At 42.4% G+C, this 130,615-nt stretch overlaps 1 protein-coding gene across 5 annotated transcripts; it reads right to left on the bottom strand.

The window, feature by feature from the left end:
• Window positions 1-61,147: 61,147 nt before the first annotated feature.
• On the bottom strand, window positions 61,148-101,963 carry LOC147445951 (metal transporter Nramp1-like). 5 transcript variants are annotated; one of them, XM_086525277.1, is made up of 13 exons: window positions 101,608-101,963; window positions 101,079-101,175; window positions 100,930-100,970; window positions 93,182-93,260; window positions 88,978-89,082; window positions 63,981-64,090; window positions 63,710-63,891; window positions 63,572-63,641; window positions 63,263-63,436; window positions 62,553-62,657; window positions 62,179-62,310; window positions 61,984-62,079; window positions 61,148-61,606 (listed from the first exon to the last, which is right to left on the bottom strand). In XM_086525277.1, exons 1-13 carry the CDS (start codon window positions 101,683-101,685, stop codon window positions 61,334-61,336), a joined length of 1,542 nt encoding a protein of 513 aa, XP_086381403.1. In that variant the 5' UTR covers window positions 101,686-101,963; the 3' UTR covers window positions 61,148-61,333. The 5 variants fall into 5 exon arrangements, with proteins under 5 accessions (XP_086381403.1, XP_086381404.1, XP_086381406.1 ...); XM_086525278.1 differs by lacking the exon at window positions 88,978-89,082; XM_086525280.1 differs by lacking the exons at window positions 93,182-93,260; window positions 101,608-101,963 and adding an exon at window positions 101,493-101,514.
• Between the last annotated feature and the right edge of the window lie 28,652 nt (window positions 101,964-130,615).

The following is a 130,615-nucleotide window of genomic DNA, read 5'->3' as shown; positions in this document are numbered from 1 at the left end:
AACCCGATTACAATGTAATGGGTCCTATTTATATGCCTTGGGAATTACTGTGGTAACTGCCATAGTAATTACTGACTGATCTACTGTTCGTCTCACAGGAGTCGGTTCCCACCCAGTGAGACTGTCTTAGCCATCTACATCCTTCCCTCCTTTCTTGAATATTGGCAAGATTCCAAAATTATCTGAGAAAAAATCCACCATTTGATTCTTTTGGAATGTTGCTCGTCGAGTGCTTGACACCCCTATAGTTGTAATTCCATGGGCATCAAGCCAAGTTGTACTGAAAAATCCACCGTCTTATTCGTCTGGAATTTTGATCATTGAGTGTTGAACACCCTTATAATTGTAATTCCAAGGGCCATCAGCCAAATGACACCAACCCCTCAGTGGAAAAATCCATTGTCTGCTGTAAAAACTGGTGGAAAAATCCACCGTCTGATTCGAGGACTCAAAGTCTGTGCCAGCTGAGAAGAAGGAAAAATCCTTGACCGAATTCTGAGATGGAACTACCCAGTATCCTACCACTGAACCTGCTTCCGCTTACCCTTTGGTCTGAATGGCGCCTGAGAAGTCCCAGTGCCAGCATTCTCTTTCTGAATGAGTCTGTAATTGGCCTCCTGCTCAAGCTGATCCCGCCTTTCTGTGGTCATCTCCATTTCATAAGGCGTGAGAGGATGATAGGTTTTGGTGTCGGGATCATAGAGCGTGCATCTGCCTTTGGTGATCCAAGTTCTGGCCAATTTGTGACAATGCGAGGCTGTATGGATCCATCCTTCTGGGAAAAGGCTGATTGGTTTTGATCCGAGCTTCAAAATGAATCTCAGCCATCTCTCTGTACTGTGGTCCTAGGCTTGGTTTAGCCATGATATTCTTTTCAGGCAATTTAGAGGACTCAACAGTGAGTTGTAGCAGTTGGTTGGTGATCTTAGTGAGGCCTCTGATCTGAATTTTCCATTGGCCCATACACAGTTTCATCCTCTTGGAGATCATTTAGTTGGAGAGCGTCATTGAATAGCATTTGCCAAGTTTTCCATTCCACAGTCGATTGCTCATACCAATCCTGAAGATCATCAGTAATCTTGAAATATGTGAGTCAATCAACTGGTTCTAAATGTTGAGGGTAAAGTGCTGGAAAAAATCTTGGCAACTCTGCCTCTCTTGATGGTAAAGCATACAAGAGAAGTGGGGAATCAGGCACAAATTCCAAGAAGTTAAGGACAGCCTGGTTCTCTTGCTGCATCATTTTTCTGGTTACTCGAACCAGCTGAAACAGTCGTCGGAGAGCAGTTACATGTTCTCCCACTGACATTCGAGTTTGAGGTCCCTTGCTCGTGGCAGTCTGGTCTTCAACAATGGTCCGCACCCTTTGATCCAGAACTCCCCTAGCAATCTGCATTTGCACTAAGACCTCTTTCAATTGATTCCTGACATCCTTCATGCATTTATATGTTGGCTTGTTTCCTAGCAGAAGCTCTAATTCCATAGCCAAAGAGCGACAATCTGCAGTAGACTGCCGTTGCCAATGTGGATTGGTTACTCTCTTTTCAGCAGTTAGTATCCATTCAGGCACCCTTTCTAACAACTATATTGTACTGGGATGCGCAGGTAATTGGCAGGCCTCTTGATCATGGAAAGCATCTGATTTCCAATGCTCAACCATTTCCCTGGCTCCGACATGGTGTCGTTGAAAGAGCTCTGGATCAGAGATAAGATCATCATCCTCCAGATACTGTCTGGTTCTAGGAGCCTGCTGATGTCTCAATCCCTTATTTAACGTGATGAGCTGTAATGAATGTTGTTGATTACTTGCTGGTTCCTCAGTCTCACAGCTTTGCTTTTCCCTTTAGCATCCCCGCTGTATTGTGACTGGTGGCCCGGTGGATTCCCAATGTTGCTGGGTTGTTGCTCTCTTAGTTGCTGATTGCTCTACCGCTGCTCTTCATGCTGGTCTGGCTGGTTTGCCTGTGGCCCTGTACCACCAGTACGAGGTCCTGGAGGTGGAGATGGAGGAGAGGCATCATCATCATCATCATTATGTCCTTCGTTTGGTTCATCCTCCTCCTTCTCTGCTTCTTCTTCCTCCTTATCCTCATCTTCTTCAATGGTAGTCTGTTGTTCAATGTAATCAAGGATAGCTTGATTTGTCAGAGCACTGTTATATTCAGTAACTTTATCCTATAAATCACTCTGCATTGTCTCTCTGCATTGTCTCCATAAGAGACTTCAAGTTATCCATGTCGAAAACAACATTGCCTGCTGGATTCAAAATCTCGGCCAGATTATTATAGATATATCTTTCTGTTAATGTGGTCTTTAGAGTATTGTGGCGGATCAATAAAGAGTTGAACTCAACTTGCTTCATTCTCAGCATGGTTTCGAACCTATCAGCAACTAGTTGTGCTTTAGCCTTTTCTTCCCGCATGGTTTGCATCTCAGACTCTACCTTGGCTAGCTTACTTTGTAATTGTTGAATGGTCCTATCTGAGTGAGCCTCAAGGAGAGTGTAGCGCAGGTTCTGGGCTGCTCTCCCTTGTTCCAACTTTTTAATCGGCTCCTCAGCCTCCCTTAATTCATTTTTTACCTTGATTAGTTCATCTTCTGACCCTACAGCATCCAACATTTGTCCCATACAATTGACAATAGTATTCCATGATGACTGAATGAGTAATGAACAGCCATCATGGGTCAGAATCAGTTGGCTCATAGACTGTGTGACAGGAGCCATATAAGGTAATGCAGCATAATCAGATTTCTACAATAGGAGACGTCCCTTGAGCGGATGAGTCTGTAGCTGTTGTAACCTGTCTTTCTTGGTCAAGTGCAGGGCTTCTTCACTATATGGGATGGAGACTCGGCCAAGTGGATTTGGAGAAGTCCGGCCTTTGCCCTTATCAATCTGGTCTGCTGACTACTCAGGATTGGCCCTTTTTTACTGATCCTGTCCAGTACTGGTGGTTACTGAAATTTGACCTACTGACTGGTTGATTCCACCAGTGGTCTGGTCAGTTTATTGTTTAGTCTGGCTAACTGGAGTCCTTTCAGAAGACACTGTTTTGACTTGACTTTCCAGATGCTTCAGGAGAGCACTGCTCTTAGTCAGTGTCATCCTTGGCTTCTTTGAACTGCCAGCTTCATCTTGTTTAGCCTTCCTTTTCAGTTCAGTGGAAGTTGACAGACTTTCTGGCTCTTCTTCATTAGATGACAAGTCTATATTTTTGGATAGTGGAAATGGCTTCTGGCTCCAAGTCATTCTCACCTGATCATGGGTGTCTAGAGCAGTTGCCCAGTACAAAAATTGCCAAACATACCAAGCCTTGAATACACTTTGAGATTTCAACTTGGCAGTTTGCTGAAGCACATTGTGTGACAATATTGCAGAGGTTGATAGAGACTTTGAAATCCAGTCTTTTTGCTAAAAGCATGGCAAAAAGTTTCTCTGACACATATGTTGGGTTATTCTTCAGACTCACAGCTTCAGCCACAAATCAATAGGCAGCGGGAGATTCCAGTCCTGCGACGACTGGAATCCCTTGCGCACTGGCTTTCCTTTTCCTCTTAGCAGCATCATCCTCCTTCAGAGATGCACTGATCTGCTTTGCAGTTGCCACAGATGGCTTGGGCCCGTTTGGCATACGGAATGCAAAATCAATGCTTCCTGGTGTGACAGACACCTTCTGGCCATAAATCACAGCACTGTCATCTTCAGCATTGAAAGAGTCCAAGACTTGCCTTATGATGGCTGTGTCAAAACTCAATCCTCGTGGCTTGCAAAACCACACGCAAGTCCCACAGTTGGAGTAGAGCCTTAGCTTGCTCAGTAAACACATAGCACTGAATTTTGATGTGCGGAATGAGTGGAAGAGTTGCCTTTGTAGCAGTAATAAGAGCTTGGGTTTCGTCGATAGTGTCTTGCATCTTTTCTGACAGTTTCCTCCTACCCATGCACCATGAAGATGATGAAGCAGGTGAAGAAGAAGATGACTTACTTGATTCTTCGAAACCGTATCCAGGTGTGGCTGGCAAAGTCAGTCGACAATCCACGGTCCCCTTAGAGGATGAGGTTTGCGGCTGCAGTGAAGATACTTCAGAGCTCGGCGATGGTGAGTGGACAACAGGAGGTAATCGTCGCGCAGGGGATTTGCGAGAAAAAATGCCTACTCGCCTTATTGTTATATGCGTTCGCGCCATAAAAGCTCCACCACTTACCGTTCTTAGACTTCTGTGCACCGCAACTGATGTGGCAAACATGCATTGGTGTGCGCGTATGTCGAACGTGTCAATGCAAGGAACTTGCCGATACACCGTGTGCGAGCCACAAATGGCTCCAAGCACACAACAAGCCTAAACTAGTAAGCTCAAACATGGCGTTGGTGTGTCACTCACCGCTCTACTCTTGCTTCGTGGAGGATTCCTCGTCGTGAAGAAGAGGGAGACGCCGCTACGCCGCGCTCAACCGCCTCGCCACCGTCGTGCCATCGCAATGCTCGATCGCACACACTCTCTCACTCTCTCTCTCTCTCTCTCTCTCTCTCTCTCTCTCTCTCACGCATACACACACACACACAAGGAGATGAAGAAGAAGGAGATGGAGATGGAGCAAGAGCACTCTTCAATTGCACAAATGAGAGAATGAGTGAATTTTAGGTTTAGTTGACTTTTATATGAGATGGCCCCATTCACACTTGGGCACCCATGCTTAGCCAACTAATCCCTTGAATGTTCCAGTTAGAGTGCGCCTCTCATCGGTGATCACTCTTACCCTTTTCCTATGGGACCGACAAGCCCGGTACCTACCTGACTCTACCAAATAAATAATACAATGTCCGTCGTAGGTTACAACGTCCGTCGTAGGTGATAGGGTGTCCGTGAGCAGTGAGGGTTAACATGCCCCCCTTCCTAATGTAGATTCGTCCTCGGAAGCTATTGAGTCGAAGCTCGTTCGTCGAGGTGGAAGAGCATTTGAGATGAATGTCCTTAGCCTTCTTCAGTCACTGCAAAATCCAACAACATTGGCACAGTAATTGCATTCTCATAAGCGATTAAAAAGCATATGCAGTTTTAGGCAGACAAATTGATTGGCAACAGAATTTTAAACAATTTGTCAGCAATAAACATTAAATTGCAATATAATCAAATGCATAAACATATGTAAAGGTAAAAAATTAAACAAGTCTGGGGTCGCTAATTTAACGGTCAAAAGGCACTAGAGATCGACTATTAATACCATGGGTAAGCTTCTTAATTTTCTCTGGTCAATTAAGTTGTTTAATCGCGAGAGCCAAGTATTTCATGTTCGAGGGCTGACTAGAGGCTATACCTAGAAGACCTTGTAGTTAAGCTACGATAAAAGGAATTTCTCATGAAATCATCGCCTGACTGATTACCTTTTCTTTGACCCCCGAAAGTCTTTTCACAGTGATTCAATTTTGATGTGTGTGCTTATTTTGTATGCCTTGGGTTTTTTGCTTTTCAAGGAAAAGCGCCCACACTGGGAACCTCTAGGGCTCTAGTACCATAGGCGATACATGTGAGTGAAGTACCCAATCAAGCTGAGATTTCTCTTCCAGCTTAAGATTTTACATTATGGCACTTTGATTTTTTGTTTGTTCATTTTCAGCATTTTAATTTTGTAACTTTGGGGGGTCATATAACATTGTTACACCTCCCAAGGCTCATCACACTAGTAAACTCCCTTTATAATACTTAAGCTAAAGGTCAATAGGGACGAAGCCCACTAGAAAGCCTAGTACATTTCACACAATGCTGCCTAAATCGGATTAAGAACCTAAGTAACCATTGATTATTAGGAAGGCATTCCCCATGGTATTAAGAGAAGATCTATAACACCTAACTTGGTCAAACTAGCTTAGTCGGACTGCTTGATTTTTAAATCTAGACAAGTGATTATGACAAAAAATTACATTGAATTTAATGTTTGGTACTAAGCAAATGCGTTGAATATTATGCTACCAATCACAATCAAAGCAGACAAACATGGATGCAAAAAAAAGGGGGCAATGCTAATGGACAAGAAACACTTGGTTGTGTTGATGATCGCGCTTGATTTGAAGTGTGAACGAGAGAAAGATCCCATGAAGGTCCAAATCCTAACCACAGCAACACGTTCCTATACACACTAGGAAACACAAAGAATACCTCTAGGAGGCACATCAGTGGGAAAAAAGAACTTTGCTAATCACTCAACTCTAAAACAAAAACACTCCTATTGTAATAATCCTACCTACCCTCCATCACTCGAGTGATGAGGATCAATGGTGTCCTATGACATAGGTTTCTGTTTCAGTGTACCGGATGTGAATGTGTAGGTCTGGTCAATGTTTTGACTTTTATTGTGCATGCTTGTTTGCTAATTGCTCTTGCTCTTTATTATTTTTATTTTTTCTGAGTATAAGGCTATATATATACATTCCCTAAGATTGGGAGATTAAGAGATCAGGGAGGAAGGTTGAGAGGGGAATGAGTGAATGATGACTGTCAGCAAACACTCCCCCCTTCCTTGGGTAGATCATACCATTTGAAATGATGTCGTCACCCTTTGAAACCAGTTGTTCCAAGTTGTTATAGGTGAGGATTTCTGCCAGTAGTTTTCTATTACCTTAGGTACCTCATCGAGTTGCAAGGGTGGTAAGGTACTCTCCCAGGATCGAACTTGAAGTGGTTCATCAGGTGATTCTTGGACACTAGGAGGTGTGGATTCCTTTGTAGCTTTATGGAGGTCCACTATTGTAGTTCGAGGATGTGGAGAAGCTTTTACCTCTATGGATGCATTACATGAGGAGCTAGAAGCTTCATGGGACTCCCCCCTTCCTGAGCTAGGTGGAACAAATCGTTCTTTCTTTGGTACCCAAACTAGCTCTGGAGCGGGTGTGTAGCATTCAATGATTTTTTTCTTTCCGCGATTATCGATTTGTTTTGGAGCTACGGGATTGAGTTCACATGGGTCAGGTGATAGGTAAGAACACAATCTACATTTTGGCACCCAGATTTGATCATTTCCTTGATAGTAGCCTTGGGCTTCCAATAGTCGTTTAGGAATCCAGCGCCACGTTTTCTTACATTTCTTGGAGCGGGTGGGATGTTTCTTACAAGGCTTCTGTTTTTTAGCACTAGCTATGGTCGCTAAAGAAGCTTCAGGGACCCACTTGTATGTTTTCTTCGTTATATTAGGACGAGTCTTGTCAGAATCTATATGCATTGCTTGTGGGTACGGGCATTTCATCCCCCTCAGGTGTTACCCAGGTCGTCCCCCTGTTTCCCCAAGTGTCTATGGTTGCTGCTAGGTGGACCCAATCCACATTGTCCGACTCTATCATCCCAGGTAGTACAACCATATAAGGAGAATCTTCCCCAACATCAGTGTCCGCTTTACACGTGTAACAATACTACAATGGGGCCGAGTGAACTGTGGTGTTAGATCTATGATCAATTATAAACCTATTTCCTAGAGGATGTGCTCGACCCGTCACAAGATCCACTCAAATGACAGAATCTTGGAACTGCAAGTAGACATGGTTCTTAGACCAGTCATGCACCATTTTTGCTTCCCTCATGAAAGGACGTCCTAAGATCATCTCCGATGCCATAGTGTGTTTGGAGAAATCCATAACAATGAAGGTAATCCTTATTTTATGTCCAAAGACCTTGATCTTGAGATCTTCTAGCATCCCAATAGGTTTAACAATAGACCCATTGGCCATCTTCACTACTATGGTTGTGGTCGCAAGGTGAGGTCTTCCCATAGTTTCCCAGGAATTTTTAGTCACAATGCTAACCCCAGCGCCACCATCAAGGATTCCCTTCACAGTTAATCCCTTGGTAGTGATTGGTATGGTCGCATTGGATTCATCACCCTCAAAGTATTGTCCCAACTTGTTAACAAGTATTTCTATAACAAGGTTCTCATCTAGGTTGGGTTGTGGATCTAAGTGTTCCTCCTCTATTGGCATCTCCCCAACTCCATCCATCTGGGAAAATTGTGGTAGCCCAAACTTTAGTTCTCCATTGAGGAAGGCTCGAAGAGCTGAGACTAGCTCAGGGTCTTTATATAGTTTGGACATGATGGTGGTTCTAACTTCTGAAGACATGAAATCCATCAATATGGCAATGTTTAACGGCATCTTTTGGCCTTGAGTCCCTTGAAGTGGGGAAGATGGGATCTCCATTTCTTCGATAGGATCAGGTAGTCCCTCTGTAAACATTCTTTCCATCAAGAAGTGAGTACGCCCACTTTCCCATGACTTTAAGTCACTTTCTTCTTGGATGACACTAGGTATTTCTAAGGGTCTATGGACTTGGTGAGGTTGTTGTTGCGTAGGGAACATGGTGTCTCTAATCTGGATCTTCCTAGATGTTGGTTCTAGATCCCTTTGGGTATCTTCTACCAAAATCCTTAATTGCTTGACTCACTCAATCTCCTCTGTAGGGTTTGGGTAAGTTCCTATCTTCTTTTTGGATCCTGGCCATTGTGGCTCATGAAGATCTTCCTTGTTGGTTTCTATCTTAGTGGTCATTTTGGTCTCCATGGTTTCTCCTGAATCAGAATCCTCTTCAGTGTCGTTCATATATACGGGGTCGTCACCAGTCCCTATGTTGGTCTTTGAACTGGGGTCCAACTTCGCTGCTTTTTGCGATCTCTTCCTTCGTGTTTTCTTCTTTTTTCTGAGATTGGGCAATTGATGCCGTGTCTTTTTCCTCAAGGATATAGTTTTGTTTTTGGAGCATCGATCGTGTGAGTACGTTTACTGGTACCACATGTGTACTTTGTGATGGCTCCTCGGTAACTTCAATCAAGTTTAATGGCGCGATCTTCGGTGCATTTGGATTATTTGGACATTGGGCAATCAAATGATCTATGCCACATCGATTACACATGAGTATCGGCATTGTAGACATATTGGTTTGCATTAGTGTGGCGTTCTTTTGTAGCCTAATAGGACACTCGGCTACACGATGTGGACCTCCACACTCATAGCATTGAAGAGGTGGTCTCTTAGCAGTGTAATTGATATTTTGGCCTCTTGCCGCAAGAGCAGCTACTTGATATACAGGTTTGACTTGTCCCCAATAGTCCTCCATGTAGTATTGTGGACTTTCTTCAAGCACATCCATCCCATAGGCAATATTAGGATCTATATCTTTCTCACAGCCTTCCAAACAAGCAATAGATGACTCACAACCCACTTGATTCACAGAAGTGATTCTCGGATGTGGTGGTTGCGGTCCTAGCACTGGAGGCGGTAAGGGTGTTGTTTGAACAACATTTTGGGCCCTAGGGACCATGTATTGTGCTGTTTGTTCAAGAGGTGGGGCCGACATCAATGCAGGCACTCGAGGTGTGTCTGTCCATGCTAAGGTTGGTCTATTGGCCATCGTGCGCTTAAATACTATGCAATCCTTAGCTTGATGACCATACCTCCCACAGGCATTGCGGTTCCCATTGAATTTTACTCTAAAAGTAGGGCATTCACTGATACTATGCGGTCCATAGCATACTGAGCACCATTGTTGCTCCCTTCTTGGATACATATGATTGTTTTGCGGAGCACGATTGTCTCTAAGACTCTCTTGAATAGCCTTGGTGAGATCTGCTAAAGTCATCTCAGATATCTTTGGCTCCTTAGCAATAGGCTTTAGGGTCATTGGCTGATGCCATGATGCTTGGGAGCTAATAGATTTAGGCTCAACAGACACTCTTTCTCCTTGAATCATTAAATTATCCTCCAATTTGATCGCATTGGTGGTGACTGCTTCCCAAGTGGTGATACCTCTAATGACTAGGCCATTGTAGATATCCTCATGTCGTAATCCCCTAATGAATCTATCGAGAAATTGGTTATTGTTAAAGCGCTCATTTGGATTACAACGAGAATTCAAATGCTCCAGTCGACTAATAAAGTCTCTCACCGACTCTCCTTCCTCTCGTTGGGCTTTCTGGAGTTGAGAGGCTACACCCCAAAGTACTCCCTCTCGTATGTATTCTTTTAAGAACAGTCTCCTAAGAGTAGGGTAAATCGTTTTTTCTTCCACCCTTAGGGTTCTATACCAATCCCCAGCCTTTCCACTTAAGGTTAGGCTTAAAGCATTGCTCTTATGTAGGTCATTGTGTTCTCCTAGAGAATCGCATATTTGTTCAAACACTTCGATATGCTTTCTCACATCCCCGTCTCCACTAAATTTTTGTGTGAGCTTGGCTATTTGTACTGCCTTACTTCTAGGCTCTCTATCAGGCGCGTTATGCATATTCTCAGCAATAGATCGACCAATAGCTTGAGCAAATGTTGCCAAGTCACCTAAATGAGCAGGCACCATGGGTGAAGGCGCTCCAGAGACTACATGTGGAGTAGGTATTGGCATTGGGCTTGGCGCATAGGAAGCCCTTGGGTTCCACGTTGGGTACGATGTTGTGCCATGTGGTGGTCTGTAACATTTATTGGCCTAATAACTTATGTGTAGCGGAAATTAGCATGAACATAGTGGGCATTTCATTAGAATAGATTCCTAATGAGAATTACAAGAGTGCTTGGGTGGAGAGAGCAACAAAAAGCATAACACCTTGTTAGATAGCATCAACAATACTTTCAAAAGAGAGAGAAATTAAGCTATTGACAACAGTTGAGGACTGGATTTGCATGGAGCCGGTCCCCCCTCCAAAAGGCTTTGTATTATGGTTTCTCCCATCAAGAGAGACATTGTACAATACAATTCTTTGTATTCCTTCAAGACTAGCTAGTGCAATGAAGATGGAAGCTTCATGCACTAAGCAAAACACTTAATCAAACACAACTTGAATTATCCCCGTTCTCAGACCCAAGACCTCACACACCTTCGAAGATGGTGAGAGCTAGCAGGGTATGAGAGTAGATTGAGAGGAAGAAGGAGTATCTTACGAGAAAGATGTACATCTCCTCACATAATCACTCATATTAGCATAGCTTAGCTTAGTAATTAGCTTGGTAGAGAAGATGAGCATGCATTGTAGCTTGGCTCTTGGTTGGATTTGCATCCACATGCCAAGAGAGTGTTGATGTAGGCTTCTATCTCACAAGCTTGGAGTAGGTGATGAGCTCTCCATTAAAGCTTGGGAGGAGATAGAGTATTCTTTCTTCACACATGAGCTTGTGTGTGTGTGTGTGTGTGTGTGTGTGTGTGTTAATGCCTTGCAAAAATCAGCCCCCTCTCTCTCTTGGGAGAGCCCTCTTGCTAATTGCTCTTGCTGAAGCCTCATTGGCCCTCCCCAAGTCAAGCCAATTACAATTAAACAGCATAAGTGATAGCCTTCTGACATGTGTCCCCCTTTCCCCTTTTGTGAGAGCTTTAGGTAATTAAATAATTAAACTAAACTCTCATTGGACCCCTTTGCCTCCTGGCCAATAGGAATCAGGCAAGCCATGGGGCTCCTGAATGCTCATTGGACCCCTTGGGAGACTGCCCAATAGTCTTCTAGGAGACTTAATTCTCATTGGTTTCTTTTATTAAATGTTTTTAAATTAATTAAACTAGATTTACTCTAGCTTAATTCTCATTGGTCCACTTCAAGGGCCATCCAATAGAAATTGGGCACACCTTGTGGGCATCTGGCCTAGGGAGCTGACATGTGTCCCTCATTCCCTTTGTGTAAAGGGAGCATGTGTGTGTGTGTGTGTGGCTTTCTCTCTCATCCCCTACCTTTAGGGCTCGCCCCCTCCCATGTAGGGATGTGCAAAGACTTTTAGGGCACACACAAAGCATCCAATTTTCCCTAGGGTTGACCTTTGGACACAACCTTTGAATTTTGGAACCTTACCATTTTGGAAGTCTTAATGGGCTGAACCTTAGGGTCTTTTTAGCCCATTGTTGCACATGGCTCTTTTGCAAATGGACCCCCCTTTGGATCCCTATTTTCCCTCCTTTGGATCCCTAATGTGGCCGGTCTGCTAGCTTAACCAATATTCTAGCTTTTTCTCCCCTGGCCTTCCCCACATTAAATGATCAGTTTAATATGAGAAAATCATTTAGGAGAATTAGATATTGATTATTATGACATGGTCCATAGTTCATATGGGTGGCCCTAGGCATAGCAGACGTCGGATGTGACATGCTAATGCTAGTCGGTATAGTCCCATGGAAATAAGAACTTGTGTATTGTGGTTGTGGAGCATAGGTAGTTGAAACAATGGGAGGGGTAGGGACTACATGAGTGTGATGATCCATAGGTGCATATGATTGGTACACACTTGTAGGTACTGTTGCAGGCATTGAGCTACCATGTAGCGGTGCTTTACTAACAAATGAGGTCCATGGCGTGTTTCTTGGCATGCCCATCATTGGGGTAGGCATGGTAGCCATGGTGTCATCAAGGGAAAGATGAGCTAGAGTTGGAAAGGTGAAGCTATCACTTGTGGGCTCATATTGCACTGAGACCCCTGGCGAAACAACATATGGGGGATCCATCGGACTTACCGAGGGACTCTCCATTTGCGATAAGGTCGGTTGTTTAGCCTTTCCTGTATCCAAGAATCTCATGAGACCCGTTGAAGGCATGTTAATCGCATTGTTCTGTCTCTCTAACTCAATGACCATATGGATGACCTCACAAACTCTTTGTTGTTGATCCTCCACACTAGTAGCACCCATTGTGGATTGTAGGACATCTAACCAACCCACGTGATAGGTGTGACCTGTGTATAGGTCAATCAGAGTTTTTGTTTTTAGTTCGTACTCCCAGTTCTCATTTAAGAACACTCCATCTAAGATTGAGGTGCTAGGGGTGTTCTTTGAGCTAGATGCAATGTTGCTTTCTAGGGGTTGGCCCTTAGCGATTGCTAAGTCAGGAGCACTTGATTGCTCTCTTAGCAAAGATATTGACATAGACCCTTTCGATTTTAACTCTCTTCGTTGCTCTGCCTTGCGTAAGCTCTCAATTTCCTTTTCCCTCGCTGCAAGGATATATCGTTGAACCTCTTGCACTTCGGCAAGGCTTCTACCATCAGGTAATATGACCTCGGAGGGAAATAACTCTGAAGAGTCAGGAGGTGCAGTGAATGAAGTATTCACATGCACATTTTCTAAGGACATAGGGTCTACGTTGGTCACGAATGGAGAATTTACTTCCCCACCTCCCTCATTTACATCATTAGCTCCATGTTCGGAGCGAGTTGCTCTACTAAAGGTTTCCTTTAGGCGGCTAAGCACGCTCGGCCCGATTGATGTGTTAGTTCAAGCAGTGGAAAAGGAAATAGAAACTGAAATGGAATACATCTACTGGAATGAGAAACAAACAGAAGTACTGAGAATGATATTGTCATAAAATCTAATATCTAACCAACCCAAATGATTTTCTCATATTAAATTGATCACTTAATGTGGGAGAATAAATGGGAACAAGTGTTAAGATATAGATATGTGCTTATAGATCTATCTCAACACGGGGCCAATAGTAAAGGGGCCCAAATGGGAGATGGTCTATCAAGAGCAAGGCTAACCAATGGAGCATAAGACCTTAGGGTTAGCTTCATTGAAGACCTCCAATAATGTGTGTAAATGTCCTTTGACCTTAGGTAAGCTAGGGCTGAGCTTGAGGTGGGAACCCGGCCCAAGCTCGAGGTGCTTGACCTGCTTGAGGTGCTTGTCGTGCTTGAGGTGTTTGTCCTGCTTGAGGTGCTTGATTAAGGTGCTTGAGGTGCTTGACTTACTCCATGCTTGAGGTGCTTGACTTGCCGCTTGATTAAGGTGGTTGAGGTGCCTTGACATGCTTGCCTGAGATGCTTGTGGGAATACCCCCTAGTCCAAGTGCTTTGTCATGCTTGATGACTAAGGTGCTTGAGCTCCTAAAGTCAAAAGCATCCCTACAAGAGGGGGGGCGAGCCCTTTTCCTAGGGATTAGAGAGAGAACACACACTCACACTCACACTCACAAGGGAAGCCCCAGCTTGAAGAGGCAGCAAGGACACATGTCAGGTCCCTACCCATGTTACCTTCATGTGTTGCTTGAAGCCTATTGGCTAGGCTTCAAAGGGGTCCAATGATAAATTACAATTGTTTTTGCATTTATCAAGTCCTCTCTCTCAAAGGGGAAAGGGGGACACTTGTCCCAAGGCTACCCCTGTTGCTTGTAATGGCTCATGCTTGTGATTGGCTGGGCCTGGAGGGGTCCAATGAGCTTCAAGCATGAGCTACAAGGGGGGGTCGACCCAAGCAAGCTAGGGGGGTGCTTAGGGGGTATACTCACCCACACACACTCACAAACACTCTCATTGTGTACTATGCAAAGTGCAAGATCTCCCTCTCCTTCCCCAAGCAAGTAGAGGTTGAGAGCCTACACCAACACTCTTGGCTATGGAGTGCAAATCCATCCAAGAGCCATGCTTCAATGCTTGAGCTTGCCATCTATTTCTTCTTCATTACTATGCTATTATGTATGCTAGCACAAGAGTTATGATAAGTGAGGAACTAGCTCTTTCTCGTATGAAATGTTTCTTCTTCCTCTTCCCTACCCTCATTCCCGCTAGCTCTCTCCACCTTCGAAGGTGTTTGAGGTCTTGGGACTGAGGCTTGGTATAGTTAAAGCTTTCTTCAAGTTCAGGTTATGCTATGATGGTGATGCTTGAAGCTTTCCATCTTCATTGCTTCACCTAGGTCACAAGGAACACAAAGAATGTATTGTAACAAGTCTCTTTTTATGGGAGAAATCATAATACAAATGCCTATTGGAGGGGGGACCGGCTCCACATAAATCCGGTCCTCAACTGTTGTCATGTTCTCTAAATTCTCTCTCTTGCAAAAGTATTGTCTATGCCAAGTTAACTAATTGCTATGATTATGTTGCTATCTTCAATTATGTCTACCCGCTATGCTCACAAAATCATTTCTTGAAAGTACTCTCATGAAATTCCGCTATTCTCAAATTGAATAGGCAAATTCCATTACAGATATTCAGATTCAGAGAGAGGATAAGTACAAAGTATGTATGATTGAAGTACACTGGGGTGCTGTATTTAGAATTATAGGTGAAAGATTATAGATAAAGATGATGTAGTTCAAGAACAGCTCAGGGCTAAGGATTATGAACAGCTCAGGGCTAAGGATTATGAATCAAAAGCTTAAGCAGACATACAACCGACAAATGACTTGATTCATGCCCACGACTAATGCCAACCCGATTATAATGTAATGGGTCCTATTTATATGCCTTGGGAATTACTGTGGTAACTGCCGTAGTAATTACTGATTGATACATTGTTCGTCTCACAAGAGTCGGTTCCCACCCAGTGAGACTGTCTTAGCCATCTACAAAGGAAGCTAGAGCTATGCCAAAATGGTTGTTGCAACCGTTTGCGTAACAGTAGATTGGATGAACGTTTGTCTAGTCATACTCATTCAAGTTCTTATCATGCTTCTTGTGCATGAGATTTTTATGATTTGTTTGTGTCAAGTATGTGTGACGAGAAGAAACCTCTTACGTTTGATGAAGCAAGATGAATACAATACACTTGTGAAGAAAAATTCATGGTCTTGATGTGATGTGCCTCATGGGAAGAAGGCCATTTGTACAAAGTGTTTTTATAAGTTGAAACACAAGCAGGATGGTAGCATTGATCACTACAAGGCAAGGCTTATTACAAAAGGTTATGCTCAACAAAAGGGCATGGATTATATATAAACTTTTGACCCCACTTGTTGTGTGACGTGTTCATTTCATTTGTGCATTTGTGGCTTATTTTTTATTGGATATAATTAGAGGACATTAAAATTGCTTTCTTGAATGGTGACATGTATGAGAATTTGTATGTAATGCAGCCTCGTGGTCTTTTCAAGAAAGAACAAGAAAAGAAAGTAAGAAAATATAATAAAGCATTGTATGGTTTAATTTTCTGGTGCTTGGTATGAGAAGATGCATAATCATTTAATTCCAAGTGTCTTTCAAAATAGCCCAAGTAAGAGCACTTTGTGTGAAAAACACATGGATGTTGTATATCTTATCGTTGTTGTGTATGTGGATAATTGCTCACTAGTCCAAATGAGACGTGTATTGCTAAATTTAAGGTTAATTGAACTATATTTGGGTTTTTTGCATCATTATTTGAGCATTTAGTTTTAGCTGTGTGATGAGATCATTGCAATATGTTATGCAAAGTATGTGTAAACTTTGCTCTACAGAATTGGATTGGATGATTGCAAACCAATTGCCACTCCTAGGCAACAGGTTTAAAGTTAAGTCTACATGATGTTGGAAATCCTGTAGATATTGTCCTCTACCAAACAAATGTTGGTTGTCTCATTTGTGTATTTATTACAAGGTAGATACTCAGTTTGGTGTCTCACAAGTGAGAAGATTTATGTAGGGGGGATCATTGCCTCCATATTTACATGTTTTTTCTGACTCCGATTGGGCTAGATTCTATGACACATGAGTGCCCATGAGTATTTTTATTTCATGCTCATCAATTCATGCGTATGTTGGTTGATAGCTACGGTTGAGTGCGTGTGGCTCAGATGCCTTATGGTTGATTTAGGAGTTAGGTAGTCTCATCTACACTGATAGTGAGAGCACATTGGCAATTGCAAGGAACCCAATCTTTCATGCATGCACAAAGCACATTGGGGTGCATTATCACTATGTCCAAGAGAGACTCTTAGCTAGCTTGTCTTATGTGCCGACACATGATAACTTGCAGATCCATTCACAAAGGCATTGTCTTGTGAGAAGGTTGAAGCTTTTTGTAAAGCTTTGGGCTTGCATCCCCTTGTGGATTGGTCATGTCCATAGGGCATGGCACTTCCCTGTACTCTATGTGCCAGCTCTTCTTCATCTCATCACTCCAAGGGGGGATTTGTTACCATGTATATGGTAGTCATTTGTGTGAGCACACTTACGACCGCTGGGGCACTTTTACCCTCAATAGGAAGTTTTTCTCTCTCTCATGCCTTATATATATGCCTATCACTCTAGGATTATCTTATCTTGTATTCATGCACAAAGTCTTCTTAGTTGTGTGCCTTGAGCTTCTTTTCAATCTCCAAGGTGTGTGTGCATTCTTGCAATCCTAACTCCAATAGTTTTAATAGAGTCCCTCATGTTTAAGGGATCTAAAATGATATAAATAGAAGGAGGGTGAGAGGGTGGAAGATGGGATGAGGCATTCGTGGCTTCTATCATTTGAGGTTGTGAGGTAATGTTGCTGCAAAATTGTGCCCTCATGCTACTCATATGTTGTTGACACAACTTGATGGTTTTGCATGTGTCTATTATATAACAATTTCTCTATCAACATTGTGCATTGTTGTAGAGTGCAATGTGGTTCAACATCAAATCAAGTTTGAAATTATTTAAAGTTAGTTAGGAATCTCCAAAGAAGAAAGTTCACACTGTTAGTAATTGGGGTTGTAGTGACAATGTTAATTCAAGAATTAGGTTGCAACATTAATTAGGAACTTCTAGATGAGAGGGCATTCACTTTGTTTCGTCAAGCTCAAACATCAAATTATTGACATCCAAATTGTGGTCATTGAGTTACTCCAAGGCGTTTGGTGAATAGAGGGACACACAATTTTTCCACACAAGAACAGCTCACGAGTGTTAGCTACTTCATAATGCTAATAGCCTCTCTGCTAGCAATGGAAAATGAACATTTAGAAACAAAAGCCCAAATAATGAAGCCATATCTAACCTAGTGGAATAAAGAAGGCTGTCAAGGATGGGATGGCCCACTTATACACTCAAATTGTGGGCATGTTCTTCACTAAGGAAACAAGAAATTTGTAAAGGTTTGTCCTCTTATTCATCGTATGTATACCCATGATTTGAGGCCTAAATTATATATTTTTTTGCATAGTAAGAAACACAAAACCTTGTTGTGTACCCTTGCTTCTCCTCCTCCTCTAAGCGTTGTGTGTGCACTCTTGCAACCTTAAAGAGTGGCTAAGAATGACGAGGAGATGGTGGAGATGAATACAAGGGCTTAAAATGTAGATCTTGGATCTTACAATTTATGTGTTTCTTGTAAAAGTATACAAACATTTATACCTTGAGTTAACTTATTTAACAAGTGATAAAATCACGAGGCCTGCCATTTTGAGATCTATACGATAAGCATGTTGTCGTAGGAACTTTTATACTCATTGGGGACAATTAGCTCAACATCAAAGACTAGCACAAAAAAACATGTAAAATATACATACACTTAGTCTCCCAAAACCTCATCTTATCATTTTTTCTTGTGGCTTGTGAGAAGGAACAAAAGGAAGTTGCAGTGCAATAGGCCTTTGTGATTCAAGGGTGAAAGGCCTTCATGCATAGACAAAGAGAGATGAACCGACAACAATTAAAAGTGCAAAATTGAAGGAGACTTGGGGAGGGGTGCTAGCAACATGCTAGGGGTGCTATAAAGTGATATAACCTCAAAACTCCAAGCCTACACCAAGCTCAAAAGGTTGCCTCAATACCCAACATCCATGAACTGAAACTTCCATCACAACCCACCACAAACTTAGGAAGGTCACCCAAATATTCAACCATAACATCCTCCCATAGCCAACTGCAACCTTTTGAAAATCAATCACCCTAGCTTCATTAAATCCATTTTGTGGAAGGTACGAATAAAACTTTATGCCAAATCGATGGTTCATGATTGGAAATTGAAAGGGATTGGAAGAGACACCCTAAGACCGAAGCTTGCCATTAACTTGTGCTACGCATGCCATTGCATGTTCTTCCAATGCCAACTTTTTGCTTAATCCCACAAGCCTTCAACAAGTAATCAACTTTGTGGAAAGGCATCACTCTTGCACTCGATGATAACCGACTAAGCTTCTTTGCTTTGCCAAGGTGGTGACCAAATTCTACAATTAGTACCATCCAAGTTTCAAGAGACAACATTCCAAGTATAGCTCGTGACAACTTCTTGTACTTTCAAAAAGTACGACATTATGCCTACAAGTAGACCAAAGCATTTTCAACAAGAATATAAATGTACATCTTGATTACAATTGGAGAGAAGCCCAATGCTCAAGAAAAACTTTTTCCCAAAAGCTTGGAAATACTACATATAAGAAACTTTAGAGGAAAGAACTCAAGAAAACCTACATATGCACATGAGAGGAAGGCACATGTCAACAAATCAAGAAACATGACAACTCAGATAGGAAGGCAACCAAGGTTTAGGACTCTGCTTAGCCTTGAGTTGGTTGAAAATCAAAACAACCTGTCTAAGGGAGAGGGAGAAGGAGAAAATCCACTTGAAAAAATCAAGAAAAGAGAGTTAGATTGTAACACATGCCGATTATTTTGAAAAATTGCCTCTACCCAAAAGGGAGTTTTGTATGTTTGTGAATTGATATTTTGCAAACATTGAAGGCAACTGACTGATTCTATCTCTTAGGGAGAGCACATGTGAAGGGTCTCGATGGATTGCCGATCGAGTCCTGAACTTCACCACCCACCTGTAGTAAGCACACACGCTACATCCCCAGGTGTTATCGCAATGCAAATGACAAAAGTCAACTTTCTCAATCATGTGGTCCTCTATAGCAGCCAATAAAGCCTTTTCCCTGCAAGCAAACGACTCTCGCCACCACAAGTGACCGTTAAGGCAACTGGGGTGACGTTTCGATGTCGATGGTGAGAGTCACAGTGGCTAGGTGTAGGGGTGTGGCGGGCCTATGGTGGGCTCACAACACTTTTTTTTCCGGAGAAGCCACCGCTCATAGGCATGTGCGCATGCTCTCTCTCTACAAATTTGCCTACTAATGCAAGCAATAATTGAACTCTTTGATTATAGAGCCCATTGCCGAGAAGTTGACCCTAGATAATGATTCTCATGCCATGCTACTACATGAAGTTGAAAGGAAATGAGCAGAAGACTTGTGTCATAACATTGTTTGTTTGCCATTATAGATTTTTGGCTCGCATGACTGCGACAACTCCACCTTGTCATACCCTTGTAGAACAACTGCAGGACCTCTCTCTCTATCTCATTCTTGATACAAAACAAAAGTGATAGTTTTTTGAGAGTTATATTCAGATATTAAGTAGAATACAAGTTTCTGCGCATGAACTATATAGTTTCTTGAAACATGATGGTGATGGCTACAGACAAAAACTCTCTCTCTCTCTCTCTCTCTCTTCCCACAACGTTAAAATATTGTTCTTCTTCTCTTCTCTCTCTCTCTCTCTCTCTCTCTCTCTCACACACACACACACACACACGCACACACGCACACACCCCAACAACCTGAGACCAACACTATCAAGTAATGATTGATATGAGCTAGATACAGATGTGAGGGTGTCCAAAGCAATAGAGTGGTTGTTGTAAAACAAAGTGAGTGCAAAGGTGATGAGGCCAAGCTGCCTGCAGATGAGGGATGAACGTCTAAGTTCCAACTTGAGAGCACGTGCTGCAATAAATTGATGTAGCTTCTACCGTGTGCTTGAGAGAGAGAGAGAGAGAGAGAGAGAGAGAGAGAGAGAGAGAGAGAGAGAGAAGGGGGGGAGGGGGAGAGAGAGCCTCCAAAATGTGACAACACTTCCGATCCAGGAAGAAAGGTGGGCCGTAGTGCACTTGGGAAAGCATGAGCTATGATTGCCATGGTCACAACCGAGTACTAGGCTTGAGCCTCTCTAGCTTGCACTTGGAGGGCTCCATCTTCCCTGCTCTCTCCAATCTCACCTCCCTTTGTTACCTCGACCTCTCCCACAATGTATTGACCGGAGAAATTCCGCCTCAACCACCCCGTCGCCTGCAATTCCTCATCCCCACCAAGAACCATCTCCACTGCCCACCTGTCTCTCCTTCCTCCCCAACCTAGGAGCTCACCCTTGACCAAAATTGTCGCCATGGCTCTCTCCCTCCTCAACTCTCGAACTGCTCATAGCTTGAAGAGCTCAATGTTGTCCAGAAAACCTCATCAACACCATCCCGCCCACCCTTGGCCTTCCCAACCTTAACAAAATCTTTCTCTGGTTCAACATTTTTACTGGCACCTTGCCTCCATCTTTTGCAAATTGTACCGCTCTCTCTCTCTCTGGATCTCTCTCAGACGCACAAACACACACACACACACACACACACACACACAATTCGCCGTTTAGAGCACATATAAACCCTAGTTTAATGTACTACTTGAAACTAGCTGCAGTCAACACACTGACTACTTTAGCTGAGGCCCTACGGCACTGGATTATACACTCAATAGCTCATACAACAAGCATGAAGACGTGGACCTCGGTCCTCACTCAGAATTGACTACCATGAGAAATCAAATTTTTCTATAAAGTGTTTGATATTTATAACCTCTCTGGCACACTACCTCGTGCACTCAACAATTGCATACAACTGAGAGACCTCTCTCTCTTCTCCATTCACCTAGGCTCTTTTGGCAACGTGAAAGTGCTGCAAGTCCTCAACCTGCACAACAAAAGCTTATCTGTCCCAATTAATGCCAAGCTAAGCCATCACAAACACATGGTTTACATGACCTATCATTCATTTCCTTCAGTGTTCAATTTCCTTAGGAGATGGTGTCATCATTTGCATGCTCGTAATCATCGTCCTCCCTGTGTCTGTACAATACCCTGATCTTGTGCTTCTACCCTTTGCACTCTACCCTGAGTCTCTGCCCCTTTGAGAAGACCTCGTTCTCACTGTTGAGATGTCGAGCTCTACACCTTGAGTTGGCATCCACTACGGGTCTTGGCCGCTTACGGCATTTACTCACTGGCGCGTTAGGTGACCGACACGGAGGATCTCTGCCAGTGATTCTACAGTTGGACTACACTTATAGTGCCAGCCTAGTACGCTTCTAGCGAGTTCACACTTAGTGACCGCATGTACATATGTGCTACTTTTCAGCTTTAGCACTTAGTCATTTTGTACTCTCTTTCTGTGAAGAAGAAGAAAAAGCTTTCCATCTCTGTGTGCTTTGTGCTTGTCTCGTGTAGCTCTCTTGCATCCTCATTCTTTACATGGTATCAGAGCCTGGTGCAGGCAAGAGAGGCTAAGTCTCCAAAGTGCAGTATGCAGATATTTACTGTACAAGTACAGTGGTTGTATGGACGCTTGATTGTGGACACTCGTTGAGTGTAGAAAGCGTTACAGGTACCACGATAGCAGGTTCAGTAGATTTGCAGGTTTTTGCAGATTGAAGTTATTTTGTCTTAGTGCTTCAAGATGTTTGACGGTTTCAGTCAGATTGTTATTGAGAATCTTGAGAAAAATAACTACCCTGCATGGAAGTTCAGAATAACAAATTTCCTAAAAGGAAAAGGTTATTGGGACTATGTAGAAGGAGACAATGAAAAGCAACCAGAGATTCCCGAGGCAAATGCTACAGCAGAACAAAGGAAAGCTTTGAGGGACTGACAACAAGGCTAGAGCAAAGTAATGTATTGGCTTTCTATGAGCATCACAGATGGCATGATGGGCTATCTACAGGATGCTGAAACCCCGCCATTGCATGGAGAAACTTAGGCAGAGTGTTCGAGGTGAACACCAAGGCCAGGAAGCTTCAACTAAAGTCGGAGCTAAATCAGGTTAAGAGGAACAACCTCTCAATCAATGATTATGCCTTGAAGATCAAGAGTATCATTGAGGCTCTTGGATCTATTAAAGTCTCAGTGGAAGACGATGACATTGTCCGTGCATGCTTGGATGGTCTAGGAGATGAGTATGTACATTTTAGGTCTTCCATGAAGACAAGAGACGACATCCCCGTGTTCCAAGATTTGATTTCTATGCTTATTCTTGAGGAGAAGAACCTTGACACATCTTCTTCTCATGGCAGAAATAATTCTGAACATGCCTTCTATTCTAACTCCAACAGAGGTAGAGGTAGAGGTCGTGGTCGAGGCCCAAGGGGTTGCAGGGGCCAATTTTTGGAAGGTCAATCAAATCAAAACAATACAGGTGGCAGGGGAAACCAGTCTCAAGGTAGGGGGAGTCAAAGAGGTCGTGGTGCAGGATCAAGCAGGCAGCAACATACTCCAGATAGTAGAGAATGTTGGACTTGTGGTGAAAGAGGTCACATGTCACGTGACTGTCCAAAGGGAAAAGCAAGTGGAAAGAGAGAACAGGGCAACTATGCATCTACTAGCAGAGATGCAGATGACAGCAAAAACGAGCGCATGTTTGTTATGCAGCATGTAATGAATACAATGACTGCAGAGAATTCCACCCAAGATGATGTTTGGTATGTGGATTCAGGTGCCTCTAATCACATGACATCTCGTGGAGAGTGGTTTAGAGATATGCGCAAACCAGATGTGTCAGGCTATGTGGAGACAGGAGATGACACAGCTCACCCCATTGCTCATGTAGGGGACATACCTCTAAATACAAAGAGTGGGAAATCAAAGTACTTAGCAGATGTACTTCATGTCCCAAACATTACAAAGAATCCTGTTTTTGTTGGACAAATGGTTGAGCAGGGTTTGCAGGTTCGCTTCAATCCAAATGGCTGTTATGTAGAAGATTTCCAGAATGGCTGTAAGCTGATCACAGAGGGCAAATGTGTGGGCAGAATGTTTACGTTGAATGTAGACATGCCTGAGGTAAAAGCTGCATTATTTGCACAGGGCACAGGTGTTGTGGCTGATGTTGACATTTGGCACAAACGCATTGGCCATGTCAATCAGCAGAGATTGCGCAGCATGCAATCAAAACAGATTGTAAAAGGTTTGCCCAAATTCAAGGTGGATGGTATGCATAAAGTGTGTGCAGCATGTCAGTTTGGAAAACAGTCAAAGGGCTCATTTCTACATGAGCGCAATGTATGTAAAAAGCCACTTGAGGTGGTGCACACAAATGTTTTGGGTCCAACCGATACTGCAAGTATACATGGTTGCAGGTATTATGTCTCTTTCATTGATGACCATACAAGGAAAGTATGGGTCTACTTCATGCATAACAAAAGTGAAGTGTTTGGTCAATTTCAAGACTTCAAAGTCATGATTGAGAAGGAGACAGATATGCAAATCAAGACATTGAGGTCAGATGGAGGGGGAGAGTACTTCTCCAATGATTTTTCAGATTTTCTGTGAATGCATGGTATATGCAGGCAGTTTACATGCAGATATACTCCACAACAGAATGGGGTCACAGAAAGGAAAAACAGGCACATTGCAGAGGTTGCACGTGCATTGATGAATGAGAAGAACATGCCTCATCATTTCTGGGCTGAAGCCGTAAATACAGCTGTGTACATTATGAACAGGACACCTACAGCTGCGGTGCATGATGTAACACCTGAGGAAAAGTTTACACGTACAAAGCCGGATTTGGCACACTTGAAAGTGTTTGGCTGCATAGCTTACGTGTATGTACCAGATGAGTTGCGTAGGAAATTGGATCCTAAAGCAGAGAAATGTATTCTTGTGGGATATTCCCTTGAACAAAAGGGGTACAGGTGCTACAATCCTACTACACGAGAATTACGAGTGAGCAGAGATGTAGTCTTTGATGAGATGAGCAGCTGGTACAGTAATGCACATGGCACTATTGGGGCTGATGTAAAAGATGATGTGGTTGTACAAAATGTGAGGCCACGGTCACAGGTTTTGAGTGGACCACAAGAGTCCTCTTCTCGTGGCTCTGTTGAGAAACCATGGAATGGTAGACTACGTACGCAGGTTACTCCACCAACAGGTACAGGGAATGTATCACGAAAAGGAAAGGAAAAGGTTGATGAACCTCCCTTTATGGCTGATGCATCATCAGGTTTTTCACATGTAGACATGGATTCAGATGGTTCTGAACAAAGTCTTGATGAGGAATTTGGAATTTCGGCTGTCAGGACACCTGGTGTAAGGAAAGTACAAGAAGATGCTAGAGGGCAAAGGAGTGACCCAGGACTGCGCAGATCTAATAGAGTCAGAAATCCAGTTCAAAAATTGACTTATGATGGGTATCTAGCGCATCACCAAGCCTACATGGCTAAGGTGATACAGGATGTGGAGCCCACATGTTTTGAGGATCTAGTTGGAAATGTGCATTGGGATGATGCAATGAATGAAGAGATGGCTGCATTGGAAGCAAATGACACATGGGAGTTGGTGCCATTGCCAAGTGGCAAGAAAGCTATTGGCTGTAAATGGGTGTATAAAACCAAGCATAAGGCTGATGGTAACATTGAGCGTCACAAGGCAAGGCTGGTCGCAAAGGGTTATGCACAGACGTATGGCATAGACTATGAGGAGACCTTTGCTCCAGTGGCAAAGATGACGACTGTGAGAGCTGTCATAGCAGTGGCTGCATTTAGAGGATGGATTATGCATCAAATGGATGTAAAGAATGCCTTCTTGAATGGTGAGTTGCAAGAGGAAGTGTATATGGATCAGCCACCTGGTTATGTCAATCCAGGTTACCCAGATTATGTATGCAGACTTCTCAAAGCTTTGTATGGTTTGAAGCAAGGCTCTAGAGCATGGTATGACAGGATTGCCAAGTATCTTGTCAGTATTGGTTTTAGGAGAGCTCATGCTGATCATTCACTCTATGTATGTGAGAGTGATGTGGGGATTGTGGTCATTACCATATATGTAGATGACCTTATTATTGTTGGTGACAATGCTATGGAGATTGACCATGTGAAGGGTCTTCTCAAACAGGAGTTTGAAATGAAAGATTTGGGCGAGTTGCGCTACTTTCTTGGCATTGAGGTGATCAGGACTCCAGAGGGTGTATAGCTGTCACAGAGACAGTATGCTTTGGACATGTTGTCAAAGTATCGTATGGCTGATTGTAAGCCAATTTCTATTCCCTTGGATGTGAATGCAAAGCTGAGTGCAGAGAAGGGTGATGTTGTTGAGGATGTCAATATGTACAGGAAGATGGTGGGTAGTCTAATCTACTTGACTATCACGAGGCCAGACTTGAGCTACACAGTAGGCTTGGAGAGTCAGTTCATGCAGCTTCCGAGGAAGCCACATTTGGATGGAGTACGACGCACACTTAGGTATGTGCAAGGGACTCTTGACTACGCATTGTTCTATGCAGCAGATGCACCATTAGCATTGTATGGGTATACAGACGCAGATTGGGCAGGTAGCATTGTTGATAGGAGATCTACGAGTGGCTTCATGTTCTCTTTTGGGAGTGCTGCTGTTACTTGGAGCAGCAAAAAGCATCCTACGGTTGCTTTATCGAGCACAGAGGCCGAGTAGAGAGGTGTAGCAGTTGCGGCGTGCGAGGTAGCTTGGCTACGCACATTACTTGAGGACTTGGGAGTGCAGGTGGACCAGCAGATTGTCATTCATTGTGACAACCTCAGTAGCATGCAGTTGGCTAGGAATCCAGTGTTCCATGCCAGGACCAAACACATAGAGGTCCATTACCACTACGTTCGAGAGCGAGTATTGGCGGGCGACATCGACTTGGTCTACGTCAGCACAGAGGAGCAGATAGCGGATATGTTTACCAAGGCCCTCGGAGCTGAGAAGCTTCAACGTTTTCGGACTATGCTTGGACTCTGCGACATGCTGAGCTCGAGGGGGAGTGTTGAGATGTCGAGCTCTACACCTTGAGGTCGCATCCACTACGGGTCTTGGCCGCTTACGGCATTTACTGACTGGCGCGTTAGGTGACCGACACGGAGGATCTCTGCCAGTGATTCTACAGCTGGACTACACTTATAGTGCCAGCCTAGTACGCTTCTAGCGAGTTCACACTTAGTGACCGCATGTACATATGTGCTACTTTTCAGCTTTAGCACTTAGTCATTTTGTACTCTCTTTTCTGTGAAGAAGAAGAAGAAGCTTTCCATCTCTGTGTGCTTTGTGCTTGTCTCGTGTAGCTCTCTTGCATCCTCATTCTTTACACTCACCTCCAATAATATGGTATTTGACATGGTAATATGAACTTTCAAATCTAGAAGAACCTCCACCTCTAAAGGAGGAAGTTAGGGCACATTCACAGACATGCTCAACTCTCTTTACCTAGTGCCTAGCACATCAAGGCTCCCACTCGCCAAGGCTACATTGCTGATCGTGTCTGAGATGTATGAAGCAGTTGGGTGTTACCTGTATGCCACTAAACCCTAGCCACCATGCTTAATTTCATATTACATTTCTAAAAAGGGCATCTCATCGCCTTGTTTTGCACATGTAGAGAAGACATTGCTTGATGCCCACCCCAAAGAGAGAGAGAGAGAGAGAGAGAGAGAGAGAGAGAGAGAGAGAGGTCTACAGCCTGCCATAGCCCCACACATGAACACTTACACACGATGACACACAAGTAGCTATGGATGCTCTCATGCATGTGAACGCGCGCATGCGCGTTCACATACATGAGAGAGAGAGAGAGAGAGAGAGAGAGAGAGAGAGAGAGAGAGAGGTTGGCTACAGACAAGGTCGACCATGTCGAGCACATGAGAGGGGGAGAGAGAACACCTGCAATGCCCTAGAGAGGAGCTAAATTATTACAGGATTCTCTCTATTTATTTTCCCAGTGGCACCACATAAAGCCACACTTCTACTACTCAATGCTTGTAACATTTTTAATTGCACTCAATAGCCCATTGCCTCAAAAATCAAGCAGATAATAATGAGGGTCTGCAAAGCTCTATCTTTATAGATCTTTATAATGAGTGTATGCTCTGATAACCAGCCAATCAAAAAAATGTCCATTTTTTTGAAACAACCTCTCCTTTTTCATTAGAAAAAAGGGAGCACATCACTATGGCCTTAGCCCTTTGGGCAAGCCAAAAAGAATATTAATTATCACACGTGAGAGCACCATAATGACAATAGGAGTAGTAAGTATGGCAAAGGTAGATACAGAAAACTTTGGGTTACATGTCTTCCTTTTGCTATGCTTAAATTAAAAGAGAACAGCCATGATTGTTAAGTTAATAACTAATCTAAAAAAACTGCCTCTTATTTTATCATAGATCTGCTTTAACAAGGAAGAGGCTACCGAACCACAACAATGTCAAGGCTTGTAAACATTGTGCGGGAATGGGAGGTGTGAGCAAAAGGCTTCAAAGAAGGGGAAGGAAGCAAGGAATAGAAGGTGAGGGTCGTAATTCCTCTCACATGGTAGCTTTCTCGCTCCTTGCATGGACTAAGTATGGAACCCCTCGCACTCTTTCTCATACACCCTCTCACTCAATCAACTCCTCTTCCTCTTGATCCCTCCCTACAAGCTCTCTCTCTCTCTCTCTCTCTCTCTCTCTCTCACACACACACACACACACACACACACACACACACACACACACACACACACACAATCTCCTTGCACGTGTGTGTGTGAATGAATTTAGAGGCAAGGTTGAGAGGAATTCCCTTGTCTCCTTCCTCAACCTGCTCCCTCTTTGTGTGGGATGATTGGAGTTGAAGTATGTCCCTCCCTCGATTGTATGTGAAGAAGAAGGCTAGAGGAGTTGTCTATGCGTGCATTGTAGCGTGTTGTAGTCCCTATGAGCCTCAATTGTTGTGAAGTATGTCCCTCCCTCGATTGTATGTGAAGAAGCAGGCTAGAGGAGTTGTCTATGCGTGCATTGTAGCGTGTTGTAGTCCCTATGAGCCTCAATTGCGGCCTATAAAAAATATAAAGATAATAAAATCCATGTCAAGTTGAAATTTTCTCTCAACTTCTTGCATCATGTGGTGTTGCCATGGCTCTTGTAGTCTTGCATTTAGATTGGGGGGGGGGCCGGGGGCGGGGGGACTTGTTCAATAAAGGTGGAAGGGCATGCAAAAATGGAAAACAGTGATAAGGGTGGGTCAATGAAGGCATGGAGGTTATGCTATGAGTATTCTAACCTTGGTAATGTAGGAAAGTTCGATTCAAGGACATGTCTCATGGGCTGATATGTCTATGGAGGTTGAGTTTCAATTGCTCTAAAAAAATTCCTTGTGATGCACAAATAGTTGATGTGAAAAATGTCTTTTTTAACGATTGATAGGTATGATTAGTCTCAAGATAGAGGGAAAATTCACACATCTCATTCATTTGCAATTTTCTCCCTGCTCTTTTTCACAAGATTTTCTTTCAGTCTTCTCACATCCACACATTCACATTCCAAGGGACAACCGTGGACAATGCAATGAGTGTGGGCAAACCGTTCAATGCAGGCATGGCTCTCAACGTAGTCCACCAATCCCCTCATGCCGACCACATCAACAATGTGCATGCCAATTATATTCTAAACAGTGTATATGCAATGAGTAATTTATGTGAAACACAAAGTGGACGCATCAACACAGAGTAATATTTTGTTTCACTTCATATTTATGTTTTTGAAGTTGTTTCAATTAAGATATTTCCTTTCACGTACCAGCCGACATAGGCGAGGCCCAAAGTCCAGAGCTTCCATGACTGGAAGTCAGTCAGAGCTACTATTCAACGCTAGAATTGTGGGCTCTTTTGAGGTCAAAAGGTCTATTAAGCAGGGATGCCCTCTGGCCCCCCTACTTTTCTCCATAGGATCACATCCTCTAATCACGACGCTCGAAGCTAGTGCCGAACGAGGGGAGTTGCAAGGCCTTGCCTTACCAGAAAATAGCCAACTCCTAGCAAAACTTTTTGCAGACGATTCTCTCCTCTTCTTGAAGGCGTGCCCCCAGGTCATCAGAAAAGCTCTGGAGATTGTACAACTATTCTCAGTAGCTTCGGGGTCCAAGTGTAATATAGAGAAGTCAAGGCTGATCTCCCTATCGGAAAATGACTCATTTGACCCTTCTTTCTGGTTGGGGGAGATTGTCACAAAAGGGAATATCTTTAGACATCTAAGAGCCCCCTTGGGGGTGGACATAACTCACAAGCAAAGATTTGAGTGGGTGCTTGAAAAAATCAAAACAAAAATGAGTAGGTGGGAGTATGCTCTTCTCCCATTCCCAAGTCTAATAAAAGTGATGAATGCCTTTATGATTCCTTATATTGCCTTCACTAGCCCGCTTCTAAAGATGGCTAAGTGTCACTAGAAAGAGTTCTTAAAACCAGTAAAAAGGTTTTTATGGAAAAATAACACGAAATCTTCCAGGCCATGGCAATGGGCCCGTTGGGAATCAATTACTCGGCCGGGGAAACAAGGAGGCCTCGGAATTCTCAACCCTGTGGCCCATGCAGAAGCTTGTTGCGCCAAATTTGTTGTTTCCTTTGCTAAACATGATCAAATTTGGGGTGTCATGGTCATAGATATGATAGAAGCAGCTAAACTTGGCTCGAAGGGTGGAAAGGGGAGAGGGGTGGAGGTTCATGACAAACTGCTAGCCTCGGCGTGGTCTTCCTTAAGACTCGGGGGCAGCTCAAGAGAATTGGTAAGAAAATGCAATAGAGTAGCAGGAGTCTTAAAGTTGGGGGAAGAAGCCAGATACTTCAAGAACTCCATTCTGCATTGGTCCCCTTGGCTTTCCAAAGTTATAGATCCGCCACAAACTCCCTATTGGATCGAGACAGCCAGGAAGCTGAATAATAAGGGTCTGAAGTGACTTGGGCACTTTTGGGACAGTGGCAACAAGAGTTGGAAAACCATTGACCTTATGGTTACCCAGTATCAGCTTAATAGCTTGGAGGTCTTGCTTGTCCACAAAGTGATGAAAGAGCTTGACAATCTAGTGATGCCAACTTGTGTTTCGGAATTGGACTAGAATGCCTGGAAATGGCCCGGAAGTAGTCTCTTATGGAAACCCCATACTAAAAGCATTTATCAGACAATGATGCAAAAGAAGAATTGGTCTAGCCCTCTTAACAAGCTATGGAAAAAGCAATGGCCGGAGGAAAGGTGGGAGCATGTAATGGAGAACATATGGAAGCCAAAGGTTCCGCAACACATAAAGGTTTTCTTATGGAAGGTTATGTGGGGTGCTCTACTGACAGGGGTGAAGATTCAGGAGAGAGGGATTGGGTTAGATCGATGCTTGGGGTGCAGGTTGGCTAGTGAAGATATGGCCCATCTATTCATGGACTGCCCAACTATCAAAGGCCTCGCAGGGAAAATATGCAAGTGGGTCCAAAGAACATGGAAAATTAGTATTTTCAAGACTGACCTATTCCTTGGAGGTAAGAATTCTGGTAGTCCTGCACTCCTCGTCGGCACTCAGATCGTCAGATACTTCTTCTTACATAATGTATGGCAGACAAGGAACCGCCGTGTGTTTGAAGGAGGTTTTGAGGTGACAAGCTTCACAAAAATTATACAAGAAAGCAAAGAGCTAATATGGACACTCGGGTGCAAGCAACACTCGGAGGATTGGTCTAGGACTACTTGTGCCTTGTTGTCAGCAGATGGAATGCCTAGGATGGGGGAAAATCTTGGCCATCGATAAATAAAAGATCTCAGAATGACAAGATTATTGTGTATCAAGGATGAGAGGGCGGGTTGGTAGGGGTGGCTCCCTTGATAGCCGATGTAAGTATGGTCCCTGGATGATGTCATGGCTTAACAAGAGCATGACAAAACCTTGTAATTTTTTGGGCTGTTCAATATAATTTACTCACAATTGTGAATTTTGCTATTAAAAAAAAAAGAAAAAAAAAGATATGTACTTTCAAGCCTTCCAATATCAATATATGGGTATGTTTTACCAATCTTTCAATGTTTTTCATCCATTGATTTATTAGGGCAAAGTTGGTTTGGATTATTTTGGTTTGAAAACCCTTAAATTTCTCTTATTGTGAATGATTGGGTGTATCATTGTCCTTGTGTGAGTGTGTGTGTGTGTGTGTGTGTGTGTGTGTGTGTGTGTGAGAGAGAGAGAGAGAGAGAGAGAGAGAGAGAGAGAGAGAGTTCAAAAAAAGAAGGGCCCCATATGTTTGATTCAGGTGTATTCACAAGGGTTGAAGGGCCCCACATCTTTTTTGGAATCTGCTCACCTAATTCCAAAAAAGCCTTCGCCAAAAAATGCTCGCCATAAATATACATTTGTTTCTAGGCCACCTAAACACATTATCCCAAGCCTAAACTATACTACTTTGATAGCTTGTGGAGAGCCCTACTTCTATAATAAGACTATGCTATAGGATGGCAAACTGAAGTGGAAGGGTGTACTATAAAATCATAAAAGTATTATTTGTCAAAGAATTGAACTTGGGACTTAGTATATTTTCTATATTGAGTGAGCGACAAGTCCCCCCCCCCCCCCCCAGTGGAGGTAGGGTTGCAGGAATGCATACATAGCTTGGAGATCGAGAAGAAGCTCAAGGTACACAAAAAGAATGTATTACTAAGTGTGTGAACACAAGATTTGATAGCCCTAGAGTGATGGGTGTATATACAAAGCACAAAGGAAGAAACCTCCTAGTGAAGGAAAAAGTGTCCCTACAGTCCTGAGTGTGTTCACACCACTACCAGTAACAAATCCCCCTCGGGAGTGATAATCTATAAGGCAATTCCATTCCCTATGGACATGATCAATCCACAAAGGGAAGAAAGCCCAAAGCTTTGCAAAATGTTTCAAACCTCTCACTGAAGGCAATGCCTTTATGAAAAGGTCCATGAAGTTATCTTCTGTTTGCACATAAGGCAAGGTGATATTTCTAGCTAAGAGTCTCTCCCTAACATAGTGATAATACACATAAGGCAAAGTTATCTTGTGTTTGCACATAAGGCAAGGTGATATTTCTAGCTTAGAGTCTCTCCCTAACATAGTGATAATACACCTCAATGTGTTTGTGCAATCATTAAAGACTAGGTTCCTTGCAACTACTGATGCGCTCAGAATGTCCAAGCAAATGAGAGTGCCAGTATCCAACTCCCAAACCAATCATAAGGTGTCTAAGCCATACATGCTGAACCTCACAACTAGAGGTAGCCGTAGTAGGTTGCTTGTTATTCAACCAAGATATGCATGAACTCCCAAGCATAAAACAAAAACCACTCATTGACACTCGTGTGTCATAGCAACAAGCCCAATCCTAGTTAGAAACAACATGTAAATCTTGCAACAACAATCCCCCTTGGGATACAACCCAAGATTTATACTACCACCCAAGTAGTGAAAGATCCTCTCAAATACCTACCAATGCTTAGACCTGAGCTATGCATAAATCTGCTCACTTGTTAGACTACAAATTGAACATCTTGCCTTGTAACGCATACATAAATAAGGCAACCAACAATTGTCTGCTAGAGGACAATATCTATAGAATCTCTAGCATCATATAGACTTAGATTCAAACCCTGCTTCCATATGAGTGCAATTGGTTTGAAATCTTTTGAGCAAATTTTGCACATACTATGTTTGAAATGATGCAATACCTTCATCACATTGCTTAAACTGAATACCCAAATAATGATACAAAAGCCCCAAATTTGGTGTCTCAAATGTGGCGTTCAAAATAGCTTTGAATTGAGAAATATATATCTCATTTGAATAAGTAAGCAATAAATTTTCCACATATACAACAACAATACGCATCTCATTTGGACCATTGATCATCCACATACACAGCAACAATAAGATATAGATCATCTATACATTTTACATACAAGAGCTCTTTGTTGGGCAATTTCAAAATCCATGTGTAGCCAAATGATTATGCATCTTCTCATACCAAGCACAAGAAGATTTATTTAAATCATGCAGCACTGTATTACATCTACACACTTTCTTTTCTTGAGAAAACCACAAGGCTACATTACATACACTTCCTCATACGAGTCACTATTCAAGAAAGCAATTTTAATGTCCGACTAATGTACATCCCATCCAAAATAAGCTATTGATGCACAAATGAAACAAAAACCAGTCATATAACAAGTGGAAGAAAAATTTTCTTTATAATCGATACCCTTTTGTTGACCATAACCTTTTTTCAGCAAGCTTTGCCTTGTAGAGATAGATACTACCAATTGGCTTACGTCTGAACGTATAAAAGAATTTTGTACCAATGGATTTCTTGCCACGAGACAAGTCACATAAACACCAAATATTTTCCTTTACAAGTGCATCATACTCATCTTACAAAGTAGCCATCCAATTTTTTGAATTTTGTGCTTTATCAGATGTAAGCGGTTCCTCCTCATGACATATATTGGAAATAACAAAAGCATAGTAATCTGATGCATAAGAAGCATGATGATAACCCAATCAAATACGACTAAACAAAGGCACATCCGATTTATTGTCATGAGGTACATCATTTACATCCACATCAGATTTAGGTTGGTCAATGAGATCACCTGAAACTTGTGTAGGTTGAGTATTTGTCTCATTTGGACTTATGTTTGTATTCCCACCATGAAAAAGAGGGAGCAAGGTATTGAAAATGTCATGTGAGCTTACATATGTCTTTTTAGTACATGACACCGGTTGAACTACATCTTCCACAAAAACAATATCTCAAGATTTCAAGATATATTTCAATTGCCGATGATTTAACATGTAACCGTTGCTTTCAGCACACAAAGATGCATTTGATAGCCTTACCATTCAATTTCTTGTGTTGTTGTTGTGGCACTAGAGCATAAGCTAAGTCAAGGGACTATTAGATGTCTACTTATCATGCTATGAATCATATGGAGTTGTAAACTGCAAATCTTTAGTAGGACACGTGTTAAGTATTTTGGTAACACACATGATAGCCTCTATCCAAAAAGCATATGGAAAAATTGAGTTTTGACCATACATCATGGCATCTCCATAAGTGACTTGTTTTTCTTCTAAGCAACACCATTTTTATGGGGTGTATAAAGCACTATACATTGGTGTTTTATGCCTTTACCAATAAAAATGCATCAAGTTTTTGACACATACTTCTCCCCTTGATCAAAATGAAGGGTGCCCACATACAACTAGATACAGTTTACTCAATAGCAAAAAAAATTTGAAGCACATAAACACTTCATACTTGGCCTTAAGTGAATATACCCATGAGTAATCATCAACAAAAGTCATAAAATACAAATGATTACCAAAAGGAGGAGTGTGCATCGGGCCACAAACATCATTCTCAACAAACTACAACTTAGGAATAGCCCGCACTGACCCATCTTTCAAAAACTTACTTTGCAATTTTCTCAAAATATAGCCTTCGCAAATATGCTCAGATGGTGCCTCCAAAGGGGGCAATGAGGCAACCATATTAGATTGTTGAAAACACATCAAATTTTTCAAAAAATTGTCATAAGATTTGAGCTTGTATAGCCCACAAGAAAAGGTTCCTCATGCCATACTAATGTCACACGAATTAGGATTGTGAACAATGCATATTTTATTCAAAATCTTTGCAAAAAGTCTAAGTCTTGCTAATGCAAAAACAAACAGCAGTTTCTTGATCCCAAGCACAAAAAACACATCAAATAGTGTGAAGCAACTTCCATTAATTGTAGTGATTACAATCATTTCAACTCCTTGAACTAGATAAGAGGCATTGTTGGCACAATTGATAGTATTCCTGTTAGGGACAACATCAAGAGAAGTGAACAAGTCACATGAGATGTAATGTGCTTTGTTGCACCACTATAAAAATACCATACATGTGAATCTGCAATCTCAATCATGATGTATCATGGAAAGAAGGGTCATATTGACACTGTGCACTAAAATCCCATTGTGCATTAATGATAGAATTTGAAGATTTTGCAATGGGCTCCGCTTACAAAATCAGCACAAAGTCTAAGTGAGTAGACGGTGCCATTCCCCTTTTAAGCCATCATGAGTTTAGAGAGAGAGAGAGAGAGAGAGAGAGAGAGAGAGAGAGTTCTATTATCGTCCTCGGAGGTCAAATATGACCTATGGGACCAAATGAACATGTCATATGGTGTGAGTGGAGGTCATAAGTGACTCTCGATGCTCAAAAATGGCTGAAATGAGCGTCGCAATAGAGAGTCCACATCGTGGTTGGGAGAGGAAGGTATGTAGGGAGAGCTCATGGCTGAATATATGGGGAAAAGAGGACCTAATGTGGTCAAAAGCTGAGCACTCAAGTAGTGTGTGGTACTCACTCTCTCGCACTTGACGAGGGCACAAGGTGCAAAGTCGATGAGACTCCTCGCCAGTGTCCCAACGTCCTGTCTCGCAGCGTAGAGAATGGGAGCTAAGACGAATGGAGGCAATGGTGCAGATCACACTCAATGGGATGGGCTCAAGGATGTAGGGGTGGGTTCGGTTACCGCGCTCGGAGAAGAAGAGAGATTTGTAGTTTGGGGCAATGTGTGTGGTGTAATGGCTAAAGCGAGAACCTCCGGATTTCTCCCAGAGAGAGAGAGAGAGAGAGAGAGAGAGAGAGAGAGAGAGAGAGAGAGAGAGAATGGGGATATTGTTAAGCATTAGGCAGGGACGAAAACCAGTTTTGCACCAAAACCATAAATTAAAGGCACGTACTCAAATATGCCAAAGTTCTTAACCCTTTGGGAATAAGCCTTAAGGGATTGTTCACACAATTACATAATGTAAGATTTCCCTCGATATGTTTAGGGGTGAGTTCCAGTAGTAAATTGTCGAAAGGGCTATGCCAAAGCCGGGATAATACAAGCAAGGGTTCAAATTACTAGGAGAGCTATAGATTACATGCATTAAGTGAAAGGTCCTTTGAAGGATAAGGTTAAAAATTACAAAGACATGATATTTCTGAAAAAAGTTATGTTATGCCAAAGTTTTTATGGGTGAGATCAGCCCTAATTTTTTTACAAAAGTTAGGCTACACAAGAGTGTTTTACGATTAGTTCCATCAAAAGCAAACCAACCTCAACACTATACTCAAGCCAATATAGCGCAAGAAGGGTTTTGGCCCTAGAGGGGGGCTACACTTTAAAGCCTCCAAAGGAAGGTATTTTAATGAACAAGATCACATCCAAATTAGTATTGTAATTTACCAGTTTGAGACTGAAGTTTCAGGGTGTATGATAGGCCAATATTAAGCAACAGGGATAAAAGTAATGTGTGTGTGTGCGCGCGCGCTATAGATAGACTACTTAGACACAAAAGAACACCACGTTCACAAATATCCCTATACATAAATTCATAGATGAACTAGATTTGCATCTTTAAGGTTCGCCTTCAAGCAAGGATAGGACTTTCACCTATATCTAAATAAACAAAACAAAATATATTTTTAGCCATGAAAACGTATTGCACTATTATAGATGTCAAAAAAGCCTATGAATTGTTATCCATGTCAAAACTTAAAAAAATATCAAGTTAACTATAGCCCTACTTTGTTCAAACTTTACAATTTTGGAGTATAACTCAAAGCATTCGTCACATCCTCAAAGTTTCCAAAAAAAGAATTCAAATATAGCTCTTCTCTTCCTCTTATTTTTATTTATTATTTATCATTTCTTATCTTGAACTTCAACCAAAGGCCATCACCCCCTATGATAGGCATGGCATAATAACGATTTGAACAAATAATAATAATTAGATTTTTTGGGTTGATTATTGAAAAACCACTGCCCAACTATCCTCTCATTCTTATACTGTTTTAGAGTGTCTCCTTCTCAAGGATTTTCTAATTTTTTTAGTCTAGTATTGGATCCACATTGGAATATCACATCAGATCCTTTTGTAAAAAGATGTTGCAATAATATATTTATGCAAATAAAATTTTTTTTGTGATCAAAGAAATCCCTTTGGAAAAAAAAACGAGAGCCACTTCAAAACCAGAATAGCATGGCATTGTACCAAAACCTAGTGGGTATTACAAAAACCTAAACAAGAAATGTGTGGCTCAAAAAGCACACAATCCTGTCCATCAAAGTAGTGTTGTGTGCTTGTCCTCGAGTCAAACATGGGGACTAGAAAGGAGGGGGAAGAAAGAGGGAGAAAAATGGGAAGGTAACAAGGCTTGGACCCTTGGTTAAACAAGAGGTCCACATGCAATACAATAAGGCTGAAACCTAACGTGTGAGATATGGGAACCAACTTAGGAGGTAGGGATCCTTGGGAAAAAAGGAGTCCATGCCCTTAGATAAAAGGGCTCAAGGTCATTCATAAGAACGAGTGTGTGGCACGTCCTATGGACAAGGGGATGGAGGGAGCTCCCCTTTCGTGTGTGTGTGTGTGTGTGTGTGTGAGAGAGAGAGAGAGAGAGAGAGAGAGAGAGAGAGAGAGTTTTTCTTGGCACCCAATCCACTCCCGCTTCCCCATGCCAAGGCCTCCTCCCTCTCTCTCTTTCTTTGCCCTGGCTTACACTCCCCCGTCTAATCCCTCTCCTTATGTCACGTGGCAAGGGCAGTAAGGTATGAGCTTTGTCCTAGAGTCACTATAATGTGAGTGAATGAGAGAAGAGTGGAAATATCCCACATGTAGTGATGCAAGGATGTAGAGCTACTTAAAACTCATTTCAAGAATAAACAAATCCATTCCAAGTTTGCATTACATCTCTCTTGTCTATGGTGAGCTTGTGATGGATTAGCAATTACTCAAGATCGTGTTTATGAGTCCAAGTTAATCTATCTTGGAACCTAATTTGCTTGAGTGATAATCTACACTCATTTGTGTGCACAATGTTTGTCTTTCCTCCACCCTGGCTAGCACGATCCCATTCCCATTAAGTGTTATAGAGCTATAGTATACTAGCTAGGTTTGTTGTTATGCTTTTGTGTGTTAGTGATTAGCATCTTCAATGGAGTAATTAGGATTTCTTAATTATCATTATGGTCCATTGGCATTGTCCATAACTAGTTGCATATCTCACTAATTAAGCCCTAATCTATCTATGTGTGGGCATGTCCTTGGCACACCAATCATTTTGGTGCTCATTTTGAGAGGATAACTATGCAAGAAAGTTTCCTACTCAGTGCTTGCGGCCCCTGCCCGGCTCTCACTGCACTTGCAGCTCGCCTCAACATTTGCTGGTAATTGTCATCAACCCTGACTCATCAGACCACTTTATTCTACAACGCATTTTGATTTATTCAATTATTTAAAGTTTTTCTTTTCCAAGCCTTCAATCCCGAGAGCCGAGCCATTCAAAAGCCCCCTATCACTAAGGTTGATCCCCACGACACCATCACTCCATAGCCTCAACCAAAGCTCATACCTTACGAGGAGCCTCACAGGATTACACAAAAGTTGCATTCAAGGAGAGTTTACAAAGAATTCTAAATATTCATTCTCCCAAAAAGAATTCTAGTAGAGCTAACCTCTCTCTTCAAGAGGGATTCAAAGGGAATTTCAATAAGCATTCAAAGGCGAGTTTACAATGTTGTCAAAGCTTCGTCACAAGCACTAAAAGGAACCTTTAAGGCTTCAAATTCTTCAAAGCAAAGCAAAGTTTTCTATAGTGAAGTGTGACTCCACCCAAAAGGTGAAGAAGTACTTCACAAAGGAGTATTCAAAAGGAGTCTCTCTCTCTCTCTCTCTCTCACTCAATTAACTAAAATTTAATGCAGCCAAGCACAATTTGTTGCAATGTATATCACTACATCTATCATTAAGGAGAACAATGTCATCGTGCACTGTTGGGGTATAAAGCCCAATGTGGTCGCCCAGGTAAGTGGGCGGGCCGCTAGGTATGTACACATATTCTTTTGTAAAAAACCTAATAAGAACTCACTATGCTCTACACATTACAGTAGAGCGAGTTCACCATATCGTCGTGCTCTTCTTCTCGCACTCTCTCTCGCATCACACTTCCGCTCGTACTCCTTCAACTGGTATCAGAGCTCAGATCGAGGCTCGGGGCAGCATTTGCAGGTAGCCAGAGTCACCTGCTTAGATTGGAGTGAGATTCGACAGGCGAAGATACGGCCCCAAATCTCGTGGGTGAGCTCGAAGGGCTCGGTGTTCTCAGAATTTCATTATGAGGTCATCTCGGCCACCGTTCGGCTTTGACAAAGTTCTGCGCAGGCCATTTTCGACTACGTGGTCTCGATGGGTGCAGATCCGACTCTGAAAATTTGGGGTTTCGGCCTACAATTGCAAGTGTTGAGGATATCTACACTTCCAGAGTGATGATTTGTGGCTGTCTACACAACGAAGGACGGCTCACAGTTCTTGGAGGCGTGTCACATACGACACGGACGCATCTACACACAGATTGTAGGCGACATCCACTAGTTCATCAGGTAGCTTGTGTTTGCTGCTTGATATTCCAGATTTCATCCTGACATTGCAGGTACTTCCACATGGGGTGTATTGTCAGAGATGATATATGTCTGTTGAGGGTTTGCTGGCTGTGAGTCACGCAGCAAACAACCGCCGCAGCGATTACAACATATAGTGGGAAATTTGTGGATGTATGATTTTGTGGGAAGTCTATGTATTGTCAGATTTACTGCAGCCTTTGTTGAGGGTTGAGTGAGGTTTTATTGAGCTGGGGGATTCTCGAATATTGAGATCCTTTCGGTGATACAGGTCTTGGAGCGATCCCTCGAGCACCCTTAGATAGGCAGCTAGGATGTATTGACTATGAGTTAGACAGTTGGGATTGCATCTTTGCTTTACTGCCGTTGAGGCATTGTCGCAGTCTATGCTTACAGGACAGTGAGACAGGACAGAGAGAGAAAGTACAGGTGCAGGACAGGTTTACCCGCAGCTTAGGGTATCAGAGAGACAGTGTTTTTGAGCTGTTTTTTGGTCTGTTTTTTAGTACACCAGAGCCATTTTACAAAGGAGACTCTGCCGAAATTTCTGCAGAATCTGAAGCTTTCTTGGTTCATTTGACAGGTTGATATTGGTTCAGAGGTCAGTTTACAGGGGAAACTCTGCCGAATTTTTCCCTGGAAAGTAAACTACTGTGAAGCGTAGCTATGACTGGATCACAGGACACTGCTCTTTACAATATCAAGAAGCTGGATGGAACCAATTTCCCATTGTGGAAGAAGCAGATTTGGCACGTATTGGTACAATAGAAGCAGATAAAACCTATAAAGCTCAAGGGGATAAAACCACAAGATATTGACGAAGATGAATGGAGCGAAATGGATGAATTGGCACTTTCTACCATTATGCTGACTTTGGCAGAAAGCGTTTACTTCAATATAGCAGACGAGATGTCGGCTTATGAAGCATGGACAAAGCTGAGTGATCTTTATGAGAAGCAGAGTGCAGCTTCACAGGTATACTGGCTTAAGAAGCTTGTTGACTTCAAGATGAAAGAAGGGACACCTATGTCCAATCATCTGAATGAATTCAACACCATCTACAGTCAGTTGTTAGCTCAAGGTGCCAAGTTTGATGAACCTGTTAGAGCTATGTTCCTGTTGATCACATTGCCGGAAAGTTGGGACACTTTTCGCACAGCTTTGAGTAATTCTGCACCTCCAGATGGTTTGAACATAGCAGGTGTAGAAGGAAGTCTTCTTACTGAAGAAACCAATAGAAAGACAATGGACAAAGGCAAAGGAACAGCCTTAGTTGTCAGGGGAAGGACCAAAGAAAAGTACAAAGGTGGAAAGAGGAATCAGTCTCGTAGCAAGTCCTGCAGTGCTAAAGGCAAGAGTGACATAGAATGCTACCATTGTGGCAAGAAGGGTCACATGAAAAGAGACTGCAGAGAATGGAAAGCAGAAAAAGGCAAAGAGAAAGCTGAAGACCATGGTGAGAAGAACAAGTCCTCAGTGAAGATTCAAGAAAATCATGTGGATGTGAAGTATCATTTGATCAGGGAAATGCTCGAGGATAAGCAAATTCAGCTTGTCAAAGTTCACACCACAGAAAATCCTGTTGATCTACTTACAAAAGGACTTCCCTCAGAGAGCTTTGCGCATTTTCGCAAGCACTTAGGTGTAGGGTAGTACATCACTTCTCTACATCTCTTGTATATTAGCTTGTATAGTAGCTTCTCTCACACTTAAAGTACCACATTGGACTTTAAGTGGGAGGTTGTTGGGGTATAAAGCCCAATGTGGTCGCCTAGGTAAGTGGGCGGGCCGCCAGGTATGTACACATATTCTTTTGTAAAAAACCTAATAAGAACTCACTATGCTCTACACATTACAGTAGAGCGAGTTCACCATATCGTCGTGCTCTTCTTCTCGCACTCTCTCTCACGTCACACTTCCGCTCGTACTCCTTCATGCACTTGTACGAAGTGAAAACATTGGCCTTAGAGAGTCTCTAAGTGCAAAGACCGCTCCAAGGCATCATGGGAGAATTTGGGAATTCCACATCAAGGGAAGGAAAAATTGGCAACATTAGCATTAGCATTAGCATTAGTTGTTATTTTGCATTGGTATTTTTGCATTGCACTTGTTTTTCAATAAAGCTCAAGACAAATCTATGGCAAGATCGACATCATTGGCACCACCAACATGGTGCGGATAGAAGACTCCAAGAACGGAATGAAGAAAAGGGTGAAGGAAAAGTGTGTTTCAATAATCAAAGAGGAAGATTGTAGCCTTTCTACTTCTAGGGGAGGATTTTTTCATCCTTTGTGGATCTGTCATCCTTAGTGGATATGTAAATGACATCTTGTGTGGATACTGTGTCATCCTTAGTGGATATAAGAATCTTCAGTGTATTGTCCTAGTTCAAACCCCAAGGGGAGGATTGTAAGGTATGAGCTTTGTCCTAGAGTCACTATAGTGTGAGTGAAAGAGAGAAGAGTGGAATTATCCCACATGTAGTGGTGCAAGGATGTAGAGCTACTTAAAGCTCATTTCATGAATAAAAAAATCCATTCCAAGTTTGCATTACGTCTCTCTTGTCTATGGTGAGCTTGTGATGGGTTAGCAACTACTTAAGATTGTGTTCCCGTCATACAAGTCATTTTCTACTAAATTGTAAGGAAAAGGACTAGATGAAATAGTCTTAGGATTCTATGTTTATAGAGTGTTGGTTGGAAAGGGGAAAATGTGCCCCTCTTCTTTAATGATAATAAAATGCTTGAACTAGATGTTTTTTGTTCAATTATTGTTCTGAGATATGGTGATCAAAGTGTGTGGCTATGCTGAAGGTACTTGTTGATGTGGAAAAAGGTCTTAAGTGCTCTTTTGATAATGAAAAAAGTGATCCTTTGCAAATTTTAGATATGGTGAGAAGAACAAATACAAAGTTTGAAGGTGACATTACGTACCAAAATGAGTTTATATGAAATAAACAATACAAATTGGGTTTCGGGTTTTTGATGGTGGAAATTTTGGCGGCAGCTATGCCGGTGGCGGTTGTGATGGTGGAGGCCCTATGGGTAGTGAGGGAAAGAGTGGCTTGTGGAGCGGTTGGTTGTGGTATGGCCAACTAGTATGGAATAGATGGTACCATGGACTCCTAGGGATGCGATGGGTGGATGTGGATGGCTACGTCTATGTTGAACGTGAAACGTTGGTGAAATGAAGAGTAGACCCTAGCTCACTCGGAAGCTGCTATTGTGGTAACACATGTGCCATAAACACACTGGTAGATATTTACACTTCGTCACTAAGTCACCGCACCAATAAGACAGTTCAAAATTGCATGGCCAACCCTCGTGAACGTACCCAACATCCACATGTAGAATATCATGTACATTATTGCACACTGCAATGACAATTATAGCTTGTAACTTCAACCATTCCTCAACATATCGAGTAAAGAACTTGCTCTTCTCCACACCAGGCCAAAAAGGTGCTCCAATGTGGTGTAGAGTCCATGGTGCATCTCTAAATGGTTCTCAATTCATATCACTATTGACATCAAAACCATCCTTGTTGGCTGACATATCTGCCTGACAATCGTACAATGGAACATTTGGGAGCCTGTCAAAACTACGTGTAAAGATGGATGGCACCAATGTATCAACCTGCAACATGGGTTACGATTAAGATGAAAACAAAACCATATCTATCATGAAACTCATAGAGGAATGGTTTAGGACTTATTGAATTTATAGAATCATTGATAACAACATATGTCACGAGAACATCCGAAGGAAAATGGTACCGAGACGGCAAAAATCGCATACACAAGCCTCATCGTTGACAAGTGCTAGGTGGTCTACTTGACGTGACACCACATTGTACGATCTGGCAAAAAGAACTGTGCAGCTAAGGTGAACACACTAACAACAACTTTGGTAGAGAATATATTCCAATGGGGGATGCTGCCGATGCTAGTACTAGCTTGCAATGTGTTGGTAGGTCTGCCCACACAAGTTGCACCCATCCAAGCCATTGATCAGGATCCATTTGTCCACCGTGAGAGAGAGACCCCACCAAACGACGGGTCACTCGAAGGGCCCTCCAATGCATAAGACCATGTGTAAGACAATTGAATGAGTGCCCAATGAATCAATAATAGAAATTAGATACTAAAACATCATAAACTCACTCAAGGCTACCTTTTGTATCCATAAGTGCCTTTCTTAGATGGTCAACATCAGCCAGTTGACTGCAAGATGTACAAGAATGACTCCAACAATCCCAATTTCCACCAGTATGCATCCTAGTGTGTCGAGACTGCCCCACATGCAAAACATAATCAATTGTTGGAGACCAATCTTATTTAAACATCATGCATTGACTTCTACTTATATTTTTTTACCTAGTGTAAAGGAACCAAGTGGTTTGGAAGGCCTTGCGCGACAATCTAAAAGTGAGTGCTTGTCCTTGCTTTTTTGAGTCGCAATGGAGGTGGTGCATACCGAGCCCCAAGATCTCAAACCCCCCAATGGACTCGACCTACCTGATTTTGAGCGTCACTCGGAGTCATTTATGCCACCTTGCTATTCACTCCTTTCAATATGCGACTCTTCTGATAACGCCTCCAATTCTTCAATGACTAATCGAGCTCTTTTCTTTCCACTTGATAGTCTTGCAACTAATGTGTTTGGACTTGAATGTCCCTTGGCCATGCTAAGAGAGAGGACATCGGGAGGCTAATTGATGGTGACACTTACCCTTTTTCTGTTAACCTTCTTGTGTAACGTTGGAAGTCAAAAAATAGTGAGGACATTATACACCAATGAGTATCATGTTATTCAGATAAGAAGGAGATAACTTACTATTGTATGTTCCCGTTTTGTTTTTTGGGAACTCATCATCGACATAGTCTAGCAACCAGGGATAGTCTCTCAATGCATCCTTATCGTGGAGTTTGTCTATTCAGCCGTGGGGATAGATCCCACTCTCCTCTCTCTCGGACTCCACCATGCATCGTTGTGATGCTCAAGGTATGGACTACGCATTTCTTGAGGGTGTCCAACCACCATCACAAACAATAATGACTCCATTGACCAAATTATACAATATGAATCATAGACCCTAGTGATACTTAATAGTTAAATACCGTTACAGTAGGCATCTCTCAGTGCATGCAAAGTGCAACTACTCCTCTCCATCGTGTGTTGCTTGTATGGTTGTCTTCCACTACACAAAAGCTTTGTTGAATGGTCTTGTCGAAAAGCTTGCATTGCCTCTCCAAGAGATAGGCGACAATTGCGTGTAGCATGTGCATGGAGCTTCTTCACCATTGAGTTTGTAGCCTTGATATTGTCCACCAAGCTCAATACACCTCTACACTTTAAGAATTAGAAACATTGCACTCATATATATGATCGCGTACTCTATTGTTACTATGCCCACCTTTCCAGATACCACCAGTAGATGTGAATTCTCAGCTATCACCAGTATATGTGCATGCTCAACCACTACAAGAATGGCTTCTCCCAAGTTGGAATAGATGCCTTGGTCATGAAAACCTTGCCCTTGGCCAATATGTCAGCCAAACAATATTTCCTACAATGTTTCATTGGATATAATCTTAGATAATCATGAAAAATAACAATACATTCAGAAGCAAATAATACTCACTTCGGAGGGTTGATGCGTGCTCATACAACCTCGAACACTCTAAAGGAGTTTATTTTGCATTCCTTGTCCCCCAACCCACAACAATAATTGTGGGTCTGCAAGTGCCAACTTTTACATCATGAAGATGTTGCGGATAGTGGTGTGAGGCACATGGACTTGTGTGACCCTAAGTTTTATGGTAAAATAGCAACAATTCAAAATTCAAGTGTAGCAAAAATAATATAAAAATCTTACTTATTGATCATGAGCACCAATAGAACTTCTGCCATCTTCAAGGTAGAACTTTATGATCGTGCACTCAACCATCGAGGTTGAGAATCCGGCCTTTCCACACGTGAAGCTGAGAATTCCCATCCCACATGACAAACGTTTTCTCCTCCATGTGACTGAGCTTTGGAATGGCTCTAATCTGATCATCAAACATGGCAGACATCACCAACTCTCTGAAGGAGTACGAGCGGAAGTGCGACGCGAGAGAGAGTGCGAGAAGAAGAGCACGACGATATGGTGAACTCGCTCTACTGTAATGTGTAGAGCATAGTGAGTTCTTATTAGGTTTTTACAAAAGAATATGTGTACATGCCTGGCGGCCCGCCCACTTACCTGGGCGACCACATTGGGCTTTATACCCCAACAACCTCCCACTTAAAGTCCAATGTGGTACTTTAAGTGTGAGAGAAGCTACTATACAAGCTAATATACAAGAGATGTAGAGAAGTGATGTACTACCCTACACCTAACTGCTTGCGAAAATGCGCAAAGCTCTCTAAGGGAAGTCCTTTTGTAAGTAGATCAGCAGGATTTTCTGTGGTGTGAACTTTGACAAGCTGAAGTTGCTTATCCTCGAGCATTTCCCTGATGAAATGATACTTCACATCCACATGCTTTGTCTTTGAGTGATAAACTGGATTGCGAGCCAATTGTATAGCACTTTGACTATCACAATATAGCACAGACATCTCTTCTTTGATTCCCAAATCTGTTACTAGTCGATTAAGACAAATCGATTCTTTGCATGCCTCTGATGCTGCAACATATTCAGCCTGTGTAGTAGACTGAGTAACACAATCTTGTAATCTGGAACGCCATGATACTACTCCACCAGCCAATGTAAAGACATACCCTGACGTAGACCTTCGGTTGTCTAAGTCACCTACATATTCTGAGTCTGTAAAACCCTTTATACTTAGCTCCTGACTCCCATAGCATATACACATACTCTTTGTAGCTTTCAGGTATCTCAATATTCCTTTCACTGCCTCCCAATGTTTCTTGCATGGGTTTGACATGTATCGACTTACTACTCCCACTGCAAATGCAATGTCTGGGCGAGTAGCAATCATTGCATACATCAAACTACCCACTGCAGACACATATGGAATCTTATCCATTTCAGCCTGTTCTTCCTCAGGCACAGGACAATCTTGTTTGCTAAGTTTCACATATGGTGGCAATGGAACACTCAATGCCTTTCCCTTCTCCATATTGAAACGTTGCAAAACCTTGTCAATATACTATGTTTAAGATAACCAAATCAACTTCTTTGATCTGTCTCTCTCAATGCGCATACCAAGTATATGACTTGCCTCACCCATGTCTCTCATGTCAAACGATTTTGCCATCTTTGACTTCAAAGCTGAAATTTCTTCCAAGTGCTTGCCAGCAATCAACATGTCATCCACATACAAAATAAGGATCAGCCAACTACCATCCTTAGCCTTCTTTGTATATAGACAGTGATCAAACTCACTACGTTTATGGTACCATGCCCTCGGTGATTGTTTTAAGCCATAAAGACTCTTTAACAACTGGCATACCCTATCTTCCTTGCCTTTCTCAACAAACCCTTCTGGCTGCTGCATGTAAATTTCCACATCTAAATCACCATGCAAGAACGCTCTCTTGACATCCATTTGGTGCAACACCAAATCTAATATGGCAACCAATGCAAGAAAGCATCTCAATGTAGTCATCTTGACCACCGGAGAGAAGACTTCATCAAAGTCAATGCCTTGTTCTTGCTTAAAGCCCTTGGCAACAAGCCTTGCTTTGTACTTTGGTTGACTATCATGAGCGGTGATCTTATACCTGTAAACCCATTTACAAGGTAGAGCCTTTTTTCCCTGTGGTAATTTAACTAGCTTCCATGTCTTGTTTTTATGCAAAGCTGTCATCTCTGACTGCATGGCCAATTGCCAATTCCCGGAGTCCTTCATTTGCACTGCTTCCTTGTAACATGAAGGCTCATTGCAATCAGTCAACATGACATAGTTCATAGATGGAACAAACCTATCAGGAGGTCGTGTGACACGTCCAGATCTACGCACAATAGGTGGCTCAGGCTCAGCCACAACCTGTGGTTCCACTCTATCCTGTCCTTGCTCCTCTTGAGCCCTGACATTTTGTCTTGCACGTGCAGGTCCATCTTCTTGGAAGACAACTCTTCTAATCTCCTCAACCCTCTCTGGTTTAGAATGATATTTGGATTCATTAAAGTGAACATCATTGCTGCGGACAACCTTTCTAGATTCGGGATCCCAAAGTCTGTGCCCCATCTCACCAGAATTACCATAGCCTAGAAAGATGCACTTTCTACTCTTTGGCTCAAGTTTGTTCCTAAATTCCTTTGGAACGTGAGTATATGCCTCACAGCCAAAGACTCTGAGATGCTTGTATGAGGGCATTTTGCCTGGCCATACCATCTCTGGCACTGAATCCTTCTGCAAAACCTTGCTAGGAGATCTATTTACAAGATGAACAGCTGTTGATACAGCTTCAGCCCAAAACCCATTTGGCAGCTGTGCATTAGACAACATACTTCTGACCTTCTCTTGTATGGTCCTATTCATCCTCTCAGCAACACCATTTTGAGGAGGATTGTAAGGAGCAGTAAGTTCACGTTTTATACCTTTTGACTCACAAAAGTCCTCAAAGGCCTTTGAAACATACTCTCCACCATTGTCAGTGCGTAAGCATTTAAGCTTCTTGCCACTTTGATTCTCCACAAGTGTCACAAACGTTTTGAAAACACTAAACGCTTCATCCTTGTGCTTGAGAAAGTAAACCCATACTTTCCTCGAGTAATCATCTATAAATGTCATAAACTAAGAAGCTACCCCTAGAGATAGGTTAGGCATAGGTCCACACAAATCACTATGAACAAGTGCCAACTGTGTATCTCTTCTATTGCTTCTATGCTTATGTGGCTGTTGTGTTTGCTTACCATACAGGCAATGTTCACAGAATTCAAAATCATTAAATGAAAATCCAGGCAAATAACCAGAACGAGACAAGATTTCCATTCCCTTCTTGGACATATGTCCTAACCGGCTATGCCACAAAGAAACGTTCGGCTGCTCGGTTACATTGATTACATTTTTAGAGACATTTGATACATAAATCATGTAAAGTCCTCCAGACTTTACTCCATGTGCTACTGTCATAGAACCCTTGGATATCTTCCACATGTTCTGTCCAAAAGTGGTGACGTAGCCAACATCATCAAGTAAACCTGTGCTGATCAAGCTCTTTGTAATTGCGGGAACATGTCTCACATTCTTCAGCGTGAAAGAAGAGCCATTTTGAAACTTCAATTGAACATCTCCAACACCTAAGATCTCACATGTCTACCCATTGCCTAGCCGAACATGATCTTTAGTGGTCACATAAGAGGTAAACCACTCCTTGTTTGGAGACACATGAAATGATGCCCCTGAGTCTATAATCCAGTCACTCAGTGCATTTCCATCAGATGCTGTAAGAAGAGCTAAGTCCATTGTATTCTTCAAGAAGTAGATGTCTCCTGACACTAGACTGTCATCCTTTGCAACAGTGTTTGTCACATTTATTTCTTGAATCTTCACTGAGGACTTGTTCTTCTCACCATGGTCTTCAGCTTTCTCTTTGCCTTTTTCTGCTTTCCATTCTCTGCAGTCTCTTTTCATGTGACCCTTCTTGCCACAATGGTAGCATTCTATGTCACTCTTGCCTTTAGCACTGCAGGACTTGCTACGAGACTGATTCCTCTTTCCACCTTTGTACTTTTCTTTGGTCCTTCCCCTGACAACTAAGACTGTTCCTTTGCCTTTGTCCATTGTCTTTCTATTGGTTTCTTCAGTAAGAAGACTTCCTTCTACACCTGCTATGTTCAAACCATCTGGAGGTGCAGAATTACTCAAAGCTGTGCAAAAAGTGTCCCAACTTTCCGGCAATGTGATCAACAGGAACATAGCTCTAACAGGTTCATCAAACTTGGCACCTTGAGCTAACAACTGACTGTAGATGGTGTTGAATTCATTCAGATGATTGGACATAGGTGTCCCTTCTTTCATCTTGAAGTCAACAAGCTTCTTAAGCCAGTATACCTGTGAAGCTGCACTCTGCTTCTCATAAAGATCACTCAGCTTTGTCCATGCTTCATAAGCCGACATCTCGTCTGCTATATTGAAGTAAACGCTTTCTGCCAAAGTCAGCATAATGGTAGAAAGTGCCAATTCATCCATTTCGCTCCATTCATCTTCGTCAATATCTTGTGGTTTTATCCCCTTGAGCTTTATAGGTTTTATCTGCTTCTTTTGTACCAATACGTGCCGAATCTGCTTCTTCCACAATGGGAAATTGGTTCCATCCAGCTTCTTGATATTGTAAAGAGCAGTGTCCTGTGATCCAGCCATAGCTACGCTTCACAGTAGTTTACTTTCCTGGGAAAAATTCGGCAGAGTTTCCCCTGTAAACTGACCTCTGAACCAATATCAACCTGTCAAATGAACCAAGAAAGCTTCAGATTCTGCAGAAATTTCGGCAGAGTCTCCTTTGTAAAATGGCTCTGGTGGACTAAAAACAGACCAAAAAACAGCTCAAAAAACCACTTTCTCTCTCACACTGTAAGCTGTGGGTAAACCTGTCCTGCACCTGTACTGTCTCTCACTGTCCTATCACTGTCCTGTAAGCATAGACTGCGACAATGCCTCAACGGCAGTAAAGCAAAGATGCAATCCCAACTGTCTAACTCAGAGTCAATACATCCTAGCTGCCTATCTAAGGGTGCTCGAGGGATCGCTCCAAGACCTGTATCACCGAAAGGATCTCAACATTCGAGAATACCCCAGCTCAATAAAACCTCACTCGACCCTCAACAAAGGCTGTAGTAAATCTGACAGTACATAGACTTCCCACAAAGTTATACATCCACAAATTTCCCACTATATGTTGTAACCGCTGCGGCGGTTGTTTGTTGCGTGACTCACAGCCAGCAAACCCTCAACAGACATACATCATCTCTAACAATACATCCCATGTGGAAGTACCTGCAATGTCAGGATGAAATCTGGAATATCAAGCAGCAAACACAAGCTACCTGATGAACTAGTGGATGTCGCCTACAGTTTGTGTGTAGATGCGCCCGTGTCGTATGTGACACGCCTCCAAGAACTGTGAGCCGTCCTTCGATGTGTAGACAGCCACAAATCAACACTCTAGGAGTGTCGATATCCTCAGCACCTGCAGTAGTAGGCTGAAAACCCCAAATTTGCAGAGTCGGATCTGCACCCGCCGAGACCACGTAGTCGAAAATGGCATGTGTAGACCTTTGTCGAATTTCACTCCAATATGATTTGTTGACTCTATCCTCCTGCAGTGCTGCCCCGAGCCTCGATCTGAGCTCTGATACCAGTTGAAGGAGTACGAGCGGAAGTGTGACGCGAGAGAGAGTGCGAGAAGAAGAGCACGACGATATGGTGAACTCGCTCTACTGTAATGTGTAGAGCATAGTGAGTTCTTATTAGGTTTTTACAAAAGAATATGTGTACATACCTGGCGGCCCGCCCACTTACCTGGGCGACCACATTGGGCTTTATACCCCAACACTCTCTCCCATAAATGCCCTGCCTATCGAAAAGTACAAAATTTTACCCAGGGAAAGATTTTGGCACAATGAAAAAATCCATAATGGATTGATAGCCTCTTCCAGCTATAAAAGTCATGAGTTTTGCCACACAATCATTATTTTCTCTAATAACCGAAATGGCCAAAAGACAACAAATAGGAACTCTTGGCAAGAGGTGATTGTATGGCACAATATGTGTATCAATCCACCCCCGAGGAAATGTGACTATTAATCATGGATCCAAAGAGATCACACAATGGGTCATTACTAGTATTTTAAAGCTCTATGGTCATTGAAGTGATTGCACCGGTCCATGGAGCTACGTGTGCAACCATTACCATAGATGCAAAAATCGAAAATGTCATTGCAAGGGATGAATGGCTTTTGTGAGTCATGTTGACTGAAATTTCTTGTTGACTCTTTTGGATTGGTTTCTCGTAAGAATTGGCATTTTTTAAAACCATGAAGGAGTGAGAATGCGTCGGCTGAGAGGCTGAGAGAGAGAGAGAGAGAGAGAGAGAGAGAGAGAGAGAGAGAGAGAGAGAGAGAGAGAGAGAGAGAAACAAAAGGTAGTGTGTGAGCTAGAGGTAGAGAAGAAGAGTAGAGGGGTAGAATGGATGATCAAGAAAAAGAGTGATATAAAATGGGTGGGAGAGTAGGAGAGATGAGAAGAGAGGAATGATAGGGAGGGTTAGAAGGGAAGGGAAGAGGTATAGAAGGTAATGGAAGGGAGGGATAGAGGATAATGAGAGGGAAGGTGGAAGGGAGGGTAGAATGGATGATTGAGAGACAGCGTGATATAAAGTGGGTGGGAGAGATGAAAAGAGAGGAATGGGATTGAAGGTAGGAAGGGAAGGAAAGAGGGATAGAGGGTAATGATTGGGAAGGTGGAAGGGAGGGATAGTGAGAGTGACAGGGGGATTAGTATATGAGTGTGAAATCGAGAGCTGCTTAGGTGAGAGAAAAAAAGGAAGAAGGGGACACCGTCCCCCTTTACAGGTGACAAGGCCCCACAAGGGTCCTTTGAACATGGGCAGTCCACATGGATTGCCCCCGTGGACTCCTGGTCACCCACAGTCCACGGGGGTATTCCAAGGCCACGTGGATTGTGAGTGACCTGTAATCCACATGGACTGCCATGGAGACACACCTGTCCACATGGCAGTTCATGTGAACTACCCCACGGATGGGGTCGTCCATGCCACATCATAAGTGGTACATGAGAGGGAGAGGTATAGAAGGGGGGAGAGAGAGAGAGAGAGAGAGAGAGAGAGAGAGAGAGAGAGAGAGAAGGTGGGATGGAGAGGGAGAGATATAAGGGGGGGAGGAGGAGGTGCAAGGGGGAGAGATGGGGTGGTAGATTAGTGAGGGAATTGGAAGGGGTTGGAGGGGATAGAGAGAGAAGGAGGGGTTGGGATAGAGGGAGTGGAAATGGGGTAAAGCAAGGGATATCGATAGAGGTGGTGGGAGAGAGAGAGAGAGAGAGAGAGAGAGAGAGAGAGAGAGAGAGAGAGAGAGTAGATTGACAAGGGAGTGGAATGAGGAAGAGGTAGAGAGTGGGTTGGAGGGGATAGAGGGAGAGGAAGGGGGGGAGGGGGGGCGGGAGGTGGGGTGGCATGGATGGAGTGGGCGGAGGGTGGTAAAGAGAGTACACTAGCGAGGGATAGAGAGAAAGGGGGTGGTAGGAGAGTAGAGAGGAGTGAGAACAGTGGGGACGGAGGGGGGAGTGAGATGAAGTGGAGAGAGAGAGAGAGAGAGAAAGGAGAGTATTGAAATAAAGTGGAGAGAAAAAAGTATTGGTTAGGGAGAGAATGAGAAAGAGTTGATTTTAAAAAAAATTAATTTTTTAATATTAATGGCTACTTATTTTTACTTATTATATAAGCTTAATCTCTTTTAATTTTAAGAGGATCTTAGTTTATATTACTCTTTATCTACCAAGCAACTTTTTGCTAAACATTATCTCTCTTATGACTTGTACTCTCAACGTCCTTGCTTTCATTCAATTTCTTTTGCTTTCTAAATGTAAAGTTATTATACTTAAAAGTTTCTTCATTGATCAAGCTTCTCCTTTCAAGTTTATTTTTCTAGATGCTATTATTGACATTGGAACATAGCAAATATATGTGCCGCTGGAGCGTATTGTCAATCATCTCGGAGAAGATGCGTACGTTTTGGAGGAGTGCTTGTCTAGTGTTTACAAAGTTAAGGTCACAGACCCATCATCCCCTCAATGACTTTTTGCTAGCACCCCTTCTGGATATTTTGAGGTTCTATCAAAGAAGAACACCTTAATGAAGATCATATCCGACATTGATCTTATTGTAAAGGTGAGTTAGATTCCCAAGAGTTACAATGGCAATGTCATTTTCTAGTTACCACCGACCAAGGAAAAATGCATGTAATCGACTAAATGGAACATTGATATGACCTTCATCTCTAGACAAAGACACAAACCTCCAACATATTCTTCTCTGGGGTTGCACAACGAAGCCAATGTGTTGGTTCTTTGAAGTGCATCAATGAGATTTGTCCAACTATGGGTATTCTAATTGTGCACACTTTTGTGATAGTTTGTTGAGGGCATCGACACCCGGCGAGGTCACTTCATTAGTCAAAGTAGTATGTCACTTTTGTTCCAATGGTGCACTATGCATTGAAACTTGTGAATGTTTTGTGTACTATGTGATGTCGTTGGATGAGACATGCAGTAGGTTGTTAATTCATCGAAGCATGCACTCCATGACATTCGTGATGGCACATCAAATTCTCTCATGGAAAACAAATTGGTGAAAAGGGTACTTCCTATTGACCACCAAGCAGGCACTAAGAAAATCCAAATGTATGTGGCAAAAGAGATAGTCTTGGGGACTATTCTTCGAGCCAATGCTACAGGACAAAAAATTGACGAGCAACAACTATCGTAGTGGCAGAGGAGATGGATCCCTTATTGCAATTCAACTTGCAACGGTTGACTTTTAAATAGTGTAGTAGTTTTTTTTTCAAAATATAATTTATGTTATATAGAAGTAATATGTTCGTAATTCTTCCTTCATTAATTTTTTTCATTGAGTTTTGACGATATGTTTCTTTGATGCGAAGTGGACCGACCAAAGAATCATTTGGTATAGACGCACTTCTCAAGTTAAAACAAGATTGCACTTATGACTTCTTCCAAAGTAGTTGATTTTTGGGGTAGGATAAGGAAGGGGACAAATGTTGTTTTTTCAAAATATCCCGGTAGGTCCATCATCATGCATTGACCTAGTGAACTGCATGAGGCAAAGAAAATTGGAATGGAGTACTCCATGTGTTCAATGGCAGTAAGGGCAATGTGATGGAGAGTGGGGAGCATTCTTGCCTATTTCATTGGAAGCAAACCATGAATCAATACACAGTGAAGTACATAGTAGCACCCTCACAAGCAACACCCATAGAAATGTGTGAGAAGTGGAGACAAGCACCATTCAAGGAGGCAGGTGCTGCCAAGGCCCGATTGATACGACAATGGGTGGCGACTAAGAAATTGCATGGACAAAAACCTTCCATACATGGATTCATGGGCTAAGCTGGGTGGTGGAAGGTGTGCATTGTTTATTGGGGTAGCAACATGACATTTGTTGAAAACAACATGGACAGTTCCAACACTCCACGCAGCAAACATGGGAGCTAGCTAGTAGGAGAGGAATTCAAGAGGCAGATATCTTTGTATGATGCATGCACCACCAACCTAGCTACTGTACTTGTATAGAGTACAAAAGCTATTTCATACTTGCATGGAAAACATTTAGAAAGGGGTCCGTCCTTACAAAGGCTTGCCGAGTGGGTAAGTAATCGACGTGTTACACGCCTTGTGAATGAAGCTACCCAGGGTATGCCATGCTACAAGGCACCCTCCACTCTAACAAGCGACAAGGAAACTTTTCAAAAGAAGAGGTTGTCAACAGAGGTGATTAATATTGAGGATGAGTCAACTCATTGACCAAAGAACCGACGGCTAGGTGGGCGGCCAAGAAAGATAAATTTTATAGGTGAAGGGACGTCAAACATGTCTCTTACGAGGAACGAAGGGAGAGGGTCCATGATAAAGGAGAGTAAAATCAACAAAGCAATGTGGGCTATTCCGCGCACCCATAAAGGTAGCAAAGTGACGTGTAGTGGAATGCCTAACGAGGAGGGAGGATATGGTAGGTTCATTGCAGGCTCCAGTGTGGGAGTTCTAGTTCCCTCTTTCAAAGAATATCGCCAACATTCGAGGAAACTAGTCCATCAATAGTTTTGGTTTTTTCTTCGGCACATTTTACATTGTCATATTTTGGATAGCAATATCGACACACAACCTATAACAATACCCATTATTTGGTCAGTGCAAATTGGCACAAGTCTTTTTATGAAGGAAGTGCAAAAATTGTATGAAGGTGGGTATTGAGCAGAATAGGTTGCAGGGGAGTGTGCTCTAAATATTCAAAGGATGCCGAATAGCAATGAGAACGTGATGGGGTCATCACAAAGTCCAATGCGGAGCGGTCCTTCCAACATTTAAAATGTGGTACAAACAAAGTACCGCACCACAATCTCATTAGAGGCAAGTTGCAAGTTGCTTCGGCTCTAACTTTGAAGGCAAAGGTGATAGAGAAAATTTTCTGGGTGAAAAGAGTGAACGAAGTTTCAAGGTCGAATTACATGGAGAAAATAATCATGTGAATATGTACAAGGTTCAAATTTGCAAAGAGCCAACTTGTACATGCCTAGAATTTCAAAATTCTATAGCACGCAAGCAATTGTATCTTGCATGTAAGCTTGTTTACTTCACTTTTTTTTACGTGTGTTAAGCTTAAGCCATAACGAGATTATGTTTGTCCACCAACCAATTATTGGGGAGGTCGAAGCCTTCAATGCACTTAGTAGAGAGTACACCTATCCTATCATAGAAATGTAGCTGATTTTTGCTTCGCTTTTCCCTACAACGGTCTTTGTTATCTCTCCTCAATGTCTTTGCCATGTTAGAATTCCATCAATGAAGGTTCTTTTAATATATGTATTTTTGTTGTGGACCACTTGTACAGAGCATTGTTTAGAAATATTTATTTTGCATGATGTCAAAAGGAATGAGATTGTTGAGGTGTCAAATCAATCATCTATTCAATTCAATATTAATTTAATAGCCTCTCACATGTTATAAAATAGCTTTGTGTTCACATCTTCTTTTGTTCATCACTCAACAACTGACGTTGTGCACTACTCTCTCTAACCACAATGTCTGACGATCTTGAGATGTCCATTAAATCTGCTTGGGATACCCTGGAGGCCATCCCTAATGGTGAAGCAACATATAGAAACAATGGTTCACGCAGGCTACCAATAAAACGGTGAAAATATATGGTCTTTATCAAATGCACACGGAGCTCAAAATACGCTCGTTGACAAAACTTAAAGGAAAAGGGTAAATTTGCCATCACTTACTGGAAGAGAATTGGAATCATCACTGAGGTGGATTAAGAGAAATTGAAGGAGCAGCTAGGACACATGGTGAATAATCTCTTATCTACATAGGAGAGCATCACTACAAAACCAAGGCCTCGAGCAAGTGATTGTGGGTGCAACATATAACATGATATTGTATGTACTACAAGTGATATGAAATGTAATGGTTTCTATGAATAATGAATGTTTATCTTTTTGACGTTTTGATCAAATTATACAATGGGTACGGAACGGAGCATTATGAGTTCTGTTGAAAAAAAATACGTATGTCTTGTAAGATCTATTTTTATTTTATCCAAGGCCCGCCGTCCATGTGCCTCTTTGTCTCTGTCTTTCTCTCTCTCTTTGCATCCCATTTCTCTCAATGAAGAGGGTGAAAGAGAGTGAGATACGCATGAAAATAAATTAGAATGGCCTTTGTGGAATGCATTCCCTCTCCTCCCATCCTCCTCCTCCTCCTCCTCCTCTCTCTCTCTCTCTCTCTCTCTCTCTCTCTCTCTCTCTCTCTCTCACACACACACACACACACACACACACACACACATTCTCTCTCTAGAATCTTTTGGGAATCTGCTCGTCAGATTCCAAAAGAGCACTCGTCGTGAAATGATCACCAAAAAAATCAACCCTAGTTAGGAAACTCTGATTGACCTTGTCATGGGGAATCAGGTGTCTCATTGGAATTGCGGCACATCTTGATGAATTCTCATTACTTTGTACATGGCTAGGGCTACTAAGAGCTTCACTTTGCACACTTTCTTCCCCTTGTGGTGCATCAATAGCCTGCTGTCTTTGTGCATGAACAAGTGCCACAACATCTTGAAAAGTAAACTTTCTCAACACAATGTCTTTTAAAGAACTGTGCATTTTCTTGGCCCTCACTAATACGGATAATCTGTATGAGACACAAAAAGTAGGCTATATCATTGCTTTCTCTAGAGTTCATAGCCAAGTATTCTTTGTGACTTTAGTTCAAGCTATTTCAAAGCTCTTTTGGTACATGCACAAATGCTTCACACAACTCTCAAGTGTTTATTTGAGAAGTAACATGAAACATCAAGGATCCAATCCTGAGTAAATGGGTCATCTTTTCTCTTCAACGAATATGAAAATAATGAAGGGATAAACACAGCATCATTGTCATCACTAGTGACCACATTAACCTCCTCACCCTTAGTCTTGCCCTTGTCCACTTTCTTACCGTCTGCACAATGGTCATTCTTCTTTTTCACTTCTAGAGTTCTTCTTAATGTGGCCCTTGCATTGGTAGCACTCAATTTCTTTCTTATCATGGGACGGACTTCTTTCACAAAACTTTCCCTTGGATTGCTTTCTACCTCTATCAATAGTAAGATTTGCACTCTACTTTCCTCCTTTAATAAATTGTTAAACCATCGTTGAAAGGAAGATGTTAGCTACACCATCAAAGCTCAAATAACTTCTAGGAGGTGCGCAATTGGTAATGGTAGTAACAAACTTGTCCCGTGACAAAGGTAGAGACCATACCAAGCATGTAGCCTTAATTTTTGCATCTAAGTTCAAATCCTAAGCCGACAACTAGTCAAAAATAACGTTTAACTTAATTGATTGTGATAAGATAGTGCTACCTTGTGTCCTTAAATAGCTTCTTCATGAGCAACTTTGTTTAATAAAAAAACTTTATATGTGTTGCATAGCCCTAAAAAATCATGGTGGTCTTCTCATTAATAACATTAAAGTAAGCAGTTATGCGAAGTCCAATCTAGTAGTAGATTTAGCCAATGCATGTAATCCTTGTTAGGCATAGTAGCAAGCGTAGCCTCTAAATCAAGCAATGGCTTTAAGTGATTCTTTTGGATAAGAACATCTTGAATCTACTTTTAAATAATGTTGCTACCATTGAAACTTTTAATGTTAAAGTGCTTTTCGCCTGACATAAATGTTGCCATATTCAAGCATAAGATAATATCAAGCTCACAAGCAAAAACTAACAGAGTTTTGACCCTCGTTTGGTAAAATTGCTATTAAAATATACACTAATCATTATAGATAGACTATTGCAGATTTGATAGATGTTCGGTTTAGCTTTGGATTATTTTCTTGATTGCAATAAGAGATCAGCACTCCAATCAGAGAACAATAATGTATCATGAATTGGGCATAGATTGATCGATGATTGCACATGAAACATTGTCAAGCTAATATGGCTAACAAGCAAAACACTTATCCTATATAAACATAATCTATGGTGACATTGCAAAAGGGGATCTCCAACAATCTTATCCCCCTCATGTGGGTATTAAAGCTCCCCATTCAATTTCACCACAAACTTCACAAAGGCTACAGATATATAACCAAAATCATATATGTGCCATAAATCAACTACCTAGAATCACCGTTATGGCTCCACGTGAATATACAAAGGCCATGCCCACAACATTCGTACGTTAATTATGAGAATAAAGACCAGCTATTTCTAAAGGGATCAAACTTTTCATACAGACAAGTGCCAATTAATGCCAACAAATCAATTGACCTTGAAAAACTCCCACCTGCACAAAAATACACATGAACCAAGCATAAAGAGGCATCAATAGTCACAACTACCATAAATCCATAAGCTTGTTGCTATAGACAGCGGATAAAGTGCTACCAAACACTCAAATCAAGAGAGCATTAACAATGTTAATGTGCATAACTTGCTTTACTTGGCATAAATATACTCAAATCCATAAAATGGCTCAACACAAACAAGCAGCATATCTAGCTATATAGGACAACAAGAGCATAGGTGGATTCACATATGCATGAACATAATGCCCACATGGGCATCAAGATATCATCTCTAACATATGAGCGTATAATCATAAGCCAATACACAAAGCTTAAAAAAGGAAATTCTCCATACACACAAATCAAGAAGCCAAAAGTGCATCAAAGTGGCATTCACATAACCAAAGACATAATGACATGCATATCCAAGGATGCATCAATTAGGTGTCTAAGGATGCACCAACCACATGCACAAAAACTCAGTCACATTTGGTTAGAGATTGTACACTCGCTTCGTAGCTAGTGGAATTCATGAGCAAACTTTTGTAGGGCAACAAAGAAGCATTATCAATGTTTCTTGCGATGGACGACGTCTTTCACAGTGGATGACACATCATTATAGCCCACCTATATGGCTAATCTTATAGAGCTTCTATAGGACACCTTGATCTCAAAGTCTTTGTAAATCCTTTTTGTGACGAAACTCCATTTTGATGAGTTTGCATTTGCTTGGCTACCTTCTTCGAGAGAAATTAGGGGTGCTAAGAGCCAAAATGGCCTCTTCTTCACTCCATATTCTTAATTGAACTTGGAGTGATCAACAAGATGTAGGAGGTTAAAGTAAGTTGGGGTTTGAGAACAAGGTGGCTACCTTCTAGCCCCCATACAAAGACCACTTTAATCTTCAAATTGAGAAGTCATTATTCGATCTTTTTCTTTTTCATGATTATGTTTAGGTCAAATGGCGTTGTCTATAGCTCTTGATATGTACATAAGTGCCATGAAGACCAGTTTAATTTTGAAGGTGAGAATCAATTATTGAACTTTTTGTTTTAATTGTGTTCTTTTAAATCAGGTCCTCTTTTTGCTCAATACCTACTTTCTAGTTAGCTCACAATCTCCTCTTTTTTATAAAGATTACTCAAGCATGCAAGCTTGCCGGGGCAAAAATAAAATTGATTTCCTTTATCTTAACAAAATGAGACAATGGTGCACCCCTACAAGCTTCCTCTCACATGTTCTCCTACTCAAAAACGACGACAATACGAGTTTTTTTGAAATTGACACAATAGCAAGTGTCTATCTATTCAAGGAACCACACACACCCACACCCACAAATCTTCATAAGGTCAGAAGAGTCTAAAACTTACAAATTGCGAGGCCAAAACACTTCCACAAAGCACAAAAGCAATGCACCGAAGAAAACAGATAAAGAAGAACATCTAAATCACCTTATTTGTTTTTAACAAGAAACTGATAAACAGAAAACAACATTTACTTGAAAATGCTCTTATCTTTAATTTTTGCAAAAAATAGATAAAGAAGAACAACTAAATCACCTTATTTGTTTTTAAATAAAAAAGTAGACAAAGAAACCAACATATACTTGAAACTGCTCTTATCTTGAATTTTCGCCACATGTACACAAGCAAATATTTCATGATTTTTTATGTACAAAACCGAATATTCACAACGTCGAGTTTTGTACATGTTGTCAAAGTTCTGGCCTTCTACAACTCTTGCACTTTATTGGCAAATGTACACACTTGTTTGGAAACCGGGTTAAAACACCTCATGGTGCATAAGGACTAATGGACTTTACCCATCCTAGTTAGTTGTTGCTCTACTCTCAGTATTTTCTGCATCCCCCTTGGTGTCTAGAGGGATAACATAGGTAACCTTCCTGTCCTTCCGGAATGTAAGATACAAGATGGCAAAAAAGTAAGCCAGCATAGCACTAAAACCCGCTATTCCGATGAAGACCTTGCCTACAAGTGGTATGCCACTACTTGGTCTGAGCCACTCATAAAAAGCCTCACCAAGAAAATATATGTTAACCACAATGACAACACATCCCAGGATCCAGGTTACAATGGTAACCTGCAAAAGCATCACTGCCCAAGTGTCATATACTAAGAAATGGGATGTCAAGAGTGTTACTGCCTAAGTGTCAAACACTAAGAAATGTGGTGTTGAAAACGTAGTAAGCCTATTATCTAACAGAAGAGTACTTGGCAACAGATGGTGTCAAACACTAAGAAATGTGGCATCAAGAGCATTACTGCCCAAGTGTAAAACTAAGAAATATGGTGTTGAAAACATATCGAGTCTATTATCTATCAAAAGGGTACTTACTAACAGATGATGTTAAACACTAAGAAATGCAGTGTCAAGATCAATGCTGTCCAAGTGCCAAACACTAAGAAATGCGGTGTCGAATAGGTATTACGTCTATTATCTATCAGAAGGGTACTTACTAACAGATGGTTTTTATGCAACCCCATCTTTTTCTCATTGCTAGTAAACTTGAGTAAAGGGATCAGGGCAAAAGGAAGCTCAAATGACAGCACTATCTGCATAAGAACAACATTTATATTGAAATCTTTAGTTTTATAATAACAATTTTCTCAATAATCTATAGGAATGAACAAGCCAGTTTGATCTTATATTACCGAAGATATAATAATCAAGCTTCCAGCTCCTCGAGGACCCCCGATTAAAGCAGCTATCAAGCTAGGAACAATTGCCACACATCGAGTGAGCAGGTTTCTCTTCCAGGGTGTCATTTGTAGGTTCAAAAACCCCTGCCAAATCATAAATTTAACAGACTATGTTAGTTTCCATGAAAGAAAAATGCCAGATTCCTTCTCCATTTCTGCATACAGGAAAAGCTGGGAAATCAAGGGAGCATAGGACACAACATATCCTATAAGTCCTCTGTTTATAATGACCATGGATGCCCACAAAAAATGGCTATTGAAACAATTTTATCTCACTAATGTTTAAATGAATGAATCATCCCATCAAAAAGAGGGTAAGAACTTACCTGCATTACATATTGACCCGCATACGTTCCTGTGATTGTTGAACTTTGGCCGGATACAATGAGAGTGACTCCAAATAGAGTTGCGCTCCACGATCCGAGAACACTCTGACAAAATCAATCAGCATTAATTAAAATCACTTCAAATCTATAAAGATTTGAAAACCACAAAACCTAACTATGCAAACACAGATGTTAGTGTTTGCCGGAGCAACAATACAAACACAGATGTTCTAAATACAAGATGATAAAGGCCAGCCGTATATGCTTTATATTCTACTGCCTTGATGTCGTTTCTGGAGCTGTTCTTGAATAGAAAACTAATGGCTGATTTATAAAGAATGGACACGACTCCCTATCAGACTTTACCTTCTTCCTTCTTCTTTCCTTTCAGCTCTTAGATTGTATATCCCTATGTTGAAAATCTGCATCCCTGGTGGTTTCTCCCCTATGATTTGTTCTTACATTATATTTCAGGGTGTTTTTCACTGCCACTTTATATGTAAGGCCTACAGGCCTCCTATAATGCCTTCGGGCTTTCATGTATTTTAGGTTCTACCCCTACATTTCAGCACAAGTTTACGAAAATCAGATACAGACACATATCACCATGTTCCACAACATATTGCGTGCGCACGCGTGCACGCACACACAATGAAAGTGCTTTTGGTAACTACCAACTATCTTGAATATGTGAGTCAAGAAGTACGTACTCCCAGCAGAAAGGATGCTTCATTCAGATCAAGTTCTGCACATTTTTCCTGATTTTCAATAGACAACCTCGGATCGCTGCACACCGTTCCACTAAGGGAGATCACTGCTACGTTGATTAAAAAGCTCATGAAAAGGGCAAGACCACTTTCCAATAGAAAAAATAGGCGTGCCTCCTGCAAAGTACATGCCAAATTTTCTGGAACAATTGGACACAACGGAGAGAAATACCTCGAGCACCAAAAAAGATCTACTTGCTCAGTAATTCCTGTAAATGGAAAAGAGATTGATGCAAAAAGCAAGAAAATGACCTTAATTGCTTTAACGGTTAGAGGAGTCTTCCTGCTTAAGACGAGGGCAGAATGGAGGTACAAGTTGTGTCTGCAGGCACCATCATTGTGAGAATGTGTAGATTTGATATTCCTTTTTTTGTTCGGAATGGCACTTACGGCATTATGATAGAGCCAACAAAAGATATTGCGAGTGCAATTGCGCCATCACCAGCTAAGCTTGGTATAGCCAAACCCTTGAGAACCTCAATCATTGGTGGTTTTGCGAAGCCTAGCTCCACAAAGAAGCATATGGCCATTGCAAAAACTAGGATAGCTATGAAGAGTTCCAAGTTTCTAGCCTAAAGTCGAAAAATATAAGTAGCTTGTGTCAGCAGATAGTTTATTAAAGGGAGCTTTGACCTTTGCAACATTTACGTGTAAAACTTACCCCAAATCTCTGCAAACCAAGAAAAGAGAGGGTAATAACTCCTGTGAGAATAACTCCCGTCCATACTGGAATGTTGAAAAGTAGATTAAGGGCCAAAGCTGTTCCCAATACTGCACACACAATCAGTAAATTTAAGAAGCTGCCAAACATCACGTTTTTATAATAATACAAATTCAAAGCTTTAAGGGGAGGGAAAACATATGTAAAGTACACGAAGAGATAGTTGCTTAATACACAAAATGATTGAGAAAGAAATGAGCATGAGCTTCACAAGCTGCGCCTATATATACACAGCAGAAGATAGAAAGTTCATGGTTGATCAGCTAGATTGCCGTGGCTTGTGAGGAACATAAGGTAGGGATTTGTGATGAGTACAAAAAGGTATGTGTGGGGAAGGCTAGCAGGTGAGTCATGAGGATTCCTCTATCATTCCCACTTCCTGTTCATACTTGCTTTTCACCACAATTCCCCTTGGCTAGAACAACATCATTGGGACGCCCACAAGGCTTGAAGTTTGTCAGCAACCACCTGTTAGATAAAGAAGTCCAATTCTCCTGTGCACAAAGAATGGAGCATGGAGACTACTAGGCCTGATTCAGACGAGGCGCTGGAAATCCTGCGCACAGGGGCGTCAAAGCTGCATGGCACGATCTGGTTTGCTGCAGCTGGGTTTGTCTTCCTCCGGGCCTGCCATAGTTCCCCGAAAACACAAACAACCCCCCCCCCCCCCCCCCCCCGGAGAAGAGCTGTTGGCCTCTCTCAGCCTCTCTCTTTTCCGCTCTTCCTCCTCCAGCATTGTTCAGACGAGGCGGCGACAGACTTGCACCAAGCTTTTCTTCCTCCGGCCTCGTCTGAACCCAGCCTGCCTCACGAGGAAGCTAGCACATGGCACATCATAAGAACAAACTACAGTTCAGGGTACTGCTTTGAGCCTGTCCTGTTGTGCTGCAAACCTGCAGCCTGCACCTGTCCCATGCCCTCATGTCATCACCCAATGGGCCACTTCCCTGTCACACCCCATTGTGAAATCTAGTATAATCCCATTCTGCAGATTTTGTTCGCACTACTGCTGCTATGAGCTGCCACAGCCAGCTTGCCACCCACACTGCCGTTCAGCTATTTGCACCTCCTGCCTTTGCTGCTCACCCCAGCTGCCTTCCATTCTTGCTGCTATCCCTTCCAACTTACAGCTGGCGCAGCAGCTCCACCTCACCTTCTGTAAAGTGCTGTTTAATGGATTGACTTTTCTGGTCAGCTTCAAGCAGAGGTGAGGTCTATTCGCCTCTGAGCTAGCTGACCTTTTCATTTACAATTGTGCCTGCACTGAGGCTGTAGCAGCAGAGCTGTGCAACTCTGATTGCATGGAGAAGACTTTTAGCTTCTTGAAGCGTTTGTTAGCATCTAGACCTCTCCAGAGACTCTCCAGAATATCCAACACTTAATAGAGTGCCTAGAATCCTGCAGTTTGGTCTATAAAGAGGTTGGTTGCAGATTGTCCTGCAGGAAATTGCAAGACAACTTACAGGCATAGTTTTCCAGCTTTATGAGTGGATGTCTCCCATTTTGGGAGAGGGTGCCAGGAGTATCATCAGGTAGGTGGATCGAGATTTAATAATCCAAGGGAGTCGGCAGCCGATGGTGCCAAGTCATCTATAAGTTGGATCATCAAAAAGATAGCTCACAAACATGGCATAATTGTATGAGCATTGAGGCTTTGAGCATCAAGGTATGATATCTTCTACACATCGTTCATGCAATACAAAAGCAAATATCCCACTCTAGTAATGGGGTGGGGGGCCCTTGAGAGGCTTGGTTTGGACCCCATATTGGTCTCAATCACTGTCCTCTCTCTCCTTCTCCCTAACTTAATAAAATAGCCTTCACCTCTCTCTATCTTCTCCATAAAAATAAGGAACATTTGCCTCTTAATTGAGAAAGAACCAAATGTTGTACTTCAATGGGAAAAACTTCTTGAAAGGTTACGCATCTCAGTGTTGTTCTCGCACATATGTGCATAACTAGAAGGATTTCCAAATTGGGCTAGCCATCTAGACCCGAAAACCTTAACTTGATAGAGATCTAAGACACACCAGCCTCTTGCTCGCCAGATAGTCTTTCAGCTGGCATGCAAACCTTTTGCCTACCAACCAGCTGTTACACTCGGCAAACCTGCAACTTGGCTCTGATACCATTGTATGAAATCAAGGGGAAAGACTTCCCGAGAGGTAACCCATCCCAACATTGTTCCTGCAGATATTGTTAAGAGTTATGGAATCATTGGATTCATCCAGTCAGTCTTGGTATCTAGTGAGGACTGTTATATGGCTGTGCCTGGCTAGAATGGGATAGTTTTCTCATGTCAAGATATGTCTAACAATGTGGAGCCTTGGGTTTTGGCTCCTTTCCATACCCATAGAGTCCCTTGCAGTCCTAGGTATTCTTCCCAGTTGGCCTTGTGCCCTTTCTATCACCCAAGCGTGGTAGATTGGTTATGCCATTTCCCTCTTGAATAACAGGTCATGAGCTCAACTCTCCTCGTCAGATAGATCTTAAAGGTCTCTTGGGATAGTTTCCTACGACGTTAAATTTCTCTCCTCCTCCTCCTCTCTCTCTCTCTCTCTCTCTCTCTCTCTCTCTCTCTCTCTCTCTCTCTCTCTCTCTCTCTCTCTCTCTCTCTCTCTCGCGAACCCCCGCTGCCGCCCCTGCGCTCCTGCTTCCCCTCGCCCCCCGCTGCTGCCACTGCGCTCCCGCTTCCCCTGGCCCCCCCCTGCTGCCCCTGCGCAGGTAAATCTCCCCCCCTCTCCCGCCCCGCACCCGCACCCCCCTGAGTCTTTCCCTCTCCCGCCCCGCAACCACACCCCCCTGCCCTGCCCCTGCGCCCCCCTTCCCGCTCCCTCTCTCTATCGCGCGTTCTCTCCCTCTCTCTATCGCACGTTTTCTCTCTCTCTCTCTCTCTCTCTCTCTCTCTCTCTCTCTCTCTCTCTCTCTCTCTCTCTATCGCGCGTTCTCTCCCTCTCTCTATCGCACGTTTTTTCTCTCTCTCTCTCTCTCTCTCTCTCTCTCTCTCTCTCTCTCTCTCTTTCTAACCTTTAAAGCTTTTAACCTTTTAACCCCTTAACCTTTTAACTTTTTAAGCTTTTAATTTTTTAATGTACTAACTTTTTAACTCTATCGTACTGCCTCTCTCTCTCTCTCTCTCTCTCTCTCTCTCTCCGCTTGCCCCTCCCCCCCCCCCCCCTCCCCCCCCGCGTTTTACTCTATCGTGCTGCCTCTCCCTCTCTCTCTCTCTCTCTCTCTCTCTCTCTCTCTCTCTCTCTCGCCCCCGCCCCCACCACTTTTTAACTTTTGGGCCCCATAGGTCATTATGGCCTTTTGAGGACTTTAGTACAACATTTCATTTCATTTCTACCCCCCCCTCTCCTTCACTTTTGTTTTCGAGGCGCACACACACACACACACAGAGCTGAACATATTGAGGGCACCGGGCCACACCACCTCGCGCTCCGCCGCTCGTCGCGATCGCCGTCAGTGTGGGTGCACACGTACATCCAGTGCCGCGCCCTTTGCTAGAGTGGGTGCACACCCGCATCTAACCCCCTTGCGGACGGCGATCAAACATGAGGAAGACGAACGAAAAAGCCGACCCCCTAGAGGATGCCATTCGAAAATGCAAAGAGGAAATGACGGAGACCATCACCAAGATGAACCGCAATCTCTGGGGCACAATAAACATTCTCGAAGGACGTGTGCTGATCCAAGAGAGCAAGATAAGCACGCTGGAAGACCGAGTGACGACCCAAGAGGAAGAGATCACGTCACTCAAGAAAGAACTCGCCGAAGCCCGATCAAGAAACACATTGGAAGAGGGCGAACTGCAACCCTCGGTAATTGAAGCAATCAACACGATCAAGGAACAAGTACGGGCCATCAAAGAGGGAGAAGAACAGCACAAAGAAATGACGACTTCTTGGGTGGATGTTCTTACCAAAACCCAACAGGAGGCAGACGAAGCCGAGAAATGGATCAAGGTGGCCAAGAAAGGAAAAGACAAGGAGATAACGCCCACATCCACACCCAACAACATCATTAACCAGACACTAGAGGAGGAGCAGAGGAGAAGGGTGCGCGCTTTACATGTGAGAATTTGCGGTCTTACAAACAAAGGCAATGTGGACGAAGAAGTAAAAGAACTCACAGCCTTGATGGGGATTCATGAGCCGACACACACAAGGACATGGAGAGTGGGCAACATAAAGAAAAGTGGAGGCAGTGGAGAAACCTCAAAAGAAAGAGCACTCATCCTCCGTTTTCCCTCCATGGAAGCAAAGAAGTCATTCTTGAAGAAAAGACCAACTCTTAAAGAGACTGGCATCTTTCTTGGGGACGATCTTACCCTCTCGCAGATCACTCATATGCAGGAAGTAATGCCGGAGATTAGAGCGGCAAGGGGAAAAGGCAAGATCGCTTTTTACCGAGACGGAAAAGTGGTAATACTTGAGCGACGCTCCACATGACGGTCCGAGACTTATGGGACCACACTCAAAGTAGCTCCCTGGAACTGCAATGGATCTATGCGTCTTGATGTGGGTGCTTTTGAGGATAGCTTTACTGGAAGAGACATAATCTTCTACTCTGAGACACACCAGGCCCCTGGGCAATCCATGCCTCACATCAGTGGATATAGGTGGGAGACAGCCTACAGACAGGAGACACGCTCAGAGCACAGAGGGCGGGGCTCGGGAGGAGTGGCAGTGTTATTTAGAGAGGATCTGCAGCCACTGATACATATAGCCCGCAGGGACGAGCAGGCTAGGTACATGTGGGTGAGACTGAAAGCAGAGACAAGCAGATACCTCTATCTAGCTATTTGTTACTTTCCCCCGAGTACATCAGTGTATGCACCACCCAAAGGACAGTCCCCTTTCTCTATTTTGGATGATGACATATGGGAGTTCTCTAGGGACGGTGACATTATCATCCTCGGGGACTTCAATGCTAGGACTGCCCATCACCAAGCAGTGTTTTATGATACTTCAGAGGAGATGCTAAGAGAGATAGATGTGGCAAAGACGGGCCTTTCCAGACTATCACACGATATGGAATATACTGAGTATGGGCGACACTTGATAGACATGGGCACTGCACATGGATTGGCCATCTTGAACGGCCTACAGAGATTTCCTGTTGCGAGAGGCTTTACATGCTTCCCACACAGACATGGAGCCAGCACAGTGGACTATGTCATGGCACAACCAAATCTCATCTCTAGTATCGAGGATCTCACAGTTGGGCCCAGACCGATCGGAGTGGCGGTGGATCATGCTCTGGTGTCAATGACCATCTCCTTCCATTTCAGTGCAGCACACAGGCCACGAGTAGCGGTCCCTACTCGCTACACATTCACAAGGGAGACGGACTCTGTATACATGGACGGAATCTACAGACGCCTGTGCACTGAGGACCCGGGGCGACCTCTGGAGGAGCTAACTACTATACTGACACAGACATTACATGAGGCAGTAGCTGAAGCATACCCACACACCCAGCCTGAGCAGAGCCGCCGATTTGGGAGCATGCCTTAGAACAGCTGGTACGATGAGGAGTGCCGCCAGACTAGAGCCAGACTTCAGAGGGAGGTGCTGTTGGGGGACGTCACTCACAGACAGTCACAGATGGACTTCCGACGCCTGGTGCGGCGGAAGAAGAGGGCTTTTTTGGCTAGACTCGAGCAGGATCTATATCAGCTATTCTTGAGTCAAGACTCGCGTGAGGCGTGGTGGCTCTTTCATGAGCAGTCCCCCCCCCCCCCCCCTGCTATTTCCTCCACAGAGACCTGGGGTCAGTACGCATCATCTTTGTACACGGTACCTGGACAGCCGCCCCTCCCCAACCCCCCCGACCCATGCCCACATACATGTGTCTTTTTCACTGCTGAGATGGTGAAGAAAGCCATTGACAGGATGAAGACTGGGAGAGCATATGATCATGAGGGCCTAGTAGCTGAGCATTTCATGCATGCCAAAGACCTACTAGGAGAGCTTCTAGCAGTTATGTTTAACCGTGCCATGTGTGAGGGCCTACCGGACACTTGGAGCCTATCTACAATCGTACCTATCTTCAAATCAGGAGACCCCATGGAGCCTGGGAATTATCGCACTATTATGATTGGGCACACACTGGCACGGTTGTATGCATCCATTCTTGAGCAACAACTGAGTAGATGGGCAGAGAGGGAAGGAATACGTGCAACTGGGCAGGCAGGATTCAGGAGAGGCTTCTCTACTCTTGACCATATCCTAACACTCAGGGCCATCATCGAGGAAGGCAGATCTCATGGGAGACGGATCTATTGTAGCTTTTTCTTCGACAGAGGAGCCAAGACCAACTTCATCTCAACCGAATTGGAATTACGCCAGAGGAAATGGGACCGACGGAAGAGGAAGTTCTAGCGGCACCCGGACAGGACGTTGCCATTAGACTTGTCATTGGCGAACTACGGTTGCATTGTCAGGGGTATTTAGGGCACGAGTACTTCTACATCATGCCTTTGGAAGGGTGTGGCGTCCTCTTAGGAATCCCTTGGTTCCACAAGAACAGCGCAGTGGTCAATTATAGGGCGAGAAAATCTATTGAGAAGAATGAGAAGGGTAAAGAGATTGTACTCGTGTAAACAGAAGGGCGAGTCCGTCCCACTTGTATCGGCTTCAGCCGTTTTCAAATCAATGAAATCCAATCTTTCTGTTTACTCGATCTTCTTGAAAGAATTGAATGAAAATCAAAGGTCAAGTATGTGAGACCTCGAAAAGCAACAATAAGATTTTCTGCAAGCTCAGATTGATTGCTTCTCTGAAACCTTACCAAGAGAGTTACCTCCTTCACGTCCTAAGGATCACACGATTGACTTGATTCTAGGCAGTACACCACTGAACCGGCCACCTTACCGAGTTAACCGAGCTCAAAATGAAGAATAATGAACCAGGTAAAAGAAAGGGTCTCATCCAACCTAATACTTCACCATTTTGTTGGCTTGTGGTGCTGGTGGTTTTAAAGGAAAATGGATCTTGGAGAATGTGCATTGACTATAGAGCTCTCAACAAAATCACCATCAAGAACAAATTCCCTATTTTGAGGATCAATATACTAGACAGACTTCAGGGTTCTACTTGCTTTAGCAGAATTGATCTGAAGAGTGGTTATCATCAGATCTGAATTGCTCCTGGGGATGTCTATAAGACAGCTTTGAGGATGTCTTTTGGTTTGTACGAGTATTTGGTGATGCCCTTTGGTCTCACGAATCCGCATGATACATAGGATTTTCAGAGGATATAGATCATTTGTGGGCACTTTTTTCAATGACATCATCGTCTTCTCCAAGAGTGAAGCGAAGCACAGACACCATTTGTTACAGGTTTTCCAAGCACTCCGGAAAAAATGGGAAAAAGAACGAGTTTCTCTTGCCAGAGATACGCTTCTTGGGACACATCCTCTCAACGGAAGGTGTAAAGATGGACCCGGCCAAAGTCCCGGCCATTCGCGATTGGCCATATTTGAAAAATGTTAATGAAGTTCGAAGCTTTTTGGGTTTGTGCTTGTTGGACGGGGAGCGACTCACACACCCATGAAGTGCATGCAAACACTACCTAGATCAACATAATGTCAATCGAGGACACAAATGACACGATAGGCACACGGAGGAAATCTCTTAAGCTTGTCAGGCTGAGACCATCCTACACATACAACACTCTAGAAGGCCAACTAAACCACAATCAAGAACCTCACTACCCTCAACTACACCACCTAGCCACATACACACATACTAAAGGTAACTCGCCTAATCATGCCAGATTCGTACGAAACTTAAGGAACACCATCCCCTCACTAGGATACACCTATCCCTAAGCTTCTACACTCAAAACCCTTACTCTAAACCCATCTGCGAAAAACGCGTAGGATGACAGAGAAGAATTTTGAAAGTGCCCGAAACTGAAATTTATGAGTACCTATACGTAGCTTATGTCGCCACGATTCTATAGACTACTAGCACGCAGAAAACAGACATCGTTTGATACACTTACGGCCACAAATAGCTCGTAGATGCGTCAGCGTGTGCGCTTCGTCTCGCGTGGAATGCTTGGCGTTGTCGCGTAGCTCTCCTCGAGCCTACAGCAATGGTGCAGTCGGATCTCCAATGCGTTGAGCGAGCCGGGCGTAGCGGGAGGATGAAGCTCACACTCACTCTCTTTCTCTCTCACACACAGTAGACGGCAGCGCTAAAGTTTTGATTATGATAAAAGTCTCCCTTACAAAATGACCTAGGTACCTTATATACTAAGGCTACCTTAGGTTTAACCAAAAATGGGGTTGAAAGGGTCAAATGGCTTTGTATTTACAATCTGGAAGTGCCATTGCACCTCGGCTTCTGAAACTAGAATAACTACTCATTACAAATGATGTTTATAGCCATAATCCGCAGCATTTCATAACTCGCAGAAGATAAGACTTTGGTACGAAACTTGAGTTATGTTGTGTTGTTGACCCAGCGGTCAACATTCCCCCCTTCCGCGTTCATGTCGTCCCCGACATGACCTGATTGTCGATGGCAATGTGGTCTTTGCTGTCGTTTTGTTGTTGTAAAGAAAGTATAGACTATAGCCTTTGTAGTAGCTTGTCTTGTTCGTCCAATCCGATATACATAGCCTTCACATGATTCAAGAAAATCATAATTGATGACGAACTTTATGTCTTTCACATCCACGCTTCGAGCTGCAGCATTTGTTTCTGTCATTATAGGTCTACTACCAGATCTAAATTAAAAAAGAACCCAATGTCATTGAACTTGACTCTTATCATCATGGATAGAGAAAGCTCCATCCATCATTTGCTCCAGCAAATCTGTCAATTCGGAGTATTTGTGATTCGCAGAAACAACTTCTACAATCTGTAGAATTGAGTGATTGGCTTTCTGATCTTGTGAGCCAATGACAACTTTTTAAGGATTTGGTAGAAATTGTATGGCTAAACCCTTAACTTCTTTAGGCCAAGTTGCACTCCAATGCAAAGTCTGTCTGTCAGGCCGAATCCAGGACTTAATTATTCTAATTTGAGATTCAAAACCCGGCGGAGCATTCGATGCGCATTATCAAGGACAAGCTTTTGAGATCCTCTGATTACCTTTATGTCTGCTCTTCTTCATTGGGGACTTCTTTGTTCCTGTGCAATCATGTTGTTAGTGTTTTCTGCAGCTTTGCCATTGTAGGCCATTCTTCGACTCGCCATTGAGGAGAAGTATGCTATGATCTGAAATTGGTGCTCCAATTCATTTGTCAATTGATTTGAGTAGCATTTCCTTATTGTTGATGTAGAAGGAATATGTACAAGAGGATGGTGATAGGTGTCTTTAGATTAGGGTCTAAAACTTGGACGACCAAAGGGAAAAAACCCGGTGGGAAAAAAATGCCTTTGGTATACGCTCTTATTGGAGTTGAGCAGTTGAACGTGAAGTACATGTTCATGAAAGGTGAGTGCTTGGGTGAAACACGGAAAGAGTGCCTGATGCAAGTGCCAATTATGGGACACTCTATATGCATATGAGAAATTTGTCAACAAAAGCATGCAATGTGAAAGAAGGAGATATGGGTGTTTCGAGGAATAAATGTAGCACATGTGACATCAAAAGATGTCTCAATAGCTTCCACCATTCCAAGAAGGGTTTTCGATGTAGAAGTTTCTCCACTCGTATCTCACTGTGCTCAGTACGTGAGTGTCTTTTGGACCTTCTCCTTCACTTCACCAGACTTAAATACTTAGACTTCGACTCTTTTGCTCACCTATACCAGCATGAGCTACACAACGTAAATATGCTCAACTCTTCCAGCTTGAGCAGTACCTAGAATAGCTAAGACGCTTAGACCACAGAGAATATTACTTGAAGCTTTGGGACTAACACCTCACTCATTTTGTGGCTTAGCTACTCGACTCTGACTTGTATGACTTGTCGGTTGCCTGTTGACACTGCTTTTGACAAGTTCTTCGGTTGTTGTAGTGGCTGCTGAGACATACTTCGTGAAGTTTCATCGTTTTCCTGTACCTTCTTCTCTTTGTAGTGCTCAGGCCTCTCGTCAGTCTTTTCTTCATGTGGAGTATGGATTTTTTTTTCTTAATAATAAACAAAGAAAATCTTAAAAAAACTTAACAAAAGAAAAAACATTCAAATAAAAATCTAAATGCTATGTACACTATACACATGTCCCTAGGGGCTCATATATGGATTTTATCCCCATACTCCTCTGTAACACTATTATGAGGGCATATACTCTAAATTTCGTCAAAAAATTATCACAATAAAACGCAAAAATTCAATGCATCTCACAAAACATTGCCCTCTAATAGTCATAATGTTAGGTCCGCATTCAGAATGCCTCCCCCCTTCCTATTTGGAGTCATCCTTTACGACAGGGTATCGCAAAGGGTATGTGTTGTGCTTGGGCAATTAAAAGTTGTGCCTATGCAGGCCTTGTAATGTAGCCCTATTATGCATACACAGTCAATGCATGGAAAAGATTTATGTTGTGCAAGATGTGGGTATAAGCAATTTGCTTATTGGCATTTGTTGGCGAGGCTTCATATTCTAAGCAATGTAATGGTCTTTGAAGCTCCTGTATTGTTGCTTGATTGAAGCGACTTGCTCTCTTCTAACTGTACTGTAATCGTAGGAAGAATTGTAAGAATTCAAGCGGCGATGCACTGACAACAGTATTGTCATCGGGCCAACACATGTTCGTGTTCTCCACAACCGAAACACTTCCCCGCTTTGAAATACTCACCTCATTGTTCTGCTGACATCTGAGGGCATGAAGTTTTCTTTTTCTGAAACCTTCCTCTTCTTCTGTTACCGTTGTTCGGCCGGTCCTTGCTGTCAAGAGCTGATCAGTGGGATACGTAAGAGGGCCCGCATGCATTGCAAACCCTTGTTTGGCATGTCCCATTAGTTGTTGTATGGACTCCAACTTTTGAAGCAAACAGTAATCCCGTATCTCTTTAGGTAGACCACAACAAAATCGCTCAATCTGCTGCTTATAGGTGATCTTTTTGAAAGAAGAGGCCGGTAGGAAAGAATCCCAAAATCTGGCAGTAAAAGTCCAATGTGTCTTCCTTCGTCGTCCAAAGATGATTCCAAGCAATGATCACGTCAGGTTCGTACTGTTGAGTAAGCCAAGAAGAGGTAAAAAGCCGCTTGAACTGTAGCCACTTCGTCGGTGTTTCCCTTCGTAACGGCAAGGTAGACCAACAAGTTTGCGTGTTTCCCTTAAGATAAGAGGCTGCCCTCCGGACCTTGGAGTGCTCTAAATAGCATCCTCCTAAGTAGGCTATGTCGAACTATTGGATGAAAGCGAGGGCCTTATGGGTATCTCAAAAACCCGAAAAAGTATCAAATTTTAAGGCTTGTCCACCCTCCTTGAAATCTTTCATCTTCTTGCCCTTATCCTCGAGAAAATCATATTGGTTGGCTCTCTAAAAATGCTTCCTCTTGGTATAAAGCATCTGCTCATCCGAGTCCGAACTTTCAGAGGAAGACGAGTCCTCACTCGAACTGTCATACTTCCGAGATCTCCAGTGGGATCTGCTCTTCTTTGCCTTCTTCTTGTTTCTTGATGTGCCTATGAGTCTTTCTCCTTTTCCTTTTCTTTTTGTCCTCATCACTAGAATCAGTGGAGGAAGAATTGTCTTAACTATCAGAAGAGAATGAGGATGAACTGGAAACACCCTCAAAGCGCACACACTTCTTTGTCTTTCGTCCATTCTCAAAAGTAGATTTCCGACCCAAGTAGCTAGGATCTCGACTCTGTCTCCTCCATAGTTACAGGGGACGGGGGGGACGGGCCCTAGGGCCGGGGGACACCCGAAAATGGGCCGGGGACGGACTGGGATGGACGGATTTTCGGCCGGATGGAGGGTCATAAGCAGCCGGACCGGGGACGGTCGGAACCGCCGGGAACGACAGGGAACGGAAAATTCCAGGCATCCAAAAAAATTCAAAATTTGAAAAAAACTGACCGTTTAAAACGGCTAGTTGCAGCCAACGACCATATTTTTTGGGGGGGGGTTGGCCCTTGGGAGGCTATAAAAGCCCCCTTGGGCCTCTTATTCCCTCAAGTTCACCTCTCTACTCAAGCTCTACGACTACGCGCCGTACGGTCTACCTTCTAGAAGCTTCTAAGCCTTCTACACTCTACACTCTACCCTTGAGTCTCCACTCTCTCCCTCTTCTACCCTCTCAACTTTGAAGCTCTCCTCTACTCTCTCTCTACACAAGCTCTCCTGTAACTTCTAAGCTATTAGCTCCTCTAACTCCTCTAACTTCTAAGCTCTACTCTCTCTCCACCATCATGTCATCTCAAGCCAACTCCACTTCTCAAAGCGGCTCTTCTCAAAGGAGGCCCGCCGTGCAAACATGGTCGTGGTGGGATGAAGTCGACTTTAGCACGCGTGGCAAAGGTGGTGGTGCAAGACCATGGACATGCAAGCTATGCCCGTACAAGAGAACGGGTGGTGCAAACAAAGTGCGAGCCCATCTTCTTCATGAATCCGGTCACGAGGTGAAGTTTTGCCCTCGAGTAACTCCCGAGAAGAGGTTGGATCTTCTTGAGAAGCTCACAGTGTATGAGGTCGCAGAAGCAACCAAGAGGGGCCGTTTTGTTGCTGTTGATCCCTCCGCCACAGCGACACCGCGAGAGCAAAGGGAAGCCAACCTTGACGACATCTCTCAAACCTTCAAGACAAATGCATCTACACCGTCCTCTTCCGTTGCGCATCGCCAAAGCACCCTCAACGAAAATTGGAATCCTAAATTGAAGGAAGAGGTGGATAGGTCGGTTGCCCGATTCTTCTTCCACGACCACATTGCCTTCCTTACTTCACGGTGAGTTTCCCTTGGCATATGCACATTGCAATCTTCCATTTTGTATTCATTATGTGTTCTAACTTCTCGACTCTCGACTCTCCATACTAACACAACATGCTCTATTTTGTGTGGATAGGTCTCCATACTTTCGAACCATGGTTACGAAAATAGGGGAATATGGCTCCTCTATGTGCTACCTTCATTGGAGAGGCTTCACACCACCCTCCTTGACAAAGAGAAGCTTGCCGTGGAGCAAGCGGCCCAAGCAACAAAGGATTTGTGGGAGACCAATGGCGTCTCTCTCCTTGTAGATGGATGGAGCGACACCCGCAAGCGGTCCATCCACGGAGTGGTGGCCTACTCTCGGGGGGAGATGTACTTTGTGGAGTCACATGATGCATCTGATAGTGGCAAGGCCGCGGAGATGCTTGCTGCGGAGTGGACAAGCACCATAGAGATCACCGGCCCGAAGAATGTCCTTTGTATGGTTGCAAATGGAGAGGCATCAAATAGAGCAGCTAGGGCTATCATTGAGGGCATGTATCCCAGCATCCATGTCACATTTTGCATGGCACATTGCCTCAATAACCTCCTCAAGGACATAGGGAACTTGTCATGGATTTCACCCACCATTGGTGACGCCTCTCGAATTGTCTCCTTTGTGCTCAACCATCAAAAAGTGCGCCATGAATTCTCAAAGAGGAGCCACTTGTCCTTGCTCAAATATTCAGAGACAAGATTTGCATTCAATTGGCTTATGCTAGGTCGCTTGTCTACATGTGGCCGAGCCTTAAGGGGCCTCTTTCTCAGTGATGAGTTCCAGGCCATGCTGGAGTCTACATCAGCATCAGGATTGAAATGCCGAGAATGGGCCGACGACGCCGCTTGGTGGGAGGAGGTGAAGACTCTTGACGCCATGGTTGTGGATGGCTTGCAGCCATGCATTGGCAAAGTCTACGAAGCCATGGATCGGATGATAGAGGCACTTGAGAAGCTTGTGCTTGACCCTGTTCAATATGCGGAGATTCATGGCTTGTGTGAGTCGAGGTGGAATGGATACTACTCTCCACTTTATGAGGCAGCTTATGTGCTTGACCCTGAGTTTCAGGGAAGGCGTCAAGAGACCGACAAGGAGGTGAGCAAAGGATGGCGGCTTGCATTGGAGCGCCTTGAGCCTAGCAGTGACACTAGGCGTAAGATTAGAGACAAGCTACTCAACTACAGGCAAAAGAAGGGCTCCTATGGATGTGTAGAAGCACAGCTTGATCGGAACAAGATTGGCTCGGTTTTGTGGTGGAGAACTATGGAGGAGATGGCCCACATTTGCAGCGCTCGGCTGTTCGTATCCTTAGCCAAGCATGTACCACTAGTTGCTTGGAGCAACTATGGAGTGTGTACAGCCACATTGCCTCTAAGAAGAGGAATCGCCTTGGGGTCGAGAGGGCCAATGGTTTGGTGTTTGTGAGCGCTAACTTGCGCATGCTTGCCAAGAGCGTCACACACAAGGCAGATCCCTTCACTGAGTGGGAGATGGCACAAGAGAATCCATCTATGGCCGATACACTTTTGGAGGAGCTAGAGGAGGGCTTCGAGCCTCAATGCGAGCCTCCCGAGGCCTCATACGTCGTTGACAACCTCGACTACGACAACGATATGGAGATTCAACAGGCGAGCACTTCTTGAGTTTGATGATCATTGATCACTCTCGAGTCTACGACTCTACCTACTACATAGCCCTTTGTACTTTTTGTTATCCTTGAGGCTTGTCCTAAGTCCTTTAGGCTTTTTGACTCTTGAGCCCTTGTGGCATGCACTTTTCATTTTGTATCCATCGATGTTTTATTAGCACATTTCCGCCTATATGACTCGTGTTCTTTGGTCTATTTAGTGTAAATTTGTGGTCAAAGTGTTGCTCTATGTGTGTGGCATGTGTGTAGGTCAAAAAATGCCAAAAAAAATCTCTTTTCTTTTTGGCCGTTCCGATCCCCGTCCCCGTTTCTTGACTTTTGCCGTCCCGTCCCCGTTCCCGACACCTACCCGCCGTCCCATGTAACTATGGTCGCCTCAGCTACTTCTTGGTCTTCAGAAATTCGCCTTTATAATGCTTCATCAAATTCATCCTCCGAGTACACCCTCTGAGTAAGGGTAACCAACGTAGGTGTTTTCTTCAGAGCTGACTTCAAAGGTGAATTTTCAATTGATGGCCGTACGCCATCGGGAATGCATTTCGTCAGTCGAGATTCTTTCGAATACTGGAGCATCTGCTCGGCACAGGCATCAACCTGTTGTTGACACTGCATCTCCATTCGTTCATACTATGTAGGTGGAGGTGGTCCGTATTCCCCTTTCGAGTGACCGAAGATGTCATCGTCCATTTGAATTTTTCGTGTTTTCACATGAACCTAAGTAGTGAGGTGCAACAGTTGCCCAAGACGGCAGATCAGCCAGCGTTTTCAGTTTTCAGCCCATCGTCGACATCGGCGTTAGCAAATCAGCCCATAGCCTCGTCGTCGTTCGTAGATCCCATCAATCCCATTAGCGTTTTTGCATTCCAGCCCTTACCTCACAAAACCAAGCATCTACATGAAGTTCCCATCAGTATCTCAGCATCTAGGACCATTGTATCAACATATGCGCAATCTAAAGCAAATACCTCTCTAGCGATAGAGAAGGGGGCCCTTGGAGGGAGGTTTGGGACCCCATCTAGTGTTAGTCTTCTCTCTCTCTCTCTCTCTCTCTCTCTCTCTCTCTCTCTCTCTCTCACAGAATTTTCACTCACAGTAGTCTTTTGCACAACTCTCATGATGTAAAAGGTCTCTCAATCATTAAAGGAACCTTGAGTACGCGCTGAGCACTAATTCTGAGCACACACCATCAATCACTTCCGCTGCACATAACAACCTCCACCCTCTTGCCCTTTTTTTGTGAAATTCTTGGGCGCTATCTGCAAGAGTTCCTTAGCTTGGCGTTTTTGCATCAAGGCAATCTTCACCCTCCTGGTGTTTTGGAGCTTGTCTAGCAGCCCACTCTCATCACCTATCTACTGCCTCCTAGGCTCATCACTGGAGATCCCTTTGCTGCCCTGAACCTCTTGTGATCAGTACATCAGTCCCATTCCGGCCAAGGAACATTCAGGACTCTGATTGCTGCAGATTTCAGCCCCTATCTTCTCCATCAATCAACCATCTTCTGACTGCCATCTCGGTGCCATTTCAGCCCCGTACCTGCTGCCAAAGGAGAACTCAGGGTTTCAGCGAAGGGTGGTTGCCCTAACATTCGGTGCATCAAATCAGCCCCAAGCATTCCCTTCTGGTGGCCATCCGGTGCCCACATCGAGGAGCAACATCGGCTACATCCATTGAGCCATGAAGGTGGTTCATTTTGAAAAGTTACCGCGGCTACATGATCCATAGAGTCAAGTAAAGTCTTGCATTGAGGTATCGCATCTGTGCACATTCCATTTATGCAATCTAAAGCAAATATCCATAATGATGTGGGGGACCCTTGAGTGGTTAGTTGATCCCCATTGGTGCGTCCTCTCTCTCTCTCTCTCTCTCTCTCTCTCTCTCTCTCTCTCTCTCTCTCTCTCTCTCTCTCTCTCTCTCTCTCTCTCTCTCTCAGTGCCGTGACCTGCTGTGCGCTGCCCTGACCTGCTGCGCTTCTCTCTGCGTGCGCTGCCCTGACCTGCTGCGCACTGCTTGCTGCCGTGACCTGCTACGTGCAGCCTGCCTTGACATGCTGCATGCCTAGCTGCTGGCCCTGTTGACACACTGCCTGCCCTGCTGCGCACTGTTGCCGACGGCCCTGCCCTGCTGCAAACTGTTGGTGCAACTGCCAACCTTGCCCCGCCCCCACGTTGTCGCCCTCCTCGCGACCTCCCCCCCCCCCCCCCCCCTCCCCCAGGCAGGTACAGCAATAGATGGCAGAATTGGCAGAAACTGCATAATTTGGCAGAAATCGGTGAGATTGGCCTTGCTGCAGGCAACTGCGCCAGATACTCTTCAGACAGTAACAGTAAACAGCGTTCCAGGCAGTGGCAGTACATAGTTTTCTGGACAATATTCACTCGAGCAGGTGGAGATTTTGGAGAGCTGTGGAAGAGCAGGTTGCGCAGACCGAGGGGTGCCTATTTACATATTCTCTCCTTGATTCGTACCGCCCATAAGGGGCTGTGTTGTGGATGCCGCCTGGTCTCAGTTGAGCCAGCGCTGGCTGTGGTTTCTTGGTTTCCGAATGTATGCAGCAGGTTTTCTGATCCGGGTTGACACTACCCGAGGTATGTATGTTGTTGAGGGGGTCACGAGCTAAAGGCTCACCGAATATATCTCCTTTTGGTTGCGCAGTCAACCGAACCAGAGTGAGCTAGTGCTTCACATTGCTTTTGTTGCCGAGTATTGGCCTTGCGGGCTGGACTTGTGCCCTATCCGCATGGACTCAGCCGAGCCAGAGCATCGAGCTATACCCGCATCGCCAATGGAGGCCATGAGCGCTTCACCAGTGGAGGCCATGATCATTTCGCCATGTAAGCCCCATACGAAGGCAACCTTTGTATTTACAAACAAGCGGATAACACAAATGGAAAGGGAGATGAAAGATGGAAAGCAGAGACGGAGGGATGGTGGAAAGAGAAGGCCAACCTTCTTCAAATGTTTCTCAATGAAGGCGCGCAATGGAAGAAGGAGAAAGAGGACTTGCACGCAGAGCTACAAGCATTTAAGGGGGATTCACAAGCACTTTGAGAAGAAGGCACAGCCCTCAAGCGAGAGCTTGCGGATAGAGTAAGCAGTGCACTGGAAGAAGGGGAATTTCAGCCCTCGGTGATAGACGAGATCAAGGTCATCAAGGAGCAGGTACGGATGATCACAGAGGAGGAGAAACAGAAGGTGGTAAAGACGTCTTCGTGGATGGATGTGATCATGAAGATGCAGAAGAAGGGGGATGAGGGCGAGAAATGGATAGAAGTCGCTAAGAAAGGGAAAGGGAAAGAAACCACATCCGTCCCCACTCCTACAATCATCAACATGACTCTAGAAGAAGAGCAGCGAAGGAAAAATAGAGCCTTGCATATAAGAGTAACCGGTCTAAAAGACCGAGATGATGTGGAAGGGGAAGTCGAAGAACTTCTCCGCATGATGGGTAGTGAGGCTACTCATACAAAGGCATGGAGGGTAGGGAAGAAGACACAAGGCAATGGGGAGACTTCAAAAGGGAGAGCTTTAATCATCCGTTTCCCATCCATGGAGGCAAAGAAGGACTTCTTGAAGAAGCGCCCTACACTAAAGAAAACGGGCATATTCCTTGGAGATGACCTCACTCTCACACAGCTTGCGCATATGAGAGAGGTAATGCCAGAGATTCAAGCGGCAAGGGAGAAGGGAAAGACGGCCTTCTACAGAGATGGCCGGGTGGTGATTGTAGAGCGGCGCTCCACAGGACAGTGCGAGACCTATGGGACCACACTCAAAGTTGCCACCTAAAATCTATGCGCCTTGATGTGGGTGCTTTTGAGGATAGTTTTATGGGAAGAGACATCGTCTTCTACTCTGAGACACATCAGGCCCCGGGGCAATCTATGCCTCACATTAGTGGATATAGATGAGAGACAGCCTATAGACAGGAGACACGATCAGAGCACAAAGGGCGGGGCTCAGGAGGAGTGGCAGTGTTATTCAGGGAGGAGTTGCAGCCATTGATACATATAGTCCGCAGGGATGAGCAAGCTAGGTACATGTGGCTGAGATTGAGAGCAGAGACAGGCAGATATCTTTACATTGCTGTTTGCTATTTTCGCCCGAGTACGTCAGTTTATGCACCACCCAGAGGACAGTCCCCCTTCTCTATTCTCGATGATGACATATGGGAGTTCTCTAGAGATGGTGACATCATCATTCTAGGGGATTTCAATGCTAGGACTGTCCATCATCAGACAGTATTTTATGATACTTCAGAGGAGATGCTGAGAGAGTTGGATGTTCTAGAGACGGGCCTATCTAGACTATCACAGGATGGAGAACACACTGAGTATGGACGACACTTGATAGACATGGGGACTGCACATGGATTGGCCATCTTGAATGGCCTCCAGAGATTTCCCGCTGCGGGGGGTTTTACATGCTTTCCACACAGACATGGAGCCAGCACACTGGATTATGTCATGGCACAACCGAGCCTCATCTCTAGTATCCAGGACCTCACGGTTGGACCCAGACCTGTTAGTGTGGCAGTGGATCATGCTCTTGTGTCGCCGACCATTTCTTTTCAGTTTAGTGTAGCACACAGGCTACGGGCAGCAGGCCCTACTCACTACACCTTCACGCGGGAGACGGACTCTGTATACATAGATAGGATCTACAGATGCCTGTGCACAGAGGAGCCAAGGCGACCTCTGGAGGAGCTTACTACTATACTGACACAGACACTAAATGATGCAACAGCAGAGGCATACCCACATACCCAGCCTGAGCAGAGACGCCGTTCGGGGAGCATGCCCCAGAACAGTTGGTATGATGAGGAATGCCGGAACACTAGAGCTAGACTTCAGAGGGAGGTGCTTTTGGGGCACATCACTCACAGGCAGTCATAGATTGACTTCCGACGCCTAGTGTGGCGGAAGAAGAGGGCATTTTTGGCTCGCCTAGAGCAGGATCTATACCAGCTATTCTTGAGTCAAGACTCACGTGAGGCATGGAGGCTCTTTCATGAGCACTCCCCCCCCATTGCCATCACTTCTACAGAGGCCTGGGGCCAGTATGCATCATCTCTGTACACAGTTCCTGAGCAGCCCCCCCTTCCCAACCCCCCCGATCCATGCCCACACACATGTGCTTTTTTTTCACCGCTGAGATGGTGAGGAAGGACATTGACAGGATGAGGATTGGGAGAGCATATGATCATGATGGCTTAGTGGCTGAGCATTTCACGCATGCCAGAGATTTACTAGCAGAGCTTCTAGCAATTATGTTTAACCGTGCCATGTGTGAGGGCTTGCCTGATACTTGGAGCCTATCTAATATTGTACCTATCTTCAAGTCGGGAGACCCTATGGAGCCTAGGAACTATCGCACTATCATAATTGGACACACATTGGCACGGTTGTACGCATCTATTCTTGAGCAACAGCTGAGTAGATGGGCAGAGAGGGAAGGGATATACCCGCAGCCGCATACCCGTAGCCGGGCAAGCAGGTTTCGGGAGGGGTTTTTCTACCCTTGACCATATCTTGACACTCAAAGCCATCATTGAGGAGGGCAGATCGCGTGGGAGACGGATCTATTGTAGCTTTGTGGATTTCCGCAAAGCATTTGACACAGTGCCTAGAGCTAGATTGATGCGCAGATTACAGCAGATGGGAGTACCCACAGAGCTCATTTGGGGAATCATGGCATTCATTATACAGGTCAGTAGTGGGACATGTACGCACCCCAAAGGGTCTATCCACACCGGTTTACTCCACTATTGGGGTGAAGCAGGGCTGCTCGCTCTCTCCTACTCTATTTGGTATGTATGTAGATGAGGTTTCTGACTACATTGAGAGATGGTGATAGAGGTGCACAGCTGGCAGGGACATGGATTCCACTATTGTTATATGCTGATGATATTGTGTTGATCTCCGACTCTCCGGAGGGGATGCAACGTCACTTGGATGCTTTGCATAGGTTTGCCCAGGAAAGTGGTTTGTCCGTCAACCTTGGTAAAACCAAGGTCATGGTATTTAATACCACCCCGCAGTGGATCAGGAGGTCAGCGCCCGCCTTCACATACAGCCAGGAGAAGGTGGAGTATACAGATGCTTACACTTACCTTGGAGTGGTTTTTAGTGGGCCAGCATTTTCATTGAGGAGGGCAGCAAAGACTAGATTGACTAGAGCCCATGCAACATTGGGTAAATTGGAAAGGATGTGTTCACAGGTTCAGTTTCAAGAGCCTCGGACGAAGCTCTGGCTCTTTGACACTTTGATGGCTTCTGCATTGCTTTATGGAGCTGAGATTTGGGGACCTTCACTGGATCATCACGGGAGGACAGGCCGCAGTGATGGATGGGGGGACATGGACAAGCCTCTCGTCTCTATGATCTCGCGGCTCATTTAGAGCCAAGGCTTCAGTATCACGTGCTATTGTACGAGCAGAGCTAGCTGCCCCCCCACTGGTGGTTGAGGCGCTCACCAGATCTGTCTCCTTCATACACCGCATGTGGGAACTTCCCAAAGACAGATATGCACGCCTTGCACTTGAGTCCTCTCGACAGTTAGCCATGCAAGGGAGATACAGCATGCTGGTATGGGGAGATGACATCATGGTTTCAAGCGCATGGGTTCAGCATAGACAGATTGCCTCCCTTCCCGTACTCATTGGATGCGCCCTCTCTAACTCTTACACAGTCCGAGATCACCAGGCTCATTCGCCAGGACTTGACTCAGCTAGACACCAAGAGGACATGGATACAACCAGCAGCCAGCACAGGAGTTGGGCACGAAGATGGCTTTCTACAGAGCATCTCCTCCAGCTTACGGAGGATGGTTTTGTGACGAGGCCCAGATACATGGACACCCACTTGTCTCATGGGATACGATGTGCTATTGGCCAGATACGCACATCTTCACACCAGCTGCGGATCGAGACTGGGAGATACAACAGAGTACCAGCAGAGGCCAGGACATGCCCCCTGTGTGGCATCGAGCCTGAGACAGAGTTGCACTACACATGTCACTGCCCCGTCTACTACGAGATACGAGGCCGCTTCCATTGCTTGTTCAGAGAGGGCTTTGGACCATTCTCTAGAGTCATGCGGTACAAGGATCAAAGATGCCTTTTTGCTCGAGCTGCGCAGACACAGAGAGAGCCTGATGAGAGGAGAGGCTAGCCAGTCTCAGAGACAGATCACAGACTTCTTTAGCGCTGCCACTGGACACCCGGAGGAGTTACTACCACAGCAGAGCTCGTCGCTTTACACCAGAGGCATATTGATTGACCGAGCGACTGAGCTGGGGAGATCCAGACACCCACGACTGTGAAGGACTACACAGCATCGACGGAGGCTGCATCAGAGGATTCAGGTCACTTTGGCTCGACATGCACGACGCCCGGTCAGACTACTGACCATGGAGGAGATTGATGAGATCCGCCAGCAACCGATGCTGGATTTCCTGTGATCTAGCTATCCCAGCTAGTTGTTTAGCTGCTTAGTCCACACCTAGCAGTTTAGGATTCCATAGTATTTTATTTTGTCATTTTGTCATTCTGTCATTTTGTCATCTTGTTACTCTGACTTTGTATCGGATCCACCACATTGTAACTTTCGGGTCTCATAGGTCACTTTGGCCTTTAGAAGACGTTAATATAACATTTCATTTCTCTCTCTAGACATGGATACAGCCGGCGCAGGAGCTGGGCACGAAGATGGCTTTCTACAGAGAGCATCTTCTCCAGCTTACGGAGGATGGTTTTGTGACGAGACCATCCACTTGTCTCATGGGATAAGATGTGCTATTGGCCAGTTACGCACATCTTCTCACCAGCTATGGATTGAGACTGGGAGATACAGCGGAGTACCAGCAGAGGCCAGGACCTGCCCCTTGTGTGACATAGAGCCTGAGACAGAGTTGCATACACATGCCGCTGCCCCGTCTACTACAAGATACGAGGCCGCTTCCATTGCTTGTTCAGAAAGGGTTTTGGACCACTTTCCAAAGTCATGGGATATGAGGATCAGAGATGCATGGGTTTATTCTTGCTCGAGCTGCGCAGACGCAGAGATAGCCTGATGAGTGGAGAGGCTAGCCAGTCTCAGAGACGGATCACAGATTTCTTTAGAGCAGACACTGGACAGCCGCAGGAGCTACTACCACAGCAGAGCTCACTTTCGTCTCACACCAGAGGCACACTGATCGACCGAGCGAGTGAGCTGGGAAAATCCAGGCGCCCACGACTACGGAGGACTACACATCATCGACGGAGGCTTCATTAGAAGATTCGGGGCACTCTGGCCAGGCATGCACGACGCCCGGTCAGACTACTGACCATGGAGGAGATTGATGAGATTCGCCAGTGCCCGATGCTAGATCTCCTGTGATTTAGCTATCCTGGCAAGCTGCCCCTTTTGCTTAGTTCACATTGACCAGTCTAGGATCCCATAGTATTTTTTGTTTTGTTTTGTTATATTGTTAGTTAGTTTGTTACTCTGACTTTGTATCAGATCCACCACATTGTAACTTTCTGGTCTCATAGGTCACTTTGGCCTTTTGAAGACGTTAATATAACATTTCATTTCATTTCTCTCTCTCTCTCTCTCTCTCTCTCTCTCTCTCTCTCTCTCTCACACACACACACACACACACACACACACAAGAGTCTCTAAAAGGAAATAATGCAAAGTTACATTCATTAATGTACGATTAGCAAGAGAATGGGATAGATTGCTCGATTCTACCTTCTCTCTCGATTCCATTGCACCTAGCACTCCGTGAGCCTTGCGCGTTTTAAACTTGAAAATGTGCAGAAGTGTCAAAATACGATCATTTAGTCCCTCTTCGATCCGTGCAGGCACGAGGTGAGGTACATAAGGAATCACCAGCAATGGGCCGGCGGGTTGCCCCAACCTGCTTGCGGACCATGAGAAGCCACAGCTTTCAGCTAAGCGCCATGACTAGCTCACGTAGCTCTCTTTTCATGCCCTTCGAGACCAGCTACAACGCACCTCCATCACACAAATGGCCTAGAAAACATGAGCCAAAATAGCTCTCAGCTGAACCGGGCCAACCTACAAGCTCGCCAATCCCGTCGGGCACCCCCAAGCGTGTCGATGTTCCCGCTCCACTCATGGGTCATGTTGCAAGTATCCCATGCGAGGCGGGCACGTATGTGTCCCACATGTTTATTTTAAAGTGAACTATGGAGCACTCTCTTTATGGGGCCTCAACTTACCTCAACCTGTCAACTCCATGTCAAGCGATGAGTACAAACGAGGGTGAAACTATGTTAATCCTCTGTCATCCCTATTCGGGTTCATCAAGTTGCCTTGTAGACCAAGCCCCCATAGTGCCAGGATTGGGCCTTTAAGCAGTCACCCCAGGCCAAAGACAAGAAAGCCTAGAGACGGAGAGGGTAAACATTGAAGCTCGAGATAGGGACCTAGAGTGCCCACAATGCTTATGTACAGGAGAATACATTGCATCATTGCTCGAAAGAGGGCGAGTCCCACAAATTCTTCACCATGAAGGAGATTGATACTATGCTACAGCTACTATTGAAAGAGTTCAAGAGATAGCACATCCTGAACTCTTTCAATGGTAGCTGTAGCATAGTATCAATTCATGCTTAGACAAAGCATTGATTGCACACAAAATAAAAATTCTCCAATATTTTATACTAAAAACCTTTAATATTATACCAATGTTCACAGAAAATCTGTAAATAGTTACAATGCACCTGCTAGGTTTTGGTTTCTACCTCTAAAATACAAATTTACGATTTGAAAAAACTGTAAAATTTTCCCTAGTTTAGTTATAAATTTTTTTTTAAAACCTGCAAAATTTTGGAGAAAAACGTAAATTTCAAACGCCCAATTTTTTCTATTTGTTTGAAAAAATGTTCTTTGGGAACACTATATTGTACAAAAAAAATTCATAAGCCGTTAAATGTGCCAGTCAGCAACCATAAAAACATAAAAAGTTCCAAGCATGTCTTGATCAACCCTTGTTCTTTCCAAAAGGTCACCATTTCAAAATAGAAAACTTTGACACATGCATATCCACTGAAACTCTTTGCATAAATTGATTATCGAGACAACTCTCTCTTGAATGTGGTTACACTAGTTCAGCCCATTTTACTCGAGTCTTTAAGGACCTCATAGATTTCATACCATTCTCCACTACATTACATGTTCATCTTGTAATGATTTGTATAGATGGAGTAGAGTCATGATCATGACAAGATGAATACAGGTTTTGCCGCATTGGCGGCTTTGGCCTTTTGAAGGCATTGATTAGATTACTCTCTCTCTCTCTCTCTCTCTCTCTCTCTCTCTCTCTCTCTCTCTCTCTCTCTCAAACACACACACACACACACACCTAAGCACTTGTAGAAGGAACATGAGTTTACCTTCAGGTACATCGCTTGATATGATGGAAATCTCGGCTGCAATCCACAGGGAATAATTGACATTGCGACCATACTCAGCCCGACAATGCTCGGCTAGATGTTGCCCTATATCAACCTTTGATTGAGAACGACATGTACTTTATAGAGAAGGAGCAAAGCGACATGTACTTATAGGCCTAGGCCCTACACTGTTTGCGAAAACTTTGAATGAGGCCAATTTCAAAAAGAGCTACTTTTCTCTAATTCCTTTTTGGCTTTCTTAAAAAAATCCTTAGTGTTGTGTTGGGTTAGGGAGACTCCTTTCATTTCACATCGTGACATGATGGAGACTTACCTTTCATTTCACATCTTCACATGTTTTTACTCTTCTTGAATTCTATTGTTTTAGAATGCTAAAATGAAGCTTCACCTTGCATAAATTTAAGTAAATTTTACACACACACACATGTTTTTTTTGCATTCTATTGTTTTAGAATGCTAAAGTGAAGCTTCACTTTGCATAATTCTAATAAATTCTATACACACACGTATATTAATTAGTTCTTTTTATTTCACCTTTCATTTCATAACTTCACATGGCTTTACATTTCTTGCATTTTATAGCTTGATTTCAGTCAGTGTTAACGGTCGAGAAAGTCTCTTTTATTAAACGGTTGCTGATCAAGTTTCTTCCTCACAAAGAAGAAAATCAAAAATACTAGTAGAAATTTTGAGATTTGTAAAATTTTGGACGACTTTCTCACATATTTCATCAATTTGTCTTTCGTTTATCGTGGTTTATAGTTAGCTAGTCTCGATTTTCAATCAGCTCAAGACTAAGCTAAGGCAATTCTTTTCTAAACACTGATACCAGTTTAATTCAACCTAACAATTTTATCACTTTCTTATTGTTTTTGAAAGTCGTCGTGACCCTTTCACTTGTTTCTTTTTACCGTTCGAAACTTCGCTTTGATTAGTTTTACGAGATTGCGCCCACCGACCCACCCACACCCACATGTCTCAAGGGTTGAACCATAGTGGGTGTGTTTAAAGCCCCTCACTTTAACCACTAGTCCAACACCCCTTGACTAGTACCTAAAATTTATCTTGTTCTCTTAAAGCCCCTCACCTTAACCACTAGGCCAACACCCCTTGACTAGTACATAAAATTTATCTTGTTCTCAACTATCATTATTAGATTTTCAGCTCGCACAATTGTGATCTCACACTATGCATAGTTATCCATTACTTTTCGAGATAATTGTGTCTCGTGCATCATCATGCGTGCACCAATTATTTGTCTTATACGTAACTATGCAAGTCTTTTGCATAGCTTCATGCATCCCACGACACGCTTTTCTCAAAGTCGATTGCCATGTTATGCCTTAAGAGGAGAAGGGACATAGGTCTAGAACTTCATGTTGTGGTTTTGGCTTGCTAAAACAAGTACTAGAGCCTCAAAGATCATGCATTTCTTAGTGTTGGTCCTTCTAGTGGGCTTTAAATTATTGAAAGCTAAAGGCAATATCTAGTTTCGGGCAGGCTAGTATGGGTTTCCGCTTCGAGAGCCACCTCCAAAGGTCCTCCTAGTCTTTGAGCTTTCTCATCATTTTCCTTTTATCTAAACTTGTAAGCGACGTTATGAGAAGTGTGTCTAAGCTTATAATCATGCCACTTGATGAAGTTCAAAGCGAGAGAAAAACAAAAACTTCTTGCTAAAATTTTGATTAAAAATAGTGTTAAATTTTTAGAAAATAAATTAATTTAAATTACTTTTTCAAAATATCTTAAAAAGGAATTGTGCATGTTTGGAAAAATGTTTTTTTTTAAGTTTGCTTGTAGGTTTTGGCATTCCTATGTGATCTTTCAAAGATTTATTTTGTTCTAGTTGTGAAAGTGATTACCTTTTATTATAAAAATATAAGCAAAACATAAGCATACATACGTGTAAGTCTTCACATTGTTCAAGCACATTATTTCTTTTTTATATTGACTTGGAAAGGATGCACATATCCACTAACACATACCACATTTCTACCCACATTGGCATCAGTTAGAATAGAGTTAGGATTGCCTAAACGATCAACCTTGAGGACATTATTCAAGTAGCTTACCTCATAAGCATGGGGAGCAAACTCTTACGTACAAGGATCACAGTCTAGTGATAAAGTGTTTGAGTGCGTGAAACCACAAGTTTGATTCTGAGAGAGAGATCATATTCTTGATAAGGTAGAGGATTGTGTGAGAGTGTCTCAAGACTTAAGAGCATGATATTGGGAACCAATGAGCACATAAAATGAAGTTGATGACCTCAATATAACTATGGATCTTCAAGATGATCAAGGAAAACCATGTGATTTAATGAACTGTAATTTGCTTCCCTCTCAACATAGAAGTATTCTAAATTTTGGGGTGAAGACCCAAATAGCTTGACATAAGGCTCCAAAATATGGGCATAAACATCCTCATAATAAAGACATTTGTAGTCTAGAGAGCTAGTGTGTCATGCAAGGTGAATTCTAAATAGAACCTCATGATAAAAAATACAATAGATTTGCATTCATCTGTGTGTGTTTACATGCATGTGTGTGTGCATTTGTATGTGTGTAGAATGTACATTTGTTTTATATAGAATCAAGAAGATAGAGATAAGATAAAGATAGATGGCTCAATGTAGGGAGAATTATATTTAGAGACAAACAAATTGCTAACTAATAGAAGCAAGGGGGCAAACCACTAGATAGATTTATAAGGTAGATATGAGAATGAATATATATAAATGGATATATAGATAAACTAGTGGAGAGAGAGGAAAATGGATACACAAGTAGAAAAATATATGGATATAAATGGATATATAGATAAACTAGTGGAAAGAGAGGAAAATATATACACAACTAGACAAATATATGGATAAACAAATTAGAAAGATACTCAATTTTACATATGGATGGAGGGATAATAACTAAAGGGATCTACATAGATAGGAAAGTACAAACCTAGCTCTATGTGTGTGCATGTGCGTGTGTATCTGTATGTAGATAGAGATACATTGGTAAGCATGTACAAATTTACCCCTGTGTGTGTGTGTGTGTGTGTGTGTGTGTGTGGATTGGTTATCCCAGTTCCCTCTTGAGTATCATCTTAAATTCAAATCTCATTAAATAGATCTTTGAGTTCTCTACAATGTTAAAAAACCTAATCACATCATCATCTCTCTCTCTCTCTCTCTCTCTCTCTCTCTCTCTCTCTCTCTATATATATATATATATATATATATATATATATATACACACACACACACACACAAACACATATATGTGCACAAAGTCCACATATGACACAAAAGCTATACTTAAAGTGTTATGGTGTCTCTCTTTTAGTTGTTCTCTTATGAAGAACTCCTTTCTTGCAAAAAAGCAAAGATATATCAAGAAACAAGTGGAAAATATCTCCAAAAACTTTAGAGAGCTCTTTTTTTTAGAGGACATAAGTTGAGGGGGCAAATGGGAATAGAGCCTTGGGTTTCATTCACCCTCACAACACGTTATAAGTATGATCTCATTGGTCTTGCTGAAATGTTGTTTCCATGGTTGCTTCCTTATCCCCACTAATGGATGTGAAAAATTGATATAATTGTTTGCTTATCATGGATTGTAAGAACATGATAGACAAGCCTCACTTTTCTTTTGTTCAACTGTGCAAATTAACATTGTATATCTTATCATATCAATTTTCATTGTCAAATTATATATCAAACTTATAAACGTGGGATAATTTGCAAGGCTGCATCTATATTTGATATTCAAGGCTATAACTTCTTCTTGTTTGAGAGAGAGAGAGAGAGAGAGAGAGAGAGAGAGAGAGAGAGAGAGAATTAGCCATTCACTTGAATAACCAGGAAGCATTCATATTTGTTAGGAGGTGGTGAGGTAGCAAGGAAAGTGTATTTTATAAGAATATAGTGGCTAGATGAGATCCCAATGGCATAAATATCAGACCATCATGAAGAGAGATAAGGAGAGCCCCAAGGGGCGTAGGGGTCGGGGGTGTGGTGTATGCGTGTGTGTTGTTTGTCGGGGGGGGGGGGGGGGGGACTAGAATGGAAGAATAAAGCATTAGGATTTTATCCTTCATTGAAATCTTTATTTCTTATTAGTGGAAAACACTAGTTTAGAAGTCATTATCTTTTAGTGTGAAGGGGCCATTTCTTGGCTTGACTTACCAGTGGCAACTCCAAGATTTGCAGCAAGAGATTGAATAAGCAAAGCAGCACAGGTTGCCCAAAGCAAGACCCATAAAAGCTACCAAAAATACACCAAATATCAAAGCACACAATTAAATAAACACTCTATGACTAGAACAAGTTTGAAGAGATTGTGTGTGTGTGTGTGTGAGAGAGAGAGAGAGAGAGAGAGAGAGAGAGAGAGAGAGAGATGTTTTTGTATATACAAATAATTGTGATCTTGACAATCTTAAAATGCTATTACAAATGTTAGGTTTTGAGATCAAACAAATATAGCATCTAATGACAAAGAACATGAGCTAAATATAGACATTTAAGGACACTCATATATTAAGGAGCAAGTGATTCAACACACTCATTTAAGAAACTAGTCAGATTTTGCAAAGACATCCCTCATGTCATTCATGCAGAAACAAGAACTATGGTTGCTACATCTATCTTGCTAGTCACAAACTAAAAACAAAGTTGCTTGCATTTTTGCAATACCACATAATGCCATACCATCACGAGAAACATTACAAAAATTGTAAAGGATCTAATCTCATGTGCATGCAATATGACGACAACATTCATGCAACAACAATAATTACTCTAGATAACTAACGTAGAGATGTAAAGAAATTGCTAACATTCCAAACAGAGATGATACTCCTACCCTCGTGAGTGTTCTTTTTCGAGTTAATATAAATTCTCTCAACTCACAATTGTGAGGATGGCCAAAAAAGAAAAAAAGATTAATTTAACTATTGCATCAATAGCTCACATTTACTTTGTGAAAGAGAGACACTTATGAGTATGAGAGAGAGAGAGAGAGAGGCACATATGTAACAAAAACTTGATTACCCTCACCACAACCACTTTTCCATGAAATCAATTCTTTCCATCCTCATAGTAGGGACCTATTGTATATGGAGACTAGATTTCCTATGACTTTAGCAAGTCATGATGTTCTTCAAGGACATGGTCTCATTGTGACTAACAATAATGAGGACATGTTTATATATAATAGTCAAGTACCATTTCTTTGATTCAACGAGATGAAGGGGATAAGCACTCAAAGTTCATAAGGCTACCAATATTTTCTTTTTGCTTTGTATAAGAGCATTTTGAAGGGTAATAACCCATGAAAAATAGAGTTTGAGATTGCACATAAGAGCTACATGTTCACATCATGGATAACTCTTTTGTGTGAAGCTGTGTGGGACTACTTTGTAGAACCAAATCTCGTTATATCTACTAGTCTCAATGGGAAATCGGGACTAAGTAATCAATATTATAGCCAGAACTTCAACACATGCTTTTTACATAGACTTGACTTCAAAAGTTTGAGATCATTTTTATCATTTGAGTTTCAGATGAGATGGGTAGATGGCATTGTCCAAGGTTTGAAATGCCTATTTTGAAATGTGCATTTTTAACATAAACACTGGCTTTAAAAAAAATTGGCAAAAAAATCAAGGTTTACCTTCCCCTGTCATGAGCACTAACCAAGAAATGACCATTGCAAGAAATTCTTGGTTATTGCCTTCCCTTCCATTAGCAAGAATCAGATAGGACCTTTGCAATTATCCTCTCTATCAAAATTGATGGGGAAGTTTTGAGGTGAACATGATTGCTTTATGGAAGAACCCCGAGGATTTTCTGAGGGTTATCGTATGGCAACACATGAGTGTAAGGGAAGGGGGTTATACAAAGAAAGAAAGGTAAATTTTACAAAGAATGGTCCCGTATATAGACGTAATAAAAGAGCATTTTGAACAAGTGACATCCCCTTATTATGACTAATGAATTCCCTCAGTATATTTACAACATCAAGAAACAAGTTTTAAAATTTAAGTAACTATTATTTAATAAGAATGTGGAGAAAGATTTTAAAAATTCATAGACTATACCTAAAACATGAATTTATAGTAGCAAGACATATCCAAAAAAGAAATTGTACATTAAGCTAGAGAATAAGCCTACTACCTTTGTTCTTTAAGAGAGAACAAATTGAACATAAAATGTTAAGAGCCCTCATGCAATTTATTCTCACAAGGTGCTTCATTACTCCCAATTCCTCTTACTTAGTATAACGCTCTGAAGTGCTTTCAATGATTCCAAATGATCCTCTCCCATTAATTTTTTGGAATATTGACTAGCCTCATCACTAACCCATATGATCTCCTAGTTACGGAGCACCCAACCAAAAATAGGCAAATATGCTTTTTTTAGCAAATGCTTAAATCATACAAGAAATACAGTAGCATCATCCATCTCCACTCATTAAGTATTATATTGAGTAACCTCTTACATGGACATTCCAAAATTCCAAAGAAATATAAAAATGTTGCTTAATTCTTGGTTTTGGAGACTTATTCAAATGCTATTACAACACAATACTACAAGCTTGTTGGCTAGGCCAAGCTTTTTTGCACATATCATCACTTTGAAAGAGACAATATTTTTCAATTTCCTCACCAATATGATTTCTGACCTCTATTATTTATGTAGTCTACTAGAAAAGATACAACATATCACTAAAATAGAGATTAACCTCAAAACACTTGCATTATCAGAGTTCTATGTCCTTGAACGTAGCTAAGCGCAAACAGTTTCTACAATGACAAAGGTAACGATTTTTTAGATTTATAATAGTTGCATACTGCATATGATAGTGCTTCACAACTCTTTAATTACATTGTGGCTTGTGCAAAGTGAAAACAAAAACCAAAGTGTTATATCGACATTAGTTGTAGTATGTAGTAAGTTTGCTTCAAATGCAATACAAATTGTGTAGTGAGCAATACTTACGAAAATGTTACGTTTAATTGTTTATCTCTCTCTCTCTCATTCTCTATAAGCTAGATAAAATATGCATTTATATGTGACTCATAATTTTTAGTACACACCATATTCTCTTTCTAAATCTTGTATGCATCACCACAAATAGGAGGCATGAAACTTCCTATCATGGATGTTACTTTCGGAATTCTTCTTATCCTTAATAGTGCCAAACTAAAATTCATTGATGTTAAACTTCCGTTCTCAACTTAAGGACTAAAAAAGCGATCTACTATTAAAATAATTTTTATTATTCCCAATTTCTTAACTATTTGGTAATTCATGTGTTGTGTTCCAATGACTACATATACATGTATGGAAGTCTTGCTTACAACTCTTCACCTCGTTTTAGTAAACTCTTTATGTTTGTGGTAGTGTCCTCTTAGGCTATGGTCACGCGTGGCTTAGTTATCACTTATTTGAACAAATAACTAAGCCTCATTCTTGGTCACACGCAAAAAGGAGCATTAAATGAATAACTATGCCCACCCTTTGAAACTATGCCGATTTTGGCATAGTTGTGAAGTTCAATGCTTAGTTAAGAGGATGAATGAATAACTTGGGATCACGTGACCATGCAAGAGGCTTAGTTACCATTTAATGCTTTGTCTGGGCATAGTTGGCTTAGTTGTCTATAACTAATTACTAAGCCTCGCTTGACCATAGCCTTAGCTCTCTTGAATGTAGAGCTACTCTTGTTGGAATGTGTACTTCTATTGCATATAGGATTTCACTCAATAATTTCATCAATAATGCTCTTGCCAAATTTGGTCAGTATTGCATAAAGGTCTTAATTCCATAACATGTTATGAGTGAACATTGTGCTTCTACTTTAGGATTTTCTTTTGAAGCTATATGATAATTATCATTTTGTTAAAGAAAACAAATTGTTTGACATTGATAAATCTCACCCATTACATACAAAGAAACAATACACATAGTAATAAGTACATTAGAACATGCTCTCTCTCTCTCTCTCTCTCTCTCTCTCTCTCTCACACACACACACACACACACACACTTACTTTTAGTGAACACGATCTAATGTGTAAATAGCTTGTAGTTGCATGTTGTGAATTTCAAATAGACAACTATCATCTAGAACTCTTTTCCTTCTATTCAACAATTTTTTCAAACCCATCGCCCATGTTATCAATCCAACCCAATCAAGAATAAAGTCTAGATGATATTCAAAATCACAAAAAACAGCTAGAACTATGAGAATTATTATTGGTACAATTTATTTCATCATTGAAAATTCTTTGATATAAAAGTTCTAATTTATCCGAGTGACTATCTATACTATTAATAAAGTAGGGAGGGTTTCCGACAACCCTCCCCGACCATATCACATGCTCAAGATATAAAAGTTCTAATTAATACGAGTGACTATCTATACTATTAATAAAGTAGGGAGGGTTTCCGACAACCCTCCCCGACCATATCACATGCTCAAGAAGGCCACCGACCATCTAGTAAATTATAAGCTTGCAAGACAACAAACAATCAAATGTATCTTTAATGTTGGCACTACTTTGGAAAAATATGTATAAAGTATCCCTTGCCACATGATAAACTTGATGATATAGGAGCACTCAATCAACAAACTAAACAGAGATCGTGGGCTAGAGAAGGAAAATTTAAGGGCTACATAATATTGGACAAAATTGCAATGTAGACAATCCCACACTTGGAATCAATTCATACTCAAATTTTGAAACAATCTAGAAAATATCATTACCTAGAATTTAATAAAGTTCATCATGTTTCAATTGAAATTTTTAGTGAGGTAGATAAGATAATAGCAGTTTCCCAAATGTATTGGGAAATGGTGACTTGTCGGATAGGTATTTGAGGTCTCTACGACAATTCCTATTATGTTAGAAAATTTGAATCTCTTCTTCTCTACTCTCTTTCTCACCAGAGCACACTAAACTTGTTAAATATGTTCCATCACAGTGAAAAAATGTGATGATTAACCTTAGAATAAAATGCACACTCATCCTTAAAACACATTGCTTTGTAGTCATGATTGACGCACTAAGCATGTGTCTATGACAATAGTGGAATCAAAGAAACTTTGGTAAAGAACACAAGCAAAGACACTCTAGTAAAGACCACAAATATACACATTGTAAAGGTTTTTGTGTGACCAATGAGAATGCTACAAGTCAAGTTAATTTTCATATTATTGAGAACAATTGAGAATATTAAAAACTCAAAACTCAATGGTGACTCTCCTTAGAATTTGATGCACTTGTGCAAAATCACTTCACTATGATCCTCCCACAATTATAGTACAACTATAAATCAATGCTTTAAAAGCTTAGATTTTACTAAAATGCATCGGCCCAAACAAATTCATTGCATGAACAAATTATCATTATTTATATGAATATTGTCCTTCATTGCAAGAGTCTAACTACTCAATGACCAATACTCACTTAAAAGAGAATTGGCTACTTGAATACTCTTGTAGAATCTACCAAATCCATCTATAAGAAAGCATCATGGGCATGCATGTATGCATATGATTATTTTTCTCCTTTAGTATGTGACATTCAAGAAGTTGTGCCATCATTTGTGAAAAAGAAGCTTACAATATGCAACAATCCACGTTGTGAAACATCTTACTGTTTGAGCCTCATAAATTGTGGTTCCTACAAGCATATACAAACATGTGAGATCTTTCATAGCTTGTGTGTGACATGCGCACGCCCTGTCTGCTAGCTTATCAAGATAAAAATCCTTACCATAAAACCAGATTTCTCCAACCGCTAGAAATGCACATTCAGATTAGCCATCACTATCGGGTTTTTCATTATATTGACCAATTCTCAAAAGAAATGTTCTTTAAAAGAGTACTTGTATACACACCAACTAGCTAAATAGATTGACAAATTTTAACTAGTATTCACAAATCTTTATTTAGCATGTATTCCTCTAAATCTCAACATGAAAACACATCTAAATGCTACTGCTCCAAATAAACCTGTCAAATGGTAAGGAAGATAGAAAAAACAAACTTCCTCACCATCACCAATGTTTTTGTGTGCACGTGTAGCAACCTTTACCATATACCCTTTCATATAAACCGTGTTATCTATGACTAGAAATACACATTCATATCAAACCCTTCAATAACATGGTTTTTGATACGGTGACAACCGCTGCATTCTTAATTCTAAAAAGGTAGCTAGATAGAGAACAAATTTTATTTCCACTCACAGCTATGTATAAAGCACATGCGCTCCTTCAAGCCTCAAATGGTCAAACCATATGGGAATGCTAGTGCTCCACTTGAACATTACAAATGACAGGTAAGGGCAACACAATATGACCTTTCTCACTAGTGCGTGTGCACGTTAGTGCCGAAGTCCCTACCATAGAGATCTCTACTCCTTTCATTCTTCCGTTAGCTAAGATTACACATTCATAATAGCTATTACTGTTTATCAATATATATTGCCAATCCTTAACTGAAGAAAGATTTTTGTTGAAAATTTGAAGAGCTCCAACCTAGAGAAAATAACAAGGCCTTGTTTTCACTTCTCAGATAAACATTTAGGATCAGATGTGCACAAATATATATTGTTACACATGAGTACTTTCAAAGGACAGGAAAGAAAATACGCCAAGCCACATTGGCCTACGCCCAACATACGCAATAATAGGAAGATGGAGATGAGGAGAGATGATTCTAATTAGCCAGGGATGAACATACCCCTTAGAAGCTTTTGATACAAGGGAGCAATATATGCTAATGTGTCTATGAAAATTTTGTAAAACAATATAACAACAAGAAGCTCAAAAGTTTTTGCGAAATTAAAAATTTTAACAAAAGAGACATAAACCATGAAAAATCATTTCTCAAGAGATAAGGATTTGTTACCTTCGATGAACTCACCAAGAAATGAACTGAACTATTTTTAGAGGCATCGATTAATCCATAGATCAGTGCAAATTGTGAAACAAACAAAAACTTATTCTACTAGGAATTTAAACGTTGGAATCAATCATGCATTCATGCAAAAAGAAAAGGCATCGACGACCCAGAAGATAGTGAGGGGAACGACGCTTGTTCTACTACTGTTTATTTACGCAAGGTAGGTGCGGTCCCCCAACAAAACAAAAAAAATTGCACCTAGCTACGCATGTACTCCCTCTTGAGTAGTAGCTCATGATGGTTCATTCAAACGTCTGGCACTCCCCTATCCCCAACCGCACGTAGCTAGGCATGTGCTCCCTCTTGACCGATAGCTCATTGTTGAACCCTGTATTGAAAAATTATGGGAGTATAGGTCCATTTTAACATTCGCGAATCTGAGTGAATGGTCACCATGTTATTTAGTGAGGAATGATGCCTACGTATCCGTCTTTCTAGTGTAAACTTCCTGGTTAAAAATGAAAAATATCTGTTGTGATTTGCTATTAGGCCATAATTTGCACGTCATTATGAAGACCGATAAAATAGCTACGAATTTTCCATAAATTGAGACTGTCTATATTTGATCTGGTCTAAAAAATAAGGAAAGGGGTGTGGGTTCGAGCTACTATTGCAGAGTTTCTCCATTGATGATGGCCTTGTTTTGTATGGGAGTCACGGTTTGGTACCCCGAGAACAAGACCAGGAGGGTCTTCCTGATAGGTGACTATGTCTATACACTTACTGACTTCATACCATTTTAAGGCAAAGAGCAATAAAGATAGGGTTTCTGTTGCAATGGCTCCTGTTTAAATTCTCTGGTACGAAGGCAAGGATCTACAAGGCATGCACCCAAGTGTTCAAACTTGTGGGATGCGTGTGCGTGTGCGTGTGTGTGTGTGAAAGAGAGAGAACGAGGCGCACACACACACACACACACACACACACACACACACACACAGAGAGAGAGAGAGGGTACCTTGAACTTGAAGTCTGCGCCTGCTTGGAAATCTGTCTCGACTGCAAAATACAAGCCAACCCACCAACACCACGCACAATATGAGCTTCAAATGAAACGCATGCGCAGAGAGAGAGAGAGAGAGAGAGAGAGAGAGAGAGAGAGAGTACAATTGCCCGGGTCGACGTAGGCGATGCACACCAGAAACCCAGGCCCGATGTACGCCAACAGCCTCCAAAGGCCCCCTTCCTCCTTCTTCTTCCCCCCCTGCACTTCGCTCATTAATCCACATCACACTCTTACACCCTTGGCAACCATCCACAATCCCTTTCTATGCTTCTAATAACATCAAATAGCTCACCCCACAACATACTCTACACACATATATATGTTCACTTCAATCCACCCACCTGCATCTCCTTGTCATTGCAATCACAACAGCTAAATAACACTCACACGTAACTCCACAAGTTATCCACATACATCAATCATTATGTTCGCCAACCTCGATCATATTACCATAACCCATCGCAATTGCACGAGAACTATCAACCACTTGGACATAGCCAAAGTCTGGTACTTACATTGCATGGTATCTATGGTTCCTATCACAAGCTTAGGATGTTGGCTTGTGGACAAAAACCACACTCACACTGGAACTTCAACGGAAATATAGATGCAAAGAAGACTAAGAGGCACCTTTTCGATGGAATTATCTGATTGTAGAGGAGGAGGAGGAGTGAGGGACATCACGCTTTGTTGGTTGTAGTTAGCCATGGTTTCTTGCCTTGTCTAGCTCGAGTTTCACTCAACACATTATCACAAGTTTTACGAAAAGATGTATGCTTGGAGGACTATCAAAGCTCTTCAAGTACTCTCAAAACTTATGCATGATTAAGATGGCCAAATGTCTTTGTGGGGAAGAGCAATTTTGAATGCTTGATGTTACAAAGTCTACACAAAAAAGGCACAAACTTAGGTATAGTTAAAGATGGCAACATTATTGTGATAAAGCCAATCTATGCATGCTTAGTTTTACAGAGTCTACAAACAGAGCCACAACACTCTTCAATAGTTGGCCTTTATGTTACACTATAAGCATGTTTTATACTTAGTGGACGTGTGCACTTATCAAGATATCTTGTCAATGATGCCCTAATGTATTGAAAACCTACATAAAGTCAACACCTAATGAGCAAAACCTTAATAAAATTTGTTGTCAAAGGCATGTTGTCACTTGTAGTACATTGTATGGGGCTAGGGCCCCCTAGGATGAAGAGAGGGTCCATAAAAATTGATTAAATTTTGATTGGATACCAAAAAATGATTGAATTTTGATTGTTAATTCGCATTTCATCACAGTTTGATGTTAAAAATTACACGTAGTTTCGATTCTCATTGGTGTTATGCGAGCAACTAGTGTTTTTAAACACCACATTATTTTCCACGACAAATAGGTTCTTATTTGAGAAAGAAATGGACCTCCTTTAAAAAAGGATTGTAGCCTCCTACCAGTGTATGAGAAAAATCATTTTTAAAAACATACAAAATTTCCTCTGGGGTAGATTCCAAGAGGAAATTTTACAAGATAATCGGTATTTTTGCAATTTTACTCTATTTTTATAAAATTTCTAAGCGGATTATCTCCTTCTCCCCCTTCCTTCAAGCGGCTAATTTGGATTTTTAACCGGCTCAAGGCTAAGCCGAAGCACACTTTTTTCGAACATTGCGAGTCCCTACTAGTACGAAGCAAGGTCCCCTTTTTGTAAATATATAGTCCATGTCTCAAGGCACAAAGAAAAAGGGTCAAAACCTTTCTTTAAGGAAACTACTTGTCATATCAACAAGATATTTAAGTCTACCTCTTCTTGGAAGGCAAGCATTAATGGAATCTTTCACTATTTTGTATTGTGTCATGTCTCAATTATTAAAACGTGTATGCCTAAGTTAGGGGAATGTGTGCTTTTCAAAAGTGTGAAAGCATATTCCCATCAATACAATACAAATTTGATGGACACAAGCATAGCCTTGAATCTAGGAGTGCATGCTACAAACAAGTTGAGTCTCCAACTCAAAGAGATCGTGAGTTCCTCATTACACGTTTGATCTTGTGACTCAATGTGTGATTCACATAGTACAAATATCTCACCGTCTATTATATTTGTACTATGTGCACAAAGCTATATTCCTTCTTTCCATTGTTAGAAAAAAAACCGGGGTTGAGTGTATTTTAATTGGTTAAAATCCCGGCTAGATTTTGAGCTTGCCTTGAAGAAACCGGGAAATTTTCACAAATTTTAGTGTAATTACCGACAAAAGCTTCAAATTTTGACCTAAAAACAGGAAGAATTTCAACTTTGCCCTTATTTTCTTCGGTTAGGAAAAATGTTTTTTTCAATGTTTTTTTCTAGCCCTGCTGCTTTCCAATTTCCACTTAAAGAAAATTTTTCACAAAGCTTTGAACTCTAACACAAGAAGATTTAGAACTTTTCTCGTGTAGGAAAAGGGAGCCTTTTTCAATGTTTTTCATACAATGCATAATGAGCTTTTGCTTGAGAGGCACAACATACCTAGCTAGGTACGATTGGGGACAGGGGACCGCCGGCCCCCCACCGCAGGCCGGCGGTCCCCTGCCCCCAATCATACCTAGCTAGGTATGTCGTGCCTCCCTCATAGAAGCTCATGATGTTGAGGTAAGTCATAATGTGGGAATTATTGTGAGAATCTGTCCAAAACTTCTTGTGCGAGAACTAATTGTGTACCCTTGGATAGTGCTTGTCTACTAGTGCCATATGCCAAATTAATAATGGTAATTCATTTTTGTATTTTCTTTTGTAAAAGTAGGTCGTATCCGAGTTTGCCTTCCTTGGTATATAGTATAGAAGTATAAATAGAAAAACAAATGTGAGCTTGGTTGTTGAGATGTCGAGCTCTACACCTTGAGCTGGCATCCACTACGGGTCTTGGCCGCTTACAGCATTTACTCACTGGCGCGTTAGGTGACCGACACGGAGGATCTCTGCCAGTGATTCTACAGCTGGACTACACTTATAGTGCCAGCCTAGTACGCTTTTAGCGAGTTCACACTTAGTGACCGCATGTACATATGTGCTACTTTTCAGCTTTAGCACTTAGTCATTTTGTACTCTCTTTTCTGTGAAGAAGAAGAAGAAGCTTTCCATCTCTGTGTGCTTTGTGCTTGTCTTGTGTAGCTCTCTTGCATCCTCATTCTTTACATGGTATTAGAGCCTGGTGCAGGCAAGAGAGGCTAAGAGAGCAAGAGCATCACAATCCCTTCGTTCGCAATCCACGACCAGATGCACAAGTTTTAGGGGTTTTTCGCACAAGTTTCTGAACAGGTCTCCAAAGTGCAGTATACAGAGATTTATTGTACAAGTACAGTGGTTGTATGTACTCTTGATTGTGGATACTCGTTGAGTGTAGAAAGCGTTACAGGTACCACGATAGAAGGTTCAACAGATTTGCAGGTTTTTGCAGATTGCAGCTATTTTGTCTTAGTGCTTCAAGATGTCTGACGCTTTCAGTCAGATTGTTACTGAGAAGCTTGAGAAAAATAACTACCCTGCATGGAAGTTCAGAATAACAAATTTCCTAAAAGGAAAAGGTTATTGGGACTATGTAGAAGGAGACAATGAAAAGGAACCAGAGATTCCCGAGGCAAATGCTACAGCAGAACAAAGGAAAACTTTGAGGGACTGGCAACAAGGCCAGAGCAAAGTGATGTATTGGCTTTCTATGAGCATCACAGATGGCATGATGAGCTATCTACAGGATGCTGAAACCCCCGCCATTGCATGGAGAAACTTAGGCAGAGTGTTCGAGGTGAACACCAAGGCCAGGAAGCTTCAACTACAGTCGGAGCTAAATCAGGTTAAGAGGAACAACCTCTCAATCAATGATTATGCCTTGAAGATCAAGAGTATCATTGAGGCTCTTGGATCTATTAAAGTCTCAGTGGAAGACGATGACATTGTCCGTGCATGCTTGGATGGTCTAGGAGATGAGTATGTACATTTTAGGTCTTCCATGAATACAAGAGACGACATCCCCGTGTTCCAAGATTTGATCTCTATGCTTATTCTTGAGGAGAAGAACCTTGACACATCTTCTTCTCATGGCAGAAATAATTCTGAACAGGCCTTCTATTCTAACTCCAACAGAGGTAGAGGTAGAGGTCGTGGTCGAGGCCCAAGGGGTTGCAGGGGCCAATTTCTGGAAGGTCAATCAAATCAAAACAATACAGGTGGCAGGGGAAACCAATCTCAAGGCAGGGAGAGTCAAAGAGGTCATAGTGCAGGATCAAGCAGACATCAACATACTCGAGATAGCAGAGAATGTTGGACTTGTGGTGAAAGAGGTCACATGTCACGTGACTGTCCAAAGGGAAAAGCAAGTGGAAAGAGAGAACAGGGCAACTATGCATCTACTAGCAGAGATGCAGATGACAGCAAAAACGAGCGCATGTTTGTTATGTAGCATGTAATGAATACAATGACTGCAAAGAATTCCACCCAAGATGATGTTTGGTATGTGGATTCAGGTGCCTCTAATCACATGACGTCTCGTGGAGAGTGGTTTAGAGATATGCGCAAACCAGATGTGTCAGGCTATGTGTAGATAGGAGATGACACAGCTCACCCCATTGCTCATGTAGGGGACATACCTCTAAATACGAAGAGTGGAAAATCAAAGTACTTAGCAGATGTACTTCATGTCCCAAACATTACAAAGAATCTTGTTTCTGTTGGACAAATGGTTGAGCAGGGTTTGCAGGTTCGCTTCAATCCAAATGGCTGTTATGTAGAAGATTTCCAGAATGGCTGTAAGCTGATCATAGAGGGTAAATGTGTGGGCAGAATGTTTACGCTGAATGTAGACATGCCTGAGGTAAAAGCTGCATTATTTGCACAGGGCACAGGTGTTGTGGCTGATGTTGACATTTGGCACAAACGCATTGGCCATGTCAATGAGCAGAGATTGCGCAGCATGTAATCAAAATAGATTGTAAAAGGTTTGCCCAAATTCAAGGTGGATGGTATGCATAAAGTGTGTGCAGCATGCCAGTTTGGAAAACAGTCAAAGGGCTCATTTCCACATGAGCGCAATGTATGTAAAAAGCCACTTGAGGTGGTGCACACAGATGTTTGGGGTCCAACCGATACTGCAAGTATACATGGTTGCAGGTATTATGTCTCTTTCATTGATGACCATACAAGGAAAGTATGGGTCTACTTCATGCGTAACAAAAGTGAAGTGTTTGGTCACTTTCAAGACTTCAAAGTCATGATTGAGAAGGAGACAGATATGCAAATCAAGACATTGAGGTCAGATGGAGGGGGAGAGTACTTCTCCAATGATTTTTCAGATTTTCTGCAATGCATGGTATACGCAGGCAGTTTACATGCAGATATACTCCACAACAGAATGGGGTCGCAGAAAGGAAAAACAGGCACATTGCAGAGGTTGCACGTGCATTGATGAATGAGAAGAACATGCCTCATCATTTCTGGGCTGAAGCCGTAAATACAGTTGTGTACATTATGAACAGGACACCTACAGCTGCGGTGCATGATGTAACACTTGAGGAAAAGTTTACAGGTACAAAGCCTGATTTGGAACACTTGAAAGTGTTTGGCTGCATAGCTTATGTGCATGTACCAGATGAGTTGCGTAGGAAATTGGATCCTAAAGCAGAGAAATGTATTCTTGTGGGATATTCCCTTGAACAAAAGGGGTACAAGTGCTACAATCCTACTACACGAGAATTACGAGTGAGCAGAGATGTAGTCTTTGATGAGATGAGCAGCTGGTACAGTAATGCACATGGCACTATTGGGGCTGATGTAAAAGATGATGTGGTTGTACAAAATGTGAGGCCACAGTCACAGGTTTTGAGTGGACCACAAGAGTCCTCTTCTCGTGGCTCTGTTGAGAAACCATGGAATGCTAGACTACGTACGCAGGTTACTCCACCAATAGGTACAGGGAATGTATCACGAAAAGGAAAGGAAAAGGTTGATGAACCTCCCTTTATGGCTGATGCATCATCAGGTTTTTCACATGTAGACATGGATTCAGATGGTTCTAAACAAAGTCTTGATGAGGAATTTGGAATTCCGACTGTCAGGACACCTGGTGTAAGGAAAGTACAAGAAGATGCTAGAGGGCAAAGGAGTGACCCAGGACCGCGCAGATCTAATGGAGTCAAAAATCCAGTTCAGAAATTGACTTATGATGGGTATCTAGCGCATCACCAAGCCTACATGGCTAAGGTGATACAGGATGTGGAGCCCACATGTTTTGAGGATGCAGTTGGAAATGTGCATTGGGATGATGCAATGAATGAAGAGATGGCTGCATTGGAAGCAAACGACACATGGGAGTTGGTGCCATTGCCAAGTGGCAAGAAAGCTATTGGCTGTAAATGGGTGTATAAAACCAAGCATAAGGCTGATGGTAACATTGAGCGTCACAAGGCAAGGCTGGTCGCAAAGGGTTATTCACAGACGTATGGCATAGACTATGAGGAGACCTTTGCTCCAGTGGCAAAGATGACGACTGTGAGAGCTGTCATAGCAGTGGCTGCATCTAGAGGATGGATTATGCATCAAATGGATGTAAAGAATGCCTTCTTGAATGGTGAGTTGCAAGAGGAAGTGTACATGGATCAGCCACCTGGTTATGTCGATCCAGGTTACCCAGATTATGTATGTAGACTTCTCAAAGCTTTTTATGGTTTGAAGCAGGGCTCTAGAGCATGGTATGACAGGATTGCCAAGTATCTTGTCAGTATTGGTTTTAGGAGAGCTCATGCTTATCATTCACTCTATGTAAGTGAGAGTGATGTGGGGATTGTGGTCATTACCATATATGTAGATGACCTTATTATTGTTGGCGACAATGCTATGGAGATTGACCATGTGAAGGGTCTTCTCAAACAGGAGTTTGAAATGAAAGATTTAGGCGAGTTGCGCTACTTTCTTGGCATTGAGGTGATCAGGACTCCAGAGGGTGTATGGCTATCACAGAGACAGTATGCTTTGGACATGTTGTCAAAGTATGGTATGGTTGATTGTAAGCCAATTTCTATTCCCTTGGATGTGAATGCAAAGCTGAGTGCAGAGAAGGGTGATGTTGTTGAGAATGTCAACATGTACAGGAAGATTGTGGGTAGTCTAATCTACTTGACTATCACGAGGCCAGACTTGAGCTACACAGTAGGCTTGGAGAGTCAGTTCATGCAGATTCCGAGGAAGCCACATTTGGATGGAGTACGACGCACACTTAGGTATGTGCAAGGTACTCTTGACTACGCATTGTTCTATGCAGCAGATGCACCATTAGCATTGTATGGGTATACAGATGCAGATTGGGTAGGTAGCATCGTTGATAGGAGATCTACGAGTGGCTTCATGTTCTCTTTTGGGAGTGCTGCTGTTACTTGGAGCAGCAAAAAGCAGCCTACGGTTGCTTTATCGAGCACAGAGGCCGAGTACAAAGGTGCAGCAGTTGCGGCGTGCGAGGTAGCTTGGCTACGCACATTACTTGAGGACTTGGGAGTGCAGGTGGACCAACAGATTTTCATCGATTGTGACAACCTCAGCAGCATGCAGTTGGCTAGGAACCCAGTGTTCCATGCCAGGACCAAACACATAGAGGTCCATTACCACTATGTTCGAGAGCGAGTGTTGGCGGGCGACATCGACTTGGTCTACGTCAGCACAGAGGAGCAGATAGCGATATCTTTACCAAGGCCCTCAGAGCTGAGAAGCTTCGACGTTTCCGGACTATGCTTGGACTCTGCGACATGCAGAGCTCGAGGGGGAGTGTTGAGATGTCGAGCTCTACACCTTGAGCTGGCATCCACTACGGGTCTTGGCCGCTTATGGCATTTACTCACTGGCGCGTTAGGTGACCGACACGGAGGATCTCTGCCAGTGATTCTACAGCTGGACTACACTTATAGTGCCAGCGTAGTACGCTTCTAGCGAGTTCACACTTAGTGACCGCATGTACATATGTGCTACTTTTCAGCTTTAGCACTTAGTCATTTTGTACTCTCTTTTCTATGAAGAAGAAGAAGAAGCTTTCCATCTCTATGTGCTTTGTGCTTGTCTTGTGTAGCTCTCTTGCATCCTCATTCTTTACATTGGTTGATTTGTATAATTCTTGGAGGCATCACTCACAATGTGAGTTTTGCAAACAAAAAAAATTATTCAAGGAACTTTGGGTCATGGTTCTTCCCTAAGGCTAGGCTTAATTTTTGTATATTTCTTGGTGACATTCTAATACAATCACTCACAATTGTGAGTTTTGCCAGAAAAAATGTTCATGGAAGTTTGGCTCATGGTTCAACCTTAACATACAAAATAGACTTGTTCTCGCCATTGGGGTGAGGCTCAACTAGGGGGATTTATTGGAAAATTTATAGAAAAATGTGGTAAAGTTGCACATGCGCTCATGCGGAAGGAAGAGACCAAATACTGAAAGGGAACAGCTAGACCCTGGTCTCCTTGGGGTCCCATAGTGGAAGGCTTGGGCCTTAATGACCACTGGATTGAAATAGCCAAAAAGCTTAACAACAACTACTTTGACACATTGGATTCACTTTGGGACCACTAAAAAGGGGATTGGCAATCTTTGGAGCATCTAAAGCTATGCAACAATCCACACCGGTTGATTGGAAAGCTTGGAAGTGGCATGGAGAAAGAATATTCTGCTCGCCTAAGACCAAATTATTTATGAAAAGATTTTCTCTATAGATGTTTGGATAGGTCACCTCAACAAGACCTAGTCCAAAAAGTGGGCAGTAAGTAAGTGGAGTCAAGTAGTTGGAAACATCTGGAAGGCCAAATGCGAAGAGAGAGACAAAGTTTTCCTCTGGAAGGTACTCTTTGGATTCATGCCAACCAGGGATAAGGCTAAAGCAAGAGGATTGGCGGAAGGTACCTGTGTCAGATGCAAGCACTTGGATGAAACCCTCACGCATCTATTCTAGGAATGTCTTGAAATCAGAGTCTTCGCAGGCACATTTTACAGGTGGGTATACACACATTTGGAAACTTCCTTCTTTAGACAGGACCTTGCCATGGGCTCTAGAGGCATTGACAATGAGGATCGTCTAACTAACATCTACATAGTAAGAGCTACAATATTGAGAGCAGTTTAGCAGTCCAAAAACGCGTTACTCTTTCAAAAGAAATGTGAGCCTCTCGACACAAATGTTGTTCTAGAAACATGCTGGTGAAAAATCCTTCGTAGAAGGAAACAGAATTGCAATTTACAAAAGAGTAGTCGTGGAAGCGCGTTCTTTGATGTATTTTTTTTATGGAGGTCCCTGTGCAAAGGATATGCTAGGGTTGCTTGTAACTTTTGTTGATTAATGAAATTCAAGCTCAACTAAGCACTTAAAAAAAAAACTCAAGGAAGGAGAGGCCATCGACTTATCACAAGACTAAGTGACACACAAAATTGAATGTGGAGGGGTGAGGGATTGACGGTCCGCAAGTGGGAGGCAAGATCTCGAGGCGGACTAAACCCGAGTAGGGTGAAAATCGAGGCAGGCGAAACTCGAGCAACTCAAAATTTTGGGCCTTCGCCGACCAATTTTGAACCCACCACCTCGCAGCCCATGTTTTGGGTCACATGAGCTAGCCAACTCACCCGCACGCACATGTTGTAATCCAACCCGTTTTTATGATGTATTATGCTTAAAAACACGCATTGCCCGGGTTTAGGGGGTCTGATTTGTGGCCGGGTTTGGTTTTTGATAGGAGTGCTACGACTATGATTGCATAAAATATCATGTGTGAACTTCTCAACCATGGATCCCCTCACCACCCCGCATTTAATTTTGTGTGTTACTTAGTCGTGAGGATCTACTTGTGAGACATTGATTGACTTCATAGAAAAGCTTTCAAAAATTCTAATCTAAACTGCAAAAGTAAAGGGTGGGAAGACTTGAAATGCAAAAGTGAAGAGCAAGATTATAGAAAATGAAAAGCCTTTTGGCAATGGAAAGTTAAAAGACTTTGTACTCTGCATATTGGTAAATCTACCAATTTAATGCACATAACAAAAAAAATTGATAAAGATTTTATTGGTTAATGAAAATATAATTTTTGAAAATATATTTATCTTTGTCTTTCTAAAGGGCTTTTTTAGACCAATATTGATATTTTAAAAAATTTATTAAGTTCATATTTCAAATTTCAAAAAATAACTATAAAGAGACACTTCCATATCCTTTCTCAAAGGTCTTGAAAATTGAAGGACATTAGACACCTTCGCTATTGCCCCTCCTCCCCTAATTCCTTGTGGTTAATGCAATGAGTGTGTGTATATACATGCGCACACACAATAGAGATACTAAGAATGTCGTAGAGAGAGAGAGAGAGAGAGAGAGAGAGAGAGAGAGAGAGAGAGAGAGAGTTAGCAAAGAGGGGAGGTTTGTAGGCATCCCACTGTCAGATTTGACAGGAGTACATCCACTTGTTTGAATCACCTTTGAGATCGTAGATAGTCCATTCTCAACGCGGATGTGTGTGTGAAGAGAGAGAGAGAGAGAGAGGGAGAGAGGGGAGAGAGGGGAGACCGATCAATGAATAGAAGAGAGTAGAGAGAGGTTGTGTGTATGTGTATGAGAGAGAGAGAGAGCGCCAATGATCAATGAAAAGAAGATAGGGGAGAGAGATAGAGAAATCAGAGAAAGGTTAATTTTTGACACAACTGCTCATGTCAAAGTATCCTCATTTTGGTGAAAGACGATAAATGGAATTTTTCTTGCGGATGAAACAGTGGGGTGACTCCACGCACACATAGATCATAGATAAAGGGAGAGAGAGAAGAAGAAGACAAGTTCTACCTCCAATGGATCTCGCATTTTGGAACTTTTCATTAGAAGGGAATTTGGATCTCCATTTTACTACATTTGGGCAATAAAAGGGTTTTTAATCTCCCCCCCCCCCCCCCCCCCCCCCCCCCCCTCTCTCTCTCTCTCTCTCACCCAGAAGAGGCTAATTTGTATTACTTGAAACAACTCTAAGAACGTCCAAATCGTGATGATTTTGAGGGCAATGAAGCAACAAGCTATGAGAACTAAGTACAACTAGCCACATAGAAAAATTGAAAAAATCAAAAGGAAAATCTTTTCTAAAAAGATTAAAATTTTCCCATGGCTTGCTCAATGGAGAAAGGATGAAAGAACCTAAAAAAGATAGGCACTTCCACCAAATTATTATATATGTGTGTATGTGTGTGTGTGTGAGAGTGAGTGAGAGACACACACACACACACAAAATGGAGCCTAAAATTTTTCAAGAAGGAGAGGGAATCCACGTGTCACACATTGGTTGAATTCAAAGAAAATCTTCAAAAACTTCTAATTTAAATTGAAAAGTAAAGGGTAGGAAGATCTTAAAAGCCACGAGCTGCTTATTGCAACACAAATTGTGAGATTTTGATACTTCAAAGAGGTCTAGAAGGCTAGGAACAATCATATATTCGACAATCCCATGGAAACAACCAAGTTTACAAAGATAAAGTTAAGGGGGGGGGGGGGGGGGGGGGGGGGGCGGCGATCCTAACCTTTGGGAAACGTAAGAACTTTGATGAATAGAATAGGTTACTTGGCAACGTAGGAACTGACTCTTATAGATAAGGGCCCTATGCGTGCCATGAGGTGGCTCCCCTGTTAGGTGATGTATCAGTGACCTCTTAGAGATGTCATGGCTCGGCATGAACATGGCAAGAATTTGTAATTTTTTGTGGTTGTCAAAATAATTCTCACCATTGTGAGTTTTGGGGAAAAAAAAGATTTGAAATTCAAAAGTGAAGAACAAGATTGTAGAAATGAAAAGCCTTTTGCAATGAAAAGTCAAAACATTTTATACTCTAAATAAGGCAAATCTAGCAGTTTAATGCACATTAAAAAAAGAGCAATTTTAGTAGAGATTTTATTATTTAATGGAAATATATATTTTAAAAATGTATTTGTGTCAGGACACCGGCAAGGCCGGAGTAGACAAGGGCAGGGCCGAGCTAAGCAGTGTGGATAGGGAGTCCAACTACGGCAAAGGGCCACGGGCTATGCTATATAGTGGGTGGTTGGGTGGTGGGCTCCTAAGTTCTAGTTCCCTTTGTCTTACACTGGTATCAGAGCTAAGTTCCTATTTTGGGGAAAGGGGGAGGCATGGTGCTTTTTAGCCACACAAAGCCTTGCATGATTGCATGTCGTGGTCGAAAACTGTAGAGATCACCCCTTGCTAAGAGAAACGACGAGAGGAACCACCGTGGGCAAGCGGGCTTGGCAAGGAGAGCCGTCGGGTGCAGTAGCACCAAATTGCATGCACTCGAGCTCAACAAATGCGCGTTGGGTTGTTGGTCGTTTCTCGACATAGGGCCGAAGCTGCCTTGCAACACATCGGACGCCCTCATCTTCCCAAGCCACCGCGCGCTGCCTGCTCAAGGCAATGGAGTTTTGAAGCTCAACGTTCACACATAAACGCCTAAGGCCAAGGGCCTTAGGACTTTAAATTAAGATTAGGGGTGATACACACCCCCACAACGGATACACCCCCCCGCAACGAGCAACAAACTCTCGGGATTTAGTGAGCACATATCTGAGTGGAATCGAGACGGGGCCAGCAAGTACACGGCAATACACAAATTCCCTGTGTGCTGGCTGTAGAAATTCAGCAAGTCGATAAAGATTCATAAGCGGATTCATTAGCGACATTAGTTCTCAAATTGATTGCGGTCGAAAGCAATACCACTCACTCGATTCGGCTACAACGTGTTCAAATCAAGTACCTGCACGACTGAAATTTCGAATCGTTTTCGACTTGGACAATCGATGTAATTAGCAAGGCTAATTAACCTTAATTAGCCTTGGTAGTGCATCCTACATCTACATGTATTTTTTCTTGCTATTCTTTCCACTACACTGTGTCTCCATGGATTCCGATATCAATATCACTTTTGATTTCGAGCATTACACACCTGATCCTGTCCGTGATGGCTCGGGGCCAGATACTCTCATGGAGAGTGCCCGCGATGCTACAGCAGGTGACGACACATATGAATTGCTTGATATTCAAGAATTTCGTGCACTTCAGACACGCATGACATTCATGGATAAAAATTTTAAAGCTTTAAATGAAAATTTTACTAAACTATCCACATTAGTAATTTAATTAATGCAACAACAGTCCAAGAGTCCTGCTGACACGCACATGCATAAGCACGTTGCTACACAAGGGCAAGGCCCAAATGTTGATACATTGCATACTCTCACTGCAAAAGAGGTGGATGAATTGTTGAAAAACACCAAACCACCGATTTTTAAGGGAGGAGACCGAGACCGCAATAAGGATGCAGTGAATATCTTTCTCAGCAAGTGGGATGGAATTCACACCTTACGGCGTACTCCGGACGCAGTTAGAGCTCTACAAACGAGCTTAACTCTGGAAGGCAAGGCCTACAAATGGTGGATGTCTCTCAAGGAGAAGAACATCATACCACAGAGTTGGGCAACTTTTGAAGCAATGTTTAGCAATGAATTTTTGCCTACAAACGAGGCCGATTGGGATTGGACGGCTCGAGACACATGTTCCATGCGCCAATACCCATCACTACTCAAATATATCTCTCACTATTGGGATGTTATCCTCAAGTTGGAAGGCTTAGATACCTTTCAACAAGTACGGGGGTTCATACAAGGTCTAACACTCGAGCTTAAGAAGTATGTCAAGACCCAAGACCCTAAAACACTTGAGAAAGCCATAGTGAAAGCACATATTCATGATGATCCAGATGAAAAGAAAACACATAATAGTCACGTGTCTGCTAATATACATGGTAATACACGCACTCAGTATGGGCATAATAAAAGAAAATTTATAGTTGCCAATTTGGATGCATCTAAAAAACCCAAGGGGTCCAGGGGTTCTCTCTCTCCTGAGGACTTTGATAAAGCCAAGAAAGGAAAATTATGTTTTCAATGTTTAGGAAGAGGCCATGGCAAAAAGGATTGTCCCAAGGGAAAATCTGCTGCTCAGGGCAAGGAGAAGGTAGTGCACACGGTGCAACTGCTGCCTCTTGAGTCTTCCTCACGATTCTCTACAGTGGAAGTAACACACACTGAGGTGGTGCATGGATGCTGTCTCACAACTTCCATGTGGCAACCAACCTTTGGACCACATGAGTTAGTACGTATGCACGGATATGTGCAAGGGCACAAGGTGCGCATCTTGGTAGATGATGGTGCTACTCACAATTTCATCAATTACGGATTGGTGAAAAAACTCAAATTGCCTCAAACTCAGAGTACCCACCGCTACAAGGTAGCAATGATGAATGGACATGATACTGAAATCTGGGAACTCAATGCCAAGCTGTTCCATTGGAAGTACAAGGGTACTTCACACGTTTGGATTTTCCGGTTATGGACATGGAAAGGGCTGATGTGGTTCTTGGTAGGGAGTGGTTGCATAGCCTAGGACCATCACTGAAGCGTAGCTATGAGCACAACAGCTTGATGTTTGAATCCCACGGCGCACATGTGTTGTTGTTAGGAGAAAAAGATATACCTTCATCACCACTGATTTGTACCGCTGAGCTTATGCAGCTTATTTCTGATAATGAAATAGATCAGGTTTTCTCGTGTTACTCACTGTCTCATTTTCTTTCTAACATTGAATCTGTTGAACATTCCTCAATGCCGCATGCTTCTCTCTCATCTCTTCCACAAATGGCTAATTTTAACCAAGAAAACGTTGCTAGTGAGCTACAAAAATTATTAAAGGAATTTCAAGATTTTTTTCCTAATGATTTGCCACCAGGATTACCGTCGACACGATCGGTGCAACATAGCATCGAGGTGGTTGCAGGCTTTAAACCTGTCAGTAAACCGCCGTACCGTATGAGTGATTTGGAAGCTGCTGATGTGGAACGTCAGCTTGCTGACTACCTTAGCAGAGGGTTTATACAACTTAGTTCTTCACCATGGGCTTCGCCTATCCTCTTTAGTGAAGAAAAAAGACGACAGTATGCGCATGTGCATAGACTACCATGGCTTAAATGCGGTTACAGTTAAGAACAAATACCCATTGCCTAGAGTAGATGAGTTGTTTGACAAGCTCACTGATGCTCGCATTTTTATGAAAATAGACTTGCGGTCAAGATATCACCAAGTCCGTATTGAACTTGCCAATATACCCAAAACTGCATTCCAAACACGGTTTGGACACTACGAGTTCTTGGTGATGCCCTTTGGGTTAACCAATGCGCCCGCAACATTCATGACACTTATGGATAGCGTCTTGAAGCCATATTTGGGCAAATTTGTCATTGTTTTCCTCGATGACATCTTAGTCTACAGTGCATCTGAAGAAGAATACTTACAACATCTCAGGCAGGTGTTTGAGTTGTTACGCACAAACAAATTATATGCTAAGGAATCTAAATGTGATTTTCTAAAAGACAAAATTCACTATTTAGGCCATGTTATTTCAGTTAATGGGCTACATATGGATCAATCCAAAGTGGATACCATCTGGAAATGGCCTTCTCCTAAAAATCTAGAAGAATTACATATTTTTTAAGGATTTGCAAGTTTTTACCGAAGGTTCGTTAAAAACTATACTCAAATTGCTGTTCCCATGACGGATCAATTAAAAGGCAAAGGTAAAGCTTTTTAGTGGGGATCCGCTCAACAACACAGTTTCGATACGCTCAAGGACGCATTAGCTACAGCTCCTATACTGGCTATTGTAGATCCTTTGAAACCATTCGTATTGGAAATGGATGCCAGTGACCGTGCTATTGGAGCAGTTCTGTTACAAGACGGACGGTCGATTGCATTTGAAAGCAAGAAGCTTGATGTAGCTCAACAGAACTATTCTGCTTACGAACGCGAACTCTATGCAATAGTGTCTACCTTAAAAACATGGCGGCATTATCTGTATGGTGCTTAATTTGAGATTGTGTTTGACCATGAAAGCATCAAATGGTTTACACACCAAACGAATTTGAAGGGTCGAAAAGCCAGGTGGACCGAGATTCTTCAGGAATATGACGCCAAGCTAAGGTATCACAAAGGCCGGTACAATGTCGTAGCGGACGCTCTAAGTCGAATGCTAGAGATCAATTCGCTCTTGTTCACGGAACTTCGTAGTGAATTTTTAGATTCTCTCAAAGGCAAATATGAGCATAATGAAGCATATTCCAAAGTGTGGAGCCATGTTCAAAAGAGGGATCCTTCTCACTCCAATGACGGTAGTGTACAGTTAACCTCCACACCTAGTTCTCCTTTATTAAGTGATGAACTACAACGATGGAAGCATTTCACCATCGACAATGGGTACCTACTCCATAAGGGGAGAGTTTGTGTACCAACGAACACAAACATTCGGCGCCAAATTCTTTATGAATGTCATGGTAGTCCAAGTGCAGGGCACTCGGGGATTAGAAAAACTTATGCTCTCATACGACGACAGTTTTATTGGCCATGTATACATGGCTTTGTTCAAGCTCATGTCTTGCATTGCCAAAAATGTCAAGTTAACAAAGCAGAGCGCCTGAAAGCAGGAGGACTCTTATATCCTTTGGAGATTCCCAATGGAAAATGGGAAAGCATCTCTATGGATTTTATTATGGGATAACCAACCACTGTACGAGGTCATGACTCGGTATGGGTGGTCGTAGACAGGTTGGCTAAACTATGTAAGTTTATTCCGACCAAATCAACGGTTAAGACACCAGAACTAGCCAAGTTCTTTGTGGACAATCTATACAAACTGTATGGTTTGCCAAGTAACATTGTCAGTGACCGTGATCCCAAGTTTAACAGCCACTTTTGGAGAGCCGTGTTTAAACGATTGGGTACACAACTGAACCTCAGTACAATGGATCATCCAGAAACAGATGATCAGACATAACAAGTTAACTAGGTGCTAGAGGATATGCTAAGAGCATACGTCAGCAAAAAACAATCAGACTGGGAAGAATACTTACCTATCCTCAAGTTTGCCTACAACAGTGCTAAGCATGTCACAACAGGCTTTAGTCCTTTCATGCTCATGTATGGGTTTCAACCTAGGTCACCAATTACGGTGGGTTTGGCAACCGAAAAACTCCAACAGGTTAAGGATTTTCTCCAAGACCACATGGATATGCTAAAACTTACTCGTCAGAATGTCCGACAAGCACAGGATCAGTATAAGAACTACGTTGATGAGAAACGTCGGGAAGTTACCTTCGAAGAAGGGGAGGAAGTATTTTTAAGTGTGCCAGAACATTCAGAAAGTCTGAAAACTAGGTCAACACCTAAATTATCTCCCCGATATTGTGGGCCTTTCAAAATACTCAAACGAGTAGGTGATCGTGCCTACAAATTATTACTACCTTCACATTCTCGCATTCATCCGCTATTTCATGTAAGCCATTTACGTAAGCCGTTACATGGGGATGACAATGTCATTGACCAAAAGATTTTGGTTGATTTCATTGAACCTCCTACATTACTGCATGAACCTGAACGTATTCTTGATTATCATGAGTTGCGTACATGTCATCATGTACGTCAACAAGCCTTAATCAAGTGGAAAGACCGAACTGAGGAAGATGCCACTTGGGAAAACATTAGTGTTCTTAAGAAGAAGTTCCCCACTTTTGTTTTCGAGGACGAAAAACTCTTCTTAAGGGGGGAGTAATGTCAGGACACCGGCAAGGCCGGACTAGACAAGGGCAGGGCCGGGCTAGGCAGTGTGGACAGGGAGTCTAACTAGGGCAAAGGGCCAGGGGCTATGCTATATAGTGGGTGGTGGACTCCTAGGTTCTAGTTCCCCTTGTCTTACAAATTGCCTTTCTCTTTTCAAGGGGCTTTTTTTGAAACCAATATTGATATTTTAAAAGTTGTGTAAGTTTATGTTTCAAAATATTAAAAAAAACTATAAAGAGACACTTCCATACTCTTTCTTAAAGTGCTTGAAAAATTGATGAACATTAGACACCTTTGTAACCCCTCCTCCCCCAATTCGTCAGTTATTGTCCTATATGAGTGTTTGTATGTACGTGCATGCACATACTAGAGACACTAACAGAAACTCAAATATTGAGTATGTCTCTAGAGAGAGAGAGAGAGAGAGAGAGAGAGAGAGAGAGAGAGAGAGAGAGAGAGAGAGAGAGAGAGAGGCACCGATCAATGAATAGAAGAGAGTAGAGAGAGGTCGTGTGTATGTGTATGAGAGAGAGTGAGAGAGGTTAAAGAAGCACCGATCAAGGAATAGAAGAGAGTACAGAGAGGTTGTGTGTATGTGTATGTGTGTGTGTGTGTGTGTGTGTGTGAGAGAGAGAGAGAGAGAGAGAGAGGGAGAGAGATTAGAGAAGCACCGATTAATGAATAGAAGAGAGTACAAAGAGGTTGTGTGTATGTATATGAGAGAGAGAGAGAGAGAGAGAGAGAGAGAGAGAGAGATGTGGTGATCAATGAAAAGAAGATAGGGGGAGAGAGACATAGAAATCAAAGAGTGGTTGATTTTGGACAACTACTCATGTTGACGTGTCCTCAATTTTGGAAAAAGACAATAAATGGGTGAAACAACAAGTTGACTGCACACACATCTAGATAGACAGATAAAGGGAGAGAGGGAAGAAGAAGACAAGTTTTACCTCCAATGAATCTCAAAATCTGGACCTTTTTTGTCATAAAAACTAATATCTAATTCTCCTCAATTATTTTCTCATGTTAATCTGATCATTTAATATGGGGAAGTACCAGGGGAGTAAAAGCTAGAATATTGGTAAGGCTGCTAGACCGGTCTCTGCAGGGATTCCAAGGATAGAAAATAGGGATCCAAAGGGGGGCAGTATGCAAAAGAGCAATGTGCATCACTGGAGCTTAAAATACCTAAGGTTCAACTCCATTAAGACTTCCATAGGCTAAGGTTCCTGAATTTTAATCGAAAAGTCCAAGTGGTCAAAGATGGGAAAATTGGATGGTGGAGGGAAGACTCAAAAGTCTTCCCACATCCCTATCAAGGAGGGGGAGAGCCCTAAGAGTAGGGGAGGAGAGAGAAACACACACACACACACACACACACACACACACACACACACACACACACACACACACTCCAAAGCTTCCCGAAAGGGAATATTGGACACATGGTAGACTCCTAGCCCAATTGCTCCCAATCTACCCTCAAATCCTATTGGATGGCCATAGAGGTAGACCAATGAGAATTAGGCTAGAGTAAAATTAGTCTAATTAATTTTAAAATGCTTGATAAAAGAGCCATTAGAAATTAAGCTCCCCAAAAGAGTATTGGACAGTCTACCAAGGGGTCCAGTGAGCATCAAGCAGCTCAATGGCTTGCATGATTCCTATTGACTAGAAGACTAAAAGGTCCAATGAGAGTTTAATAAATTATTTTAATTACCTAAGGCTCTCACAAAAGGGGAAAGGGGGACACATGTCACATGGCTATCAATAATGCTTCTAATTTGTGATTGGGTAAGCTTTACAGGAGCCAATGGGAGGCCAGTATGAGTAATTAGCAAGAGGGATCGACCAAGAAGAGAGAGAGGGATGCATTTTTGTCTAACACAATGCTACACACACACACACGCAACTCATGTGTGCAAGAAGAACTCCATCTCCTTCTCCAAGCATTGAGAAGTAGAGGCCTACACCAACAACTCCTTGCTATTGAATGCAAATCCAACCAAGAGACAAGCTGCAATGGCATGCTCATATCCTCTACCATGCTAATTACTAAGCTAAGCTATGCTATTAGAGTGATTATGTGAGGAGAATACTTCTTTCTCGTAAGATACATCTTCTTCCTCTCAATCATCCTCATTCCCTGCTAGCTCTCACCATTTTTGAAGGTGTGTGAGGTCTTGGGACTGAGGCTAGGGACACTAGGTGTGTTTTTCAAGCATAATTTGGTGCATGAAGCTTCCATCTTCATTGCACCAACGAGTTTTGTCAAGGAACATAAGAATTTTATTGTACAAAAGTCTCCTTTGAAGGGAGAAGCTATAATACAAAGCCTTTATGGAGGGGGGACCGGTTCCATGTAAATCCGGTCCTCCACTGTTGTCAATTGTTCTATTTCTCTCTCTTTTCAAAGTATTGTCTATGAAAAATTAGCTAGGTGTAAATTGCTATGTTGATTTCTCAAACTAAGTACTCTTTCTATGCTCATTAGGAACTTATTCTTAATGAAATGCTCACTATGTTATCAATTTTCGCTACACACAAGTTACTAGTGAATTAAATCTTACCTCTTTGCGAGAAAGAACTTGAAAATATCTAGATATTTGTTGAATTGAACTAAAAGCTCATTGGTCCCCTTTGTAGCCAAGCCAATAGGATTCAAGCACACCGTGTGGCTAAGCATAGGGAGAGCTTGATATGTGTCCATGTGCCCTTGAGAAGGGGGTGCCCTTTGGGTGAGTGGAAGGTTAAGTAAAAGATTCCCCTAACTTTGGGGCTTTCCCCCTCCTCTTTAGGGTCTCTTTTTGACTCAAGCACCTTAACCCCCCACGCATGGGAATCTTCTCAAACACCTTCCTCATCAAGCATGACAAGCACCTCAAGCACCTTAGTCAGAAAGCACGACAAGCACCTTACTCATCAAGCATGACAAGCACCTCAAGCACCTTAGGGTGAAAGCGTAGAATGGTGTCTAAATACTTGGTGTCCATGGACACCAAGTATGATGCTATGGATGACACCATAGCTGGGCTTTTAAGTCAATAATTTTTAAAAGAATATAGGTAAGATAACTGACTTCACGAATCCACTACTTGGATTGAAAGACATGGAGTGGTTAGCACGTGTTGACCTCTCCCTCTCTCTCCCTTTCTCTCTCTCTCTCTCTCTCTCTCTCTCTCTCTCTCTCAGATGGCCTCCAATGCCCATCTCCATCTCTCTCTCTCTCCTACTCTCCTGTTCAGAATATGGATGATGGAGACTCCCTTCCTCTCGCTTTGGTTCCAGCTCATACCTCCTCACAAGCAGCAATGGAGCTTCTTGAACTCAACAATGCAGCACAAATGGATTTCCGTTCACTCTTACAATCAGGAAGTTTTGTACGAATTCATTCATTTCAAACTACCGTAGACTGTTCCAAGATGGTGGACGACGGATTTTATGATGAGGCACATGGAATAGACACCATTCATACGCAGGTGCACTCCAAGAGAAAGGCTTGTCTAAATGAGGATGAAATTATTGTAGTGAGGAAGTATGAAGCACAAGCTAAACGTGAGTACAGAAAGCGATGTCGTGCAAGAAAGCAAGTACAGCCAAGCGTCAACATTGGAGCGGAAGATTGTCATAGGGAGGACGTTGATGTACACACAAAGGAAGACAAGAAGCAACATACTATTCAGAATATTGTTCAGCACATTGTGAGACAATTGCATAGTTACGGGAAAGAAGATAAGAATGCAATTTTTCAATCAATGATGATAGAATGTTGCCATTCTGTGAAGATTTGTATCTTCCTGCAAATGGCCTTATTTCTGCACTCAAGGTCTCCTTACAGGAATTAAAGATTCCAAAATCAGCTGATGAGATGTTTTTAAAACGAAGCACATTCAGCATGCTGGTGAATGGATTACTGCATGATAATGGGAGCCAAGGTAGAGGTGTTACTCTACATAAAGTGGCAAAGCTATTAAATGTTCATCCAAGGAATTTATATTCAGCTTTGGGTAGACTTGAGAGCGATCCTATGTCAAGTACGCTGAGGTTTGACTTATGCAAAAGGAGGTCTGGAAATGCTAGGTCCTTATCGGAGGAATTGAAGCAGACAATTATTACATTTTGGATAGAGCACAGTAGGGTGTCTCCAAACAAGAAAGATATTTGCCGGAAACGATTGGGCAGAAAACATTATCAAGAGCATCCCATACACTTACTTGATGAATCTCAGGTAAACATGTCTCATTCTTACAATGAATAACTCTCAAGTGAAACATCTTACTCTTATGAATAGCTACCCATTGGGTGTTATGGAGTTGTGTACATCCTACTATATGTGATATGTAGCCAAGTAATGTGTCAAGATAGTCCATTGTCTCTACCTACGCTATTATGTGTGCTATATTGCACAAGTGTAGCCCAATGTCCCTGTCTATGCTATAAGTGTGCCATGTAAAAGGACTCTATTGTAGTAAGATAGCAACATGTGTGCTATACAGTAAAAGTGTGTGTAAGAATAGCACAATGTTCTTGTCTATGATATGATGTGTGGTATGTGAAAGAGCTATATTACATATTGAGAGCACTATGTGTGCCATATAGCGTTAGTGCGTGTAATAAGAGGCCAATGTCCCTATCTATGCTATTATGTCATAGTATTTCTTGCAGTATGAGTGCTATATAGCATAACTATGTGTAATAATAGCCCGATGGTCCTGTCTATGCTATTATGTGTGCCATGTAGCAGGACTCTATCAGAGTATGAAAACATCATGTCTGCTATATAGCAGACATGTGTGTATAATAGCACAATATACCTATCTATGGTATTATGTGTGCTATCAGATTTTATAATATTATGAGAGCACTATGTGTGCTACATAGCAGATGTTAGTGTAATAGTAGCACGGTATCCATGTCTATGCTATTATGTGTGCTATGCAGAGTGTGACATGTGTAATAATAGCACAATATCCCTGTCTATGGTCTTTTGTGTGTTATGTAGAAGAACTGTGTTATAATATGAGAGCACTATGTGTGCTATATAGCAGACGTGTGTGTAATAACAACTAAAAATCCCTATCTATGCTATTATGTGTTATATAACAAAATTGAGCATGTAATGAAAGCTGAGTTATCTATCTATGCTATCATCTGTGCTATGTAGCATAGCTATATGTATTTATACCAATGCATCTGTAGCTATGCTATTATGTGTGATATATAGCAAAATGTAATTCTAATGCATTTTTTTTCAAGCAGACAGAGTATTTCTTGAAGTTTAAAGATAGCCACCCACATGTGACAATTGGGCAAAGGTCCCTTGAGAAGCTGAAGCCTTGGTTCGTGCGAAAGTTGAAAGATCAAAATACTTGCTGTTGTGTTTATCATATCAAACTGATGTATCTCAAAGATGCGTTTAATGTTATGCGCTCATCTGCTTTTGGTTTTCATGGGAGGTCATGTACATGTAAATGCAATGTTTGCAAATCAGATGGGGTGAATGTAGAATGTCTTGCTGTTGAGCACTCGTATTCAGGATCACGAAGTTGTGGGAATCATGCGTATGTACAAAGGCTGAGGGGGGTATGTTCCATAAACACACCTGCTTGATGGGCCAATGCAAAAACTGTGGTGTGGAAAAGCTCAGCCTTTGTCCACGAGAACTTGCAGAGATGACAAAGACAGTTCCACTGCAAGTCTTGGAGGACATTAAAGTTCAAACTAAGCATGGTATAAGTAAGAGAAAGATGTTGTCACTCAAACATGTGGCTTTAAGTGAGCTGACAGGGAGGATAAAAGATGACATCACCTTCATCGAGCACAATTTCACTTACAGATGGCAGGCACATCAATAGAGAGAATGTTTGAAGGTGTTTCCTTAGATACCATTATATCTGTAGTAGACTTTGCTGAAAATTACTCGTTCAAAGAGCAAAATGAAGTACAATCCATGCATTGGCATACAGATCAATGCACCATCCTTGTTCACATAACGTACATGCGTGACAACGAAGATGACATTATTATCAAGCATATTCATTTCTACATCTCCGATGATAGGCAACATGATACGCTATTTGTCCAGCATTGTTTTCTTCTTTGTGATCAGTGGCTTAAAGATCAGGGGCTGAATTTCAAGAAGCACTAGGTGTGGTCAGATGGTGCAGTGTCACAATTCAAGGCTGCAAGGCCATTTTACTTTGTTGCTAGATATTACCAACTAACAGGTACAGAGATGACATGGAATTTTTTTGGCTCTGGCCATGGCAAGGGGGAGCATGATGGCGCTGGCGCTATGATAAAGAGAGCCCTTACACATGAACAAATCAAGAGTAATGGAGTTGTTCTTAGGAAAGCTGCAGACGTGGTTGCATTTTTGACGAGAACAATGTCCAATGCTGCATGTAGCTCTTATGCACAATCCACTAAAGCAGGTCCTACTATAAACAGGAAATTTTGGCTAGTAAAAGAGACAGAAGTGGACAGGTCTAATCTATGGGGTTGTGAGAGAGTACAAGGATCTTGATCACTCCATTGCATTTCAGGCTTTTTTCGTCATGATCCTACTCAATTAAGGACCAGGCGGCTTTCTTGTTTTTGTGATGCTTGCATGAAGGGCCATTGGAGGACTTGTTCCAGCAAATCATATGCAGGCAAGTGGACACATAAGGCATTGAAACCACTCTCTGAGGTAGCAGAAGAGACTGAGGTACCAGAAGATGAAGCTGCAATGTTTGAGGGATCCCAGGATATGCTGAGTGAGTATCTCATTGAAGGTGATAACTTTGCAGTCAATGCAGACGCTGGCAATGCAGAAGGTGTAGAGTTCTTTCTTTTGATATGTACAAAGAGAAAATGGATGACAGATTGCATCTTAAGAGATAAGTGGAAAAACAAATGTGATAAAAACACTTATGTTGTCACAGGGTGTTATTATCAACAACAAGAGGGGGACCCAAATCACTACACTCTACTTGATGATAGGGGAGTTACTAACCTGTACTCTCACCTTGTTCGGGCAATCAAGTTTGACATGCCTTTGGTAGATGCTACCTCAAAGACATATTATTTATCTCTGAAACTACATGAAATCATTTACAATGCCATGCCCTATGAAGCAGCATGATACCTATTTAACATGCTTATATTATGTTCTATATAGCCTTCACCATTCAGTACCTCCTTACACATGTCCATTGTGCTATGTATCACATAGCACACAACCACACAGAGCACATAGCATAGAATCACACACATTTCAGATAATGAGGTTACTATTGTGAACATGTTGCACCTTGAAAAAAGTTAGCCAAGATATTTGTCGAAAACGATTGGGAAGAAAACATTATCAAGATCATCCCATTCACTTTCTTGATGAATCTCAGGTAAACATGTCTCATTCTTACAATCATCTCACTCTTATGAATAGCTACCCATTGGGTGTTATGGAGTTGTGTACATGCTACTGTATGTGATATGTAGCCAAGTAATGTGTCAAGATAGTCCATTGTCTCTACCTAGGCTATTATGTGTGCTATATTGTACAAGTGTGTGTAATAATAGCCCAATGTCCCTGTCTATGCTATAAAAGGACTCTATTGTAGTAAGATAGCAACATGTGTGCTATACAGTAAAAGTGTGTGTATCACATAGCACAATGTTCCTGTCTATGATATGATGTGTGGTATGTGAAAGAGCTATATTACATATTGAGAGCACTATGTGTGCCATATAGCGTAAGTGTGTGTAATAAGAGGCCAATCTCCCTATCTATGCTATTGTGTCAAAGTATTTCTTGCAGTATGAGTGCTATATAGCATAACTATGTGTAATAATAGCCCGATGGTCCTGTCTATGCTATTATGTGTGCCATGTAGTAGGACTCTATCACAGTATGACAACATCATATCAGCAAAATAAAATTACATCATATCACCAAAATAAAATTACATCATTCAATCATTAAGTTTAGAGAACTTTGAACAGGTCAGTTTTTTGTATAGTAATCGCAAGTACATTCAGTGCACAAAATGCTGTATACATGATTCCATAACCACAATTAACCTTCCCTACATACTTCTCGTTGAATTCTATAGTGGCTGATGACACGAGCAGACACTATGTCCGAAGGATTTTCAAACTGGTTCATCTTTGCATAAGCATTAGGGCTGGGTGAGACTGTCCACTTGACTAACCAAGGGAACAATGTGCTAACCAGGTAAATTGGGGATTGACAAATATCTGCTGGTTCAAATGAAGCAGGACAGACCCAAGTCCCGGGAGGGTTGAGCAGACACTTGTAGAGTGTGTCATCCACCACCAGTGTATTATCAGATTTGAACTTAGGATGGTGCTTCCAAAAGTCTTTCAAACACTTGAAAAATATGGGCTTTGCGTTATCTCTACATGGAGGGATCCCAGGAACTTCATTTAGATTGAAGCTCGCCTCTCTACACCCCTCTTGACCGATAATATCGAGGAAATGCTGTTTGTTTAGCCTAGGAAAGCATGCACTCAAAGCAAGTGCTAGATTGTCCTAGGTCATGCAGCTCCATAGTGCAACTTGTGCTCTTTGTAGCAGTGCATGCAAAAAGATTGATGCATTGGGCCTAACCACATATTCAAATTGCATCTTTCCTGTAGCATTTGGCCCAGTGACTACCTGATACCTTGATCTTGCCCAATTAGGAGTACTACTTCTCGCTATTCCTTTGTAGAAGGAGACCTTATACCTCCTTATGAGAAGCCCATTCACATCTAGTATGATGCATAAATTGTCCCTTCTCTTCTTGTCCTCAAAAGACGGAGGAGGCAGTGCAACAATCTGTACTGGCATTACCACAAGACACGGCCTCTCTTGCCTCTCATATTCATGTCCATTTTTGGCCTCTTTATCAACATTCTTTGTACCTGCCTCATTTGTATCTGTAGCAGCCGCTCGACCCATAAGGACCTCTAGACTTTTACCTTTGGTATTCCCAATAGTGGGATCTGTACAAGACTCAGTTGTATCATGTGCAACTGCCTCTTTCGTGTCCACAGCAGCCATGAAATGTTCTCCCATTGCCTCTCCCGATTGAGCTGCTCTGTCAGTGGGCACCTCTGTGCCTTTCCCTACCTCATTGTTTTGCTCTATACATGCCTCAATTGTATTATGTGTATTTGCCTCTTTCATGTCTGTAGCAGCCACGAGAACTTCTCCCATTGCCTCTCCCAATTGAACTGCTCTGTCGTATGCCTCACCTGTGTCGGCATAAGCCGCGACATCACCGTTACCCACTGCTGAGCCTATTCTAGGTACTCTCTTAGTGAGGTCCTCCTCACCCAAGCCTCCTATATCTTCAACAGCGGCATTTTTACCCTTTGCCTCCTGTGCATCAACAATGTCATAAGCTGCATCACTTGGCTCACCCAAGCCTCCCATATCTTCAACAGCGGCATTTTTACCCTTTGCCTCCTGTGCATCAACAATGTCATAAGCTGCATCACTTGGACAGACCACCTCGGCTTGGGCTGTGACATCACTTGCACCCACTGCCTCATGTGTTCCAGCTTCTCTCTCAATGAGGAACTCCTTACCCATGCCTCTGGTATCCTCAATAGTGGCATTTGTACCCATCGGCACAACTGCATCAAGAAGGGCATCTATGACAGCATGAACAATACTTTCTGTTCCACCATCATTAACATTGCCATCAGCAGCAGCATCTGTGCTAGCATCAACTTCCATAGCATCCACAATGTCATTTGTGCAGGCATCAACTATCGTAGCATCAACAATGGCATATGTTCAGGCATCAATTGTGGTATCATCATCAATGGCATCTGTGCCAGATTCAACAGTGGCATCTGTACCCATAGGCACAACTGCATTAAGAAGGGAATCTATGACAGCATGAACAATACTTTCTGTTCCACCATCATTAACATTGCCATCAGCAGCAGCATCTGTGCTAGCATCAACTTCCATAGCATCCACAATGTCATTTGTGCAGGCATCAACTAGCGTAGCATCAGCAATGGCATCTGTGCAGGCATCAACTACTATAGCATCATCAATGGCATCTGTGCCAGATTCAATTATGGTGGGGGTGGGTAACACTTGATTCATCAATAAGCATGGATACAATAGGGGTGCAATGGATTGCACATGCCTTCTAAAGACGTCTTCTAATTGCATGAAGTTACAACAAAAACACACTCATTGCTTTGCATTTGGTTTCTTTCTCTTCCTAAATGAATCAAGAGGTATATCCATTGTGGGATTTTCACCTAAGTTCTTGGGAGTCGATTTCTTGAGCTTTGGTGTTGGCTTCTTCCCCGCTGGAGGGGGTGTTGCTTTTACCGCATCTGCAACTGACTCATCTGATGCTTCATCTCTAGTGTCCACACTTCGTGATGCTTTGGCACTCAACGGAGAACGCAACAGCCTTCTTGGAGTTAGTTGTTGCCTAGGTGATTTGACTGCAGAAGACTTTGCCATCAAGATGTCTTCAACTACTCCACGTACTGCATCCCCTACGGCAGACTCCGCTTCAAGGGCTGGCTGCATCCCTCGGGTAGACTCCGCTTCAAGGCCTGGCTGCATCCCTAGGGTAATCAAGGCATTCTTCCTTGTGGAATGCATCATCTTGTTGGAGCAAGCATGCGATGATTGTTCTACAAAGCAAGCTATTTACAAAGTCTCACTTGGAGTATCCCAAAATACACATATAAATACTGATTTTGGTACCTACCAGTGGCCTGCGTAGAGACTCTCTCTGTTTTTGTCCTCAATGATTCTTGTATACAGGTCTCTGCTGCGATGTCTGTACCTGCAAATGATTTCATTAAATGCAAGAGTTTAAACTACCAATGGAAAGTGGGCCTGCAATAGTAGTAGTAAATAATTGACACAATGATTACCTGCACTTGATTCTTTCATCTCACTCTTCACCTTCAGACCAATCATATGCTTAGCTCTAGGGGGAACAGACATGTTGCAATCTAGTACAACACAATAGCCATAGTCCCTACATACATGCGTGAAGCATAGCATATGGTACACATGGGTGCAAGGCAGGGAGAATACATCCAAGCTTCTGGCATTGAATGGGAATCCACATCCTACACAATGGTAGAACCCATTAAGTGCCACCTCGCTAATGCTCTGCTTAAAATCCACAGGAGGAAAAGGCTTCATCAAACTGGCTCCCACGTTATGTGAAGTCCTCTCCATGGTAACACAAAATTTAAAGTGCTCTGATTCCTGTGCTATGTTGGTCTCTACTTCTGCAAGTAGTGCCTGTGAAACAAAGAAGACAACACATCTAATTTAAGTCTCAATAACCCAACAAAAGCAGATTGCTGAAAAGAATATGCAGCGTGAATCTTATCCCTTATTTGCAATACCACATATAAGACAAGCACTTACTCTATATGCTATAAACACAAGCTTGATGTGGTATATGATATGCACTGTGCTATATAGCACATAGCACAGTCCAAGTATAATGTGCTATAAGTGCTACATAGAGTATGCACTGTAGATCATAGCAGAGAGACTTTTTAAAATACCAGATATAGCCCAAACATTTTCTCTATATGCTATATAGCACAAGCTTGTTGGGTATATGATATGCAGTGGGCTATATGAGACATAGCACATAGCATATAGCACAAATATTGTGCTATGTAGCACATATCACAATTAGAGATGTGCTATGTAGCACATAACAAAAATAGAGATTGTGCTGTATAGCACAATTCACTATTCCACACACTCTAGGGCTATATTGTGAACATATAACACACAAAATGTGCTATTTCGCACATAGCACATAAAAAGATTGTGCTATGTAGCACATATCAATATTTAACACACACTTCAGGGCTATACTATGAGCATATAGCATACATGTATGCTATATAGCACATATTACACATGTCCATTGTGCTATGTATCACATAGCACATAACCACACAGAG

Source organism: Adiantum capillus-veneris, chromosome 12 (genome assembly GCF_014529385.1).
Source record: "Adiantum capillus-veneris isolate H3 chromosome 12, ASM1452938v2, whole genome shotgun sequence".
NCBI classification, from domain to species: Eukaryota; Viridiplantae; Streptophyta; class Polypodiopsida; order Polypodiales; family Pteridaceae; genus Adiantum; species Adiantum capillus-veneris.
Note: the sequence above shows the minus strand (reverse complement) of the source record. Positions and strands in the feature narration are given on the sequence as shown.

Coding starts and splice junctions, on each gene's coding strand:
- LOC147445951 (XM_086525277.1), bottom strand. CDS start 101,685: ATGGCTAACTACAACCAACAAAGCGTGATGTCCCTCACTCCTCCTCCT. Junction 101,176..101,607: donor CAGATAATTCCATCGAAAAG/GTGCCTCTTAGT, acceptor AGCGAAGTGCAG/GGGGGGAAGAAGAAGGAGGA. Junction 63,437..63,571: donor TAACCGTTAAAGCAATTAAG/GTCATTTTCTTG, acceptor TGTACTTTGCAG/GAGGCACGCCTATTTTTTCT.